At 35.0% G+C, this 144179-nt stretch overlaps 1 protein-coding gene and 1 pseudogene across 2 annotated transcripts; one reads left to right on the top strand and one right to left on the bottom strand.

The window, feature by feature from the left end:
- Positions 1–8905: 8905 nt before the first annotated feature.
- Positions 8906–9019, bottom strand: LOC150095929 (U5 spliceosomal RNA; annotated as a pseudogene).
- A 22826-nt stretch (positions 9020–31845) lies between these two features.
- LOC150095928 (peroxisomal targeting signal 2 receptor-like) lies at positions 31846–142543 on the top strand. Of its 2 annotated transcripts, none has more exons than XM_090409155.1 (10): positions 31846–32174; positions 38587–38762; positions 57895–57930; positions 68074–68151; positions 82622–82730; positions 89189–89298; positions 102168–102281; positions 110943–110998; positions 125146–125242; positions 142207–142543. In XM_090409155.1, exons 1-10 carry the CDS (start codon positions 32063–32065, stop codon positions 142267–142269), a joined length of 951 nt encoding a protein of 316 aa, XP_090265281.1. In that variant the 5' UTR covers positions 31846–32062; the 3' UTR covers positions 142270–142543. The 2 variants fall into 2 exon arrangements, with proteins under 2 accessions (XP_090265281.1, XP_090265280.1); XM_090409154.1 differs by having other exon boundaries at positions 38587–38768.
- The last annotated feature ends 1636 nt before the right edge of the window (positions 142544–144179 follow it).

Here is a 144179-nt window from a genome sequence, read left to right as displayed (position 1 = left end):
CGGTACGGGTAGTGCCCATTACCTTTAATGCATAGCATCATACATCTCTGCAAGGGGATGTGCTTTACATTAAGGGAAAAATACTAAGGAAAGTGATCAGAACTTAATCCACCTTTACCATGAGTTGTCTCAGACATGCACTACGTGCAGGCGCAAACTTGACTTACTTGTCTGTTTGCTCACTTGGGAAAATATGATTATAAACCAAATTTATATAATTTAAGAACATTAAACGAGCTGTCATCAGATCATGATCCAGTGCTATTACAGCTGGGAACTCAACACAACCTGTCTCTCCCCCCCCTCACACTCATTCATATCCTTGGAATAATTAGTAAAAGCACTCCCAGAGTTCATTGGCCCTGTTCCTCCTATAAGGTCAAAAAGTTTACTCAGCAAATTAATGCAGCCATAACGGCAGTCACCTCTTACACAACTCGCTTCACAACAAATCGGTTACCGGAGGATATTATGAACCCGATCAGAGATAAAAATAAAGCTAGAAAAAGGTTTCACAATACTTGCGCACCTCAAGACAAAAGAATTCTTAACAGATTAAATGGAGCTGTGAGGGACGTCTTCAAAGCCCACAGGGATGGACTATGGGAAGATAAGTTGGCTTCCTTCTCACCTGTGGATCACTCTATTTGGGGACTCTTGAGGAATTTCAGAAACAAAAACATATCGCTTCCCCAATCGGACCTGGGCCTTGTGCACATGGATTCAGAGAAGGCAGAAAGCATTTCAAAAAATTTACAAGGGCAGTGTCGACCTGCTTATGAAAATTTAAATTTCAACCACTTTTATAAAATTCATCATCATGTGAGACACGTACTGAAACTTTCTGATGCTTTTACTAATCAAATCGTCCTTACTTCACCAGCAGAAATCTACGAGATCATTAAGAATGTTAACAACAAAAAAAAAGCTCCTGGTCCAAATGGCATCACCAATAAAGTTATTAAACTACTACCCCGCAGAGCCATTGTGCACCTTACCAACATAATCAACGCAATCATTAGTTTCCGATATTTCCCTTCCCCGTGCAAAACTGCTTATATAACCCCCATTCATAAACCAGGCAAAGACCCACAGCTACCCCAAAATAATCGTCCCATTAGCCTGATTTCAAACCTGGGAAAGATTGCCGAAAGGGTCATCCTCACCAGACTCCAATCCACAGTAAATAAGCTGAATATCCTCCCAAATAAACAATTTGGATTCTATCAACATCATAGCACCACTCAACAGATCCATAGACTAACTGAATATATTACCACAGGCTACAATTGGCATCAACTTACAGGAGCTGTCTTTCTGGATAAGGCCTTCGATAAGGTGTGGCATTATGATCTGCTCCACAAGCTCATCGCATTTCACATCCCGCTACCAGTTGATCCAATCATACCTCAGCAACAGATTCATGCAGGTCAAGATAAATGACACTATGTCTACCAAGCGCCCCATTCTGGCTGGTGTTCCGCACGGATCTTTACTGGCCCCAATTCTGTTCTCGATATTTATGGCAGATATTCCACACAATCCAATGTCATCTATCTTGGCTCTCTACGCTGATGACACAGCGATACTAACTAGATCTCTTCGCCGACACCTAATCACCAAAACACTCCAAGAAAACCTACAAATATTAGAAAAATGGTTCTCCAATTGGAGATTACAAGTAAACCCCTTGAATAGCATAGCTGTCCTCTTCTCCAGAAGAACAGTATCTCCTACAAGAGACATCTTACTGTTTGACACCAAAATTCCTTGGAAAACAGAAGTCTTGGTGTACTGCCGGACAAAAGGCTAACCTTCAACCACCACATCAAGGACTTGTGTGCAAAGGCACCAAAAGCCATCGTCCAGCTCTATTTCCTAATAAACAGAAACATCAAATTACACACCAGAATTAAACTGCCAAAGTGATGATTCGTCTTATAATCACATATGCTTCGCCAGCATGGAGCCATACCACTGATACTAATATCCTCGAACTGCAGCGAGTGCAAAACAAGTGCCTTCATATGATTCTGACCCCTGGTGGTTTGTCAGAGATGTTCGACTTCATCGGGACACCGACAGATATAAGATATAAGGGTATATCTTCTCTTTCCTTCAGTCTCTTGCACAAAGTATTTCCTAAAAACGTCTACACATCCCAATCTACTCGTGCAACAAGCTGCTGACTATGATGAAACGGATCTCTACAAACACAAAAGACTTAAAGCCATCCTGATTTCAAGAAAAAATCTATAAGCCCCTTGCCCTCTCAGGGCGGGCATTTTGCTCATAAACTTTTTCCTTCACTGCATCCAACAGCGGGGAATATGAAAAGCATCTTGCTTCACTCTTGGAGTCAGTAAAGTTGAAGTTGAAGTAAGCAAAACGAATAACGGTGTTCACCAGATGGGTTGAGACCAATCAACATCTCGGATATAAGTTTTCTGATATTTGTGGGGTGGAAGGGTGAGCACGTTGGGAAAATTTGGTTTCTTTTGGGTGGGTTATGCTTGCTGCGATCTTTCTCGTCGTATTCTGAGGTTTGTTTTATAAGGGATTTTTCATAAGTGGTCTGTGAAGTATTTTTCGGCTAGTTCTCGTACGTGGTGGGAGTGTTGGTCTCTTGGTAGAACTGTACATTTTTTATGTACCATGGAGTGTCTCTACAGGAATGAATTCGATAAATTCTGCTTAAGGTATTCATTTGTTAGGACAAATTTCGTGTAAGTTAATTTCATAGATAGATTAAAAGTCAAAGCAAATAATATAATCATGTAATGTATTATTAGTGGTGTAGGTTAATAAATAAATAAATTATTATATATTATATAATTTAATATAATATTTATTAAAATAATGGTGTATTAGTAATATATATATATATATATATATATGATTATCAGCTATCTTGACTCTGTATGTAGATATGTTCATATTATTTACTGACTGAATTCCGAGAATTAGAAAAACAAATTATTTTAATTTAACATACAACATGTTTCGTCGGAATGCCGACTTCTTCAGGCGTGAGAACATTAAAAGCAAACATAAAAGACACCATAAAGAAACATTGTACCACTACAATAACAGACTATGAATTGGAATTAAGTTTGAACTGAAGCTGCAGTCGTAGCTAAAGTTCCATTGTTAGCCATATACACATATACATATATGTTATATATATATGTAATAATTTTTTTAACTTGGGGATATTGTATATTAGGATATCCAAGTTATTTTATAAACTTGGTTATTTTAACTCCTAATCCCAAGTATGCAAACAATTAAGTTTGCGCCTTAAACAAAGTTCAAGTCTAATGATGGTACAACACCAGGGCAACTCATTGTAAAGGTGGGTAAAGCTCTGATCACTATTCTTAGTATTTTCCCATAATGTAAAGCACATCTCACTAGAAGATGTATACTGTACTGCAATGCATTATGGGTGGGGTCACTACGCAGACCGGTTTCAACCTTTTTTGAGGTCTCTTCAGTGAGTAGCTAGACCCTATACACATATACATATACATATATATATATATATATATATATATACATATACCAAGGTTCTTATAAGAACTGGGCGATGGACTGAGTCCTTGACTCTTTATCCCGTCATCTAAATGAAGTAAATCTGTGTGGATGGAGTGTTATTGAGCTAAAAAGCTCTAGTCATGGCTGGGTAACGGCAATAGCCGAGCCTCAGTTAAAACTTCATTGGCTACAGCATTGCCATTTGTTACCCTGGAAGTCCTAAAAAGGTCTTTATTTCAATTCATTTCAATTCATTCCACTTGAATACCTATATATATATTTATTATTATTATTATTATTATTATTATTATTATTATTATTATTATATATATATATATATATATTTTTTTTTTTGCAGATGATTAGGTAATAATATCAGATAAGGTATACCTTGGTATAATAATTTGTGAGTTCAACGTATCTCATCATTGGCCTGTGGAGTAAGATAGGCTGAGATTCAGCAGATAGTAGTAGAGGAAATAAAGATAGAGTGCATAGTAGTAGAGTAGATGAATGAGGCCTCAGCTGACCTGTTTTAGCTATTGACCCCCCAGAGGTGCTTCTAAAACGGTCGTTGATTTTTCACTTTAAAAAAGGAAAAATCCTGAAAAGGAAAAAAAAGGAGAGACTAAGCAAATTTAACAAGTGTAAATAAATCTAAAGACTATGTGGAAGACAATTCAATAGAGGAATGAGTTTGCCGAGCAAACCCAGAACAGAATAACCAGGAAAAGAAGGGAGATGACCTGGCCCGGAAGACCCCGCCCTGAAAAGGGCTTGGGACCACCTCGATGTTGGCCTTCGCAGTCCGGGTTTGTTCAGGTCAACCCCAACCTGGGGGACAGAAAAACTTTCAACTGCGAAAGGACTAGACATACCTGTGGGTTAAACGCTGATCGGGAAGGAAGATCGAGATAGCGTCAACACCTACAACTTGAAGGTGTTATAGGTGCAGACACAACCGGATTCCCCCCTGTATGATCTGGCAGATGGTTGGTGGGTCGCACCATCTCCTCAGGAACCGCTCCTCACCACGTAAGCACCTATCCTGCTCCAGGAAGCGGCGAAGGTAGGCTGAGAGACAGTTCCTAACACGGAGATAGATGCGATCCTCCTCGTTAAGAAGGTGTTTTTTCCTGATTTTCCAAATGTGGTGTTTGATCACATTTATTAGGAAAATCAGGTGTTTCTTGTTTTTGGTTACTGGGGGAGAAAACTGTAGCAAAACTACTTCGGCGAATGTGAGCGCTGGGATCGCAAGTACCTCAGCCAGTCTGTGCCAAACACGCTGTACTGGCGGGCAGTGAAAGAAAAAGTGCCCTACGGTTTCTACCGCGCCGCAGAAGGGGTTGCACGGTCGCGAGCTGTAGGCTGATTTTACAAGTTTCACCGGGAGTCTGCCGTAGGCGATTCTCCAGGCTAAGTCCCGGTGAAAAGGTTGCCCCCAGCTGTTTTTTATGTTGGTGAATAGCACCTCTTCGTTTGTACCCAGATCGGGCTTTTCCCAGTCAAAGTGGTCAAAAATTTTCCAGTACAGCTTGTTTGGGCTGAGCTGAAGCACTCGAACTCCATCCGTTGCCATTTTTTTGAAAAGTTTGCATATTGTGTAGTACCACTCTGGCACCGTCTCCGCACATGGTCCGGCGTGGCCAGTGGTCCCGAAGTAGGGTAGGAAAAATCCTAAGAAGTATTTAATCAGATTGCCGGAAGGGTGATTTGATGCCAGTGCTTTCCGTATGGTCTGAGCAGTGTTGGTTAGGTGGCAGTATTTGAGGATTGGCAGGGCGAATCCCCCTTGTGTGGGGGAAAGATGGAGAAAGGCCCTGCGCACCTCGTGCCTCCTGTTGTTCCAGAAAAAATCAGTGACATGTTTGTGAATGGCGTTGTCTTGTGTGTCTGTGATGTTTGTGAGGTTAATGGTGTGCAGTAACATCGGTTTTAGGACTGTTTTGATAACTGTTGCTCTACCTTCGAATGATAGGTAGTTGGGACTGAAGGGTTTGAGTTTTTCGCGACACATTTCTATCAAGTGTTGTGTTTGCAACACTGGGGTCTCTAGGAAGGGAATTCCTAGTATTGTTAATGGGCCGGGTTATAGGTTTCAGACCATACGGAAGACTGGCAGGGCCGAATTTCCCATAAATTTTGATTTTTGTTTTTTCGGGATTAGTGTGAAGACCACTGAGCATGCTGAATTCTCGCAGTATGCCGAAGAAGATGTAAATCGAGTCGGAATCCCGAACGGTTCCGACGATGTCATCGGCATATACGATAGGTTTGCTCTGTTTGGAGCCTGAGGGTAGCGGTATTCCTCTTACTGCGCGCGTCTCATCAATTTTTTTTAGAAGAGGCTCTAGTACTAAAGAGAAATGAATGGGGGCTAAGGGGACAGCCTTGCCGAACCCCTCTGCGTATGGGGATGGGTTCTGAAAGAAACCCATTAATCGCAATGTGCGTTGTTGTTTTACCGTACATGCTTTTGATTGCTTCCCTTATGCAGGCTGCCACTCCGACTTTCTCTAGGATATAGCAGGAAGTTGTGCTTTGCACTATCGAACGCTTTTTCTAAGTCTATTGATACGAGTGCAAGTGGGAGTTCCTTATTCGTCACAAAGCGAAGAAGGTCTCTTATCAGGAAGAGGTTGAGCTCCATCGATCTGCCCGGAACTCCGTATACTTGAGTGCTGGTTAGCACATTCCCAATGCCCATCTTCAGACGGTTGCAAATCACTCTTGCGAATAATTTGTAGTCTGTGTTAGTCAAGGAAATGGGCCTCCAGCTACCCATGCTATTTAGGTCTCTCCCTTTCTTGGGGATGAAAATTGTGTACCCACTAACGAAGTCAGCAGGTACGTCACCAGTGAATAGGAATCTGTTGAATAATGAGACCAGGATAGGCAAGATGAAGTTCCAGGCTGAGCGATAGAGCTCAACGCCTAGCCCATCCAGGCCAGGGGTTTTCCGTAGCTTAAGCTGTTTGTAGGCTCGAGTAACCTCTTCCGAAGTGATTGGTCTCATTTGAAGAGTTCTGAGGTGTTCAGGCATGTTGTCAATGCTCCACACTCCGAAGTCGCCTGTCTCCTCAGCTTCATCGGAATAGGTTCTCGTGTAATGCTGGGAAAATTGCTGCAGGATGTCTTCCGTGGTTGTGAGTGTTTGCCCGTTAGCGTGAATTTGCCGAAACACTTTCTCGTCTTGTGCTGCTATGCGCTGCCGATTGTAAAAGGCGGCCGACGGTGTTTCCGCCTGCCGGAGAAACAGTCTGGCGCGAAAATCGAGCTCGGCGACTTTTTTCCGTCGAAGTGCCTCGAGTTCGATTTCCATGGCTTTAATAAGCGAATCGCTAGGAATACCGTTTCTCTGATTAGCCCGGTACCATCCTAGCTCTCGATACAGCTCTCTCATTTTTTTTTCTTTGCGCGTGAGCTCTTTCTCTGGAGATGTTTTGGAAGAGCTCTTTTGCCTCGGTTTTGAACTGGGCCCACGCGTCCCAGTCCCAGTTGGCCTTTTTCTTTCCTTCGCATAGCAGCTGCAAATCCTTGCTATAAATTTTGGGGAGGCTTGGAGGCATTTTCCAAGGTCCTCTTGATGTTTCTACGACCTCGGGTAGTTCGACTTTCATGAGAACCATTTCATGGTCTGTTATCGAGCTACCAACCGCTATATGCCTGACCGAAACAACTCGTGGCCCTAGGTTCCTGGAGATATAAAGGCGGTCGAGTCGCGTTGCTACTCCTCCTCTCGCCCATGTGGTACCCACTGTGTCTGGATTGTGTTCCCTCCAGATGTCAATGAGGTCGACATTATCACAGCACAGTTGCAGTTCCCTAGAGCCACCGGTACCGGTGTTGTTGCTGCCACCAATTTTGTCAAATCTTATGTCAGCGATGCAGTTCCAGTCCCCCCCGGCTATGATATACTGAGCCCCGTGTAAATAAGGTTCTAGGGACGTGAAGAACCTGCTTCGCTGGTGGACGTTGTTAGGGGCATATACATTAAGGAAGCGGATGACTTTACCTCCAAACTTCCAGTCTATAGAGACTAGACGTCCTGCAGCATCTTTCTGTACATTGAAAAACCCGCCTAGAATGGGCTGCCGAACAAGGATTCCCACCCCCCTCGCACAGCGCTCTCCGAAACACCAGAAGCTTTGTACGGGGAAGCTTCTGGAGAAGTTTTCTATGTCCCAGTACTGATAAAAATGCGTCTCCTGAAGAAAGAGTACATGAACCTCATGCAGTAAGATTAGTCTCCAAACAAGGTGATGTGCGTTATACCAATGTTTTAGTAATACGGAGCCTTATCATCTTTACCTATAGAAGTTAAAACAAGGTGTTTTTATTTTTAATAAAAATCTCTGGAGGACATATAGATATAATATATTTTTTAAGTTAGAGAAATTGTATATTAGGATAACCAAGTTATTTTATAAACTTGGTTATTTTATAATGAGTTGCCATGGTGTATATCATCTTTAGACTTGAACTTTGTTTCAGGCGCAAATTTAATTGTTTGCATACTTGGGATTAGGAGTTAAAATAACCAAGTTTATAAAATAACTTGGTTATCATAATATATATATATATATATATATATATATATGCACGCACACACACACACACACACACACACATATATATACAGTATATATATATATATATATATATATATATATATATATATATATATATATATATATATATATATATATATATATATATATATATATATATATATATATATATATATACACACACACACACACACACACACACACACACACACACACACACACACACACACACATATATATATATATATATATGTAAATTTTGCAAATACTTTGTAAATTCTATTCCTTATCTGATATTATTACCTAATCATCTGCAAAAAAAAAAAAAAAAAAAAAAAAAAAAAATAATAATAATAATTAAATAAAATTAAAATAAAAATAAAAATATATACTATTTATTTTGTTATGTCTTGTTTAAAGTGTTCCACTGTATTAATATAAATATTAAAAAGTATTGGGAGAGAGGGCACTCCTGTCTTGCTCCTTGGTTCATAGATTGTTTTTCAGACTTTTTTTCTTCTATTTTTATTTCATTATCTTTGTATATATTCAATATTGCATGCAGAAAAATATTAAGTATATTTATTCCTTGTAATATCAAACAGTATATATCTCTTTGCTTTTTTCTTAATCTCTAAACAAAAGAAGAGTTTCTAAATTAAATTCTCTTCTTTTTTCTATAAGCAATTTTAAACAAAAAAAAAAAAAACCGCATCCATTGTCGAGCGTCCTCTTCTAAATTCATTTTGATATTCTAATAATATTTTTCCACTGCATAATTTCAATTTTTCATTAAGTATTCTACTATATATACATTCGCCAATAGACTCATTGTAATGCTCCCCTAAACGGTAATCTTTAGTAAAAGGCGAAAGATTATCACGCACTATGAAGGGAAACTTGATTTCGAGTCTAGTCAGCGACTAGAGGAAATTTTTCTAAGCCTTTTTTCGACCGTTTCCCGAGTTAGTCAATCTCTGGCACGGGCAAGCGAATTTTTCGTCCCGTAAACTCAAGAAAATCAACCGTAGAACCCACATTATTTCAGACATTAAATACGAGTGTTAGGGACCACGAGATGGCAGCACTTGTTGAGCCGTCACTCTTCGTTGCGTGCCGCTTAATTAGTGATAGCCTTGGGAGCCAGCTATCTCTGATTGGGTACCAGTGGAGATTGAATTGCCCACTCAGTCTCCAAAAGTTAGACAGGGCTATAAACGGCCTCGCCTACTCCCTATACGGGAATAAAAAGGCGTTAGCTCATTATATATATATATATATACATTTTGTAGCATGTATTCAATAAATTAATACCCCTATAATTAGCAGGTTTTGTTTTCTACCCTTTTTAAATATAGGCATTACTATACTTGTATTCCATTCTATTAGTATTTGTTCATTTGTATATATTTTATTTAAAATTTTTAATAATCTCTGATGAAATTTTTTTCCCAGCAAATTTATACAGTCGGGAGTTTATCCCATCTTCTCCTGCTGATTTGCCATTTTTTTTATTTTACTTAGGTTGTCCTTTAATTCTTTCATTGCTATCATATCATTTAAAGCATTTTGTAAGTTTTTGGTGTATTTTTTTGATGTTAATATTATCTATCCAAAGATCTGTAACATAATCCAAAAATTCTGTACATTAATAACTATACATTTTAATATACGCTTCGTTTTAAATCTGAAATTCAGATTCAGAACGAAGACATTGGGTATGAATTCCTGCCATACTCAATCCAATCACGATTGGATTGGGTATGGCAGGAGTTTATAAATCAGAATGGGACAATAAATGATCAGAAGAAAAACAGGAGTGAGAGAAAAGGGTAGAAGTATAAAAAATATTACTCATCAATGATTAGGAAATATGAATGATTATAGATCAATTCGAATATGTTTTCCAGGTATGATGATTGATACTAGGGTGGAATGTTATAGAGTAATTGAATGAAAGAACTGCTGTAGTGGTGAGAATGAATTAGGTGGCGAAAGATTTTATCTAAGATACTACATGAAGCACTTTTTAACAGCGAATGAGATGTAAGATGGAACTTTGCTGAAAAAGGAGGCAGTCTAGATGAGGTTAGGATTGAAATCTCTCGTCCTAGTTGAAACAGCAGTGGTTAGGGCAGAGCCGTAGCTAGGGGAGGGCGCGATCCGCCCCGGGCGACACTTTGAACCTTTTTGAACTTTTACAGTTAATTCTAAAATAAGTCTCGAGAACTCAGTTCCAAATATTGTAATACTATTTCGAATTTTCCTCACAATTGCTGTAAGTGTTGCTGGTTGTGAGAGGAGTTTTTCTAAATAAAATTGATTAAGAATTACCTACATTACTATGAAATAGACTTCGTCAATGTCATTGACGATTTTGCTAGCAGAAAAGCAAGAAAAATAACATTTTAGAATCTTGAAATTAAAGTTTTACTTCAAAAATAAACATAGTGTTTAATTTATTTCCCTATACGTCGTTTTAGTCCGCGCGGTTAGCCTAGTGACTTTGCGCTTCGCAACCATATGCCTGGGGAAGGAATGTCCTAGGTTCGATTCCCGTCGGAGACGTGAGGAGCTGAAGGATCTTCCTCAGCCATAGCCAAGTTAGCCGGTCTTGGGCGCGGGCAGTAGGGTTTTTTCCGCCAGTTTATCTGGTGTTTTTCATCCCGCAAGCAGGCAAACCGGCCCCTTGAACACACACGGATCTACAGCCAAGAATACCTTGAGGCATAGGAGTGAACCATTCTATCCTCGTATTTCGGTTACGAAATCCAAGCATGCTTGGAAGGTTGTGGGCCTTAAAGGCCTGTTAAAGCCATGGGGATAGATAGATAGGGATACGTCGTTTTGACTTTTTGTAGTATTTTTGGCATGTATTGAGAGGGGCGGCAAACTCAGGGACCGTCCCGAACGGCAAAAGCTCTAGCAACACCACTGGGTTAGGGGCAGTTAGTTTGATAATAAAAGCGCAAGTTTTAACGATCTATGAAATTGTAGTGTTAACTGATTTTATTCAGCTAGACAACATCTTGCATAAGAAGAACGTGATTGACAGAAAATGACAAAGTAGCAAGTATAAAAAACTTTAATCACATACATTTTGGAGGAAGAGACTGAGAGAGTGTGAACTTTTCTTGATTCAAAGGAACTGCATCTGCTGTGAACGGAGGATCAGAAAGAAGTGGCAACTCGAAGGAATGCAGTGTAAAGTGAATTTGAAGGAAGTGGACTGTTTAGTATGGTGTTCGTACTTACCTCGATATACTCAAAGAGAGAATTGATTGGCAAACAGAAGAATCGATTGGTAAACAGAAACAGCACATAGGAATAGATAAATTGAGTTTCTTGACTTATTCAAAGATAATTATTCCCACATTACATGAAACTCCATTCACTTCGCTATTACATCCTGCAGGATTTGAAAGAAGGATGTTCCCAGTTCCCTCGGGTTAGGGAGAGGGATTATGTGGTACTAACAAGGAAGGTGATTAGACACACTCATGTTTCGCTCACGACAGGGAATATGTGGAATGACGAAGCGAGAGACTATAACAGACTCTCACACAGCAGCTTAGAAGCATAAGAGTGGTACGAGAGCTTGTTAAGAAGATTAGTAATGCTTAGAAGTTGATGAAAGATCACTTGAAAGTAGGGATGTGTGATTCTTTTCCGAGAGTTAGGAGGATAAACGAGTCGCTTTAAAGACTCAGTAATGATATTCGATTGAAAAAACAAAATCAGATCATTCGGAAGAGGGATAAACAAGAAGCAGGTCAGCATTTGCTTGATAAACAAAAAATACAAACTAGAAAAGTAACACGTAAGAAAGAAAATCGTAGAATATGAACAAAGACTCATAGTACAAGCTAAGGAAAATCCTAATGAGGATTGGTAGTAGGTGGAAGTTTGGAAGAAGATCGAATGGAAGTAGAAGAATGTGAAGCGTTTTCAGTATTGAGCAAACATGTTCATCGAAGAGCATTGGGTGTAATATCACGGGATATTAAGCCAGTATATTAAATGCATCTAAGTTGGTCGTTCAATGAAAGTCTAGGAACAGAAATGATCTCAAAAGAATGGATATAGGAGACGGTAGTATCGCTGCATGAAATGTCATACATCAGTGGCATTGTATTACGATAATCGGAGAGAACATGAGATTTGATGAGTTTATCGATAGGGATTGAAATTCAAGTGACGTAGTAAACGTTGTGAAGATGACTTACAAGATTGCTGAAATAATGAAAAAAAATATATATAAAATCAAGTACTGTAAATAGATTTTTGTGTCTCCTGGATTTAAGGACAATAACAAACATCAGGAGTCAAAGATGAAATTTGTCTAATGTGTGTGTGTGTGTAATGGGGTGTTGACTCTGAGGACACATTGAAGGGTGTTGATTGCAAAGTTTGTTAGGTAAGCAGAGACATGATACAGAAATATAAGTTGGGAAGAGGATTTTATTGTATAGATACGAGGGCTGGATTTTTCAATGCATTGAAAAAGGAACCTAAAATTACTCATGGAAATTAAGTAAGGGAGCTGTCATAAAGGAGCAGATTATTCTCGTGGTGAGTGAGTGTATGGAACATGTTTCCAGGAAGGCAGTTAGTACAGCATCTGTGAATGGATTTAAGGAGATGTATGACTGGTTGTTTGAGCTAGATGGCTCATCCCTTCCAGTTGTTACTTAGGATGAGTTTGCGATCCTAAGGAGGGACAATATAATAAAAGAAATATTTTTTATCGTCCTTTCGTCTCCAGAAAGGAGAGTCGGAACTAACTAACCTTTGGAAATCAAGGACGCCGGTCTCTGTCCTTCTCCATCACTTAAAGGTGAGCACTTAGATATGGATGAATTTTAGAGACATCAAGGAGAGAGTACGATAGTTGCCACTCTTTCATGAATGCAAACACTGATACTTGTATTGTTGTCTCTAATAGTGTATGCTATAGTCAGTTTTCCTGAGATGCGAGGTTAAAATACTTCAGTTTGGGAGGAAAATCCTGCACCGAAGACTAACTCGGAAATCAGTTGAAAACGTTCTTCAAGTCGACAACTACAATCGAATCCATAATGGTCTTCCTTCTGGAAGTCTGGCATTAGGGAACAACAAGAAAAAAAAAATACTACCCTAATATTACTACTTCTTCCAGATCACTGCTCTCAGCAGGCACACTAATTCAGTCAATAATACTAATTAGGGTTTAGGAACACAAAATGGCCGCACTGATTTACCATACTATAGTCATTTATTAGACTACAAATCATTGATAGAGGTGACCTCATTCATAACTGTTGGCTAAGTATGAGACCAGCTACTTTCCAGAAGCTAGAGGTAATGGATTTATCCCTTTCCCCATTGGAGAATTAGAAGGCTTTATGGGGATTCATACCCTCATCGTTCATTTTAGACTGCTGTATCACTTTGATTTTCGGCTATAAATTCGCTGTTACTAAAGTACTGGTATCGCAATTGAAAATTATATTTAAGAAACAACGAAGAATAATGATTTTCATCACCGAATCTACAAGTTTTTCTTTTATTTAACAATTTTAAGTTTTTTGTTCAAATTAAGAGATTTAATTAGACGACGAAATTATAATAAATGATATTTGTGGTAAGATTTTTGAGTATAATGCATTTGCTTTAAAACCGCCACCTTAAAAGTCTTTGTTGATAACAGCAGAAGTCTAAGTTCATTTTTTTTATTTGATTTTTATAAATAGCCTACGTGGTTGCATTAACATGAACTAATGACCTCTAAAAAATCCTTCGTTCAATCGTTTTTGTCTAGCGCAGATTTTACTAATTAAGACCTAAACTTTTAGATGGCATGTAAATAACTTAATAGAGCTTAATTATTCTGTAATTAAGGGAATTAATTAATGAGACATTTAGGAGGAAATATGACGTAAATCTTTCCGCTGTCTTGAATTATTGGCTTTCCGACGAAGCACAAAATGCGATTTCATTTCTGCTTTTCAGCGTGTTTGATCGTCTGTCAGATTGCAAACCGTCGTGTCGAAGTATCTGACAAATAATTCATTCGTCTCCTCTTGTGGAAATATAAGTAAAGGAAGAAAAAGACTAAAATGGAATTTAAAAAAATATATATATTTCAAAAATTCTAGAAATTGAATTTTTAAAAAAAATCAAAAATTCTAGACAGTGAAACAGATTAGGCATCACTAGAGGGCGCTAATCAAAGCTAGTAGCTAAATTGAATACGATAACTAAATAATTATTTTGAATGAGTATTATATTAATCACGAAGAAAAATACTAAAATTGAATTTAAAAAAAAATATATATATCTTAAAAATTCTAAAAACTGAATTAATAATAATAACAATAATAATGATAAATTTTAGACAGTGAAACAGATTAGGCATCACTAGAGGGCGCTAATCAAAGCTAGTAGCTAAATTGAATACGATAACTAAATAATTATTTTGAATGAGTATTATATTAATCACAAAGAAAAATACTAAAATTGAATTTAAAAAAAAAATATATATATCTTAAAAATTCTAAAAACTGAATTAATAATAATAACAATAATAATGATAAATTTTAGACAGTGAAACAGATTAGGCATCACTAGAGGGCGCTAATCAAAGCTAGTGGCTAAATTGAATACGATAACTAAATAATTATTTTGAATGAGTATTATATTAATCACGAAGAAAAATACTAAAATTGAATTTAAAATATATATATATATATCTTAAAAATTCTAAAAACTGAATTAATAATAATAACAATAATAATGATAAATTTTAGACAGTGAAACAGATTAGGCATCACTAGAGGGCGCTAATCAAAGCCAGCGGCTAAATTGAATACGATGACTAAATAATTATTTCCATTGGATTTCATGCCGACTTCGCAGCTATGGTCTGTAGCTGTGTTCACGGTTTATTGAGTTTATTGTGCAGTCGACTCCGGTTGTTATCTTATGCTTACGGCTGCTAGTTCTATTGTGTATTATGGTCTTCGGAAAGAAAATAAAGCATTCATTGTTCCGGGTATTGCTTGCTTGCTTTAAAAAACATATTATTGGTTAAAGGGAAAAAGGATAAATAGTACTGGTAGTTCCAAAATCGTATCTGTTATTGTATTTACCATTCGGGAAGTATTATACAAAAATGCTCAAAAAAATAAATGGGGGGAGAAGTGATAAAAAATGCAAAAAATATATAAATTTATAAAAATTAATAAATAATAATAAAAAAAATAATAGAATAAAAAATCCATAGCCTACTCGTGGTACTCATGTACAATAGTCCTACAATCTTTCTTGAGTGGGAATCGAATTAAAAGAAAGCATATATTTCTTGTAAGTGCACTATTCAGCCATTGCGAAAAAAAATGCATGATCATACTTTTTTTTTCCCCTTTTCGCATCGATTAACTTATTGAATTCTATTTGGATTATTTGACTCTTCAGAGGATTTCTCAGTACTTCCTTTTTTTGCCACGCTTATCTTATTTTTTGTAAGAATGGTTGGAAAGAAATATAGAAACTCCCTTGACGCATTCAAGGAAGCCGTATTTCCTTTCAGGTACATAAAATTCCTAAAAGCATTGAGACCTACGCACTATTGATTAAGCAAATATTTATCGCAATCCCTCATCTTTGGCTTACTTTCGGAGGAACGGTTTCCACTTGGAGAGCGAAAGACATGAAAGTGATCTGAACTGTATTGAAGGCAACATTTCCTAACTCGTTTGAATCTACTGGCTGGGTGATTTTGCGAAAGGAAGCCGTGTGTTGACATGGAGATAGTTGGTTTGTTCGACTGAGTTTCTCTTAATACGTCTGTGTAATGACAGCATGTAAGCAGTATGATGGCAACCATTGCTTAACGTTCAACAAGATTTCTGGCCATACAAAAGACATTAAATGTAATATTTTATTTCGGATAAATATTTGATTCAGGAGTTTTTGTTGGTCATTGATCATATCTTACACAAAGATGGCAGCCTTCCCACAGGAAGCTTAGGTTTTATTGGTCGCTATTTAGTAAAGAAAATGGTTAACAATTTTTCGGAAAAATCACATAAATGCTATTAGTTTCAGCGCACTGCTTCTCACTAGCATTCGGAAGTTTTCACTAGAACTGAAATTAATGTATGCTTATATATTTTGGAAGGAAAATGAGACAATATAGATATAAAATAATGAACATTAAATCTTCGGAAAAATCATCATAGTCCTTTTAAATTGGACTTATTCATTTGATGAATACAAATATTGTTAATAAGGAAATACCGTGAGTAGACATATAAATACAAAATTAATAACGGAAAAACTCAGGTAAAAAGATTATTTAATAGTATAATTTTCGCCTGCGTGTCACAGGCAGAGTCGGATTTACACTTGCTGAGGCCCTAAGCTATACAAAATCCAGAGGCCCCCTACTGTTTTAAATTACATCAGCTGGTCTAAGAAAAATTTAAAATATATACGCCTTTTTAATATATGAAAATATATTGTCTTTTAATTTTTATTAAAAAAATAATAAAGTATGCGTTTACAAAATCACAGAAATAATTATATAATTAAAGGGTGGTTTTAAAAACGACAAATAAGGCTCAAAAAAAAAAAAGAAGACAAAATATCTCAATCACTTTTTACAATGCGCCAAAATTATTTTAATGTTATATTTTGTATATTTAAAATTATCTAGAAATTATCACCGTAATATGTCTGATTTCATTTGAGTGATTTTTCTACGAATATTTTTTTATCAATTTTTATATATATATTTTTTTATTTGAGGCCCCGGCAGATTGCGAGGCCCTAAGCTGTAGTTTTTTAGCTTATATGTAATTCCGGCACTGGTCACAGGCATCTTCGGTAATAAACAATAACTGACAATTCCAAAAAGCGATACCTAAGTAGCTAGTGTAAGATAACTAAAAAGGCAAAAAAATTTCCTAACAAAAAAAAAAAATAGATATATACATATATATTAGGATAACCAAGCAATTTTATATGCTTGGTTATTTTAGCACCTAATCCCAAGTATGCAAACAATTAAGTTTGCGCCTGAAACAAAGTTCAAGTCTAAAGATGGTACAACACCAGGGCAACTCATTGTAAAGGTGGGTAAAGCTCTGATCACTATTCTTAGTATTTTCCCATAATGTAAAGCACATCTCACTAGAAGATGTATACTGCAATGCATTATGGGTTATCCTAATATACAATATACCACCCATAATGCATTGCAGTATACATCTTCTAGTGAGATGTGCTTTACATTATGGGAAAATACTAAGAATAGTGATCAGAGCTTTACCCACCTTTACAATGAGTTGCCCCGGTGTTGTACCATCATTAGACTTGAACTTTGTTTAAGGCGCAAACTTAATTGTTTGCATACTTGGGATTAGGTATAAAATTATATATTAGATTATAAAATATATATATATATTTATACATATATATATTTTATATATATATATAATATATATATATTATATATATATATATATATATATATATATATATATATATATATATATATATATATATATATATATATATATATATATATACACACCGTATATTCCGGCGTACAAGTCGACCTGGCGTATAAGTTAATATTGGAATTTTTTGAGTTTATTTGAGTTTTTATAGTATACTCGTCGTATAAGTCGACTCGAAAAATTTCTTTAAAAATAAAAATTATGAGAGTTTTTAAGTAAAATTTTTATACAGGCGTCAACCACTAGGATCATAACTGCTTTTTTAGTTCTTTCATTCTTTGTTTTAGCAAAAGATATAAAATACCTAGTTGACAAAAGAAATTTTATTTCGTACTGACCAGTTGGCCAATAGTGAACTAAAGTGCAATGGCTCCTTTTAAAAGAATGAAATATGAAGCGAGTTTTAAGTGCAAAGTGATTAAATTTGCAAAAGAAAATATTAACTGTGTTGCTGCACGTCAGTTCAGAGTAAACGAAAAACTAGTTCGCGATTAGAGAAAAAATTAAACTAATAATGAAAATGCCAAAAAATAAGTGCGCATTAGGGAAAGGAATTTGTAAGTGGCCTATTCTGGAAAATAATGTTGCGGATTGGGTTCGAGAAAATGGCCAAAATGGACTCATTATAACGAGAAATAATATTCGGTTATTTGCTTTGAAGTGGGGCAAAGCAAATAAAAAGGACAGCGAAAACTTCAAAGCTACAGTGAATTGGTGTAGCCCGTTTATCGAAAGGAAAAATTTAGTGCTTCGAACTAAAAACGATAATCGCACAGAAGCTGCCAAAGGATTTGGATGATAAGTTATTAAATAATAATAAGTTATAAAATCTTTATTAAGAGAGAATAATACCCATATGGCAATGATTCCAAGTGGGCTAACTTCACTAGTGCAACCGTTGGATGTTCGTATAAACAAGCCATTTAAAGACAGTTTACGAAAACAGTGGAATGCGTGGATGCAAGAAGGAGAGAAAAGTTACACAAAAGAAGGACAAATGCGACATGCGTCTTTGGTGACTGTGTGTGAATGGGTAGCGAAAGCATGGGATGAAATAAAACCAGATACAGTAATAAAATCTTTTAAAAAATATGCTATATCTAACAAATTAGATGGCTTGGAAGATGATTTTGTTTGACGAAATTGATGCTAAATCTGATGGAGAAAACGAATACAATTTATATGACGATATACCGGAAGAAATTACAGAACCAGAGTACAATGAACTTTTCATACATTCAAACATCGAAAATTAAATTTTAATTAGGTAGTTACCTACCTATTTTCTTTTGTAAATAAATAATTCTATAACGTAAATAATTTTTTCTGTAAATAAATTTGATGTAAGTTGAAATATTTTTACTTATTTACCCTTTTTGTATATTGCTAATAAATTTAACAGAATATGATATGTACTAGTTTTTTCTTGGAAAGAAATCAGTTTTTGACCCGGCGTATAAGTCGACCTAAAAAATTTAGTACTTTTTTTCAATGCTGAAAAGTCGACTTATACGCCAGAATATACGGTATATACAATAAAAAGTTAGGAAAGACGATAAGAATTCCTTCATCAAAAGAGCTTTGAGTAGTTTTAATATGTCTTCCTCTTCAGATACAGAAGAAATAACGTGCATTCCTATCCCTTATTTACAAGGCATTAGTGAACGTATAGCAAAAGTTTTAAAACCACTGAATATTTTTGTTGCCTTTTGCCCATTCAGAAAAAATCTCCAATTTTCTCACTTCTCCTAAGGACAAGCATCCACATCTTAATTATCCAGGTGTTTACCAGATTCCTTGCTCTTGTGGATTACCTTATATCGGACAAACAGGAAGATCTGCCTCTGTTCGGCTAGAAGAACACCAGTCTTATATTCAGTACCTTAAACCTGAACAGTCTGGACTTGTGGAACATGCCATCTTCACTAGACATAGAGTTCATTGGAACAAGACAAGAGTCCTTCATAAAAGTCAGTTCCTCATGGAACATCTTGATAAAGAAACATGTGAAACTTTACTCCACTCTCCTAACTTAAACAGATCCGATGGTTTACGTCTATCTCCCATAAAGGGGAGATAGTACTTCATAAATCAGCTAATCTTTCCTAATTTTTTATTGTATACATTTTTTTTTTTTTGTTAGGAAATTTATTGACCTTTTCAGTTATCTTACACTAGCTACTTAGGTGGCGCTGTTTGGAACTGTCAGTTATTGTTTAATTTTAGCTTAAAATGTATTGAAGATGCCTGTGACACGCAGGCGAAAATTATACTATTAAATAATTCTTGTACGTGAGTTTTCCGTTATTAATTTTGTATGAATACAAATAGTAATTTTGTTTTGCACAGTGCTCAGTGGCGGCTCGTGGCTTGAAATCGTTAGGTGCTGCAACTTTTGAAATATATATACACACTGTAAGTACAGTGTATACGTGTTTGGATAAAATATCAAAATTATGGTAAAAATTTTTTAAAAAAAATTAAACATGAAAAAATATTGTTTATTATCGATAAAATTATACAGTTTAGTATAATTCAAAATTACTTAAAAATAAAACCCATTCCTTTAATTGTAATTAAAGGAATGGATTTACAATTTTTGGACATTACAATCAAATCCTTTAATTGTAATGTCCAAATATTTAAAGAGACGGAGTAAACACGATAAGCACTACGAACACTCCACTAGTGGCGCAAACTGCATATAAACAACAGTGGAACTGCGCGACGGACAGTGCCGCACTAAGCTAATAGCTCGCATCTCACTATGATGTCCATATGCTTGCGCGCGTAGCAAATACTAGCAATATGATACTGTGGTAAACAAAGCGCTGCTAGCGTCCTTCGCCCTCCTAAGTGCTACAAGATGGATTTTTATTATTTTTTATACAAAATAAGAGAGTTGCGTAGGATTGTTGATGATAAAATTAAATATTACAAGCAAATATAAATAAATTAATAAATATATTTATATATCGAGAAAAATTGGGAATGCTGCAGTTCCGGAGTGCCTATGCACGAGTCGCCCCTGACAGTGCTTTTTGAAAAGTTAATTAAATTGATATATTTCTAAAAGAGTTATGTTACTTTCTATTTATAATATTATATGCTATATGTATCTCGATTAAAATATTTTGCACTAACGATGCATTGTCATTTTTCCTTCCCGATAATTTTTATAAAAATTTTCCTATGGGTTAGCCAAAATTAAAAGATGCTAGGAAAAACAAGAAGGCACAAAAAATGTAAGAAAAGCTATAGTTCTGGATATATAGCGACAGTCAAGTAATGAATATATCGTTGAAGGATCCCTGTGGTTTTCTATTATTAATTACAATTTTAATTCACCAGTACCTTAACATTTCGGCTTCATTTATTATTAAAAAAAAGGGAATTGTTTTAAATCTAAATGGATAGTTACGGGCACATGGTTAATACAGGAATGACGTCAGTATGACGTCAATATACCTGTAGAGAATACATAATAAATCGAATAAGCATTATATAAAATACATCGAAGATAGCTAGGGAGTTCCTTATACTTAACTATGCAACTGAAGATATCAAACTTTTCATCTTCATACATGAAATGTCATTATTCTTAGATGCTTTAATATTTTAAATCCTACACCAGTTCTTTCTCAGATACACCCATTTATACAGAAGCCAATGCACTGTTTATATGACTTGTACTGAAATCGTTACGAGTACTCTTTTTTTTTTTTTTTTTGTACCCTCAAGAGACACTTAAAGATATTGCGTTTTCTTGTTTCTGTAGGTCTTACTTTCCTAAAGTTCTTTGTGGTTCAATGATTTCTTTGATTTTTCGATGACTCTAGAGTGTGAATCTAAAATAATGCTTTTAGTACAGAGACGGCTAGAATATCGTAGTAAATAAACTAAATCGTGCCATCGTACCAGGAAAAATCCCTGGAGTAATTGCTAGATTAAAAGTCTTCTACGAGGTCAAATAAATCGAAAATACGTTTCAGGTTTCAAAATTAAACATCTTCGTAATTCAGTTTATTCATCAGTGAATTTAGAAATGACAAAGAATGCATCTAATGAACTACGACAATGAGGATTACTCTGAATATTTAAATAATTTATTTATTAAACGTTTCAGAGTATTACTTTCTGCGCATGCGTGTTAGTAAGCACTTCGGAATGTTATTTGTTGCTAACGCGAGAACTTTATGTTGCATACATCAACCAGAACAGCTGTAAGACAATCATACTATCCGAAAATGTACGTACAGTGTAAGCTGTTTATCTTCCGAACATGAAAACAGTGAACACTTGGGCATCGTATGATAAATTACACAAGAAATCACCTGCATCTGACAGCTAGAACGATATTTCATGCGAATTGCGTTCGCAAGAAACAAGATAAGCTTCTAGTTTGGTTATTTTATTTGTAGTATGGAAGATAAAAGAGGGGGAAAAATTGTTGTGTCACCGAGCTGAAGCAGCGAAAAAAAAAAAAAAATGTAGGTAATAAATAAAGGTAAAGATTATTTACTCATAAAGAAAAGTCGAATAAATTGCATTATATTAATTTTCATCCGTGTAAATAATCGTGTTAAAATATTCACTGTACTTAGCCACATCGAAATCAATTTTGTATTACGTTTTTATGCTAAAAATATTTTGAAACAAACAAAAACAAAATGCTTTTATATGATTGGTTACTTTTGTCTTTTATCGTTTGGTAATTACTAAAACAAAACTATATTTCAAATTCGCATAGGAAAATCGCTTCGTGTTAACCTAATATGAAACCTTACGAGTATTGTTCTCCACAGGCTTTAATTGGGGAAATCAGCCATCAGGGGAAGTAGGAAGCGTTGTACAAATTTATCTAATTAAGAATTATTTCCTGGGAGTACGAGATTATATTAATTTATGCTGTTTAGTTGCACTGAAATCTCTGAAGCATTATGCTGCCATCTATTGGCCATTGTCGGAAACATCATTCGCTAAAGTTGATTTGACTTTAGTTTTGTAATCACATTGCAATTTTGTTATCTCCCAAGTATTTAAAGTGCTATAGATAAAAATTTTAGGTGTATTAATTTGTAACCTTAATGCAAATTACAGAATAAAAATAAATTGAAATAAAATTTTGGATGGAAGAAAAAACATAATTTATTCATTATTATTACTATTATTATTATTATTATTATGCATAAATATCTTGGTAAATGAAACAACACAAACAACAGTTACATTTATTGAATTTTCATGATATATTTCTCTTAAATATATACCTTGGAATTTTGGGTCATGCTGAAAGAATACTCTATTGGAGCTTTATTTAGATGATTAAAATGAGGGAATAAAACTCAATGAATGAGCACTTAAATAAATAGCATTGCAAAAGCGAATAATTCGAGTATTTTTTTTTAATTTAAATAAACAAGGTAAAGGCATCTTTATTGATGGAATGACTTTATTCTAAGATGGGAGGGGGGGGGGATCTGGAAAGTTCTGATAAACATCTAGAAAAAAAATTAATTTTATGTCTTATATATCCGAAAAGAAAAAGAACAAATTATTACAATTTTATGAAACATGGGGATTAAAGAGTTTTAAGATATATTCTTTCTTGTGGTTATGTCAGTTGTTTTATGGGAAATATCATTTTTGTGCTAGGTGTTTATTAGAACTTCCACATCCCCCCCTGCATCCATGTAGGGGGGGGGGTGGAAAGTTCTGATCTTTATGTTTGGCACGAAGGTATCCTTTCCGACACAGAAGTAATTTTTGTCAAGTGTCTTTAGCCAGAAAACAACAGCGTCCTGTACACTGCCGTTGGTTGCAAATCAATTGCTGACTATATTACAACTGATAGTGTTGCCATCTCGTGGTCAGAAGAGGAAGTTTATGCAAACACGCTTTCCTCAGATTTCTTTTCACTCATTTCATGTTCAGTGTGCTGCCACATTATTATTATTATTATTATTATTATTATTAAAAAATCCGCTAATGCCTTTTACTTTACTATAGGGAGTAGGCGAGGCCGTTTAACCGTATTTCACTTTAAATGACTAAAGGGGAAGTTAAATCGTCAACGGTAGCCAATCAGAAATAGCTGACTCAAGACTGAAGCGAAGTTAAAATCGACTTTGGACCTTAATAGAATCGTTATCGAAACATTTTTAAACTAGTGATGACTAGTATTACATATTTCTTTGCTATCTTCATTTATGAACTGTGTAGCTTGAATATATATCAGTAAGTAGCATCTACTGATACCAGTGGCCTCGCGTACCCGTTTCGTCTGGTGTGCTGTCATGTGGCTTATCCAACCCATGCTACAAAATTCACGTCAATTCGATGTATGAAAGTGTTAAGAGTGCATTAGCGCATCAGCGCTCATCTTAATTGGTCCAATGTAATTAATTGTAGGATTACTTTGAATACTTTATCATTTAATATAATGCTAAATATGGAAAGTATAAAGGTCAAATGAACAATAGCTATGCTTCACACGTTGTTTATGTGAGATGAGATTAGATTATCATTGGCAAATACTGGAGTGAGAGTCGGATAATTTGAATTTTGAAACTTTTTTTTTTCTCTTTAAATACGACCATATAATACGCACATAAATCGGTGAAATATCACTTGGGAAATTATTATTTTTTCGGATTGAACCAAAGAAAGGCTTAAATAACTCTCTTTACTTACTTATACACCAGTTCCACCCTCCGACTATAATCATACAATTGGCGAAACTTGGAACATTCAGTTGATCGTCTACACTGTTTCCCATTGTAAATATAGGCCAAAAAAAGTCATAAATTATTTATAGAAAATTCTTATTATTATCAACAGACCTCCATGGAGTCAAGACACTTACTGTGGGGAAATTATGCATTAAAACTTGTCTATATCGGTGTTTTAAACACGTCAGTTCACACTTCACGCGCTGAACAGATGAAAACTCTGAAAACAAATAACGACAATGCTCAGTCAGATTGGGTGACACCAATCACAGGCACTGGTTTTTGGGTGCTATTGTCTCAGCGCACAACCTGCCTCGCTTTCTGGGGTTTAAGACCACTGTAACGCTAAGAATTTGACTCACTGCGCCACCTGTACGTCTGTACAAAGGGCTCAAAGATCTCCATATTTGTGACCGCACCACCCTGGCTATTAACGCAAATGTGATGCAATGTTTATGCATCGAAAAGTGTCCTCTTCACGAAGCATTAGTTGCTTTTAATTTTAGGAATCACGCAAAGCCAGAAATCAATTAGGGAAGTCATTAACAGGAATAACTTCGAAAATATTACGTAATACCTTCAGGGACTCCAAGGACTCATCATGGGAGGGCACACTACTCTACTTCGCTAAATACATCTCATCCTCTCCGCTACTACTATTTAATTCTCCAACTACGACACTACTACCATCAACGCCATCTATCGCCCATCATCACCAACAACAGTATTTTTGTCTGTAAATTGCGTGTATTCTGAAGGCCGATGTGTCTGTATGCGGAATGAAAAACCCGAGTTTCCGAGAGAAAAAGCTGCTACCACCGTGCGAGATCGACTAACTCACCTTCAACTGAAAAACCCATATAAGAATTCCTACGAAAAGCAAACCCAGGTCTATAAATATAATACCTGTGATATTGCTATTCCCTGGGTGTGCACTGCACACTTAGCACACCTGGAATGTATGCCTCTTACACTTTGTACAGAGAACGTAAAATTAATGTGATTTTTAATGCTTCTCATCATTTCACCAAGTCCAAAATTTATTGTCTGGTGATTAACTCTCACTGGAATAGGAAGAGTACTTTAGAGCTGTGCTTTTTGTTTGTCAACTCTATTAAAATTATTATTATTATTATTTGACACCTCCAGGGAGTCCAAGGACTCATCGAGGGAGGGCACCTGCTCTACAACTCCGTCTCTACCATTCCATCACCAACTACACCAACGCCAGCTACCGACCATCACTTGTATTTCCACAGACAATCACAAACATCCATGCCCACGGCGGGATTCGAACCCGGAGTCTTCTTTTGGCTGGAAAGCGCAGACGCTGACCACGCGACTAACCAGGCCGGCCAAAAAGATTATTATTATTATACGTGACACCGACAGAGAGTCCAAGAACTCATCGAGGGAGGGCACCTAAAATACTAATAGATCGCGTTTTGATTTCGATTGTTGGTGGCGTGTCACTTTGTTTACAGTTGTGAACGTGTCTGTATAAAATACATTAAAAGGAGTAAAACGTACAAAACAAAGAGGCATCCCACGTTTTTTTTTTTTTTTTTGAGTGTGTGTGGAACAGTGTATCAGTTTCACTGAAAAACTGTAAACAATAATATGAATTGAAATAAATAATTCATTAAATGATATGAGAAAAAAAATAATAGGGAAGTTGTAGAATGTTAATCAGTTACTCTCAACCGAGATGGTTAAAGAATCGAACTTTTTTTTTTTTTTTTGACGGCAGATATATTTTTCTCTTGAGGAAAAGACCCCGAAGTATTCTCCTCGCCTATCGCTCCAAGCTGTCCTTAAACAATCCCGAAGTCAGCCATGACAATGGAATTTTTAAAATCACATTCACAGTCATAGATAACATGTAATTGGTTGTTATGACAGCTGTGTTGTCATAACAACCAATTTCATTACTTCAAAAGCTTAGCACGTTTAGCAAATAGGTGTATTATATTAAGACCAGGAATTTGAAATGATTTAAATTAAAATACAAAATAATCAATTTCGATATAAATAAGAACGACGCTTCATCTACACAAATTCTAACCAATAACGCCATCTGTGTGAAACAAAAATAGTTTATATATATATATATATATATATATATCCTTTAGTTAAAAACAAAAACAAAAAATATTCGTTTGCATTTTGCCACTACATCCATAGTTATTCTGGTGTTCATTGAGTAATAAACATCCACATAAAATTATACTTAAAATTAAAATAAACTAAATACGTGTTTGGATAAAATATCAAAATTATGGTAAAAATTAAAAAAAAAAATTAACATGAAAAAATATTGTTTATTATCGATAAAATTATACAGTTTGGTATAATTCAAAATTACTTAAAATTAAAATCCCTTCCTTTAATTGTAATTAAAGGAATGGATTTACAATTTTTGGACATTATAATTAAATCCTTTAAGCGTAATGTCCAAATATTTAAAGAGACGGAGTAAACACGATAAGCACTACGAACACTCTACTACTGGCGCAAACTGCATATAAACAACAGTGGAACTGCGAGACAGACAGTGCTGCATTACGTTAATAGCTCGCATCTCACTATGACGTGCATATGCTTGCGCGCATAGCAATATGACACTGTGCTAAATACAGTGCTGTTAGCGTCCTTCGCCCTCCTAAATGCTACAAGATAGATTTTTATTATTTTTTATACAAAATAAGAGAATTGTATAGGACTATTGATGATAAAAATTATAATAAAATTATAATTTATATATCGAGAAAAATTGGGGATGCTGCAGTTCCGTAGTGCCTATGCACGAGCCGACCCTGGTGCAAAGCATGCAATAAAGCGGACCATTGATTTATTGTTAGATACTAGGAGGCTGGTGCTGATGTGTGGTCATACAACTGCCTTTGGAATTTTCATGAATAAGAACTCGCGTTCTAATCTGAGATATTGTTCCAGCACTTCCATCGTATACTACGATGTCGAGTAGTAATGTCCCCTATCGGTTAGCCCCAATAAAGAATCTCACACTAACAAAGGCGTATACTTTTCCTGCCTTATTACAGTTTTCTTAGTAGGAAGTTGATCTTCATGTTTGGAGCTGTTCTTGAAACAACTAGAAATATGTATTCTACAACACTCTATTCTACAGTACTCTTTCTGTTTTCAAATTTAATATCTACCCTGCTAAAGTCTAATTTTAGTCTGTAAAAAAATTAACACACACACACACACACACACACACACACACACACACACACACACACACACACACACACACACACACACACACACACACACACACACACACACACACACACACACACACACACACACACACACACACACACACACACACACACACACACAAAAACAAGAATAAGAATCCATTATTTAATAACATATGGTTCAGAAGCCTGGACCATAACCAAGTAGATAGAAAAAGATTAATAAGCTCGGAAATGAGATTCATGCGCAAAACAGATGGATATAATAGACTAGACTTCAAAAGAAATAGCGATATCTTAAAGAAACAGGTGATATCTGTTTCTTTAAGATATCGAAAAGAGACCCGCCTGTATATATATATATATATATATATATATATATATATATATATATATATATATATATACAGGCGGGTCTCTTTTTATGCGGTAGATACGTTCCACAGAAAACCGCATATAAAAAATAGCACAAAAAAGGCCTAACTTACTTTGAAAAATCAGGGATACGTTCCATACTTTTCTAAAACCCCATAAAACCGAAGCAATGAATTGAAATAAACCTAAAATTGCATAAAAAAAGTTTATAAAAATTCAAGAAAATAGGATGCTTAAGTTTGTTTTAAAGCTTTATTCATTTAATTTTATTGAAAAGGAACAATTTCTTTCATATTTTTTCATCAGAATTATCATCGCTATTAGACAATATTTGGCAACGCTTGCGAACTGGTGCGAAATCACTTTCATCACCAGAAGAGACAGTTAGCTCCTGAGATCTGTATGGTAAAGGCAATGATTTTTCACAAACAGAATTAGCTTCACCCTCATTCTGTGTTGAATTTTTTTTCTGACAATGTAATCAGTGATTATACTTTGCGATGATAATTTTAATAATTTTTTATTCATCTCGCGATACCCAGACATACAGTTCTTCAGCTCACGTTGGAATTTAAAGGCTCGTTTTGAATTGGTGTTATTAACAAGAAAATGATTTTCCAATTTATTGCACAGTTCAAGACCTCTAATAATATTTGCAGTGAGGGGGGGGGGGACAGATTTTTCTTCCGCTTCACTATCGTTTTCTGGATCTTCGACGATATCTAAATTTAATCGATATCCAGTAATATCATCATCACTTAAGGTGTTATCCACAAGCAATTCGTCCACATCATGCTGGCTAAATGTATCAAAACCTTTTCCAACATTTTCATGTGTCAAAGTAATGATTTCAGCTGATAATGTAGATGTTTGAATGGTTACAATGTTTGCAACACATCCAGGCCAAGCTGCTTTCCAGCAGGCATTTAAAGTTTGTGGTCTTATTTCAACGATACCAGATACAACATGATTTAAACAGTTCAAAATAGAATTTTTTTTTCACACGTCAGTTACTGTTAATGATTCATTTTCTGGTTTATCCAATATAAATTGAAAAATGTGCTTAACGTAATATTTTTTGAAAGTAGCAATTATGCCTTAATGGCTGAATAATGCTTGTTGTATTGGGTGGAAAAACCACTACCTGCACATTTGGATGTTCTAAATGCGGATGACTTGGTGCATTTTCAACAATTAATAAAACTTTAAAATCGAGAACTTTTTGCTTCATATATGTTTCCACTTCTGGTACAAAGCAATTATTAAACCATTCAATAAATATAGCAATTGTTACCCAGGCATTTGTATTAGCCATCCAATGTACCGTAGCTGTTTAAGATCTTTGCCTTTCAGAGCACATGGTCTTAGAGATCGATTTAATAGGAGGGGTTTCAACATTCGATCCCCTGATGCATTGCTACAAAGTAACAACGTTACTCGATCTTTGCTTGCTTCAAACCCGCCTTTTTTCTCAGACTTTGCAATGTAAGTCCGACTAGGCATTTTCTTCCAAAACAACCCCGTTTCGTCAGCGTTGAACACTTGATCGGGACAACATCCATCATCTTCAATAATTTTGGCTAACTTCTCTTGAAACTTTTTGGCTGCTTCTTCGTCTGCTGCCCCAACCTCGCCTGTAATCTTCACGTTATGAAGTGCATTCCTTTTTAAAAACCCGATTAGTCATCCTTTGCATTAGTGGGAAGTGGAAGTAGATGGCTCCAATTGCTTCATCTGTTCATAAAACCGAAGAGTTTTTGTTTAATTAAATAACCACTTATAGGAATTCTCCTTTGAGTTAATTCTTCAATCCAAATTACGAGCGCTCGTTCCACGTTTTCTAATAAAGCATCTCTTGAGTACGATGATAGTTTGGCACTTAGTTTTGTGCCAGAAATGACAGATTTTCTTATTGCGACTTCATTCTTTTTAATTGCTCTTTTAGTAGATTCGCCTAAAGTAAAATGTTTACCAATCGCCGTGGATCCCTCTCCTTTTGCTATGCGATCTAAAATTGCAATTTTCATTTCCAAAGATATTACTTTTATTTGTTTTTGTTTTTTCTCATTTGAGCCAAATTAAATCTTTAAAATAAAAATTAGCAAAATTTAGACTTACGATAATGAAAAGTAGAACACTTACACGCATACAAAATTAAACTTCAAGGATACTCACTGTGAACACCTTACTCACGTTATGCCAGAATGTGCTGCAACACATTGTACATTATGTACGACGGGGAAACTCCCAAATTTGCATAAAAATATGCACCGCATAACTTCAAAACAGCATAAAAAAGATACGCATAAAAAGAGAATCGAGCATATATATATATATATAACACGACACTCTTTTTCAACAACTTCGCAACAAAAAAAACGTACAATTTACTGAAATATTTTTGAAACACCGAACAGACAGAAGTCAACGTGTTTTGTGCTAATGCATAGACCATGCAAGCTTTCGAAACCATATTCGAACGGATAGGGTGGTTGATCCTTATTCTCATACTGTCCTATGTCTGTAAATTGCTTGTGTCCTTCTGGACGGTTTTCTTGTTTTGAGAGAAGATAAATCTAATATTTCGTGAGGAAAACCCCTTCCACGACTGGCTAAATCTACCTATGAGACCAGGTTAACTCATTTTTAGTTGAATAGCAGACGGTCATAAACCTATAATGAAACACCGTCGTTTGTAGAGATGAAGTTAGAGAGAACGAAGAATTCTATTTACGATTTTATTATTCACACAACACCTCCTACAACACCTCTGTTTTAAACTTATTCGTTGACAATGCAGTCAAAACTACCTAATCAACTTTCTAATCTACAGAATCCAGAAACTTATGGATCTCTTTCATATCCTCCTCACTCCTATCGATTAGTAACTTCTTTAACTCACATATCTTCATACGAAGCATTTTATAGGCTTGACATCATCATAGTTACCTGCTTCTAAATCATTTCCATAACGTCTTCATTCTCATGGAGCTCATGCAGGCCAAATCTGAGCATAATGATCCCCATGCGAATGTTTTAGAGAAAGGGAACAACTTCCCTCTCTCATATACATCATTAACAAATAACTGGCGAGCACTATTCAGATTATCCCTAATATCATTAATATAAAAATTAAACAGCACTGGAGCAACTATAGCACACCACTGTCCACATGTCTTCTCTTTGATTCTATTCATCATATCCTGTTATGGTTTACTCTGACGAGAAGACCCACACTTTTTACCGTGTGGACATTTGGAACCGAAAATCCTACTGAATACTACAGCTTATTTCAGGAGCGTCTTATGAATGTGTGTGTGTGTGTGTGTGTGTGTTCACGGGATCGGTTTTGCTTGTTCTGAGGGGAGCGAAACACGCAAGTTTTCGGGTGAATAAAGCCCTACCTCCGTATGAGACCGGTTAAGTCACCTTTAGTCGAAAGACATCAGATAAAGGTTCCTCACGTCGCTAACGGGAATAGAACCCAGGTCTTTCCGACTAAAGAGCTTCCTGACTGAGCTACGGAGGCTCTATTCACTCTATATTATTCTTTAATGTCTGTCTGTCTGTCTGCTAGCGATCCTCTTATCTATGTTACTAGCTTTCTATCACTCCATGCCACTAGCTTCATATCGCTTCTGATTTACTTTAGTATATTTTGCAAAATCTTTGCAAAATTCTGCATTGAAAAATCCGTGTAGCTGTTCCTGTTATCCAACTTCATTGTCAGTCTATTACAGAAGCAGAGTAATTAGGTAAACCTGCATGAATATATAAAATGCAGAGCAAGAAATATCATTTTCCGTAATTATTGAAGGTATTAAATTTTGCTATTATTCCTATTCGTGTAGATAATTCTATGTTTATATAACCTTCTCCTTCCGTTCTCGTTAGAGGGCAGTATAAGCATTGTAAACAAACGTACGAAAGCGATACTGAAAAAAAAAAAATGTAATGAAATAATGGAGCATATATCTGATTTTAAGGAAATAACGGTATATACTTATCTTCCATTTTCTACACTCTTATGTTTAGTAATTTCTCATTTACGTGGCTTTCTAGTAGTGAGCCATCAAAATTAACTTCTTACTGGTCACCGTCTTGTGACTGACTGCAAGATGTACCCGTCTGTTTTTCGTACGCCTGGCTGTCATGGGTATGGTGTAAAGTTTTCTCCTTTTCATCCACAAATTTTAGCTTGTGCAGCATGCCAACATTATGGTATAGCAGGTTGGTATACAGACATTTTTCCAAATCTATATAATGGAATATTTAGGTACTAAATTATCTTAATAGATTAATTTGAATATCGATTATTATTCACATTTGTTTCTCTTTATTGACCATTTCTCGTTTACTCTAATAATTTATTATTATTAATCGGACAATGATAGAGGTCTAAGACTTGTGGGTGATCTATCCTAGCTTTATCTATACTTAAATATCGTTCTTTAAAGTCAACGAGCATCAAGCCACCAGTTGCTTACTTAGCCACTCATTCCATTCATTCACCATTCTTCATGAGAAAAATTAACTAATTTCCTTTCTGACATTGCATTTGTCAGCCTATATATTAATAACGAATATTCGGTAACAAAACCACTACATTAGCTTTGGCAAATCTCAGGATTAGGTCTATCCCCTATTTTAATTGTATCTTCAAACTAACTTAAAACGTTCTGCCAACTCTCTCTCTCTCTCTCTCTCTCTCTCTCTCCTACACTTACTCTGACTACTGAACTGCAACAGTCAGTTTAGTAAGCTCTGCTTATTGATTTAGGAAAAACATTAAATTATTAAATTAATGTTTTTAGGTGCTTACCATGGCCTCTTTAATAATTAAAACTAATCACATTTACAATAATTTCAGCTGAGATGACAGAATGATAGGATCTCTGTTGCCATCATCAGGTTTTCAGTTTGAATCCTGCTGTGGTATGGATGTTTATGAAAGTTATTAGGTGGCACATGATTTTCATTAGCTCATGTAATTTTATCACTCTGCTTATTGAAGACAGAAAAAGAATGGGTTCAAAGAGCAGGGTTCAAACTTTATTTAATATGACTTGCCCACACTACTTATGTACTTTACACTTCCAACCTTTCATGGGTGGGATTAATTTATTAATATACTAATAGGATTTGAGTATTTTATTTGCTTAAATTAAGAAAGTTTCCTTTAAAACATGCTTTTATGGTTTGGTCTTTAAAATACGATTTCTGGGTTATCTAATCCTTCTTAACTTTCCTGTAGTACTAATATTAACATACTGTTGGTTTATTTACAACCTTTTATGGGTGGGATTTGCATATGTTAAATAATAAAGCAAGCTCTTGGTGTTTACCATAGGTTTTAGAATAAAAGTGCATCACTAACTCTAGATAGTAAATAAATTTCATCATTAGGACTAGAGACCTTACTCTGTCTGCTGAGTAGGATCTCCAGTTTCTGTCCTCACTCTTTTTTCTCCACATGTAGTGCATGTGTGATGGCATTGCTGGATGTGCTTTTCATGCTATAATTAAGTAGAGAGCCAGCACCTCCTTCTTTTGCTGGTATCGCAGTGCAATGGTTTCTTCAGGCTGGCTTAGATAATACACAGGACCAAACTTCAACTCATTGGAAAGCTTTCTAATCAACTGTCAAATAATCCTGCTGTTGAAAGGTTGTGATTGGAGAGAGCTGGATACAGCAACTTGCAAGGGACACTGCTGATGCTATGCTTGGGTTGGATCTGAGCACTTCCTTTGTGAGAGTCATATTTGCAAGTCCTTCACTCCTGTCACATCCACTGATCTATGGATTTTCTCAATGTTCCACTACTGTGAAAGTTTGCATAAAAAATTATAGTCACTGCTGTTAAAGTAAAATCTCCCACAGAAACAACAATAAATTCAAAAATTATCAAAAACGAAAAAGAAAATCCCCAGCAAAACAACCAAAAAATCCTGTGTAAAAAATATCCATGTAAAAAAACTTCTACATCTACATCAATTTTACCAACATCAGAGTGTCAATACTAATATCAGTGGCATGCCCTACCCACTTACAGGTATCCATACTCAACCTTTTCTTCATACTTAACTTCAACTGACATCTACAACTACAGTTTACCTTAACTTCCTATGTTACATCTTGCAGATCCTTCCACAAGAAGGACAAAACATCTGATTTTGTCAGGTCTGATTATCCTCTTTACAACAACACTGTTTTGTTCAACCACAATTCTGTAGAATGTTCCTTGTCCACCTCCATGCATGCTAGAAATATCAACTCAACATTTCTCAGACTAGTATCTTCTGTTTGCAACTCTTGGCTATGGCTGAGTTCATATGGGTAACATGCATGGAGGTGGACAAGGAACATCCTACAGAATTGTGGTTTAAGCTTAAATCATTTTCCAATGATTTAAGCAAAATTCTGCATACTATCATGCCCATACTATAGCAAATCTAATTGTTTTGCTATGGTATGTGCACCGCATGAACCTATAGCATTCTCATTTGACTACTCAACAACTACAATTGCAACATCTTCAGTCTTTTGTGGAATTTCAGATTTATGCCCTCTTCCTTGTTGGGTTGTCAAACTGCCTGTCTCTTCAATTCCACTGACCATGCATCACACTGCATTTGGTGTCATCGTGACTTTCACAAAGTCTTTAGGTGTTCTGTACTCATGAAGTGCTGCTGCAGCATTTTCCCAATTCCTATAGAAATACTTCACAAGCAAGATACATTCCAAACGTCTTTGAATGTGTAAGTCCACTGTGTAAGTCAAATGGCTCTGAAATCATTCTTGTTCCTTTATTTATACTGCCTTATGGCTCATGTCAGTGGCTCTTGTACATAAGCACTGTTACACTGCATGAAAAAATTAAATTTTGTTTGTGTTTATAAATAATAACAATGCTTACAACATTATATAAATATAATACAACATGTTAAAGGTTGTAGCTTATGTTTCGACATTGATTAAATAGTTAATAATTGGAATTGTTCGATTAAAGCTTTAGATTACAAAATAAATCCACTGTGATCTAACGCAGTGTCAAAATTATCATGTTCGGCCAATTGCAACTAGACTCGCCGATATTTGTTTGCACTTGTCGCTGCACTTAACAAGTGAATCTGACACTGCTCAATGAGCAGTGTTGCTACAGATAAATTGTGCTTGCGTGTGTTATTTCTGTGAGATACGAAACTTTTATTATTGGTGTGTGTTTGTGGTGGGCGTAAAATATTTTTGGTAAATCTTATTTTATTCTGTTAAAATAACATATAATTATTTATTATTGATATAAGGCTGAATTATGACGCGTGTCACTGTTGAAAATATGAAAAGAATTATATTTTTTCAATTATTGTTACATGAAAAATTTTCATTACACGAAACAAATGCATTGCTATCTAACGCAGTGTCGGAATTATTATGTTCGGTCAGTTGTGGCCATACTTGCCGATATTCATTTCCACTTGTCACTGCACGTAGCAAGTGAATCCGATGATGCAAAAATATTATTGAAAATTTTATTAATATTAAATTTAATATATAATATTAAAAATTATTTTCAAATAATATTTTTAATATATTATATATTAACTTCAAATATATATATCTGCTCTATAATATAAAATGATAAGCTTTTTTTTTGTAACTTTTTTGTCACGTTTTTTGTCAAGTTATTTGAAACGTTTTAAAACTCAGGGGCTACCCTGAGTGCAGAGTCTTCAAAATTCGAGTCATCAGAATTCAAGAAGAACCAGCCTACCAGTCCGAAACTCAGAGGGTTGGGCGCCATAGGCAATGGGTGGGTGGGTGGAGGAAACCCCCTTTGAGTTTTCAAAATTCGAGTCATCAGAATTCAAGGAGAACCGGCCTACCAGCCCAGAACTCCAGGGGGGGGGGGGGCACCGTAGGTGTTGGGGGTGGAGCCCCTAGTGTGTGTGTGTATATATATTATTTTCAAATAATATTTTTAATAAAGCAATTTTTTAATATGTAAATTTATTTATTAATAAATTGGTTACTGATTAGGAAAAAATGAATTATTTTTCTTATTTTGTACATGCAGCACTCCCACTTAAAATTTTCATCGGTTGCCACTGGCTCATGCAATATGCATAAATTTATTCTCTTTTTCTCACTCATAGGGCTATATTTCCCTTATCAGTCATTTTCAAACTAATTTTTTTATTGTCAAAATCTTCTCCATGATCTGGTTAGAATACTCACCAAGTTTGAGAGTATTTGGACTAATACCATGGAAAAGTATGGTAAATCTCAAATAGTTACACTTGACATCTTCAGGGCCTTTAACTTGGTTTGACATATTAGGTCTCTTAAATAAGCTCCCATCATTTAGCTTGTTCCATGACTTCTGCAGCTGGGTTGCTAGCTTTCTGACTTGATGTATGCAGGGCTGTACTTATGTACAGATGCACAGGGTTATAACTGGGATCCCTGAAAAATTAGGGCCCTCAAACAATGAGGGAGAGGCCCCTAGAGCACTCTAGTGCCTCGGGCTCTGCCTGTCTCCGGAAAAGTGTAAGTATGGCCTTGGATGTATGCGACATATCATGGTGGATGGCTCCTTATCCTCCCTACTATGCAACTAATGCCGTGGCTCCACAAGGCTCTGATCTTTTACTTGCCCTCCTTCCCCCTGTATATCATTGACCTACTTCAGTTGCTGTCAGAATACTACAATTTACAGAGCACCAGCCTCCATTACCATCAGCTCTGATCTTCAAACCATTCTTCAATAGGGATCAGATAACTTTGTCAGTTTTAGTTCTAGCAAAACACAGTTTTTTCTTATTTCTCACCAAATAGAACTATTTTATTTCTTGTCATGTTAAGATTTCGGTATCAAGGTGGCAATCATATACCAATTAATGGTATATGATCATATACCAATTTAGCCACAGCCTGCTGATTGCAAGGTGGAGATGCTATTTACTCAGTTACTCAAGACAACTATTTAACATAATCTTTGTTAGATAGCCTTATCATATATTGCTTAATAGTTAACTTGACTAATGATTTCATATTTGTGGTTAACACAGTTTATTATTTTCAGAAAAGGTACCAATAGTAGGTTAAAAGTTTGTTTTTCACTTGGTTAAACTATAATAAATTTAGTTTAATCCTTTATCCAAGTGTGAGCAAACAAAGTTTGCGCCTGAAAATATCTTCAGGACTGGGGTAAGGTAGTACAACACCGGGAAACTCGTAGCAAAGGTGGACCAAATGGACTAACATCACTCCTATCCCAGTATCTCCCATAATGCAAAACACATCTACTTGCGGATACGTATAATGTTATGCATTAAGGGAAGGGCCACTACCCAGACTAGTTTCGACCTTTATTGAGGTCTCTTCAGTGGGAGCCAGGCCCAGAAGTGGAGATACTTTTTTATTAAATTACTCTGGATTAGAGAAAGGTGTTTAAAGTTTATTTTTCACTTGGTTAGACTATATAAATTTAGCTTAATCCTTAGTTTGTGTGAGCAAAAAAAGTTTGAACCTGAAAATATCTTCAGGAGTTAGTCCACTTAGTCCACCTTTGCTATGAGTTGCCCGGTGTTGTACTACCTTACCCCAGTCCTGAAGATATTTTCAGGTGCAAATTTTGTTTGCTCACACTTAGATAAAGGATTAAACTAAATTTATTATAGTTTAACCAAGTGAAAAATAAACTTTCAACATCTTTCTCTAAATCCAGAGTAATTTAATAAAAAGGTGGCACACCTTTGGCAACTCCTGTAGGTAAAGATGACCTCGCTATTGCTTCTGCTTGGTATCTCTACTTCTGGGCCTGGCTCCCACTGAAGAGACCTCAATAAAGGTCGAAACTAGTCTGGGTAGTGGCCCTTTCCTTAATGTATAACATTATACATATCCGCAAGGAGATGTGTTTTGCATTATGGGAGATACTGGGATAGGAGTGATGTTAGTCCACTTGGTCCACCTTTGCTACGAGTTGCCAGTGTTTTACTACCTTACCCCAGTCCTGAAGATATTTTCAGGTGCAAACTTTGTTTGCTCACACTTGGATAAATAATTAAACTAAATTTATTATGTTCTGATAGTAGGATAAATCGCACCAAGATGCAAAGATAATTTGGTTGACTTGTATCATTTAGCCACAGATGGAAGACTTCAGCTGTGTGTGTGTGTGTGTGTGTGATCAGCTAGAATGTAGTGCTAACATTACTAGTTCATCTTGCATAATGCCATAAGTATTCAGAATATATTCAAAATTCATATTAGGAATGATCACTGATTTAGTTGAATCAGTGATCATTTCTATGATTTCATTGAACACTAATTAGGTACTAATGAATTTCCCAGTTTTAACCAGTAATTTCAGATTAAAAGGGACAAAACCTAAATCTCTGCAGAATTTTTTTTAATCACTTCTTTAGCCTTTTCAACTACAAATATTGGTAGGATATGTCCTACCAATATTTTCAAGGATATGTGTGTGTAGACATCTATGAATTTTGTTTTCTATTATTAGGTATATTTAGTTAGCTTTTTTGGGGGGGGGGTGAAGAACCAGTAATGCTTTATTAATATATGAAATCTTGTTTTATTAAAATATAATAGTTTTTAATTAATTGTCAATGTTTTCAGGAATTGGAAAACTCTTTCTTCTCCAGCATACACCAGAAGGCACTATTAATCCTATGGGAGTATATGAATGGAAGGATGGATTATTTGATGTTACATGGAGTGAAGTGAATGAAGATACAGTTATAACTGCTAGTGGAGATGGAACTATTCAAATATGGAACATTAGTAAACCACAGGTACATGTTAGTCTATTTATTACAATTTAACATATCATATTGATTATAATATATTATATATATATATACAGTGATCTCTCAATTATAGTTGTCAGGAAATAGATTTCTTGTTCATTTAACTAAAGGTTTGGTTAACTGACTTCATCTGCCATATAACAGGCTTAGTACCATATGAACAAATCTTTGCCATCTGACTCTATGACTCATTTTTGTCATCTCATTCTCTGAAGCTTGATAATTGCAGCCTTTCTCTCAAAGACTGTAACCAAGTTCCTTTTGATTTCCCTCTTAAACATCTTCCTCTAATGATTCCACCCAAGGCTATGTATGGGAATCTCTGAAAAGATATTCTCTGGAGGTATCCAAACCATCTGAATTGTTAAGAATAAGTGCTGTCTCTAGGGGTCCTGGTGCCCCGATGCAATTTTAAATTGAGCACCCTTTATTAATATTAAAATGTGTTTTTATTTTATTTTTTCTACTCACATCAGTACCCCTAAGTAGGCACCCTAATGCGATGCATAGCCTGCTTACCATGTTAAGCTGGCACTGTTAAGAATTAATCTGTAATATCTTCTCTGTGGTTTAGTTTGTGTTTGACTTGCTTCTTTGTTTTGTGCTCTGACTGAGTCTTATTTCTTTTGGATGTTAAGAATAGTTACCTATGTTTAAACTGTTTTTAATGTTGTTTTCTTTTCACAGGTTGGGCTTTGTGTCCTGTCCTGGTCTCGCACCATCTCTTTAAAGATCTTCCTCTATTTCTTTTGGCTCTCTCTCTCTCTCTCTCTCTCACACACACACACACACACACACACACACACACACACACACACACACACACACACACACACACACACACACACACACACACACACACACACACACACACACACACACACTATTATTTATTGTAATCTGTTTAGTGACACTCATATTCATATGTTAAATTCTTTTATTTCTATAATTATCTATTGTTTATTGTTTTTGTAAAAACTTGTTTCTTTTCCACTCTAGTTTGGTGTAGTTTAAATACCATACCATATTTAACATATTCATAAAATAATGTCAACAGACAATTATTTCTGTTGACATTATTTTTCATTGGTTTATTCCTTCCCCCCTCCCCCTCCCAACTGTGGCTTAAAATTTATCATGCCATCAATTTTGGTGGATTTATTAATTTTATATGTTGGATCCATTTCTCCAGTATAACTAATATTAGCTATAAGAATTCAATTTAAATTATTAACTGTTTCTTGTGGAGCATTATTCAAAACTATTTTGTTTCTTGATTCCCTTCCTTTAAATGCCATAAGTTTTTATTATTATTATTATTTTCCTGACCCCATGGAGTCACAAGAGTCATTGCAGGAGGTCAACAGTAGTGAACACAAAATCTATCATACTACTCCTTAAAATCACCAACAGTCTGCACATTTGTCACCCTTTCAGGCAATGCATTCCATGCTCCTGCCACTCTCCATGCAAAAAACTTAATTCCAGGGATGGCTTCTTGTCCTTGTTCCTTTCCCTTGTTCTACCATAGGAAAAATCTCCTCGGTGTTAATATGATAATAACCCGTCAACAGCTTAAATGTTTTAAAGATGCAGCTCATCCAAATTGGCTGGTAGTGGTGGTACAAACACTCGATCTTTTTCAAAGCCCCACAAAAAAAAATGTAATGATGTAAGGCCAAGGGAATGTAGTGGCCATGCTACAGGCACTCCTCTGCCAATCCATCTTCCTGGAAACGGGTGTCAAGGTATGACCTTACATCTGTCAGGTAATTAGGAGGTGCTCCGTCTTGTTGGAAGTATTTGTCCATCGTGGTCATCGTTGTCTAATTGTGGTATTAGGTACCCTTGTAGCATGTCCAGATACACACCACCAGTAATGGTAGACTCTGAAAAAAAGAAGGGTTCATACACTTTTTTCTTGCTTATGGTGCAACAAAACATTACCCTTTAGGGTGCCACGAACCTGTTCTACGATGCCGTGTGGATTTTTGCTTTCCTAAATTCTGCAGTTGTGAGTGTTTACTTGCCCACTTATATGAAAAGTGCACTCGTTACTGAAACTGATCATGTCCAAAAAGTCCTGATTTTGTTCTATACTGATAATTTCTGTACATAAATCGTGGCATATCTTCTTATCATCTTTCTTTAAATGTTGTACGAGGATAAATTTGTAGGGCCTTAAATGTAGATGCTGTTGTAAAACATGCCACGCAGTCACATGGAATTCCAATTTGATGAGACGCCCATCTGGTTGACTTTCCAGGGCTTCTCAGGAAACTTTCCCAAACTTCTTCCACAACAGCATCAGAAGTACACAGCCTTCCCTTTGACCTTAGATTATGCAGAACAGATGTGGAAAACAGATGATATTGTGATCATCTGTTTCACAAAATTCTTGTGCCACGTGTAGATTGTGTGCCTACTAGGAGGTTCTTTGCTGTATTGCATGCTGAAATTCTTCTGAACTTGTGTTACAGACTTCGTTTCCTGAAACCAAAATACATGGCGTGCTCGCTCTGCACCATCAAAAGTCACCATTTTCAAATGGTGTGATGTATCATGCCATCTGGTGTTATCATTAGGTAATAAAGTGATGAAAAATTGATGTGTTTCACTACATTATAACACTTGCTCAGCTTTTGTACATCTTCCAAGATGTACAAAAGTACATCATCTTCTGTTCTAGTCTGGTTAAAATTTTTTTTTTTTTTTTTCTAGGGGCACTTCTGATACATCAGTCCACATAGATTTTGGTCTTCCTTAGTCTTCTTCATGTCATCTTGGCATCAAACATCTGTTTTGTTAATCTTTCCTCGAGTTCTGTTTAAGTGACCATACCACTTAAGATTAGCTCTTCTCATATGTTCTCATATCTATTGTCTCTAGTCTTTGATCAGCTATTATTTTTAACATAATTCTCAGAAAATTAATTTCAACTCTTACTTGTATATGCTAGTTTGGCTAATTTCTTTCTCTCATATTCCATATAACTATTTTCATCTGGTTGCTCATCATACTAGCTTTGCTTAGTCTGTTTATCTTATCATATTTAATATGTCATCTTTACTAAAAATTGTGTTTCAATGAAATATTTTACTTGTTCTGTAGGTTCTTCATTGAGAATACAATTAGTTTCCATGATCCTGTTTATTTTCAGATTTTTGGTCTTTTTTGTTGTAATTTTTATTAATTTTTATGCCAGATTTGTTATATCTGTTATTCAATTTAGTTAAAGAATCCTGGAGACTGGATTAGTTTAGGAGTACATTATTATCTACATATAGCAAAGAGCTAAGTTTGATATCTCCAATTCTGATATAAGTTTTAATTCCACTTCTTTCATATTGTGATCAATATAGATGATGAATATAATAAATTTAGTTTAATCCTTTAACCAAGTGTAAGCAAGTTTATCCAAGTGAGGCAACTCGTAGTAAAGGTGAACCAAGCTCTCATCACTCCTCCTTAGTATTTCCCATAATGCAAAACACATCTCCTTGCAGACATATATAATGCTATGCATTAAGGGAAGGCCACTACCCAGACCGGTTTCGACCTTTATTGAGGTCTCGTCAGTGGAAGCAAAACAAAAAAACTTCCAATAGATGATGAATAAGAGTGAAGATAATGTGCACTCTTATCTCACACCTTAATTAACATCAAACAATCTTCCTTCTTCCTCCTACAATTCTAACTGCTGATTCCAACTTAAGTATAGACAATGCATTGTCCTATATAATGTTCAATTTACACCATATCATTATAGCATTTTGAAAAGCTTTTCTCATGGCACCTTGTTATATGATGTTTCTAGATCTACAAAACTTGAATATAGATCTTATATTCCCATGATTTCTCAACTGTAATAAAGTCAAATCTAATTTTGATAACCTTCACTTGTCCTGAATCCAGCTTGTTCTCCAAGTTTTCCTTCCACAATTTTTCTTAGCCTCTTCTCAAGTATGCTAGGGAAATCTTCTGTCATTCTTACATTCAGTTTTACGAGGGTGGTCTGAAAGTTCTCGGCCTAACAATGAAAAATCAAATTTATAATTTCAAAATTATTTGTATTTTTCAACATAATCTCCCTTAAGACTAATACATTTATTCCAGCGATACTCCAGCACCATTATCCCATCCCTGTAGTGGTTCTCAGTAAGATCTGCAAAATACCTCTCCACAGCTGCAATCACCTCTTGATTCGAAGAAAAACTCTGACCAGCTAGGAAGAGTGTTAGTTTTGGGAAGAGATAGCAGGCAGAGGGAGCCAAATCTGGGGAATAGGGTGGATGTTCCAACAATTCATAGTGCAGATCCCTTAATTTTCCCATTGCCAAAATACCTTTGTAGGCAGGTGCATTGTCCTGATGATAGATGATTTTTTTCTTCTGGAAACTGGGTCTTTTCTCACCCATTTTTTTGTCTAGTCTGGTTAAAAGATCAGAATAATATTCCATGGTTATTGTTTTACCATTTTCAAGATAATTAATAAACAAAATGCCTTTAGCATCCCAAAACACCAATGTTATGACTTTTCCTGCTGATGGAACCGACTTTGTCTTCTTTGGCGTTCAACAACTGTCTACTGTTTTGACTGCTGTTTGGATTCTGGTATGTAATTAGTGAATCCAAGTCTCATCCATAGTAATAAATCGACGCACAAAATAAGTTTTATTCTTGTTAACATGCTCCAAGTACTGTTCAATGATTTTCATGCAAGTGCCTGTTTGATCTGCTGTGAGCAAGCCTGACACCTATCTTGTGCAAAGCTTTTTCATTTGCAATTCTCCATGCAAAATATATCCTACACATTCTTTTGAAATGCTTATAGTCTCAGCAATTTCATCACTTTGACTCGTCAGTCATCCACTACCATATCGTGCACTTGATCAGTGATTTCTGGTGTTGTTACACTTTTTGGACATCTTTCACATGGATCATCTTCAAGCCTGGTACGGCCACGTTTAAACTCTGCAGCCCATTTCTTAATTGTTGAAAACGAAGGAGAAGAGTGCCTATAAACTTTTATGAACTTCGAATGAATTTCTTTTGGTGTTAAACCTTCTTTTACAAAGAATTTTATAACCACTTGATACTCTATTTTATCCATTTCAAGGGATACAGACAACACTTTTGATTCAGACAGCTGTATAAAACAAACTACTTGATAGAATGACTTGCAATTTCACATGGATGCTTATGACAGATGTACCAACTTAGAAAAAAAAAAATTGCCGATAGTGTTGCCATCTAATGGTCTAGGCCAAGAACTCTTCAGACAACCCTTGTATTTCCTTTAAATAAAGATGAGAATATGAGTGCTCTAGCCCAGTTAACTGCATCATTTGACTTTCTGACGAGCCCTCTGAATTATGCAGTATAACCAGTGCAAAACTTTTATACCTCTATTTGAGCTTTCTGGTTGAATGTCATCTACACCATCTACACCTTTTCTTCTTCAAGTGTCAATATATACTCCTGATTGCATTCCTCTTAAATATTTTCTGCCACTCGTTTGTTACTTCTTGTCTCATTTAAAATTCTTTCAAAATAATTATCCAGATATCTATCATATCTTTTCATATCACCTTGATTATCTGAGATTTCTTATACCTTGCTCTTTTCATCATGTCAAAAAACTTTTTCGATAGTCTCAAGAATATTTTGCTACCATTTAGCTTCAATATTCTTATAAACTGTTCCTTTGTGGCTACTTCTACATAGCTTTTTTACATTTTTCTCTGCACTCTCACTCAGAGCATCTGCCAACTTGCTTGCTTGGAACTTTCGATATGCTTTCTTCTTTTCCAGGACTGCCATTTAACGTCTTGTGTCCACCATTGAGTTTTTATTTTTTTTATCCTTGCAAACAACTTTGCATGTCTTCCTAACTGAATTAATCAGTGTTTTCTTCAGGGTTTACTGCAGAGACTCCAGACTTTGTTTCTTGTTTTCAAAATATTTTTATAGTCAGTTCTACATTTCACCTCTGAAAGCTGCTTGACTTTAATTTGTTTTAAAACTTTCTTGCAAATTTTTCTTTTTGATATTTTTATTTTTATTCTGCTTAAAACTAAGTGATGGTCACTTCCAATTCACATCCTTTGTATACTCTTGTATCCCGAACCAGTGTGAAAATATCACTATCAGCAATAACATAGTCAACGAGACTTTTCTTTTTTCTTGCATATTCTTTCCATGTGAATTTGTGCATATCTTTATTTTGAAGCATTGTGTTAGCAATGACTAATCTATGTTTCGAACATAAATTCAGCTGTCAATAATTATTATTATTATTAGCTTTGCCCTTTTTTCTAAATTTGCAAAGCATTTCTGCCTGCCTGGAATTCATTTTCTACCCTGCACCATAGGTGCAAATAAGTTTCATTGTTTCTCCATTTTGAAATTGCCTGCCAATCAAAATGTTTATCTTCATATTTGATGTTGAATGCCATCATTATTCCATCCCTTCTCTGATCAGTATTGCTCAAACATAACATCATGTATTTATTATTTAGCATGATCACTCCATTTTTTATAGTTTTCGTCTCAGTAACCAGTCATGTCCACATAACAGCCCTATAATTCTTCTGTGAGTTTGACTTGTTTTTTCGTGTGTAGCTTCAATGCTTTTGATGTTGTTTGTTCGTAGAACAGACTTTTTAGTGTTTGCCTGATTACCTGATGAGAACAGTCTGATGTGTGTGTGTTTGGGGGGGGGGGGTTGTTTAACTGGATGATGCCCCAGCTGGCATGACATTTCATCATGTTGTATCATTATGATGAAATGTTTGTTTCGGGTTTAAGCTAATACAGAATGCAGCTCAGATGGCTAAGTTTTCAAATTACCAGCTCATCCTTAACTTCTGCAAGTTTGACTTCTTTTTTGGTGCTTCTGATGTTATTTGTTCATAGAACAGGGTTTTTAGTGCTTGCCTAGTTCCCTGATGAAAATAGCCTGGTGTGTGTGTGTGTGGGGGGGGGTATTTGTTTAACTGGATAGTGCTCCAGCTGGCATGACATTTCATCGTGTTGTACCATCATGTTTGTTTCAAGTTTAAGCTAATACAGAATACAATTCAGTTTGGCTAAGTTTCAAATTGCCAGTTCATCCTTGTTCATTCAGCACCCACTGAGTACCTACTAACTGGGTATATCATCTGAAGGTGAGTATTGGACATTAGGTCAGAAAGCTCAGTCAAATTCACCACTTTCTAAGAAAACCTAGTCCTCAAACCCCTGCTTATTACCTCTTGCTCAGTTTGCAAGGATGGCCCCCAATGTCTGCCATCATGAGACCTATTCTGAAAAATTTTAAATTTTATCTGTTTTAACCTTGTAAAAACCTTTCAATAATTTGTTTGTTTCAATCATATTACACCTTTTCCACCTGTCAATTTCTGTAATCCACAAATCTTCAATCTGTCCTCATAAGGTTCATTCCATTGACCTACCACCATCTTAGTCACTCACCTCTTGATCTTCTCCATCTCCTTATCAGCAAGAAACCCAGGTGACCAGATCTATGCACAGTAGTTGAGGTGAGATCTTACCAAGGCTCTGTAGAGGTATAATAACCTGCTTATCTCTGCTCATCAAGGCATTCTTCATTAACCAAGTAATCTGATGAGTTGCTTTAGGCACTTTTGTATTATGACCTCTAAACTTCAACTCCCTATCCACTTACATCTCCAAATCTCTCACTTCATCAATTTCTTGAAGTACACTTCCATTAATGTGGTACACAGCTGGTAATCTTTTCACCCCAAGATGCATAACCTTACACTTTGCCACATTAAACTGACATCCATTCTCCTTTGCCCATACTGTCAGTCTATCTAAATCATCCTGTAAAATTTTAACATCATTTTTACTGACTACTGTTCTACCCAGTTTTGCATCATTGGCAAAGCCGAATACTTACTTTAGATCATTTCCTACGTTGTTCGTGTACAAATTAAATAGTACTGGCCCCAAGACCAGAGTCCTGTTGCATGACACTAGTCACAAGCCTATTCCTGAATAAACTGTGTGGTATCTCTCACATCAACCATCCTCTTATCCACTTCACCAACTTTATATCCATCTCCTTGTGCTGCAATTTATTAATTAGCATTCCATGCAGTATCCTGTCAACAATGTAAACCCATTATTTTTATTCAGCTGAGCAGTCACTGTATTATAAAATGTGAGCAAGTTGCTGAGACACAACCTGCCTTTCACTAAACCATGTTGTCCCCATATAGTATTCTATACTATCTATAGAAATTATATTTGTGCTATCCTTGAGCACTTTTGTTTTATTGGTATTGTGTTTTTATTGATGTGATGTGATTTAAAAACTGTCTTCCAGAACACCTGTCTATATCACATATACATTTTTTTATCTTCTTGTTAAGTTACTTCTTCAATTTGTAGCTTAGCAATAGTATGCCAGAATGTTCATTCCTCCTCTAACCTTTTAAACTCATAATAACTCTTGTTACCTATCCATTTCTTTACATCATAAACCCAAGAAGTTCTTGGTTTACAGGAGATCTTCTTTCATTTAATTTTCCCTCCAGTATTTCCAGACATTTTCTCTGCTAATCTTATTAATGTGTGTCCTGCCATCTTGCACTTTTTCTTTATAAGGTCTTCCACAAGTGCCCTTTTGACTCCCATTAACTTCAGTAACTCTTTATTAGCTTTTCTTTTTTTTTCTCTTTCCAAGAAACTTCAGTTCTCACCTATAGCACCACATCTCAAAGGCCTGCAATTTCCTGATTATAGATTTTGCATATATCCACATTTCACGTCCATAATTCAATGTTGACCACACATAGGATTTTTTTATTCTTATTTTAGTCTGTTTATTTAGTTCAGAGATCATTGGTAATTTATTATTCCAAAATGTTTCTTTTGCCTTAGCTATTCTTGATTTTATTTCCATAAATTTCCATCTTCTGTAATCATTACTCCTAAATAATGTAATTATTTAGGATATGACCTTTACATTTTGAATGAATCCCATTGACACTCTTAAATTTGTGTTTTGTTGCTGCTTTTTGCTTATTACCATATACTTGGTTTTATCTGTATTTAATACTAAGCCATAATTAATATTTCAACTATATTTTGTAACTCTGTTTTGATTTTGCTATATACACCAATTCATCAACAGATCTATTCTTGTTAATTGTCTTGCCTTTAATTTTTATTCCCATTTCGGTTTCTTCATATTCTTTCATTAGAATTTTGCTGTGTATATTGAAAAGTATAGGGGATATTATAGATAGTTGTTGGATGTTTTTCCACTTGGTTATACGATAAATTAAAGATACGAAGAAATTATATACTTAGTTTAATCATTTGTCCAAGTGTAAGCAAACAAAATTTGTGCCTGAAGTAATTTCAGGACTGGAGCAACTTGTGGGTCTGGCTGCCACTGATGAAACCTCAATAAAGGTCGAAACTGGTCTGGGTAGTGACCCTTCCCATAATGCATGGCATTATACATATCTGTAAGGATATATGCTTTGCATTATGAGATACTAAGGCAAGTGATGTGAAGTCATTAGCTTCTATATACAAGTTGCCCTGGTCCTGAAAATACTTCAGGTGCAAACTTTGTTTGCTTACACACTTGGACAGGGGATTAAACCAAGTATGTAATTTCTTGGTATCTTTAATTTATAGTGTAACCAAGTGGAAAAACTTCCAACAACTATCTCTAATCTAGAGTATTTTAATAATAAGCTGTGACACTTTTGGTTACTTGTATATGAAAATATGACTTCTGCATCACTTCAACCTTAGTGTCACTCACCTATGCCTCTCCGGCCTGGAGCCACACTTCTAATGCTAACATTATCAAAATACAGCAAGTGCAGAACAAGTGCTTGAGAATGATTCTGAACGCCCCGTGATATGTTAACAACAATCAACTCCACAGAGACACAAATATTCCCTATATTTTCTCTTTTCTACAATCCTTAGCAACCAAGTTTTTCCCAAAGACGTCCACACATCCCAACGATTTGGTTCAGCAAGCTGCAGCATATGATCCAACAGACATATTCAAATATAGAAGACCAAAAGCTATATTAGCATCCCATAGCGATGCATAATCTCCGTGCCCATTCAGGGTGAGCAAACTGCTCATAAATTTTACCCTCACTGTAACACCACAGCAGATAGCGGGGAATATGAAAAGCATCTTGCTTCACCCCTAAAGACATAAATGTCAATTGTCTTAGTGTCACCTCTAGGTCTGGCTTCCACTGACGAGACCTTAATAAAGGCCGAAACCGGTTTGAAGCTTAGGTGATGAATGGCAGTGCTGTAGCCTGTGAAGTTTTAACTGAGGCTTGGCTGTTGCTGTCATCCAGGTCCAGGGTGAGGGGGTAATGAATGGCACTGCTGTAGCCTGTGAAGTTAACTGAGGCACGGCTGTTGCTGTTACCCTTCCATATGAGCAAACGAGCGGCTCTGCTCGGTGGTGTGGGAGCTTGCTGCAGTGTAGAGCCTACCAGTTCTCAGAGTTCTTCTCAGTGGCAGGGTGAGCCTGTTACTGAGGGGAACAATGCCGAGTTTCTGATCCTGTGGGTTGCTCATTATTGGATGATCCTGGGGATTTTATGAGTTTTTGGAGACATGTCCCTGCACTTAAAGAAAGGGAAACTGTTTCGGGCTTGGCCCTGAGAGGCTCTACTTGGTAGTGAGGTGAGCCTGCCACTGAATAGAGCCAATGCTGAGAAGTTCTTCTCGGTGATGGGGTGAGCCTGTCACTGAGTGGAACAACGCTAATTTGGGCGATCTTTTGGGATCGTCTTATTTTTAAAGCCCACTTAACCTATACAAAGGTCGAAACTCATCTGGATAGTGACCCTTCACATAATGCATAGCATTATACATGTTTGTAAGGATATATGCTTCTATATACAAGTTGCACCAGTCCTGATAATACTTCAGGCACGAACTTTGTTTGCTTACACTTGGACAAAGGATTAAGCCAAGTTATGTTGGAATGAATCCTTTTTGCTGTTCACTTATATGCTATTTAATTCTAGAACACATAATAAAAAATATAATTTTCAGTAGTATTTTTGAAACATGGGATATTATGTTAATTGTTCTAAATTCTTTTATTTTTTAAATGACATTTTCATGGTGACCTCAAATCCTTTCCATACGTCTGCAACAACATTGAGCAGATTGAACTTGTTACTGCATCAAGTGATGATGATGTCAGCTTGGTCATGATGAAGTTGGGCAAACTTGCTAATGTCTTCAAGCCACCAAAACGTCCAGTGGCGTCAACAAGTCCTCTCTCTTTTGAGTCACCCAACTATATATGTGGGAGACTTCAATAGCCACCACGAGTTATGGAAATATGCTCAGAATGATGAATGCAGCATAGCTCTCGCCGAATGGGCTGAGACCTCCAATATCTACTTGGTCTTTTATGCTAAAGAATGTGGCACTTCAAATCAGCAGCATGAAGAAGAGACTATAATCCTGACCTCTTCTTCGTCACCTTTAACAACGTGAATGAACCTCTACCTGCTCAAAGTAGAGTTCTCGGTGACTTCCCTCACAGTCAACACTGGCCGGTCCTCCTTGAAGTGGGCATAAAAATACCTCTTGTCTGATCAATTCCCTGCCCGAGATGGAATCTTTGAAGAGCCAACTGGGAAAAATATGCCATTGACCTTGAAAAGTGTGTTCGTTTCATACCTCCTGTACCCAATAATTACATTCGATTGTAGGAGCTGTCATCTCTACAGCTAAAAAACATATCCCCAGGGGCTGCAGAAAGGAGTGTATCCTTGGATGGAATTAACAGAGTGAACAGCTCTACAAGAAATTTATGGAGAGCGGTGATCTGAAAATCGCAGATGATCTTCATGACGTGGACGCAGCAAGACAACAACGCTGGATCGAAACAGTTGAGGGACTGGACCTCAGGCACTCCAGCAGGAAGTGTATTATGGAAGCTAGGAAGTGCTACAACGATGACTGCTAAAAAGATGGATGTCACACCAAACCAAGTTGCTAACCACATTACTAGAATCTTGAGATGCCAGCGTGATAGAAACGATACCATTAAAGTTAAAAGAGAAGCCAGAGACTTGAAGGCAAAACTACAAGATGAATCAGAATATGCAAAAGACCCTTCAGCGATGAGGAAATCAACAATGCACTAGCTGATACAAATATGGGAAAGGCCCCGGGGTTTGACAGAGTTCACCCGGAATTTCTTATTCACGCTGGCAAAAATACCAAAAAATGACTCGCCTGTTTCTTCATGGAAATAATGAATATTGGCGTGTTGTCAAAGGAATTTAAGAGAACTAAGATCATAGCCCTTCCAAAACCTGGAATATCAACTGACAACCCACAAAACTATCGTCCAATTGCACTATTAAGCTGCGCATATAAACTACTGGAAAGACTACTGTACAATCTAAGCAATACCATCCTTGAACACATTCCGAAAGAACAGGCAGGCTTTAGGTCCAATCGCAGCTGTTGTGACCAGGTTCTGGTGCTGACATCATACATTGAAGCAGGCTTTCAACAAAATCTAAAAACTTCCATAGTTTTCCTTGATTTAACTGCCGTATACGATACTGTCTGGAGAGAGAGAGAGAGAGCGAGCATGCTGTATAAACTAATGAAAGTATTACCATGCTGAAGAACAATACAGCTTGTTAATAATATGCTCAGCAATAGATATTTTGTTGTCCTTGGAGAAAATATCAGTGATCAGAAGAAACTCAACAAAGGCCTACCATAAGGCTCAGTACTGGTCCCTCTGGCACATCCATAGCTGACCTGCCAGATACAGTATCTTGAAAATTCTGCTATGCGGATGACATAGCATTAGCCACCAGAAATAGAGAATTAAGATGGACGGAGGAAACTCTCACAAATGACCTTGCTGCTATGCATACCTACTTTAAAAAATGGAGACTGCAACCAAGCCAAAGTAAAACTGAAGTGTCAACATTCCATTCAGCAATAAACTGGCACATGACGAGCTGAATGCCCAATTTGGAAATTCAGTTACACCATAACAAATATCCTATATACCTAGGAGTTACACTTGATCTCACCTTATCATATAAGAAACATGCTGAAAACACAGCTGGAAAAATAAGAACTAGAAACAATATCATCCAGAAATTATGTGGCACTTTTTGGGGTGCAGAAGCAACCACATTAAGAACATCTGCACTCGGATTGGTGTTTTCTGTGGCAGAGGCTCCATTATGGCTCAACAGCTACCATACCAGACTAATTGACCACCAGCTTAACACTACAATGCGACTTATCACTGGAATAAAAACAACTCCTGTTTACTAGCTCCCAATGCTGAGTAACATAATACCACCAAACCGAGGAAGACACGATGCTCTACTACAAGGATATGATAAAATACTCAGAAATATGGAATTGCCTATACAGAACAACATACTAGAGCTACAGCTGAACAGACTGAAATCAAACCCCCCCCCCTCTCTGTGAAGCTAAACACCTGAGAACAACCAACTACAATACCAAAGAACAATGGAAACAAACGTGGAGCATAAATATCAATGCCCAACTCCAAACTTGGTTTGATAGGCATTGGTATGAAATTGAGCCAAAAGACATGGATAACACTGAACAGGATTCGCATTGGACATGGAAGATGTGTAAGCTCTCTGTACAAGTGGGGAAAAATTCCCTCACCGGAATGTGACTGCAGGCACCCGAATCAATCAGTCCACCACATTTGTACTGAGTGCAGTCTTCGTGCATACACTGGTCAAAGAAACGACTTCCTGGAGGCAACAACGCCTGTTATAGACTGGATCAAACAACTTGATCTTAACTTATAAGTGTTTTGTTTGCTGAAAGTATAAGTGTCTTTGTTTTATTCTAATTTTTTGTCACTTACTTTTTATATATTTATTTTGACTTATGTACCTTTATAACTGCATGTAGATTGCCATATGCTAAATAAAATAATTAAATCCTTTCCATAGTTTTGCTGGTGATAATACTCTCTATTTGTCTTTTATACTGCTACATTTTTTTATACTTAGCTGATATCTAACTTCAATATGGAGATGCCATCCTCTTTTTAGCCATTCTAAAAACAAAGCAGACAATAATCTGTTATTAGACTCATTATCCAGCCCTTAGTTCAGTTTTCCCTGAAATATTGCAGTTGTTTACCATCAGTTTCTTCATCACCTGTAAGTCCATCAGTTAATCTTTTTTTTTTTTTTTTGTATGTGGGTCATACCCATGATAGTTTTGAAATCTGTGTCACATTCATACTCTGGATGGGATAAGGATTTTTTTTTTTTTAACTAATTTTGTAGATTTTTTGGTATTTTTATTAATTTTTTACACAGTCCAGAAATTTTCTATAGAGACCAGATGTGAAACTTTTTCAAGCTCCTTCAGATCTCCAATAAGTGGGGCAGTGGTCTTGCAACAGGCGATGAGATTTATCTCTCAAAGACAATCACGAACATCTGTGCCTATGGCAAGATTTGAACCTAGCCTGTTAGTTGGAGAGTAGAAATGTATAACTTGAATGGTGCATTTCCAGTATAGAATGGCAGAATTCCAGTATCGATTCCAACCATTCCACCCACCTCTCAACATGTTCCATGGATAAGTCTGGAAAAACCTGTGTTGTCACTCAACATTTCCAAAGCATTTTTAGGTCTAGCATGGAGAGCTGCTCATCAAATTTCCCATCCTTTGATTTGCTTTCCACTCTTTGTAATTAGATAGCCAGTTTTTTTTTTTGGGGTGCTTAAGGGTCAAAGCTGTATAACTGAGAGGAGACCTCCACATAGCCTTTAAAGGAATGTGGAGAACCAACCAGGGCTTCTGACCTAATGTCCAATCCTCACTTTCTCGTGGTGCGCCCTGTTGGGTATCTACTTTGATACTGAACGAACGAGGATGGGCTGGCAATTTGGGATTTAGCCGACCAAATTGTATTCTTATTGGTTAAACCAAAATAAAAAAATGATGGTACAACATGACAAAATTTCATGCCATCTGGGGCGTCGCCCGGTTAAACAAGGTCCCCGTTGTTTTCGCCAGGGAACCAGGGCGAACAGCGAAAAGTCAGCTACTGGAACAAATCTGAAAACAAACCCCAACTCAACATCACCAGAGTTAAAGATCGGTACTATCAACGTAAGAAGCCTGAATGGCAAAGAAATGGAGCTAGCTGAGGAATTAGATAAGTACCAGATCGACATAATAGGGGTGACTGAAACAAAAAAGACCAAAACTGGTGAGATCTTTCTGAGCAATAAATACAAAATGTCATATTCAGGCAATGACAATCAAGGAAAAGAAGGAATAGCCATAGTATTCAACACAAAATACAAGGCTAATCTTCTTGAATGGCAGTCAGTCTCAAGTAGAGTAATGTGGGCAAATATGAGAATGGGGAACTGGACAATGAGACTTATTTGTGCCTATGGCCCCACAGAAGGTTCTACTAAGGTAGAAATGGAGGAATTTTTTGATGCTTTAGAAAAAGCAACTGACACAATAAAAAAGGAAAAGTTGGTCCTTGTTGGGGATCTAAATATCAGAGTGCGAAACGATTGTGAGACATACAAAAATATTTTGGGAAAATTTGGAGAAAAGAGCAAACCTAATAATAATGGCAAATATCTCTTGGATTTCTGCTCAGGCCATGGACTGGTTATTACTAACACCATGTTCCAACATAAAAATGTGCACAAATTCACATGGAGAGAAGAGGCTAGGAATAAGAAAAGTCTCATTGACTATGTTATTGTTGATAGTGATGTTTTCTCCCTGGTGCAGGACACCAGAGTGTACAGAGGATTTGAAATTGGAAGTGATCACTATTTAGTCTTGAGCAGGGTAAAATTGAATTTCATATTGAAAAGAATAACATGTAAGAAAGTTTTAAAGCGAATAAAAGTTGAGCAGCTCTCAGATGTGAACTGTAGACTAAAATACAGAAAGATTATTGAAAAGAAAATGAAAGAGTTTGAGAACAGGAATCAAACCTTGGAGATTCAGTGGCAAACTCTGAAGAAAACATTGATTGATTCTGCCAGAGAGGTATGTGGTGAGGTTGTGTGCAAGAATAAAAAAATCAGAACTCCCTGGTGGACACAGGAAGTTAAAGAGGCAGTGAAGGAAAAGAAGAAAGCATATCAAAAGTTCCTGTCAAATAAGTCAGCTTGTGCTCTTAGAGAATATAGAGACAAATGCAAGAATGCTAAACACTGTAAAACTAGCTAAACAAAAGTCATTGGAGGACTTTGGCAAGAATATAGAAAATAAATATCAAGAAGGTGGCAAAATATTCTGGAGGTTGTTGAAGAAGCTTAGGAATGGAGGAAAGAGTGCTGTAAAAGGAGTTAGAGATGATAAAGGTGACATGAAAACGGTAGAAAAAGATATCCTTGAAGTATGGAGTAATTACTTTGAAAAACTGCTAAATGAAACAAGCAGTGATGACAGCACAGTGGTAAAAAAACCAGCCATGCAGTCAGAAATACGTATCCATACTTGAAGTAGAAAAAGGCTTGAAATGTGGAAAGGCAGCAGGAGTAGATGATATTCTGCCAGAAATGCTGAAGTATGGTGGTATAAAAGTCTTACAGTGGCTGCACTGCATAGTTCAGAACGCCTGGACAGAGGGACGAATTCCCGATGACTGGAGTAGAGCTCTAATTGTACCTATATATAAAAAGAGAAATAAAACTGAATGTGAGAATTACAGAGGTATTTCCCTACTGAGTGTTCCTGGCAAGATCTATGCACGTATACTTGAGAAACAGTTGAGAAAAATTGTGGAAGAAAAGCGTGGTGAAGAACAAGCTGGATTCAGGCCAAATAGAGGCTGTCAGGATCAGATCTTCACTTTACGACAAATAGTCGAGAAAGCATGGGAATATAACAAAGATCTGTATTTAAGTTTTGTCGATTTGGAAAAGGTATATATGACAAGGTGCCAAGAGAGAAGCTATTTAATGGGGCATTATATCAAGCAATACTTAGTCTTTATTTGAGTTGTAAGTCAGCAGTTAGAATTGAAGGAAGTACAGGAAGATGTTTTAATGTTAAATCTGGTGTGAGACAAGGATGTACATTATCCCCTTTGTTATTCATTATCTATTTGGATCACATTATGAAGGAAAGTGGTATTAAACCTGATATCAAAATTGGAGATGTTAATGTCAGCTCTTTGCTTTATGCGGATGATGTTATACTTCTAAATAAATCCGCTACAAGTCTGCAAGATTCTCTGACTAAATTGAATAGCTGTTGTAATAGATATATTATGAAGGTCAGCAATACAAAGACAATGAAAATAGGCAGAATCATTGAAAAAGTCAACTGTGTTGTGAATGGAGAACCTGCGGAACAAGTAAAACATTTCAGCTACTTAGGCATGATTTTTACTGAAGATGGTAAATTAAATATAGAAATAGACAACAGAATCAGCAAAGCTGGTATGGTGGGAAGTCAATTGAATAAATTCATATGGAATAAGAGAGAAATTAGACGGAACACTAAATTAGCTGTATACAAGACAGTGTTCAAACCAGTTTTAACTTATGGATCTGAGAGCTGGGTCAGAAGTAAAACACTTGACCAAAGACTAGAGACTGCAGATATGAGAGTCCTGAGAAAGATTAGAGGCATGAACAGATGGCATCAATGGCAATATCATATTAAAAATGAGGATATTAGGAAAGAACTTGACATTGTCAGCATCCAGGAATGCATTAGCAGAGCTAATCTCAGGTGGTATGGTCACTTAAATAGAATGAGAGAGGAAAGATTAGCAAAACAAGTGTTCTCTGCCAAGTTGGCAGGAAAACGACCCAGAGGAAGACCAAGATATAGGTGGATTGATACGGTACAAAGTGCCTTAGATGATAGAAATATAAGATCTGATAATGTTGGAGTCTTGACAAGTAACAGATAAGACACTCATTTGAGAAACCTTGCATTGTGAAGAATTGTTAGCTTCAAGGTCTTCTACAATCAGTGCCTTAAATTTAGATCTTCATACCACTCTTTAATGGGATGATTACAACCTAGTTATCTTCAGCCTGTTTAACCGTGAAAAATTTTAGTATTCTTTTCCTTTGCAAGATGTTACTTTTCACCTGTTTCACTCTTAACTATACAGATCTCAAATCCCCTGAACTTTATAATACTGTTTTCTCCCATCTGAGGTGATGCATCAAAAACACCTTAAAAGTTCTTCATGCTGGATGCTGTAGTTCTGAACTGGCATCCATCATTTCTGCCAAGCTTACAGTAATGCAAGCAGCAACTATTTAACACTGATTCACAGTCCGGCTACTTCTCCTGTTTGATCTGCCTCTGTTCTTTGGACAGTATTTCTCATGAAATATTCCTGAAGGATTACTTATGACTTTCAGCTGTTGAAAACAAATACATATAGATTCCTTTTCTCTGTTCTCTTTGTGTATGTGGGCTGACATAAAAAGAAATTCTGTTTCTTTTTCTTATACACACATTGAAGAAAAAATACCTGATGTTCTTGCCTGAGGCTTGTCTACATCTTGTGACTTTCCCAGCTGCTGCAGTTTAGTACTGAAGTGGCCTTTATTGCATAATATTCATCTGATTTCATGAAAATTGCCTCATGGGTCAATGTTTATTAGTGGAAGAAAGTAGACCACGTTTGACAGATATAAATGATTTAATATTTATATCTGTCAAAACTGACTTATTTTCCTTCATAGAAAATAGATAAAAAGCAAGCAGCAGCAGTGTAATTTTTTTTATTTGACTGCTATAAAAATAAATAAATTCTAGTCAGTGTATGTACTCTCAAATGATAGGCAGACCTAAAAACTGCAGCTTTTTTTTTTTTTTTTTTTTTTTTTTTTTGTAGGGAGAGGGATACTAATTTTAAAGTTTATGGTTTTCAAGCATCAATCAGAAAATTGGCTTAAATCTCATTTACGTATATTCAGTTTTAAAATTGTCATTCTTGCTAAATACTGATTAAAGTCATACATTTTAAACACTGATATTTAACTTAATATACTCTGGGATTTCAACCACCATTTTTGTATCTTTATAGATTCCTATATCTGTACTTGAAGGACATAGCAAAGAAGTAAGTATTATGGATTGTTGGTAGTTTGATTTTTGATTCTGAGTTTTTTTTTTTTTTTTACTGTTTCTAAAATTTTCTCCTTTTGAATTAACTCTGAATTTAATTGCATTTTTAAATTTAACTTAAATTTGTAAATAATTATCATAATTATAATCATTTCATCATTTGAGACTGATTAACTGTTAATTATACTTATCTGTTCATTAAATTAAAATTGCCAAGAAATTCCTGTTTAATCCTTTATCCAATTGCAAGAAAAAAAACAAAGTTTGCACATGTAGTATCTTCATGACTACTTCTGTTACTTGTATACAGAGACTTATCACTTTGTATCGATTGTCTTAATAGGATTACCTTAGGATTAAACAAGAATATAATTTCTTGGTAACTTTAATTTATAACCAAGTGAAAAAACTTTGTACAACTCATTTGTTCATGTCATGAAATTAAATTTCTGTTATCTCATGAAATAAGTCTGTTGAGAAAAAACTTGTTATGAATGCTTTTTTTTATAGCTGATTAAACATCTTCAAAAGTATATATTGTGTCAGCAGAAAGTGACAGTAAAGTCTTCATATAATTCTACTGTAGTAAACTTAATTAAAACAGCATATTTATTTTACTGATGTATTTAGTATCCATGTGTTAAGGTTTAAGTGTTGGGAGGACATCATGTTGGCAGTTTAATGGAGCATTGACAGCACTAAGATAGGATTACAAACTACTTTGTTAATGATTCCAATATTTTGTCTCAGTCACTGAGACATCTTCAGGGAGTACAAAATATTGGATTTCTTGGCACTTGTAACACGCGCGCGCGCGCACACACACACACATAGAGAGAGAGAGAGAGAGAGTACTCAGTGAAAAAACACGTGGCTATGACTTTAAAGTCCCATCTGGGTTGCACCAACAAACGTTCTTTTGTAGGTGGCATAGGATGTAAATTGGGAACTCTGACGATTAATGTTTCCCTCAATTTTGCACCTGTTTTTGTTTAATTTCGGTTGATTTCAGAGTGCCGCTGTAGATTCTAAAAACATCTTTCTATTTAAATTTATTGTGATGGAGCATGGTGGTTTTCTTCTAGATGATCCTGCAAGTGGTATTATACCACTCACTGTAATGCATTGTGATGAGCATGGTGGGTTTTTTCCAGAAGATTCTGTGAATTGTATAATACCATTCACAGAATCTTCTGGAAGAAAGCCACCATGCACCATTACAATAAATTTAAAATAGAAAGACTGTTTTTGGAATCTGCAGCAGCACTTAGAAATAAATGCGCCACCTAGATAGGACTTTATGGTCATAGCTATGTTTCATTGAGTATTGTGTTGTTTTTGTGTGTGTTACAGGTGTTAGTCATTCTCCATGAAGATGTCTCAGTGACTGAGATGAAATATTGGAAGTATTAAAATTAGTTTTTCTGTTTTTAATCCTTTCTTAGTACTGTCAATATTCCATTAAACCTGCAACCTGATTTTACTGACAGTTTAATTGGTTCACAAACTATATATGTATGTATATGTATGAGTTTAATAACCACAGGAATTCATACTTGAAACATTTTAGCAGAACAAACATGGTATCTACAATGTGTGTGTGCACACCCCTGCCAAAAGGAGAAATAACTGTTCTGTATGGTATGCATAAGTTACCTTTATTGCATTCAAAATTTTATTATTTTAACTTATTAATCCCCTAAAGAGAATGACCATTGAATATTAATTTGGTAGTATAGAATAAATTATTGCAAAGAGTAAAACCAAGTGAATAATCTTAAGTAATGTAATTTCCTTAATGAGTTTCATTAAGAATTGATACAATATATTATATCATGTTGACTTTAATTGTTCATTAGCCAAGATTTATTCCACATTATAATTTAATTACATTTATATGAAGCACTTTCTACATTTATTTGACATTGGATGCATTACGTTTAAGCTATGGAAAATGACCAAATAACTTTATAATGAAATAGTGTTCACATTACAACCAAAATGTATTCCTGTATTTAACATTATTATAGTCACCATACAAAATCACTCTCACCCCCCCTTCTTGATGGCATTCATTCTCAACTTCTAAGGATGCTCTCTCATCCTTTCTCCATTCTCCATAAAATGAAAAATTCCGTCTACTGATATCCTCCATGAATCTTTCAGAAGTTTGTATGTCTCATCATCTCCCCCATCTTTCTCCTGTTTGCTAGTGAGCCTGCAGGCTACAAATTCTCAATTTGTCTTCATGAGTATTCCACAATCCTAATATAATTTTTAACTCTCCTTTGCTCTCTCTTTACTGTATCAGAATCACCACTGAAACCAGCAGACCTGTGCACAATAGTCCAAGTAAGATCTCTCCAGATTCTTGTAAAGAGGCAGAATGACTTCCTTCTTTATATGTCAAAGTTCGTTTCAGCATTGTAGTCATTCTCTGAGTTATATTTGCAATCTTTGCTATATGGTTCTTAAACTTCAACTTCCTATCTACTAAAACTGCAAGATCCCTAGTCTGATTAGTTTCCTCTAGCATAATTCCACCAATATAACATAACATTTGATATCTAATCACACTGAAGTGCATGACCATATAACATTGAACTGTTAGCAATATTCACATGCCCACAATTTCAGCCTATTCAAATCATTCTGCAAGTGCTGCATATCAGTCACATTCCTGATTACCCTGCCTATCTTCACATCATCAGCAAATAGCTGTATATCACTTGTCACATCCTTACCAATTTCATTAATGTACAGATAGAATAACAGTGGACTAAGGGCTGATCCTTGTGGTACACTACTGGTTACTTTAAATCTTGTAGACTAACATCCCCCATATATACCACTTTTTGATATATGAGTCAGCCATCCTCTTATCCATGCTATTATTTTATAATCCAGTCCCATATTCTCCAATTTATGCAACAGTCTTCCATGCTCTATTCTGTCATAAAATTTAGCAAAATCCAAAAGTATCATGGTATAACCACTCTCTCTGCCCCCCCCCCTTGTTCTAATTCAATGGCAACATTATTATAGAATGTGAGCAAGTTGCTAAAACATGACCTTCCCTTAGTAAACCTGTTTATTGCAAAGTAGAGATTCTCTACTTCCATATTTCTGAATGCAAGCCCCTAACCAACTTTTCCAAAATCTTCACCACTCCAGAGATACTGATAGGCCGATAGTTGGATATATCAGTCTTTTGCACCACCCTTGTGCAATGGGGTTACCATACATTCTTTCCACTCCTGCATATCTTCCCTGTTCTGAAACTCAAATTATATAGCCAGTTCAGCTGAACACACTTTAATATTCATGCTAATATCCCATCAGTTCCTGTTGTTGTATTCAGTTTGTGCAACAACTCTAATACCTCTTCCTCATACATCTGAGTGTCTTCATCCACTGAAAAGATAGCAGCGAGCTCACTGTTGCACGCACCAGTTTGATAGATTTTAGCAAAATGGTGCTTATTAGTTGAACAACCTCTTCTGCATCTGTCACCCTCACACCATCTGCATTCATTCTTTCTTTTACTTGCGGCATAATAATAGAATTCGTTTGGGTTGTCTTTAAGCTTGCAGAGACGGTTTCTTTGATGATTAAATAGTGACCTAAATTCCATATCCTTTTACATGCCTAATCAATATGGGTTCAGATCTGGATTCAGTATGGATAAAAGCACTAATGGAGTTCCAGATAAATAAAAGAATGTTTACAGCAGTTATTTTTCTTGATATATCTAAATCATTCAACTGTGTGCAACCATGACTTATTACTTCTGAAAATGTCTAGATACAGCATTAGAAGAGTTGAATAATAGAAAACAATATACCAATTATGGCACCTTCAATAGCACAACAAAAATAATAAAATACATAGTACGGCAAGGTTCAGTGTTAGGAACCATCGTATTTTTAATATATATTAATGATCTGTGTGAGTACAGCCTTTTTGGCAAAATGATATCATTCACTGATATCATTTTGCCAAAAATGATATCAGTGAATATTTGCATAGCATTAATATAACACTGAAATGACTCTTGAGGATCTAGAAAATCAGATCAGCCATGATATGTTGAAACTAAATAAATGGTTTAACAATAACAGCCTTAAAATTAATACCAGTAAAACTAAATATATATACTTCACATTAACAGATAAGCTAGATCACAACAACATAACTATAAAATGGTATGAAACAAAATGTAGTGATATTCAAAATTATAATTGTAGCTTAGTCAAAAAAAAAAGTCAAGTATTTGCGATTCCATATCGATTACAATCTGAAATGGAACTCCCATATCTCATTTTAAACAAATGAGTTGAGATCCTAAATTAACAGAATATATTAGGCTAAAAAATATGTAAATGCAACATTTTTAAGATGCTTATACTATTCATGGGTAAATTCTTCATGCAATATGATGTTACATGTTGGGGGTGGAGATAACAACAATAATCTGCTTCCTTTGATGTGAATAAAAAATAGAATAATTAGAACTATAGCCATTACATTAGTGACTTCACGTATTCAACCAATGACCTGTTTGCCGTTATAAAAACTATCTTTACTGTTGTATATTATATGTAAGAAATAATATTGTAAAATTTTCTGTATGTAATGTAGACTATGGTTTAAAAGTTGAGGATTGGACATTAAGTCAGAAGCCATGGTTGATTCTCCACATTCCTTAAAAGGCTGTGTTATATTTGAAGCTCCATTGCTTTAATTATGTATTATTAAAGCTAACAATGTATTATATTTAATTTTATGTTAGTTGAATAGAATGTTTCAGATTCGTTTCTGTGATGCAATGATTTCAAAGATCAGCATGTTGTGTTTATCCAAAGAATAAAGCTCTAGTGTATAAAAAATTAAAATATTTACTGCACACAAATACATACATACAATTCTCTATAATAAGAAATTCTCTTTAAGATCTGACATTCCTTTTGTCTATACAATTACAATTATATAGAATAGTAGAAATTATTTGCTATACATTTTTTTTTTTAAATTGATAGCCTATTTTTCTACCCACTACAAGGTGAAGGCCTCTCCCATTGCAAGAGGTTTTGGGTCTGCTGCTCCCATGGTGACCCAGTCCATATTGGGAGAAGACAATCACAAACATCCGTGCCTACATGGGATTCGAACCCACAGCCTCTTGGCTGGAGAGCGGATACACTAACCACTCGGCCAACCAGGCTGGCCTTTTTAATACATACAAATAATTAAATGGTCATTCTAGAATTACTCGATATGAGCTCTTTCATATAGAGTTCTAAGAAAATTCTTTCATTTTATGACTCTGATAGTTAAATTTATTTCTAAGGAAATAACATCAAATATTTTACAAATCAAACTGAACACTGCATTCAGCTGAAAGTTCTGTAGTTTTACTTTGCTGTATATGAGAACTTCCTTTGCATCATTTATTTTATTGTTTTACTCATTCATTCACTCTGCCTCCTTGTCTCTCAAATTCCTAAGAATACAATCAAAGTTAAAAGACCTCACTTAACTATTCTATTATACTTACATATGCAAGTATAATAGTCTTCTTTCAGTAAGCTAGTTTTCTTAATGCATCTTTCTTTCATTTTTTTGAAGTAGGCATGAAGAGGGATCACTCAAACAAGTGATCTGCATTAATTGAGTAGTTCCAATGGCACTTCCAATAAAAGGAGCTTTATTGCAGATTCCGTATTGCTCCTTGGAACATATATCATTTGCTTCTCATATACAAAATAACGTCATACTATCCTTCAATCATTAACTTCACAGTTCCTCCTTGGAGAGTAGTTAAAGATGCATATAAAAACTTTTCTGAGATTTGAGAACTTAACTTGATAGTTTATTAGACCTTTCATGCCCTCCTTCCTTGCTTGTCTACGCTTTGCTTAGCCAGCATTCTCGTTACCCAGTGGCATTTGTTCTAAAAACTAATAGAAGTCACTTAGACAAATTTGAGTTACATGAATCTGTAGATTTGTGGTTGCAGTCTTTGATTTCCGACAGTGTGTCAAGATTCAAAGTGAAACTCAGGTAACAAAATGGCTGCTGTTATATTTGAAGCTCGATTGTTCCAATCATGTTATTCCTCACCTATATCCAACTTATGTATTAAATTAGTTGTGGAGTAAGATAACAATTTATTATATATAATTTTATTTTAGTTGGTTAGAATGTTACAGATTCGTATCTGTGATGGTGCGTTGTGCTGTACAACAGAGCTCACACGTCGTACAGTAATAGTGTAACATATGAACACTATAGACAAACGTATAATATACATACAGCATTTCTGTGTTATTCCCTAAGGAAATGCAACATATGGTTAGCAAGTTTACAGGTTTAAGCAAGACTTAAATTACATTTAAGTCTCCTTTCATATCATTACTGTTTAACCACATGGCAACTCCAGTAATACTAAGCATGTAACTGCATGTTATATGCTTAGTATGCATTTATTTGCATGTTATAAGCAAATAAATGCAAAAACAAGATATATATTTTAGATTGTCAAATATATACTTAACAAAAATGTATTTCTCATTAATGAAATTTTCAATGAGCATATATATATATACACAGTATATATGACTAAAAAAAAAACAACATAACAAGTAAAGTGATTATGTGAGATTTTTACAACTCCATGTTGGCCTTCTATCACTTATTTAGCCTTGACTTACTCCACTTATAAGAGACCCTGTTCATTTTGTTTAGTGATACATTAGTAGAAAGTTAATTCACAGTATACACATGGAATATGTATTAAGTTGGGATTACTGTTTGAAGCCATATAAAGCAGTGGAATGTATTCATTTTTTTATGAAGCTTCACAGTTATTGTATTGTAGCCAACAGCATACTTATTGAGTTGAATTCAGTCAACTTTCACAGTGGCAAACACTATTATAACTAACTCATTCATTGTAATAAACATCATCATAGCAAACTAATAACAAATACCATTGTAATACTATCACTTGCTGCTATAACAAACTCTTGGAAAATCACAATCAAAGTCACAGATATGCATTGTTGTTTAAAAGGAAATTTACTATAGTAAAAGTCAGCTTATTATTATGGATATGATTTTGTCTGTGTCAACAAAACATTTGTATGTAAGACATATTGAGTCAAGCAATCTGAGAGAAAAAGAGTATATAGTGGATTGTCAAGAAAGAGGTATAGTAGTGGTTTATGTTAAGAGAAATCATGTATTGTGAGAAATTCCATGGTAAAAGTTCCATGTTTGGTTTCTAGAGCGGAATTTTAGCACACTGAAATGGACAATAGTGTTTCAGTATTTCAGTTTGGGAATGACATGAAAAAGTATTTTTTTTATTTTATACTAAAAAAAAATTCTATTTTGTTTCTCCATTTCATCCTGCTTGAATTATATCTCAGAAACTCTAGAAATTCTCTCTCTCACAGTTGTTGAGTCTTCTTTTTAATTTAAATTGCTTTTATTGAAATTCCCCATAATGATTACTCTTCCTGAATGTTATTACTCTCTATATTTCCAGTTCTGCATCAGTACACTATATATAGTATTTATTGCTTACCTCCATTTCATACCTATTTTCATCTTGCTTCTCTGCTCTGAGGGATATGTGTGTTATCACCTGCAGTACTCTTCATTTGTGCTCCCTGTCTGAATATGATGCACTTCTCAATGTCTGTTTCTACATCCTCTGTCCAAAAAGAAACCAAACTTTTCGAAAATAGAAGAAACTAGTGGTGCCATCTGTTGTATATTTTTGTTGTTGAAAGCAGCAATCTTCATTAGTGTGTCAACTGTTTATGACATTTATTTCATTAGAAGCCGAGTTATAGTGACAATGTTCAATTCAATACATTTTTTGGTCGATGGTCAACTTGTGGAGAACAAATCGCGAATTCAATTTACGAAGGCCCAAACTCTTGGTCAAAATGTTGTGCACAGTTGATTTTGGAATCCCCAATTTATCTTCAATCAATCTCATGGACGATTTTGGGTTTTCTTTAATGAAATCATGCACTTTTTGGATGTTAACTTCGCTCAGTCAAGTTTTTGGATGGTCTCAAGCGTCAACTTGATTAAGGGATAAGCATTCATCACCGTATGCTTTTTTATGCATTTCGATTAAAACGTTTACCAAGTTTAATACAAAAGTCAATTGCAGCTCTCTGTTTGAAACTCATTTTCTGACCGTTCGTCAAAACACACTGTCACTCTTGGCACTATAACTTGGCCTCTAATAAAACAAATGTCATAAACAGTTGACACAACACTAATGAAGGTTGCCACTTTCAACAACAAAAAGATACAACAGTTGGCGCCACTAGCTTCTTCTATTTTCGAAATGTTCGGGTTTTTTTTGGACAGAGGGTGTATTACAATATTATCTTTATACAAACATGTTAGAAATGCCAGTAATTTTTGAATTTGATAATGCTATGAGCTCATTTCCCTTTTAATTCTGATACTTCTGGTATTTGTATGTTAACAAAGAGGTGCATTCACAAAATGCATATTAGCTATCTATATGCATTATTAATATACCTGTTATAGCCCTCTTCTATTTTGATCAGACTCATCCTATCCATTGTCTTTTCCCAACCAAGCTATCTGTCCTCCTCCTAATAACTTCAGTTTTCCTAGTTTATATTCATCCTTTTGCCAATCAGCAGCCTCTGTAAATATGCATTCATTCTCACTCATATGCAATTCCAAACTGTCATGCAGAGTTTTTGTATCATATACATTCCAAACACCCAAAGAACTCCAAGCCTTTCTTCTCACATATTTTATTCATAATCTATACTTCTCTTGAACTCTTCTGTTGTACTATCCGTAATATTTTCTCAATATCTTTTGCCAGATAATTTATGCTGTCACTTAAATTATTTATATAAACCATCACTGTAATTTTGTTCACTTGTATCCCTTGCTTAATTGCAAGGGATAGATGTGAACAAATATAACCAATTATAAAAAAAAAATTAAAAGGGATAAATGGGAATAAATAAAATCAATTATACCTCCAGACAAGCGCTTCTGGAGGTATCTATCTTACACACTCCAAATCAGATTCACCATGCAAAATTTACCCATAACCCTTTTGTTCTGTTGTTCTGCTCTGTTGGCATTATTTTTTCATCACCCATATTAGCCTGTTTCTTCCCCTCCCCTAATACTTTTTTTTTTCATTTACTTTGTAATAGTATTAACCCCCCCCCCTTCTGTTTCACTCTCCTGTCATACCCTACTTGCTGGTATTTATTCACTTTCTTATCGAGCATCTTATTCCTGATCACATAATCATTTGGACTTCCATTTATACTGAGCATCTTTCTCAAATCCTTTCTAGCATACTCACTAACATTCATAAATTTTAAATTCTTGTATACTAACATATGCTTCTTTCATAGACATTTCGTGTGTCTTTTGCTACAAGTCCACTATGTTCTCTGAGGAGTATGTATGTGTGATAAATCCTGCATGCAGTGAAATGATCTTGAAGCATGCCTATTAAATAGTGGTTGATATAGTTTGGAGTAGGCTTGATGGTCTCATGTAGAAGGGCACATATGTGAAATTATAAGATGGAAGATTCTGACAGTTTTAGAAGACAGCGTTCAGAAATTACATGCTTTTTTGCTGTCAGTACCTCACAGCAGTATATCAAAACTTGGTATTAATAATCACTTATGGTTTGTAACTAGCACTTAGTATCTGATTATTATTAGGATGTTAATAAAATTCTATGTGTAATTAAATAGAAAAAAATTCAATAATCACACATTTTACTAAAATATTCATAATAATAATAAAATGATCTAAAGTGAAAATTATTACTTAATATAGTCACTAAATCTTTTAATATAGAATCTTTAAAAATTCTACAAAAATTAGAATCATAAAACTATTCATAAGCAATGGAAATTTTAATTTTGGCTTTATAAGTCTAAAGGAGTTATATATTAATGCTAATTTGTATGTTATTAATACTTCTAAAAGAAAGTAGTCTCTCCAGACTTGGAGTTCAGAAAATATTTTCATTATTGGTTTAAAGAATCACATTATAGTATTATTGTGATAATGAAATTTCATATACTCTATTTCTCAGGTTTACAGCATAGATTGGAGCCAGACTAGACAAGAACAACTTCTTCTCTCAGCATCTTGGGATGGCACACTGAAATTAGTAAGTATTATTTAGATAGTTATTGAAAACTTTGGATAACATTTTTTCTTACAATATTTGTACATTAATGCCTTAGGACATTTTTTTTCCAATGTTGGTTTAAGGGTGTGTTTGAGAGACAGTAAACCAACTTAGTCTTTTCTTGTACAGTGGTATCTTGCTAATCCGAACTAATAAAAACTGTGCTCATTCGTATTATCAAAAAGTTCGGATTAGCGAATTTTCGCCCAAGAGACAACAATAACTAGCATTTAAGACAAAAAGAATCAGATTCTAAAGGTACATCAATTTAATTCTGTAAATAAATGAAGTAACAGAAAAAAAAGCTACTATACTGTAATGTAAAACTTAAAAAATAATACAGTACACAAGTTTATTTTAGTAAAAAATTTAGTTTGTATGTACCTGTATTGTTGAGGATTCTGATTTAATAAAATTGCATAGTTTAGTACATAACTTCTTAATTTGCATAAAAAATGTCACTTTTTTGTACACAACACACAAAAATAGTTTCACAAAATACACAAAAAACATTTTTTTTTATTTCTTTGTAAAAAATTCACCGATTTTCTTTTGCTTCTTGGAAGCTAAACTTTTTTCGAATTCTTCTTCTCGCAGCTGCATTAGCAATAAAATTTTGTGGAATGGTGTATCATTCTGCTTAGCCCATTCTATACACACATTAAAACTGTCAACTGCCTCTTCATGTTTTACTTTTTTTTTGCTTCGAGTTCTTTATCGTCATCATCATCTTCTAATTTATTCTGTAGCGCCATATTTATAATTTCAGCATCTGATTTAATTTCAAATTCACTTTTGGTTCTACCTGTAATTCATTCCTCAACATTTGGACTTATATTTTTAACCAAATTATGCATGTTTTGATTACCCTGCTTATCTTTGCATCATTAGCATAGCTGTATGTCTCCTCTTAAATCCTCCCCAATGTCATTAATATTAAGATTGAATAACAGTGGATGGACTAATTTCTGGGATCCACAACTAGTCACCTTAAATCTCATAGACTCGTATTCCCCATATACACCACTTTCTGATATCTGTCAGTCAATCATTCTCTTATCAAAACTAGTTTATAATCCAGTCCCATATCCTTCAGCTTATGCCTCCCATGCTGAATTCTATCAAGAACTTTATCAGAGTCCAGAAGTATCAAAATGTGATCTTCCTTAGTAAACTCATCTGTTCATTGCAAAGTATAGATCTCTGTCAACCAATTTCTATATGTGATTTCTTACCAACTTTTCCAAAATCTTCAAAACCACTCCAGAGATGCTGATAGGGTGATATTTAGACACATTAGTCTTTGTATCACCCTTGTGCAATGGGATTATCATGTGTTCTTTCCATTCCTGTAAAATCTTACTTATCCTTATTAGATTCAAATTATACAATCAGGTTAGATGAACAGCCAGTTTGTTCATATTATTATTTTTGTACTGACACCTCCATGGAGTCTGAAGACTCATCACAGGAGGTCCAAACTATCCACACAATTTATCATACCTCTTCTTGAATCCATTAACAGACAAAGTGCTAATAACTGACTCCCATTTCATTTATTCACAACCCTCCATGTGAAAAATCTAGTCCTCATGTCCCAACTAACCACACTTTTACTCAACTTCCAGGGATGACCTCTTGTTCTGCCCCTCTAGCTAACTGCTAAAGCATTTCACATGCATCAATCTTATAAAATCCTCTAAGTAACTTAAATGTTTCTATCTTTTTTTGCCTTCAACCGACTTCTGCAGTCCACACACCTTCAATCTATTTTCATAGGGAACATTCCACATAGGGAACATCACCATCTTGATTGCTTGCCTCTGAATCCTCTCCACCATTTTCTCATCCTGAAGAAATCCAGATCAGACCTGAGCACAGTAATCCAGATTTGGACATATCAAGGTCTTATGAAGAAGAATAGCAACTTCCTTATCCCTATTTGTTAGTGTGTTCTTCAGTAGCCAACCTTGACAGTATGTCCTCTAAACTTAAACTCTGTCTACCACACCTCTAAATCCCTAGCTTCATCTGTTTCTTGGAGTACATTTCCATCAGTGTGGTACATAGCATGTAATCTATTTATCCCAAAATGCATAACTTTACATTTCTCCACATTAAACTGATACTCATTATTTTTTGTCCATACTGACAGCCTATTTAAATCATCCTGTAAGCTCTCCACATTGCCTTAATTCACTATTACTTTACCTGATTTTGCATCATCAGTAAACAACTGAATCTTTCCTTTTGGGTTATTTCCTATATGAAAAGTATAAGTTTGAATGAATAAACAAAAGAATGAATTCATAGAAAGCATTATTAAATTATTTGTTGTACTGAGAGTTGACTCTGTAGACCTTCAGCATTGAATTATAGAAGCAGAAAAATTAGTCAGTTTTAATAAAAAAAAATAGATATCATTTTGGGTGAAAGGCAGATTATAAGTAATTAAAGTTGTTGATCATGGCATAGTGTGTGTGTGTGTGTGTGTGTGTGTGTGTGTGTGTGTGTGTGTGTGTGTGTGTGTGTGTGTATAAAAATAAGGGAAAAAAGGGAGTAATGAGAGAAATTTGCTAATGAGAAGAATTGCTTCTGGTTAGTGTATAGAGAAAGGTTGGCATTAGTGTATCTGCAGAAAGATAAGTTATAATTAAATACACATTTATACATCAACGAATGATAAGGATCTCGAAGAAAAGATGTTTTATGGAAAATTATAAAGGTGTATAGAACAAATACCGACACATGATATGATTATCCTTATGAGTAATATGAATGCAAAAGTTGACAAAAGAAATAATGAAGATGGGAGAGTAGTAAGTACTAAAGCATGTAGTCAAAGAAGTGAGAATGGTGATTTATTTGCAGTGTTTTATGAAATGAATAATCTTGTGATAGAAGGAAGCTTGTTAACCTTTCAGAACCAGAAGGACTTATGAAGTAATACAAAGCAAAGTTTTTAGGTATTAAAATGACTTTATTAGGTATCCATTTAACATAAAAGATCATCATTATGTAAAAAAAAATCGTAGGTTTTATAGAATTTCATGGGACACGTGTCCCAATGGATGTAAAGGGTTGCAAATAAATTAAAATTACTGAAATTGTAGGTTGTATAGAATTTCATGGGACACATATGTCCCATGGTCCTGAAAGGGTTAAAGCATAAATATATTAATAAAATGACCAACCTGGTTGTCACTTGATAGTAAAAACAAAAGCTACATTACAATCATGGGTGGTTTTAAGTTTTAAAAGAGGTAAACCATGAGTAGACATATCGGTACACAATAAATAATGGAAAAAACTCACGTAGAAAGATTATTTATTAGTATAATTTTCGCTGTGTGTCACAGGCATCTTCAGTACATTAAGCTCAAAATTAAACACTAACTGACAATTCCAAAAAGTGCCACCTAAGTAGCTGGTGTAAGATAATTAAAAAGGTCAATAACTTTCCTAAAAAAAAAAAAAAAAAATTAAACACATGTTTCTTTATAAAGAAACATGTGAAGCTCTACTTCATTCTCCTAACTTAAACAGACCCAACGGCTTACGTCTATCCCCTTTATGGGAGATAGTACTTTACAAATCAGCTAATCTTTCCTAACTTTTTATTGTATTAATTTTTTATTTTTTTATTTTATTTTATTATTTTTTTTTTTTAGGAAAGTTATTGACCTTTTTAGTTATCTTACACCAGCTACTTAGGTGGCGCTTTTTGGAATTGTCAGTTAGTGTTTAATTTTGAGCTTAATGTACTGAAGATGCCTGTGACACACAGGCAAAAATTATACTAATAAATAATCTTTCTACATGAGTTTTTTCCGTTATTTATTGTGTACCGATGGGTGGTTTTAAAAGATCACTCTTAGATGTTAAAACAAGGCAAGGAGCTGATCACTACTTTGTGACACTAAACTTAAAGCTGTGTAGGAATAAGAAAATTAAAAATCAGGAAGAAGGATAAGTTATGATATATGCCTAAGTTAAAAATGAATGAAACAATAGAAAATGTTAATTTTCTTGTGTCATAACAAGAAAATTTACAAAGACTCGATTTCAAGGTTTGGAACTAGAACATAGGAAGAAAGAAAGCTCAGGAGCACAATAGAAAGGAGATTTAAACTTTTTAGGATAGTATATTATGAGGTGGTAAGAGACTTACTGGGCAGTATGAAAAGAAAAAAGAACAGGGATTGGTAATTCCACAAGACCTGGAAATTCATAGAAGAAAGGCATAAAATTAATATGTTGTTTTGAAAATGCTATCTCAGGAAATTTATTCAATTATAGAGAGAAAGAGAAGTTAAAAGATTTTCAAGAGAAGATAAGGGAAATTACATAAAGAGTATGATAGAAGAAGCATAGAAGGCTGCAGAGCTGGTAGTGATGGAAAATTGTATGAAGTCAAGAGGAATATATGCTCTGAAAGAAGGAAGCAAGAAAATACAATAAGGAATAAAGAAGTGGTGTTCACTGAAGAGGATAAGATTGTTGAAAACTGGAGGAAGGAAGACTTTGATAAGATTTTATATATAGAAAACAGTATGACTGACATAACAAGAAGTACAATAAGGAAGGAGTCTCCTATAAGTATGGATTTAAATATTATACTAGAACTAGTATTTAAAAATGTAACAATAAACATAATGGAGAGGATGAAGCATTAGCAATGTTTAAGACAACTAAAGAAATTGTTATTGATAAATTACAAATAATCTCTTTCATAATGTGCTTGAGAATGAAAAGATACCCTGACAGTGGAAAGAAGCAGCAATAATAACTATAATTCACAAAAATGGCAGTCTCTATAAATATGAGGATTGGAGGATAATTAATGTGCTATAGTACTCACAAAAATTTTTTTAAATAAAATTTCGATAAATAGAATTAAAAATTAATGAAATAAAAAAAAATATTGAGACATGAAGCTGGAAGCACTGTGCATCACATTTTTACTTGAAGGAATATACCTGAATAAAGTATAGAATTTGTAACCTTCTTGCACTTAAATTTAAAAGATATTGCCAAAACTTTTGAGAGTGTTGATCAAAAGACATTATGGGTAATTATTAGAAGCTATGGAATTCCTGATATGTGTGTGAGGGATAAGGACTAGTGTGAGGCAGGATTGTGCAATGACTAGACTACTTTTTAACATGGTGGTCTCTACTCAGCACTCTGGCACTTTGTTTCAGGCTCATATTCAAAACACCGTGTTTTATCACTAGTAATGATAATTTCAAGAAAGTTTGAGTTCTTATGAGCGGTTTTAATGAGGTCTTTGCAGTGTTCAATTCGATACATTTTTTGGTCATCTTGTGGGGAACAAATCGCAAATTTCGGTCAAAATGTTGTGCACAGTTGATTTTGGAATTCATCTTCAATCAATCTGATGGGCGATTTAGGATTTTCTTTGATGAAATCATGCACTTTTTGCATGATAACTTCGCTCAGTCCAGTTTTTGGATGGCCTGGCTTTACATCGTCCTCAAGCATCTCACCACTTTGAAATCGCTTAAACCACTCGTAAACTTGAGTACGGAATAAGCATTCATCACCATATGCTTTTGGAAGCATTTGATGCATTTCAGTAAAACACAGAAGTCAATCGCAGCTCTCTGTTTGAAACTCATTTTCCGACCATTCGTTAAAACACACTATCACTCTTGGCACTATAACTCGGCTTCTAATGAAACAAATGTCATAAACAGTTGACACAACACTAATGAAGGTTGCCACTTTTGACAACAAAAAGATACAGCAGGTGGCACTACTAGTTTCTTCTATTTTTGAAAAGTTCAGTTTTTTTTTGGACAGAGGGTGTAAACCTAATGCCAGAGGGTTTATTCGTCTTCTATTCTGCAAATCGGAACCATCAATATGAGGAGTATTAAGGGAAAGGAAATTTAACTTATTGAAGAACTGGTAAAGTACCATGTGGACATAATTGGCATTACTGAGACAAAGAAGACAAGAACAGGTGAGATCTTGCTAAATAACAAGTATAGGGTATTCTATTTTGGTAATAATGATCACTTCTCCTTCCTTTCCCTGATCATTATTATTAACAAAATGATTCCTGATTGGATGGCATATTCAAGTAAATATATGTGGACAAACTTCAAAATAGGGAAATTGACAATGAAACTTATTTGTGCCTATGGTTCCACAGAAGATTCTCCTAAGGAAGAAGGAGGAATTTTTTGAATTATTAGAGCAGGCAGCCGTCACATAAAGAACATGGAAAAAAGTGGTACTTATTGGAGATGTAAACAGCAAATAGGAAATGAATCCTGCCAGGCATATAGGAACATTTTCTATTTGCTGTTTAGATCTCCAATAAGTACCACTTTTTTCCATGTGGATTCGGATTTTTTAATTTGATGAACAGTTAGACTGCCATAACAACATCTAATGGACTATTTTGAGTAATTTCCCATTTTTGTGTTTAAACTTTTAGTTATCTTTAACCCCTGAAGATGTAAGTCAAACGACATATGAAACTTGTTGGGTTTGTGTATTCTTTATTTATCTTAATAAACATATGGTCACAATACCAAAATCTTGAACTGCTAAACCACAGAAATCTACACCTACAAAACATTGATTTAACTAGGAAGGTATGTGGTGAAGTTGTCTGCAAGGATAGAAAAATAAGAGCACCATGGTAGACACAAGAAGTTAATGAAGCAGTCCTGGAAAAGAAGAAAGCATACCAAAAGTTCTTAGCAAATAAGTCAGCAGATGCCCTAAAAGAATACAGAAAAAATGTAAGAGAGTTAAGCTATGTGTAAAAGTAGCTAAACAAAAGTCACGGAAAGACTGGTAAGAGTATGAGAAATAAATATCAAGAAAGTGGCAAATGTCCTAGAGGACAATTAAAGAAGCCTAGAAGTGCAGAAAAAAGTACCATGAAATTAATCAAAGGTGATAAATGTGACATGAAAACCGAAGATAGTATATCCTAGATGTCTGGAGTAATTACTTTGAAAGACTATTATATGAATCAAGCAGTGACAGACCCATACTAGAAAATTTTCAAGATGAATACAAAGAGGAGTACATATCGATACTTGAGATAAAAAAAATCATCAAACACTTGAAATGTGGAAAGGCAACTGGAGTATATGATATTTGACAGGAAATGCTTAAGTATGGAGTTATAAAAGTAATGCAGTGGCTACGCTGCATAATTTACAGAGCCTGGTACCAAGGTCAAATTTCCAATGATTGGAGTAGAGCTCACATAGTACCCATCTATAAACAAGGAAATAAAGCTGAATGTGAGAATGACAAATGACAGGAATTTTTCTACTAAGTTGCTCCAGGTAAGATTTATGCAAGCATACTTGAAATGAGCTTGAGAAAAATTATGGGAAAGAAACTTGGAGAAGAAAGAACAAGCTAGGTTTAGTCCAAATGGATGTTGTTAAGATTAGATTTTCACTTTAAAACAAATAGTTGAGAAATTGTGGGAATATGACACGGATCTGTACTTAAGTTTTGTAGATCGGCAAAAATTATGCTACAAGGTGCCCAGAGAAAAGTTGTTCAAGACACTACAATTATATGGAGTAAATGGAACATTATACAGAGCAATACATAGTCTACCTTTAAGTTGTTGGTCAGCAGTTAGAATTGAAGGAAATACAGGAAGATGGTTTGATGTAAAATCAGGATAAGACAAGGATGCACACACACTTATTCATCATCTATTATGAATAAGAGTGAATGGATCACATTATGAAAGAAAGTGGCATTAGGCCTGATATTAGAATTGGAGATGTCAAACTTGGCTCTTTGCTTTATGCAGATGATGATGTACTCCTAAACACATCTAGTACAAGTCTCCAGGACTCTCTAACTAAATTGAATAACAGCTGTAACAAATTTGACATGAAAATCAGCAATAAAAAGACCAAAACTATGAAAATAGGCTGGAGCATATAAAACTTCAGCTGCATTCTGAGTGGAGATCCTATAAAACAATTAAAATATTTCAGCTATTTAAGCACAGTTTTTAGTGAAGATGCCAGGTTAAATCTGGAAATAGACAACAGAATAAGCAAAGCTGGTATGGTGGGTAGCCAGCTGAATAAATTTATCTGGAACAAGAGAGAAATTAGCCAAAACACCAGTATACAGGACAGTGTTCAAACTAGTTTTAAATTATGGATCTGAGAGTTTGGTTAAAAATAAAGAACCTGATCAAAGATCACAGGTATGAGGGGGTCTGAGAAAAAATTAGTAGTGTGAACCAATGGCAGAATCATATTAAAAATGAAGATATTAACCACCCAACCGGCCAAGACGTATATATACGTCCATGTTACCATGGATACGAAGTGCATAATAAAATTGTAATACCATTGATATTACATTGAAATATATGATGGATACGAAGTGTAGAGGAGTGGTGTATTTTATCTATATTAACGGCGACGTGGTTAAGAAAGGAACTTGACATTATTAGCATTCAAGAACGTGTCTGCAGAGCTAATCTAAAGTAGTATGGCCACTTTAGAATGGGTGAGGAAAGGTTTGCAAAACAAGAAAGCAAGATGATATCAAGAAAGATGGCAAGAAAGAGACCCATAGGACACCAAGGTCTAGGTGGATTGATTTAGTTAGAAGTACAATATTGGGGTGCTTACAAGTAATAGATTAATTTGAATGGAAATTGTTGATGAGATTAAATAATAATGATGTAAACTTAATCATGTGGTGCTGTCATAATAACCTGAACATCCCTTGGGGCTAGATATCAGGAAATTTAAAATAATCAACCACCTATATAAAAACACATTTAGCAGTAAGTGAAGCAAGGATTAGATAATCTGGGAATCCTGCTCTAGAGAACAAACATAGGACTTTTTGAAGCCGCTTAAACCTCAAAAAAGTAGTGGTTTCATAACCGGAAAATCACTGACTACCTGAAAATTCAACAGAATTATCTAAGCTGGTATGGTGGGTAGCAGGTGAATAAATTTATAGGAAATAAGAGAGGAATAGCAAAAACACCAAACTAGCAGTATACAAGACATGTTCAAACCAGTTTTAAGTTATGGATATCAAAGTTGGGTTAGAAATAAAACACTTGATCAAAGACCCACAGGTATAAGGGATATGAGAAAAATTAGGGGAGTGAACTGATAACATCAATAGCAGAATCATATTAAAAATGAAGATATTAGAAAGGAACTTGACATTATTATTATTCAAGAATGTGTCAGCAGAGCTACTCCTGAAATTCATCATCATCGCTTTCCTGATATGCACCCTTGGGGTACATACGAGGGTTGTCTGAAAAGTTCTCGACCTAACAATGAAAAAACGAATCTATAATTCCAAAATCATTTTTATTTTTCAAAATAATCTCTTGTAAGACTAATACATTTATTCCAGCGATGCTCCAATGGCATTATCCTGTCCATGTAGTGGTTCTCAGTAAGGTCTGCAAAATACCCCTCTACAGCTGCAATCACATCTTGATTCAAAGAAAAACGCTGACCAGCGAGGAAAAGTTTTAGTTTTGGGAAGAGATAGCAGTCAGAGGGAACCAAATTTCGGAAATAGGGTGGATATTCCAACAATTCATAGTGAAGATCCCTTAATTTTCCCATTGCCAAAACACCTTTGTAGGTAGGTGTATTGATTGTCCTGATGAAAGATGATTTTTTTCTTCTGCAAATCGAGTCTTTCCTCATGAATTTTTTTCATCTAGTCTGGTAAAAGATTGGAATAATATTCCCCAGTTATTGTTTTACCCTTTTCAAGATAATTAATAAACAAAATGCCTTTAGCATCCCAAAACACCGATGCCATGACCTCTCCTGCTGATGGAACCGACTTTGTCTTCCTTGGCCCTGAACAACTGGCTTCTGTTTCACTGTTTTGACTGCTGTTTGGATTCTGGCATGTAATGGTGAATCCAAGTCTCATCCATAGTAATAAATCGATGCACAAAATCAGTTTTATTCTTGTTAAAACTCTCTAAGCACTGTTCAGAGATTTTCATGTGAATGTGTTTTTGATCTGCTGTGAGCAAGCACGGCACCCATCTTGTGCAAAGCTTTTTCATTTGCAGTTCTTCATGCAAAATATATATCCTACATATCTGTTGAAATGTTTATAGCAGGGGTGTTCAACCCATCGATCGCGATTGACCGGTCGATCTCGGAGCTATTTTTGGTCTATCTCTTGTGTATTCCTCCTTACTTACAAATTTAATTAAAACTGAAAACATAATATTTTATTTATCATTATTTTGTATTATTTTTAATTCGCTTTAAATGTATTGCTATTGTTTATATAGTTATTTATTTTGTTTATTAAACAAAATAAATAACTATTTTTATCCAAAGCAAATTACATCTATTTTTTACTTAGGTTAGGTCCCATGCGAATATTGTAAAAAAATAAACTTTGCATGGTTAAGTCCCATGCGAATATTGTAAAAAAAAACAAACTATACCGAGACAAACAAAGTTTGTCTCGGTATAGTTTGTATTAGATGTTTTTGTAAATAACTCTTTTGAAGCTAACTGTATATACTGCTTTAATAAGAATATGTTAGAGTGTTAAAAACAAAGACAATGTTTTTGTCGTCGAAGCTGTACATGGCGGGCATTAGAAAGATTGTTATTGAAAGTTGTATGTATGAGAAAGGCTTGCAGGCTCTAAGTGTCTGAAGTCAGTCAGAAAGAGTTCAAACAACTTTCCGATGGCCGGCAACTTACAATCAAAAGAAAGCAGAGGAGAACAAAAAGCATGCCGAACTTGAAACTTAAGATGAAAGACTCATACCGATTCTTTGGGGGTTGCTAAACTTCATGCAAGGTCTCAGAGGAGGCCTAATAAAAAGGGACTGAAGCAAGCAGAAGGGTCCTGGTTCCAGAATTGCTGTCAGAGAGGAGGCCACCAGGTCCAGAGTCGTCGTCAGAGAGACTGCCCGGATCCATATTGCTTGAGAGAGGAGTATCCCACTTCCAGAAAGGAGCTTCTTGGTTCTTCTAGGCCGCAGACAAGGTTTCAAATTGCTGAAAGGAAGAGTTCCAATTGCCGGAGAAAAGTTTCCAGGCAATTGGAACTTTAACCTGGAGAAGTTTCCAGGTTAATGTCAGTCCTTCACCAGTGTGTTGCGTTTTCATTACAATTTGATGAATAAAACGACTTCACTGATATTGCTCAGTTAATGGTATTTATTCGCATGGTATTTCAAGAAAAGAAGAACTTTTGAAAATTATACCATTATTGGGAAGGACTAGGGGGAGAAGACATTTTTTTGGCATTTGAAGAATTTGTGAAACAACACAAACTTCTGCTTTTTAAACTTTTGTCTATTACTACAGATGGTGCTCCTGCAATTAAAGGTAATAAATCAGGCTTCATTTCATTATGTAAAAACGATGACAAATATCCAGATTTTTTAACATACCACTGTATTATTCACCAACAAGTACTGTGTAGTAAAAAATTAAACACAAAAGTTGTTTTGGATATTACATTTAAAATTGTAAATTCTGTTCGAGGAAAAGCCCTGCAACGGCAGTTATTTAAATTATAGACAGATGATGATAGGAAACTTCTGTTGTACAATAATGTTTGCTGGCTCAGCAGAAGTCAATTTTTAGAAAGATTTCTTGTATTAATTAACGATATAAAAATTTTTCTTGATGAAAAAGGAGATATTTATCCACAATTGAGTGATAAAAGATAGTTAATTTTAGTAGATTTCTGTACGAAATTAAGCAATTTAATTTTAGAGTTACAAGGTAGAGATAAAAATTTAATTGCCATGTTAAGTTCAATAAAAACTTTCCAACACTACTTACTTTTATTAAAGAAAAATATAAATGACCGCGAATTTAGACACCTCCCATATTTATTAAAATTTTTTGAACAAAATCAAGAAATGCTTTGCTTTGATTTAAAAGAATTTATTTGTGAAATAGAATTAGTTGAGGTAGAAATAAATTCAAGATTTAAAGATATTAATAAATCTTTAAATCTTGAATTTCTGAAATGATTGTATCTTTTATCAATAATCCATTTCAAGAAAACTTGAACATCACAGAAATTTCAAATAAAATTAGTGGGCTGTTTGATATAAACCAAGCTGAAGTAGAACTTGAGATAATAAACATTCAGAATAGTTTACATTTAAAATCAATAAAGAATGAAGTCATTTGGAAGTATGCACTTGAAAAATTCCCAATATTAACTGATATTGTGCGAAAAATTCTTTCATGTTTTGGATTGACATACTTGTCAAAATCTGCTTTTTCAAATATGACCGTCATTAAAAAATCAATTAAGAAACCAAATTACAAATGATCATTTGGATAACTGGCCACTTCATATCAACTTGACTATGAAAATATTGCAAGGTCCAAACAATGCCAAATTTCACATTAACTTTTTTTTTTTTTTTAAATCAGCCAGCATTTCCTGTAACTTGTGAGTTTGTAATCAATCTGTTGTTTTTTCTAACTTTGGATTTCCAAAATAGAGAAATAAATATTTTATTTCAATATATATATATATATATATTTGTTGTATTAAAATAATTAAAAGTGATAAATAAATTTTTAAATACACAAATAAAGGTTTTAGTTGTGTATTTATTTTTAGTTGCTTATTTGTGCGTAATCAGATATCAGGTTGGGGGAACGTGATCTATAATATATAAGAAAGTAGATTGCTGAATAACTTATATATAAGAGAGTAGATCACCGAATAACTTTTTATAGAAAAGTAGCTCGCTTAGTAAAAAAGGCTGAACACCACTTGCCTATAGTCTCAGCAATTTCACGCACTTTGACTCGCCGGTCATCCAATACCATATCATGCACTTGATCAATTATTTCTGGCATTGTTATACTTTTTGCATGTCTTTCGTGTGGATCATCTTCAAGACTGGTATGGCCACATTTAAACTTGGCAGCCCATTTCTTAATTGTCGAAAATGAAGGAGAAGAGTGCCCATAAACGTTTATGAACTTGGAATGAATTTCTTTTGGCATTTAAACCTTCTTTTACAAAGAATTTTATAACAGCATGATACTCAATGTTATCCATTTCAAGGGATACAGACAACACTTTTGCTTCAGACAGCTGTATAAAACAAACTACTTGATAGAATGACTTGTAATTTCACATGGATTTATGACAGATGTACCAACTTAGAAAAAAAAATCTTGCCGATAGTTTGCCATCTATGGTCCAGCCGCGAAATTTTCAGATCACCCTCGTATCAGAGTACATTGTAAGCTGAATCCCTTGGGGCTACATATCACAAAATTGATAATTGACCACCTATATAAAAACACACTTAACAGTGAGTGAAGTGAGGATTAAATAATCCAGAATCCTGCTCTAGAGAACAAACATGGAACTTTTGAAACCACTTAAACCTCAAAAAAGTAGTGGAAAGTGATGATGAACTTAATATTTTAATTACATAATATTTTTAGCATAGAATTTTGTCCCATTATTAAGGACATCTTTGGTATGATGCATGAGTTTCAAATTATACAGTTAGAACAGAAACTGGAAGATTCAGCAATGAAAATGCCTGAACTGCACATTCATGATATAGAGTGAAACGGTCAAAATGCATTAAGGTTATAATAAATTTGACAAGCGATCATTAATTAATTAAAAAAATTAATTTCAGAACTTGTGGAAAAGAACTATTTCTCATAAAAAGGATAATTTCAGTCCATCACCTCTGTTTAAATTCATACATAGCAAGATTTCACAAACTATTTTTAGAACTGTTCCATGAGATAATTACTTTTTTGGAGAACTTTAATGTTCTTCTAAAGGATTTGATGTTTGATGGAGATAGCATGTTCTGCAAGTCCTGACTATTCAGGCTCATCCAGGTTTAGGTTCAAGATATTCATTATAATGCATGGCCACAAATCTAAAATAACAAAATTTCTTAAATTAAACAGCATAAAGAAATTGGTGTTAGAAAGAAATTAAAATCAACCAATATACAGTAGAAGTTAAGAATTTTATATACTTTGAAGCTAATGTTGATACTGAAGGTTGAACTGACAAGGATACACAAAATGTTATGAAAGCAAATACTGTTTTCAGAAGATTGATATACTATATAAAAACACATTTATATAATCCAAATATCATAATAAGACCAAAATAACAATCATTAATGGCATGTGAAGGATGTATTGAGCTAGGCTAGATGTATTTTAAATAAAAGTAATAAAAAAAATCTCCATATGTTATTGTGCTATCATATTAAGTTGTTTCTGAAAATATCACATTAATGGTTGCATTCGAACAGTATATTCTTGTTTTTAGTTTATTCATGCAGGAATATTTGCAACTGTAGGCAGCATTATTTGTGGGAATATTTTCAATGTGTGTGCATGTCGATAGTAATTCATTCATTAATTTATTTTAACAGTGGGATCCACAAAGAGCATTTATGTTGCTGACATTTGTAGGCCATACCAATATGGTATATGCAGGAGCATGGTCACCACACATTCCAGGATGTTTTGCTTCAACCTCAGGTAATACATGGAAGTATATTTGTGTAGCTAAACTATGGAATTTAATTTCAGAAATCAGAAGATTACAAAACCGTCTTATAGATTCTCTTCTGCAGGATTTTGAAATTTTTATTACAAAATAAGAACAATTCCCGAAGTTTAATTTTATTGATAAGTGTAACAAACCATTGTGAACACTGTTGATAATCATCAGTGCCTATGGTCCAGTATCTGTTGTTTCATTCTCTAGCATTTCTCTTTGTCCATTGCCAGGTGACTCAAATCCTGCACTCTCTTTCCACACTACTCCTTTACATTATCTACCCAGTCTTACCTTGACTGTTCTCTTCTGTTTATACTGTTCATTGTACCAGGCATCAAGATTTTGATCTTTCTACTGTTATCCATTCTGTAGATATATCCAAAAAGCTTTAATTTCCTTCGAATTATTTTCTGCAGTTCAAGCCAAGAGATTAAAGCAGTAGTCGTAACAGAGGATATGCATAAAAATGTGTGTAACAGAAGACAGGATTGAAAGAGATTAAAAGTGACACGATTGAGAGAGAGTAAAAGTAATGATTGAAAGAATAGTAGTATGATGAATGTAAAGAATGAATCGTTCGATGTAATGAGGGAGATAAAGCAGTTTTGCAGAGTGTTATCCAGGACGAAGTGTGAGCTGGAGCGAAGGCAGAAACATCTGGTGAGTTCAGTTGAGTACAGAAAGAAAGAAGTGTGGGAAAGAGAAAGGAATGCTTGACTATGAGAGAAGGATAAATTAAAGAGAAAGTCGTATATGGAGAGTGCAAAATCGTGCTTGCTGGATGCAAAAATTAATGATGTTAGTGAGGCTGTTAGTGTAGAGTTTATTGTTTTGGCTGGAATGAATGATTTGAAAGGAGAAAAGAATGGTATGAGAGAAGGCATGAAAGAGTTACTGAAAATAGCAAAAGAAAAGAGTGAGAAAGAGGGCCATAATAGCGAATGAGTTGATGTAGGCTATTCAGGAGATAATATGGACTTTGTGGATGTGTGGAGTGAGTTTGACAGATAAAAGGACTTATACAAGAAGGATGTTTTGCATCTGAATGGACTTGGTGTTCAGAGTCTGGAAAAAAGTGTTGCTGAAGGAAGAAGGTCGATGTGCAAAATCAGGGAAACTAGAGCTTTTAGAGATGCTTTTGAGCAAGTACACAGATACCAGTGAGGCAGTTGAGTATAAGAATGTCCAGAAAATGCTTAAGTTAGTACCACTGGTAACAAACCAGAATAGGTAGTTAGCATAAAGCATAAGGACAGCGGCAGGCCTAAGGAGATATTGCACTTCATGTATGCTGATGCCAAGGGCATTCAGAACAAGGGCGAGGAGTGTTTGGTAATGGTTAATTCATCCTGACCAAAGTGAGATATTAGTGAGACATAACTGGCAGAAGATGATACAGTTAGTGGGACAGAATGTGAACTGTATAGTGTTTTCAGGGAGAATAGAGAGAAAAGAGTGGTTAGGAGGAGTATTATTTATGATAGCTGATGAACTGCAACCAAAGAGAGCAGGAGTTTAACTGAGGCCAGTGAAAAACAGCACATTTGAGGCCATTTGGTTTGAGATAGTGGCCAGCAGAACAAAATATACAGCTGGTTGCTTTTATAGAGCAGGAGGTGGAAAGGATGATGGGGATAGTATGCATTGGCAAATAAGCTCAATGAGTGGAGGGCAGGTAATTATTATAGGGGACTTCAACTATGGGAACATAGATTGGAAGGAGGAAAGGACACACACTGGAGGAAGGAAATGGAATTTATGCAGTTAAGAAATAATTACAGGCATCAAGTGATGGACTATACTAGGGTTTGAGAGTGCTAGATCTCTTGTTCTGTATTCACTGTAGTATTTATTAATATCACACATTGTTCCTCTAGCCATTTTGATTTGTCTCTTCTAACTGCCTTCTTTCTTCATTGCATTTTGCTCAATACTGTTCATCCATTTTTCCCAGAAATCTCTCTCCTAATATTTGATGTCTTTCTGTTTTTCTTGAATTATCTTTAATGTCTTATGTGAGATTCACCTCTTGGCTTTTCTGTCTGGGACTGTTTTTTTTTTTTTTTTTTTTCTACTGCTCTTGATTGCAGACACCACTCTGTTGTCTATCTTCCATTTCTCTTTCCATAATGGATTTCACTCAGTGTCATCATGTCTTTCTCTGACTCTGAAATCGTGCTTTCACTTCTCACTTGAGTTTCAGCTTGATATTGGCAATCACTAAGCTATGATCCGATTTAGTGTTTGCTCCTTGCAATGTCCTTACTGAACTGATGTGGCTCTATTCTTCATTCTTCCACCAAGTGATTACTACCATTCACTTCCTGCAGTCTTTTTTCTTGGAATTTTGTGTTGCAAATTACCATGTCATGCTTCAAGGCAAATTCAGGCAATCTTTCTCCTCTTTCATTGCTTTCTCCATATCCATATTTCGCCATTATTTTTTCTCATGATATAATTTTTAAATAATGACTTGCACATGTAAGGGAAAAACTAAATATAATTTATTAGTCCTATATATTTTGCTCAATATATCATGAGCTTCTTTCAGGGAGAAGGTAGAAGAACTGGTAACAACATTTAAATTCTGAATACAAGAATGAGTCATATGGCATGCATATAATATCACATCTCAGTCATAACTGTACAGTAGGAGGAAACACTATTAGTGTTCAGAGATGTTGGAATAGATGTATAATTAATTAATTAATTTTAAAAAATTATAAACAATTAACAGCAGTTACTTCCCAAAACTTAGAGATAGTCATATAGTCTGTCCAGTTGAGATTAGAACAGTGGCATAGGGCTTTGCATAATTCACAAAATTAAACTATCAGATTTGAACCTACTGAAGTGTAGCATCTTGGTATGGTTCTAGTGAACTCTATGTCTAGTGTTGATGGCATGAGAAACAAGGCCTGAACCTTCAGATTCCAAAAACTTATAATCTTAATGTTCTTCAATCCTAATAGTAGCAGAATAGCCAGGCTGTCCAAAATACATTGCTCACAGACACGATATTTAATAAGCACCAGTCAAAGATAGAGGTGATAATGTATCTTTGATAGGTTGTAAGAAAGATCACAATTTCTGGGCTAGTTTGAAGGTGGTATACAAATTATATATCTGTGAAGGGTCTTTGCTGTTTGTTCAGATGTTCCTTTAAGGTAGGGTATGCTGATCCTTTTAACATCAGATTGCAATCTGGAAGAGGGATGATAATTATCAAATATTTTCTATATCAAGGTCTTGCTGTATCAATTAAGTAATAGAGTAAGTTTTATCTTATTTAATTCTTCTAATAGAAGAGACTCAGAAAAACAAATTGTGCATGCTCAGTGCACAAGGCTTTTGATCATATCTATTTTTTATGAAGGATGATGTGAAGATGTGCAGATATATCTGTCTGTAAAGGATGGCTTCCTGTAAACAGAAAATTCATAGTTGCGATGTATTAAAGTATCCAAAAAGGGGAGACTGTTGTTTAGATCAATCTGCTATTTTCGAAGCCTCCAATAATGTCATATCTCATATATCAGTCTTCTGATGTACTTCACTTCTAAATGCATCATCCCCTTAGTTCTTGGTCCTTTTCTGGGTCTTTTTTTCCTGCCATCTTGTCATCCAACACCTGGTTTGCTAATTTGCTAATCTTCCCTCTCGCATTCTGTTTAAGTGACTATATCATCTTAGATTAGTTCTGCACAGTGGTGCATCCAGGGAGGGGGCCAAGGGGCCCTAGCCTCCTCCAAAAGAAAAAGGAAAAAACACTGGAAAATTTTCCAAAAATCTTTTCCTAATTAAAATTCATTTTTTTTTTATTTATGTTGCATTGTGTCTTCTATTTCTAATTTCTGTACTACTTATGAATTGGAGATCATTGCAGATGCTCAGTCATAGGTCGTATGCAATGCGTAGTGTGTATTCTCAAATCGTCTACTCAACTCCCCCCCTCCCCCCCCCCCCAAGATTAAATCCTGAGTGTGCCACTAGTTCTGCACACATATTCTCAAATGATAAGAATGTCAAGTTCCTTCCTAATATCTTTATTTTTAATATGCTTCTCTGTTCATTTCTCTGATTTTTCTCAGAACTCATATTTATGGTTTCTAAGTCTTTGATTAACAGTTTTATTTCAATTCAGGAGCCTCCACAGCTCAGTCAGTTTTAGCAAAGCCCTTAGAAGGACCCAGGTCGATTCCCATCTAGGATATGAAGAATTTTGATCAGGGCTTTTTAATTGAAAGTGAATTAGCCAGTCTCATAATCATAGATAGTAGGGTTCTTTCCCCCTTCCCCAACCTGGAAACTTGGATTTTCTATCCCACAACCAGACAAGCTGGATGAGAGACCACATACAATTTATGCACTAATATATATATATATTAATGACCCTTTTTTTTTTTTTTTGAAATAGATTAAATGATTATAAACCAAGACTATATCTAGTCATAAGGCTAACTGCCTCATCCTGAAATTATGGTTATTAAAGCCAGTCTGGACAGAGTTCATTGGCCTTAAAGAACTGTCTAGATTATTATCATCCAATCTTTCCTTGCATACTAAGCTAAGTGGCCTGTCATTGCTAAGTAACTTGTCTTATTTTAAACCTAATCAATGTTCTGATAGGGTGGTTAATTCTATCTTGCATAGTGTATTATGATGGTCAATTGTGTGTGTGTGTGTGTGTGTTTTCTTCTGATTGGTTTGCCTGTTTTAAGGGGTGAAAAACCAGAGTTTCCTGGAAGGAAAACCTTGCCACTTCCATATGAGACTGGCTTACTTACCTATAGCTTGAAAGCCTTGATAAAGGTTCTTCATGTTCTAGACCTGATTCAAACCCAGGCCTTTTCAACCAAAGGATATCATCAAAACTGACTGAGCTCTATAAGCTCCTAATTATTTTCATTATTAATGACTGTTCTTTTTTTCATAGTCTTTCATGTAGAAAGAAAAATAAATTTTTAAACTTTAAAGGAGATAAAAGGATGAAAGAAAGCAGAGATGACTGGTTTACCTTATGATTTTAAAATCTGTTTAAGATCTGTTTTTGACGTGAAAAGGAGAAAGTTTCTGGGGGAAAGGAGGTGATGATGCCAGATTACCATAAAGGTGTGCTGATTAAACAAATTGAGGAATGGGATTGAATGTGTGCAGGAATTCAAATGAACTGACATGGCAGGTCATAACATGAGAAAAATAATTCAGACATTGAATGGAGGTGTCTGAGTGACAAGAATGAGAATGTTGGTATGGAAGCACTGAAAGAATTTGGTACAATGTTAGAAATCTTGAGGTTGGAAAAAATGCTTTGCAAGTAGTGGGAAAAGTAAGAGAGAAAAGAATGAAAGAAATAATGGAGGGTATGAAAAAACCGAAACTGGTGATATAGAATATAGTGATGTGTGGTGATTCCATGATTAGGGGTATTCACTAGACGAACAAGCAATGAAAATGTGTTTTCTAGTGTTTAAGATTCAAAAGAAACCAAAACTGGTGAAAAATTATATAGTGATTCCATGATTAGGAAGTTTGCTGGATGAACAAGCAAGAAAAATGTGTTTTCCAGTGTTGAAGATTCATGATGCAACTAAGGCCATAAGCAACAGTAGAGCAAGTGGAAGAAATTATTTTATTGGTCAGAACAAATGACATGAAATAAAATAAGTATAGTATTAGAGAAGTTGAATGAGAAAAAAAGAATAATAATAATAATAAAAAAAAAAAAAAATCAGGTTGTATGTTTAATGCTGACATATGATATGAGTGAACTGAAATTAAGAACTGTGGTTGCAAATGATTTAATATTGTAGGAGAAATAGCATGCAGTGATTTTGATGAGTGAAAAGATTTGTATATTTGCAGGATGGATTTAGAGTTAAAATACTTTGAGAAACTATTGTTCAGTGAAAGAGTGTAAATAGTTGGCTAAACTAGGTATATCAAAGGGTTTGCATGAGAATTTAGACATGCACATTAATGTGAGAAGTCAAAATTATAGCTGTAATGACAAAGAGATTGTCAGAGAGCATGATAATGTCATTACATATGTATCGTAGAGGTAAACATTTATTCTCAAGCTGGTATGTAATATTGTTGTAGACTAAACCTCCTGCCAAAACATAAATGTAAGAGGGCTTTGATATACAGCACAAATAAGAGTCAGATACAAACACTCCAGTTTTGTTTACAGTATCATGTATGAATAAATCAAAGAGATAATACCAAATTATTGAACTGCAAACTTTGACAACTACTGCTAGCTGAGAAGCATATATACCTTATCTTGCAATGATAGATAAAGTGCTTGCATGCTAGTGAACAGCATATATAATATTTTACTTTAAAAATAAATGAATATTTTTAATGAATTGAAATTTATATTTGAATAGGTTCAAATAGCCCAATGTCATTTTGATTTTTCATTCTTTTGCAGCTGATGGTACCCTTAAAGTTTGGAATTCAAAGATTCCGGATCATCCTGTGATGTCAATCCCAGCACATGGAGCTGAGGTCTTAAGTTGTGACTGGTGTAAATATAATCAGGTATAAAACAAGGAATGGCTGACTAAACAACCTATAAAAAATCTTAAGTGTTGGTGTTTATTCATAACATTGTTTCATGGTGTAAGCAACACCAAGAAGTAAAAATATATAATTAATTTAGTGAATTATTAATATTTCACTGGCTTTCTACCCAGTATTATCAGCACACTTACAACTGTGGCAATCACATGGCACTCAACTAGATAGTTATAGAAACAATATGCATTGTAACAGAAAAGAACTAATGCTGCTTCTAAAAATAGTCCCTAAGACCTCTAGCAACTACTATTTATCAAAGATGTCTTCTTTCATTTAATCCTATGTGAAGGAATATACAGAGTCCTGACTTGCCATACAGATGATCACAGATGTAATTTCTGTGTTCTTCAAAGAAGACATTAACAGATCTACTAGTCTGTCCAAAATAGGCTAAACTGCAGGCACAAGGAACTTTATACATGCCAGGATATACAAGAGGATGAAGGTAACTAGCTAAATGAGTGGTTTGAAAGTAGCACGGAGATTATATTTGCAGGGAATTTTACTATCATTTATGATGTACCTTGAATATGAGAGATGGGAATAGTTTTGCTGTGATGTTGTGTGTTGAGTGCAGGAGGGATGGAAGGGTGTGCAGTATTTTAAAAAAGTTGTTGCTGTTGGCTTAAAAAAGAGTTTTAAAGGCATCTGAGTTTAGTTTCAAGGGCTATGCTATGTGAAAAAATAGCCTTGGCTCTCTATGTAAGTGTTTTGAGGATGCCATACTGTTAGGCTTGGGTGGAATGGTATGATTTATGTAAATACCTTCCTATATGTGTGGGTTTTCTGTAAACGGAAAAGAATAATAAACCAGTTGGTAGTCATGTCACTAGCTTGTCTATAAAGGTGAAACAGTTGCTGGTTTCTTTTATTTTCTTTTGTGAAGTGTATTTTTGGATGTTGACTGTTAGATGTGCTAAAAATGTATCTAATGTGTCTAGGCCATGAGGCCAAATAGCAAACACATTATCTATGTAGCTTTATATATAACTGTGTTGAGTGCTTGCTTGTCAAATTGTTTCATATAGAAATTGGCTAGTGTGTGTGTGTTGTTGGGACACCTTGCAGTCACATCTAGCTGTTTGTATATTTTTCCTTTCCATGAAAAATAACCAGAATAAATGGTGAATCTGAATAACTCAAATATCTCAAAAAGGGAAATCTGGCTTAATAAGGTCAAGGGTCTCTTGTGAAAGATAAATTGTGAAGTAATGTCAAAGCTAATCATATAATCAGAATCTGTCAGGATTAAATTTTTTTTTATTGATATTTTAAACTAAAGAGAGTTTTTATATATGAAGGAGAGTTGTCTGTGAGAGAGGAAAGTAATTTGGATAAATGTTTATCCAGTTTATAGATGGGTTGTCTATACTGTCAACTATTGGACAAAGAAGGGATTTGGCTTGTATTTTCTGTTTTTGGTTATAATTTGAATTGTTTCTTCAACTATCTGGTTGAGTGCTATGTGCTTAAACACAATAGTGAAGCGAAAGATTGGGAGAGTGGAACAGAAGAGGTACTTGTCTATCAAAATGGTAGTATGAGAGATGAAGAGAGTACTGGAATTCAAGAGGAACGGGAAAAATGGGGAAGGGGTCGGGTGGACATGGCATAGGGAGAGTGGGTTCTGGAAGTAGTAGTGAATGTATGTGTGGGGATGATCAGCATAGGAATGGAATGGATCAGGATAGGAGTGTGAGAGTTGAGACTTGAGGAAATATATGACGGGGGTTGAAAAGTTCTGATAAACATCACGAACAAAAACGAAATTAAAGCAACTGATATAACCACAAGAAAAAACATATCTTAAAACCCTTTAATCCATATGTTTCTTCAAATTGTAATAATTTGGTCTGCAGAGGTTTTGAAGAAATTCAAACTTTTTAGCCCACCCTGATCACTACAGGGTAAGTGATGATAAAAGTGATTGGGTCAGAGCAGGTGTGGCAGTGAAATCACAGCCAACGAGTGGCTTGGGTAGGACTGGTTATAGACCTAAAAGTAATTGGAATTGAGTGAAAAGGAAATAAATGCTGTTTAGGAAATAACAAAAAAAAAAAATACTTAACAGCAACAGCAAATACTTAATGGACAGTGAGATGCAAAATACTTTTTATTTCAGTTTTTCTCTCCATTTGCTCATCTCCATATCATAGATAATATGGTTAATAAATAATTAGAGAAATAAAACTTATTGTGCTTCAAAAATCGATAGAATTTTTAAACTTTTTTCTTTCAAAAGTGAACACAAATGCTAGTTAAATAATAAACATGCAGTGGAAGTTATTAGAAACATTCATTTGTATAATATAGTCTCTGAATAGAAATTTTTTCACTTGGTTATACTATAAATTAAAGATACCAAGAAATTATATTTTTGGTTTAATCCTTTATCCAAGTGTAAGCAAACAAAGTTTGCACCCAAATTTTCAGGACTGGAACAACCCATATATAGAGGGTAATGACTACACATCGCTTGCCTTAGTATCCCATAATGCAAAGCACATATCCTTACGGACATGTATAATGTTATGCATTATGGGAAGGGTCACTACCCAGACTGGTTTTGACCTTTATTGAGGGCTCATCAGTGGGAACCAGACCCAGAGGTGATATCAAGGTTGAAGTAATGCAGAAGTCATATTTTCATATATGAGTAGCCAAAAGGTGAGGTGTCACACCTTATTATTAAAATAGATTAAAATACTCTTAAACCAAGAATATAATTTCTTGTTATCTTTAATTTATAGTATAACCAAGTAAAAGAAACTTTTAACAACTATCTCTAATTCAGAGTATTTTAATAATAAGGTGAGATACCATCCAAGAATATAATTTCTTGGTATCTTTAATTTATAGTATAACCAAGTGAAATTCTAAAACTGAATATTGAGAATTATTAACTATGATTAATTAACTGGGTTTTGCACTTATTTGCATTGACATATTATTTTTACTATTACATTCTTCATTTGTATTCATTGGACTTATAAATTTAGGAAAGTGAAAATCAAATTCTTTATTTTACAAATGTAATGGACCATTGCAACATTTTGCTAATAACTAGAACTATGTAGTTATTCTGTAGAATATTTATGTATTACATAATTACCTAGATAAAGCATGAATTAAAATTCATATTTCATAGCCTAACCAAAACAGCAGGTCATTTTTATGACCTGCTACACTTTCCATGACTTTGTCAGTGTAGTATACATCTTTCTTTACTGATTTACGCTTATAACCACCCATACTTTACTACATCCAACAGAATAGGATGGTTAATCCTTATTTCTATAGTGTCTGTATCTGTATATTGCATGTGTTTTTTTCTGGCCAGTTTGTCTATTTTGAGGGATGAATAACCCAAGTTTCCAGGAGAAAAAGTCCTCCACACAAGACAGGCTAACTCACCATTTGATTGAAAACACCTGATTAAGGTTCCTCACATCATAGACATGATTCGAACTCAGATCTTACCAACCAAAGTGTTGATCTATACCAATTGAGGCTATAAAGGCTCAGTGTACATCAGAAGATTAAATTTTTAACTGATCCATAATATATATATATTGCATTTTTAACTGCATCAGAAAATTGTGTGAAATGTAAAAATTTCACACAATTTTTTTTTTTTTTTTTTTTTTTTGCCATTAACCCATTAACATACAAAGATGTCTGTGATAAGTCTTTTGTTTATTGCACCAAAATTGATTTTGATGTATTGCAGACATTACGAAGTTCGCGTCAATTTCAAACGAATTTCATACAAAGACGTCTGTGACACGTCTTTTGTTTATTGCACCAAAATTGATTTTGACATATCGCAGACATTACGAAGTTCATGTCAATTTCAAACGAATTTAGAGCCAACTTTAAAAATAATTTATATGTCAAAGGGTTAATGGTTGTCTGTCCATTAATGTAATTTTTAGCAACGTATTATAACTTTAGTGTAATGTAATTTTAGTCTGGTTTGGTTGTGATTGAATGTGGCATGTTTGTTTCTTATTAATCAATTTGAAGCACTTTTTCAGAATGACAGTTTAACAGAGACAAAAATGGTATTATGAACAAGGTCATCCAGACTAATGGCATGAAAACTTAGTGTGTAGAGTGATGTGAATTTTACCAAGATGATTCATTGCCAGGAATGTAATATGAATGCATGGGCAAATTTGGCAGATGTGTTTGTTGAGAGATTAAACAAGAGAAGTGAAGTTGTAGAAAGTGTGATATGTTAATGGATTGCAGTGATTTGAATGAAAGTCAGGAACCTGAAGTGAAGAATACCAGATGAAATGCAAAAGACAATGGTCAATGTAAGACTAAGAATGATAGCTCGAAGAGTGAGCACGAGAATATGAGTGTGGAGAATGTAATTGTAAATATCAAAATGAATAAAAGAAGAAAACTGTGTAATTACAGAAGTGGATGTGTACCTGACTGATGAAGCAAGAGCTGCCATGACTGTGGAAAAGAAAGAAAGTCTGTCTGACAGAGCAATAGCTGGAATGCAAGAGTTGAAGAATGAAATGATTAAGATGAGGAATGAAATGAGACGTGTGTGTTATGATCCATCGAGTCGTTTCCGACTCCTGGCTACTCCACGAACATACACTCGCCATTCCGATCTGTCCCTGACCATGTCTTTCAGAACCTCCAACCGCACTCCAGTTGCTTCTTTAACTCCATCCACCCATCTAATTCTTGGCTTTACTCTTCTACTGCTTCCATCAACTTTTGCAAACATCGTCATCTTCTCCAGACTGTCATTTGCTCGCATAATATGTCCAAAGTATGACAATTTTTGCTTGATGATTATAGCTTCAAGGGAGCAATCTGGCTTTATTCTGTCTATCACTGATTTATTGGTTTGCTCTGAAGTCCATGGTATCCTTAGTAAGCATCTCCAAATCCATAATTCAAATGCATCTATCTTCCTTCTTTCACTCGTTCTCAGGGTCCAACTTTCACATCCATACAGCACCACAGGGAATACTATTTCTTTTACGATTCTGATTTTTGTTGTGAGACTAATATCTTTATCTTTAAAGATCTTGCTTAAATTTGTCATTGCTTTCCTTCCAAGTAATAATCTTCTAACTTCTTCAGTACAATAACCATCTTTATCAATTCGGGATCCTAGGAACACAAAATTGTTAACTGCTTTCATTTTCTCCCCATCTACTTCAAAATCATTAAGTTCACATGTTGCCATAACTTTTGTCTTTTTGAGGTTAAGTTTAAGACCATATTTAGCACTTTCTTCTTTAACTTTCATAATAAGTGCCTTCAAATCATTGCATTCTGCTAGCAAGGTGGTATCATCTGTATACCTCAAATTATTAATATTTTTTCTGCCAATTTTAATTCCAACTGAAGACTCCTCCAGCCCTGCCATTCTTAAAATGTATTCACTGTACAAGTTAAAAACAGGTACGGAGATAAAATACATCCTTGTCGCACCCCTTTACTTATTGTGAAATACTCAGTTTCTCCAAGATCTGTTTGGACGGTAGCTTCTTGTTCATAATAAAGATTCCTCAGAAGGATAATGAAATGCTCTGGGACGCCCATTGTTCTTAACACATTTCACAGTTTCACATGATCTATAGAGTCAAAGTCAAAAGTCTTGCTATAATCAAGGAAACGAAGGTAGACATTCTTGTGATATTCCTGTGCTCTTTCTATTATCCATCTCACATTGGCGATTTGATCTCTTGTTCCTCTGCCTTTTCAAAATCCTGCCTGTTCATCTGGCATTTCTCTCTTCATGAATGGTTCCAGTCTTTTCTGAATGATCTTAAGTAAGACTTTACTTGCATGAGAAATCAATGCTATAGTTCTGTAATTTTTGCACTCTCTTGCATCGCCTTTTTTCAATAAAGGTATATAAACCGATTTTTTCCATTCCCTAGGCCATGTAGTTGTGATCCAAATTCGCTGACATAGAGCTATTAAAATTTTAACTGCCTCTTCTCCCAGGGCTTTGAGCAGCTCAATGGGTATTCCATCTCCTCCTGATGCTTTCTTACTGGATAGCTGTTGCAATGCCCACCTCACTTCACTCTCCAGTGGTACTGGCTCCTGTGTATAATCCTGCTCTTCAAATTTCTCAGTAATTTTGGAGTCCTTTCTGTAAAGGGCTTCTGTATACTCTTTCCATCTTTCTTTGATGTCTGCAGCTTCTGTGTGATATCCTTATATCCTTTGTGTTTACTTTTCAACATTGTCACCTTGGCACTAAACTTCCTTGTTAGGTCTCTGATCTTTTTGAAAAGATCTCTTGTTTTTACTTTCTTGTTTTGGTCTTCTATTTGTTGGCATTCCTGGTTAAAGTATTTTTCTTTGTCTCTTCTGGCTTTTCATTGAAACTCTGCATTCAAATGCCGTACTTGCTGCAAATTTCCTGTGGCCTTCATTTTCCTCCTTTCCTGAACAGTTTTGATGACATCTTCTGACAGCCATTTGGACTTCTTCTTACAAACTGTTGAAATATTCTTCTTTGCTTCTGTTTTAAATATATCTTTAATTTCTTCCCATAGTTCATCTGGTTCTCTTTCACACAAATTGAGTGTGTTGAATCTGTTCTGTATGCTAATAATGTATTCAACTGGTATGTTTCCAAGATCATATCTGATAGACATTTGTGTTGTTTTCAGTTTCTGTAGTTTCACATGTATCGTAGCCACTAATAACTCATGGTCTGTTCCACAGTTTGCAAAAAGTCTTGACAGACTGAATTGCACTTCTCCGTCTTCTTTGTCCAAGTATATAGTCAATTTGATTTCTGTGTTGTCCATCAGGTGATACCCATGTGTACAATCTTCTTTTGTGCTGTTTAAAGCAGGTGTTTGCAACAAACAGAGAATTCAACTAGTCTCTTCCCTGCAGTGTTATGAATACCTAAACCAAAACGACCTGTTATTCCTTGTTCTTCAGTCTTTCCCACTTTTGCATTCCAATCTCCAATAAGTAGCCATAAATCTCGCTTTGGTGCTGCATCTATCACTTCTTGTAACTTGCCATAAAATTCTTCAATGTCTTCTTCTGATGCCTCTGTAGTAGGTGCATAAACCTGAATGATGGTCATATTCATTGGATGTCCACTCACTCTGAGAGAAATGATTCTGTCATTCACTGGATTATAACCTAATACATACCTAACCATCTTTTTCCTGAGTAAGAAAGATACTTCATTTTTTCGACTTGTCTCATACCCCAAGTAATGCACCATATAGTCCCCTGACTGAAAATGGCCCATTCCTGTCCATCTAAGTTCACTTATTTCTAATATATCCAGCTTATTGTGCTCCATTTCCATCTTTATTATTTCCAGCTTACTTTGGTTCATACTTCTAACATTCCAAGTTCCAATCCTGTGGTTTTTTTGTGAAACAGGGAGCCTCCCTTTTCCAGCCGGCAACATCTGTGACCAAGCTTCTTTCCGGGTTTGACCTAGACACATCATAAAAACTAGTTCTACTTGTGGAAGCCCTCTGTTCTTCCCCAGTTGCATGTTGGACGTGTACAGAATGAAATTAAACATATAGTGAATGTGAACAGAAAAGTGTGGGAGCAAAAAATGAAGTGGAGAGAAAGAAGTAGCAAATGGCTCAAGAATAGTACCATATGGAGATTGTATCATAAAAGGTGTGGTGGATGAGAGGGTGCACTAGATATGTTTTCCAGAAGGGAGAATGAACAGGGTGATTGAGGCACTGGATATGAGAAGTAAGCATGCCATAGAGTTAGTGGTTGTGGTCGAGATGGAATTATTTGGTTGGGCATGGTAGGGGAATGCGAAATTGGATATCAGGAGAGTTAAAGACAGCAATGTGGTAGGAAGGATAGTTTGTGTTTTGCCCAGGTATGACAATGATGCATTGTGATGAAGAGCAAAGATCTTGAATGGAATGTTAACAGAAATGTGTGAAGAGAAATGAGTGCAGTTTGTGAACATGTGTGACAAGTTTGAGGGATGAATGGAACTGGATAAGAGCTATGGACTGCATCTAAATTGTTTTGGAGTAAGTCATTTTGCTGTTGGAAGGAAGTGTCATGAGTGATGCAGACAAGGTATCAGTGTCAAAGTCAAAGGTGATGTGAATAAGCAGGAGAGTGGACTAGTTGAGAATGAGGTGCCTTTCTTTGAGGCATTTAACATTTTCCAAAATGTGAGAATGAGGTGGTTGTGAATTGAGAAGAGAATACGAGAACAGGAATGCAAGTTGGACAGCTAAATGGGATGGGCCAGGGAGACATTGAGTAACAAGAGTGGATTCTGAAAGTTGTAATGAATGCACATATGTGTATGATCAGCATAGAAATGGAATGGTCAGGACTACATGGGGAGTTCAGTCTTGGGGAGCTATGTGGAGCAGAAGATTTTCAGATAGGAGCAGGTGTGGAGAAGTCACAGATGGGGAACAGCATGAGTAGGACTGGTTATAGACCAAGAAATGAATTGTTATGTTTATTTATGAATGCCTAGAGTATCAGAAATAAGAGAGATGAAATTGTTGCATTGATTTTATGTGCCTGAAAATAGTTGGAATAAGTGAAATGAAACAGAGTTGGTGAGAATGACATCTTCATGGGAATAGAATGGTGGGATATGATGTTTTTTTTTCAAAGATAGGATAGGCAGAAAGGGAGGGGGAGTGCTGCTGATGATGGCAGTGGAATTATGTCTGCACAAAGTTGAGATATAAGGAGAAAAAATTGGCAGTGGTTTTGAAGCAGTATGGTGTAAAGTGGAGGTTGATGGAATGAGATATTTGGTGGGGTGTTGCTGCAGACCAGGGAATGTGAAAGGTGTAGACAAAGAAATGTATAGGCAACTTAGCATAGCAAGCAAGCAAAGGGTAATCCAATTAATAGTTGAAATCATTATAAGTGATTTCAACTATTGATTGGAATGAAGAGATAGCATCAGGGAATAAGGAGAATGAATTTCTCGAGTTCTTAATGGACAACAATCTTAGGCAGTATGCAACAGAGGTTACATGAAGGTTAAGAGTCTTGGGTCTAGTTATATCATCAGAGGATGTGATTGTGAATGGAGTGTCATCTTCCCCCAGTTGGTGAGAGTGACCATGAAGTGATCACCTGGTTTTGCAGCCAGTCACATGAGAACTTCTATAAAGAAGGAATATATGTGGAACTACAAGGCTGGTGATTATGAAAAGCTTAGGAGACACTGGGAGCTATAGCATGGAAAGAGGAGTTGAGTGAGAAGGATAAGATGCTGTCTGGGTATTGATCAAAAGCTATTTAACAGCAGCAGTATCTGAGTATATCCCAAAGGTGAAAAGACTAAATAAGGTAGGAGTAAAATGGCTGAATGAATGAAGCGTGAAATTTGGAAGAAGAAGAAAAAGGCACTGTGGAGGCAACACAGGATGAATGTTGATAATGATTGGTTGCATGAAGAGTATAAATAGCAGGCCAGGATGATAACTCTGTTGGTGAAGGCAGCAAAAGTGAAGTATGAGATGAAGTTAGCCAATCAAGCTAAGAAAAATCCTAGCGAGTTCTTTTGATATGTGGCAGGTAGAAGGAAAAACGACTATGGGAAGATGATGCTAGTGATGACACTGGAAGATCGGTAACAAGTGCACAGGATATAATTGAATTATTCAATGATCAGTTTATTAGTGTATTTCATCTTTGTGATAGCAATCTCAGGAAAAGCTGGAGTGTAGAATGTATGGCAGTGGAGGGACTGATGGTGAATGAGTAGGAAGTATATGAGGAATTAAGTAAACTTGATATTAATAGGGCAATAGGATTTGACAGTATATCACCACATCTTAAGGGAATGCTCTATGGAATTAATCATACCTTTAGCGCAACTATTTAACATGAGCCTTGCAACTGGGTGAGTCCTGAAGGACAGATGACTAAGGCTACAAATTATAGGCCAATCTGTGTGTCTAGGATTGTTGTTAAGGTATTAGAGAAGTTGGCGAGGACTAGGATTCAGAAGTGGTTTGATAATAGCAGTCTTCTTTATGATAGTCAGCATAAGTTTGTTAGTGGGGAGGTCATATTTATGCAGTTTGTTTACATATTATACAAGGTGACAAATTCACTTGATAAAGTGATACATATATGGTGGTATACTTGGTGGTACACTATGGTGTACTTGGAATTTTCAAAGGTAACTGATAAACTGCCACATGATAAACTAGTAGCTAAACTAAAACAGATGCGGGTAGATAACAGACTAGTAAGTTAGACAGCTGATTGGCTGTCAGACAGATATCAGCAGGTTATATATGGAGGAGTGGTATCCCAAAAGAGGAAGGTCACTAGTGGAGTGCCACAGGAATCTGTTTTTATTATTATTATTACCCAAGAACCCATGGAGTCAAAGACTCACCTAGGAGGTCCTTTTATCAAACACACACACAGCTCATCATACTGTGCTTTAAACACATTCAAATACTCTGCAGACACCACACTCTCAGGCAAGGCATTCCAATCATTCACAACTCTGCATGAAAAAAACCTGCTTCTCGCTCCCGTACTCACACCCTCCTTATACAGCTTCCAGGGATGACCTCTGGTTCTCCCCTGATTTCCCACTATTTTTTGTAGAACCTTTCCAGCTTTGATCCTATAACAACTCCTTAATAACTTGTAGGTCTCTATCATATCTTCCCTCCTCCTCCTGTCCACCAGACTCTGCAGGTTGCATCTTCTCAATCTTTCCTCATATTCGATATTTCAGAGGTTAGAAACTACCTTAGTCAGTTGCCTCTGGACCCTCTCCAACATCTCTTCATTCTTCTGAAAACCAGGTGACCAAATCTGGGCACAATAGTCCATGTGTGGCCTAATCAAAGCCTTATACAATGGAACAAGAATCTCCCTGCTTCTACAAGTCAGTATCCTTCTCATCATTCCCAGAAGCCTTTGTGTTGTCTTCACCATTTTGGCTATGTATCCCCTAAATTTCAGATCCTTATCCACTATCAACCCCAGATCTCTTATTTCGTCCACCTCCGACAATATATTCTCACTAAGTATAAATTCTGCATCCCATTTTTGTTTTCCAAATTTTAAAACCTTACATTTTGCAACATTGAACTCACATCCCCATTCCCAATCATTCAATTTATTCAAGTCTTCTTGTAAGGCCACAACATCTTCTCTACTCTTCATGGTTCATCCCAACTTTGCATCATCTGCAAACAACTGAATATCTCCATCCAAATCTTCACCAATATCATTACTATACAAGTTAAACAGCAATGACCCTAAAACAGACCTCTGAGACACACCACTAGTAACTTTCCTTTTCCTGGATATCGCTCCCCCATACACAACTTGTTGATACCTATCAGATAGCCAGTCTCCAATCAAATGCACCAATCTAATATCCAACTCCACCCACTCCAGTTTGACTAAAAACTTATCATGCAGTAATCTATCAAAAGCCTTTGTAAATCTAAGATTACTGTGTATCCTTCTCCTCTGTCCATGGAAGCAGTCACTTTATTATAATAAATAAGTAGATTACTAAAACATTACCTCCCTTTAGCAAATCCATGCTGTCCATCAAAGATAATACCATTGTTGTCAACCCAATTCTGGATCCTAGTTCTCACAAACTTCTCCAACAACTTAACTACAACACCTGACACACAGATAGGCCTATTGTTTGATGCCTGAGTTTTCTCACCTCTTTTATGAAATGGCACAATCTTGCCATCCTTCCACTCTTTAGGGACTTGACCGAGTGCAAGACTTGTATTAAAAAATATGTCAAGGCCAGCAACAGTTTTGGGCCCATTATTGTTTAACTTGTACGGTAATGACATTGGGGCTGGCTTAACTGGTGATGTGTAGCTGTTTGCCAGTGAGGCAAAGTTGGGAAGGACTGTGAGAAATAGAGAAGACATTGTGACCTCAGGAGGATCTGAATAAACTGTATGAGCGGGCAAATAAGTATAGCTGTCAAATTTAACATTGCAAAGTGCAAGGTCATGAAATTTGGTAGGCTAGATTAGGATGCAGAGTATACAATTAATGGAGAAATTTTGGAGGAGATGAGAGATCTGGGAGTGATGGTGGACAGAGACTTGAAGTTTAGGGGTCACATTGATAAAATTGTAAGAACATCCCAACAGATTATGGCGATAATGAGGAAGGCATTGACATGCAGAAACAGAGGTTATGGTGCCCTTAAGGCTTTGATCAGACCATATTCAGACTACTGTGCATGCATTTGGTCACCTAATTTTAGGGGGATGTATTGGAGAAGGTTTACTAAATTAGTGTCAGTTCTACAGAATGTCAAGTATGAGGTGAGATTAGGGGAATGTAATTTGCAGAGCCTTGTGAATAGAAGAAGAAGAGGAGATATGATTGAGACATATAACTTGATGAAGGGTTGTTACCAGATTAATGTGGAGAAGATATTTCATATAGTCGAGGGAGGCAAGGGTAGAATGAGAGGCCATTCATGGAAGCTGTATACGGAGGGTGTGAGCAGGGGAGTGAGAAGCAGGTTCTTTGCCTGGAGAGTGATTGGTGAGCAGAATGCATTGTTTGAAAGTGTTGGTGAGTGTAGAAACTGTGAATGGGTTCAAGGCACAGTTCAGTTATCTTTTGCTTGAGAGAGTATAGACCTCCTGCAATGAGTCCTTTGACTCCATGGAGATCATATGTTAATAATAATAATTGTATCATGTAAAAAAAAGTATGCTACTTCTTGCATTACTCTTAACTTATGTTAATTCACTTTTAAAGTTGTATAAGTTGTTTTATAGTACGTTTTAATTGTGCATTGATTTATTTTAGTGTTTTTTGCTTAGAATATTATTGCCACTGGAGGAACTGAAGGAGTGATCAGAGGCTGGGATCTGCGTCATCCCAAAGGTCCTGTTTTTCAATTTATTGGTCATACTTATGCAGTACGTAAAGTGAAGGTAAGTGTGTTGCAAGGCTGAAGTATTTTACAATTAACTAAATTAGCCACATAAATCCTCAGTAATTAACATTTATCAGAGATACATTTAAAAAGTTGCATATTTTTATTTAAGAATTATGCAAAAATATATTGCATAATTTTTATAAATAAAAATTTGCGTGTAGTAAATATGCAGATCATGTATCTGTCTTTCAGTTCAAGTTATATATATATATATATAAACTATCAATTAATGCCTTTTTATTCCTGTATAGTGAATAGGTGAGGCCGTTTTAACCCTATCTAACTTTTTGGAAACTGAGTGAGCAGTTCAATCCCACCGGTACCCAATCAGAGATAGCTGGAACAAGGTTATCTCCAATTAAACGGCATGCAGCTAAGAGACGGCTCAACAAGTGTCACCATCCTGTGGTTCCTAACCCTAACACAATATATTTTTAATATCTGAAATAGTGTGATTTCTATGGTCAATTTTCTTGAGTTTACAGGACGAAAACCCGAGTTTCCGGGAGAAAAAACCCACTTGCCTATTCCGGAGATCGACTAACTCAGGAACCAGCTCAAAAAAAGGCTTAGAAAAATTTCCTCTAGTCACCTACTAGATTTGAAACCAAGTCTTCTTTTGTGTGGCCAAGCACTGTGGTGTGCAAACACCAGATCCACTGAGTTACGCAGACTCCCCTAAATGCATATATTAATTAGATGAGGACTTTATTCTTTTGTGGTAAAGATGATTTTCATAGCAACATTCCTTTTGCAATAAATGATCTGAGGAGCACTTCAAGATTCAGTAATTAAGATTTTAATTACATTAGCTTTGTTCTTCATAACCTCACCATCTTATACTAGATGAACTGATGTTATTCTTTATTTTATTATAATAATAATAATAATAATAGAGAGACCTCCAGGGAGTTAGGGACTCATCAAGGGAGGCCACATACTACACGAACCAGCTACATACTTATTCTTGAATTCATTCACACTGCTTGCATTCACAATATCCAATGGTAATCCATTCCAATCACTCACCATCCTATGAGAGAAAAATCTAGCCTTCACCCCCTTCTTAGCAGCATTCCTTCTCAGCTTCCAAAGATGACCTCTTGTCTTTTCCCCACCCTCCATAAATTGAAAAATTCCATCAGTTAAAATCCTGTATGACCCTTTCAGATGTTTGTAAGTGTTCTCAATCATATCACCCTTCTTTCTCCTGTTTGCTAGTGTGGGCAGTCTACAATTTCTCAATCTATCTTCATAATCATCATCATCATCATCATCAAATTCCTGCCATGTACCCTCAAGGGGTGTACAGGATATGACAGTACTACATGAAAAAATTACATCATTACTAACTTCCTATCTACAATTTTCCTCCAAATCAGTCTGTTACTTGTCAAGACTCCAACATTATCAGATCTTATATTTCTATCGTCTAAGGCACTTTGTACCGTATTAATCCACCTATATCTTGGTCTTCCTCTGGGTCGTTTTCCTGCCAACCTGGCAGAGAACACTTGTTTTGCTAATCTTTCCTCTCCCATTCTATTTAAGTGACCATACCATCTGAGATTAGCTCTGCTAACACATTCCTGGATGCTGACAATGTCAAGTTCTTTCCTAATATCCTCATTTTTAATATGATATTGCCATTGATGCCATCTGTTCACGCCTCTAATCTTTCTCAGGACTCTCATATCTGCGGTCTCTAATCTTTGGTCAAGTGTTTTACTTCTGACCCAGCTCTCAGATCCATAAGTTAAAATTGGTTTGAACACAGTCTTGTATACATCTTCATAATCAGTATTCAATAATCCTGATATCATTTTTAACACTTTCCTTTGTGCTCTCTCTCTCTCTCTCTCTCCCCCAAATATATCAGAAATACCTGACCTGTGCACGATAGCCCAAGTGAAGTCTTATCAAGGCTTTGTAAAGAGGCAAAATGACATCCCTATCTTTACATATGAATTTGTTTCAGCATTACAATTATTTTTTGAGTTGTATTTGCAATCTTTGCTACATGGCCCCCGAACTTCAACTTCTTATCTACTAACACTCCAAGATCCCTAGCCTCATCAGTTTCTTCTAGCATAATCCCACCAAACTAATATGAAATTGGATATCTAATCACGCCCAAGTACATGACTTTACATTTATGTAAAGTCATGTACTTGGGCGTGACATTGAACTGAACAGTCAATGACATTGTCATTGACTGTTCAATTCATTGACATTGTCAATGACATTGAACTGACATCCATTTTCCGATGCTGACAATTACAGCCTATTCAAATCATTTTGCAAGTATTGCATATCAGCAGCATTCCTGATTACCCTACCTATCTTTGCATCATCAGCAAATAGCTGTATGTCACTTATCAAATCCTTCCCAATATCATTAATGTACAGATTGAATAACAGTGGACCAAGCACTGATCCTTGCAGTACACCACTAGTTACCTTAAATCTTTCAGACTCGCATCCCCCCCCCCCCATATACCACTTTTTGATATCTGTCAGTCAGCCATCCTCTTATCCATGTTAATATTCTGTAGTCCAAACCCATATTCTCTAATTTATGCAACAGTGCCTTGCTGTATTTTGTCAAAAGATGAATAGATGAATTAGGTCACAGCATACGTTAAGGAATACATTATTCAATATTTTCAGAATTATTATAGCATCTAGAAGGATTGATCAGTTGCTGACATTTATTTATTAATTTTTCTGGATTCTTTCTTTGACAGCGGCAAAATTATTTCATTAAATAGGTGTTTTTTACTACTTATAATGGATAGTATAATTTTTGTATTTAATTACATAAAATATTGCATGCAGTAATTAATTATGACACATAAATGTGGAAGGATGCGTGATGCAGTTTCATTCATTTGATGTGGATAGAATGCAATAGGAAAGCCTGAATTTCTTGTAAAATTCATTCAGAATAATTCTTTGATGTGTCATAGGGAAAAAGAAGTAATATGAAAATTAGTAGAATTTCTTATTAAGTTTGTCTATATTTGTATCAAGACCAACTTAATAAGAAATTCTACTAATGTTTATATTCATAAATAAGGACATTATGATATTCTCTAATTTGATGACCTTTCCTTTGGTATTCATATTACAATACTGTCAGATACTTTTGTCTCTTTTACATTATTATGCTCACCATGATGTATTGCATAGCCTGTATGATACGTGACAGGTAGTGAGATGATCAGCTAATTGGATTGATCAGTAACTAACACATCAACTTTTAACGTAGAAATTCATTAATTTATGAGCGAAGATTTTTTTTTAAGCTGGTCTTATGCATAATTGATGTGCTTTTTGACTGAGTACCCTAATGTAAATTAATTCTTCTTTATCCTCACTGTCATCCCATTTTACTTGGGGTTGGCTGTTCTAGTCTGCAGTCATCAGGATATTCTCTCCTTTTCTCCTGGGTTGTGATGTTTCCAACTGGGAAGTTTGGAGGTCTGTTTTTATAAGGGATATCCATGTTAAACAGGGTCTATCATGTACTCTCAGTTCCATACACATTTCCATTACCTTTCACATCATGTGATCTACAGGGTATCTCATGATGTGTTCAAACCATCTAAGTTGGCACTCCTTTATTTTATCAGTGACAGATTTAACCTTAAAACTCCCATGGATGTGTTCATTATGCACTTTGTCCAGCATGATAATACTGTCGGCTTGCATTTTCATCTCATTGGTGTGTAGCTTTAGTTCTTGTTATTTCTTAAGAGGCTAACATTCAAGAGGCTAACATTCCATGCCATATATATGATAGGTAATTTTTCCATATTTTAGTTGATAATGTTCGGTTAACTTATTCTAGGTTTGTTTTAAATAGGTGTGTGATTGACTGAATTATTTAGTTTGTAAGTAAACCTTGTATTTTTTTTTGTTTAAATATGATATTGCCAGTATGGCACCAATGCATGGTAGAACAATGGTGGCAAAAACCACATTGTCAGATGATTTGAATTTGCAGGATTTTGTGCAGTACAGTGTGTGTGCAAGATGTGTTTTTCATGAAAATTAAAGGATATGTGGTAGGAAATTGAAACTGGAGAGAATTTTTATTAAATGTTTCAAAAGTGAGTGCCAATTAGATGATGATAATAGAGCAGATGTTGATAGAGATATGACATCGATACTGCCCACTTTAATAGAGTGTCAACGATAGGATGGAAAATGTCGAACATGCAGAGGCGGGCAAACAGGATAATGAAATGGACATAAATAAAGAAATAGTGAGCTTGAATATCCTTCGCAGGACAAAGCACAAAATTGAAAGTTGCAGAAGCAGCAAGAGATTAGCAGGGCTGTGAAGAGAAAGAATGCAAGTGGTCTGAAGTAACAATAAAAAATGAGTTAACAAATGAGAAAAACAAGTTAAGGAGAAAATTATGTATGGAGACTCGGCGATCAGGGGAATACTTAATGAAGTGTAACAATCGTGTTTACCTGGTGCAAAAATTCACAATATTAGTTACACTATCTGGATGCAAAAAAGATAATACGAAAGAACTAATTGTCTTGGTTGGCACAAATGATCTGAGATGTGAGAATGTAAAGGAGTTGTTAGAAAATGAACTGAAGAGCGAGAAGGTGAAGATTGTAACTCCCCTGCATTCTGTGATAGAGGTGAACTTAGGAAGAGGTCATTGGTAGCAAATAAATCAATATGTAGGTTGTGCAGGAAGAATGATGTAGGATTTGTGGATCTGTTGTCTGTGTTTAACAGAAAGAAGGATTTGTATAATGCTGATGGACTGCACATAAATGGTTTTGGTGTTAGTTGTCTAGAGAGAGAGCACGTTGTTCACTGAGCATGCTGAAGTGCAAATTCAGGAAAACTTAAACAATTGGGCAGAAGCAGTGAGTTTGTGTGAAGGCACCCTTGAAATGAGTGAGTGTGAGAAGGACCACGTGCAGAGTGTAGTCTCTTAAGCAAAAATATATTGAATAGGGTAGTCAATTCATTGGGGACCTAAAGGGGATGCTTCAGTTTCTATATACTTATGCCAGAAGTATCAGGAACAAGAGGGTGGAGTTTTTGGCATTGGTTAGTGCATCCTTGCCAAAAGTTATAGGAAGTATTATTGAGACTTGGCATACAGCAGATGATGTAGTTACAGGAACAGAATGTGAAGGGTTTAGTATTTTCAGGGAAGATAGAGAAGATGGGATGGGGAGAAGGAGTACTATTGATGGTAGCAGATGAATTGCAGCCAAAAAGAATAGAAGATAGGCAGGAGGGTGGCTGTTTATTTGAAGCAGTCTAGTGTGAGATCAAGACCAGAAAAACAGAATATACAGTTGGTTGTTGCTATAGGCCAGCAGATTCTATGGATGATCTGAAAGACATGTATCAGTAAATTATTACAATGAATGCAGACTAAGTGATTATTATGGGGGACTTCAACTATGGAGATATAGACTGGAAGGAAGAAAGATGTTTATGAATAATGCAGGAAGGAAATGGAATTTATACACCTACTGAGAGATAATTATTCAGGCAGCATGTGATGGAGGTCAGAGTATTGGACCTGGTCATCAGAAGAGCTATCCATAACCAAGGTGACAACATTATCTCCAATTGGTGAAAGTGACCATGCAGTCTTGACTTGGAAAATTGTAAAACATGAGGAATATTCTGTCGAGAAGTGGTAAATGTCGAAATTCAAGACAGGTGATTATGACAAGCTCAGGAAGAAGTTTAAATTTGTTAAGGGGCATCTAGAGGAAGCAGTATTAAATTGTATAACCAAGTTAGGAGGGTTAATCAGGTAGAAGTTAAATGGATGAGCAATATCATTAAGCATGAGCTGCAGAAGAAGAAAATGCTGTGGAGAGTATATAAGGAGAAAGGTGACCAGCATGGTAATGCAAAATCATATTATGAGGAGAATCTAGCCAAGCTGGCCAAAGGAAATTCCAAAGAGTCCTTTTGTTACATGGCAAGTAAGAGGAAGAATGACTATGGAAGATTAACTTTAATCAGTGCTGATGATGACGGAGTGATAGAAGGCGATAAAATAGTTCAGTTACTGAGTGACCACTTTGTAAGGGTATATCGTCCAAGTGATGTTACTGCTGTAACATATGTGACAGACTGATGTGGGAACAGCGGTGGATGAATTGGATGTTCTTAGGATATTGCAGAATTTCAATATAAATACAGCTGTGGGATTAGATGAGATATCAGCTCGGGTTTTGCGAGAATGTGCAAGGAAACTGGCAATGCTTCTGACTAGTCTCTTTAATTTAAGTGGCTATTGGTGAAGTTGGTCAAGAGCAAAATACACAAATGGATAGATGCAAATGGGATACTGTATGGGGGACAGCATGATTTTGTGAAGGTAGATCATGCCTCATTAACTTGCTCACATTTTATAATACAGCGACGGCTGAATTCGATAAGAGTAATGGGTTTACAGTGATACTGCTGGAATTTGCTAAGGCCTTTGACTGGATACCACATAGAATTCTAATCAGTAAACTGTAGCACATGGGGCTGAATATAGGGTTGGGGAGATGGATATGAGGGTGGTTGGTGGAGAGATATCAGAGAGTAGTTTATTCAGGAGTAGAGTCCAAATGAAGGCCTGTGATTAGTGGTGTGCTGCAGGATTCTGTTCATGGACCACTGCTATTTAATTTGTTTATTAATGATATAGGAAAGGAAGAATAACTGTTCATTTATTTGCCAATGATGCAAAGTTGGATACAGCAATAGTGAATACACATGATGTCAAAATTTTGCAGGATAATTTGCATTGGATAGATTGGCAGACTGAGCTAAGGAGAATGGATGTCAGTTTAATATGGTAAAGTGTGGTAAGGTTATGCATTTTGGGGTGAAAAGATTAGCAGCAGTATACCACATTTGTGAAATTGTACTCCAGGAAATTGACAAAGCCAAAGATTTGGGAGTGTTGGTGGAATAAGGAGTTGAAGTCTTTGGGGTATGTAGCAAAAGTGGCTAATTCAGCTCATCAGATCACCTGATCACTGAAGAATACTTTGGCAAGCAGAGACAAGCAGGTTATTGTTCCTCTTTATCAAGCCTTGATAATATTCCATCTTGACTACTGTGCCCAGATATGAGTGCCATGGTTTCTTCTTGATGGGGAGGAGGTAGAGAGGATCCAGAGGCGAGTGACCAAGACAGTAGCTGGTCTATGGAATGACCTTATGAGAGCAGGTTAAAGATCTGTGGGTTACAGAAATTGGTTGATAGGCAGAAAGGGGTGATATGATTGAGACATTCAAATTACTGAGGGGTTTTTAGGTGGTGGGAGAACTAAGATCCATCCATGGAAACTAAGCAAGAGTGTAGTTTATCAAGGGTGTTAGAACTAGGCTTTTTACTTGGAAAGTGGTGAATGAGTGAAATAGGTTGCCAGGGTCTGTTGTGGGTGCCATGACTGTGAACGAGTTCAAAGCAAAGTATAATAGATACTGTGCGAATGCTGAATAGTTCTTGACATGATGTTTAGGGCCTCCATCGATGAGTCTAAAGTTTCCTTGCCCATAATAATAATAGTACATAAAGCAACATAAACATAAAGCAAACATTTTGGTAATTTTTGTGGAAAAATAAAGTCTTGCTTGCCAACTCTGAAATTCACTTTCTGTGATTTTTTTTTACCTCTTTCTCCAGTTAACTGTGGTGAGCAGAAATGCAGTGCACTGTATATCAGGTGATATGATGTAATTTAAAATTTTCATGCCCGATGGGTATGGTTAAAAAATTCATATAGCAGTTAACATGATTTTCTTCATTGGAATTTAATTCAGTTCTAATGGATGAAAGTTGTGCATATTTTATAGACCTATGAAATATTCAATTTGTGAATCTTTTGCTCACCTCATTCTGTTTACAGCCAACTCCCACTATAGCTATCTCCTAGGGACTACAGAAATAGAAAAGCAGTATGCTTATTGAGATTTGAGAAGTTTTTTGGTATGAGTGAGTTTGTTATAATGGTGTTTACTATAGTGAGAATAACCTGTATATATAAATAACTTTGATTTGCTTGTTACTATGTGCTGATGATGTACTGTTATTTTCAGTATGAAATATCTGTAGTAAAGTTAATCACTTCAGTTATTGTGTAATTTGTTGTTTATAGTTTTGCCACAGGTACCTTTATTAAAGATTAGACTGTATATATAATTGGCTGGTAGTAAGTGTGATTGTTATGTCCTTCCATCTCCTCTGTCATGAGGGTGTAAGTGGATAGAAGACAATAGATTTCAAGAAAAATTTTCTCTCTTGGAAATTATTCATACTCCTCCTCGTCTTCAATGATCTGCTTCCATATAATGTGGTAGAATATTAAACTCACTCTCCCTGTTTTAGCAGTTTGTATTTTTTTTTTTTTTTTGTCTTATTAGACAAAATCACTGACGTTAAAAATTAGGATTACTCAGCTCATTTTCTGATTTAACAATTTGGTTCCAGTAGCATGAATAAGTTATGGAACTTACCTTTATCGCTTCTTAACCATTTGATTGAAGGGTATACATAATTTTTAGTAAGAATATCAGATGTAAGTCAGTTTTTTTTAGAAAAAATAAGTCTTTTTTTATCGAAACAAGCTTACCTTATTGCATTTTATTTTTCTAGTTTTCTCCACATCGAGAATCCCTTCTTCTATCAGTGTCATATGATCTCACAACACGGTAAGTTATTTTTATCATTATCAGATATATATAAGATAGACACCCACAGTAAAGAAAAATGCTGTAAATATTTTAATATATTCATGCTGAGCTGGGATGAAGCTTCTCAGATTGTCCTTGACCCCAAGGTCAAGGACAAATGAGATGTTTCCTTGTTCTTACTGTTTGCATATCAACATATCACCACAAATTGTGACTATTTTAAAGTCATGATTTGTGGCATGTCTACCTAGCCTATATTCAAAAGTTGCTGACTTGCAACTATGTATTGCTCTTTTTTTTTTATTGCTATGCTGTGATCAGCATTGATGATTACAAAGTTATGGTGATAGCTGCTGTCTTGTAATAAATCAAAATTATTTACACATAAAAATAAACAAAATAATTAAAACTGCATCATTGATGATTGGCTGAAGTTTAACTTCCTTGAAGTCCTCTTATTTTTACTTGAAGAACATTAGAACCCAGGATTGAGGATATTCAGTTCTTTTCTTTTATTTGTGGCTAACCTTTGTGTAGTACAATTAATTCTTTCACTGTAGCATAATAGTCTTAAAATAGAGCCTTAATAATTAGCTTAGTTGAGAAAGCCTTAAAGAATTAATTGCAAATAATAATAAAATATTTATAAAGAATGGTTATAACAGAAAAATAGTCAACAGAATTTACCATAAGAATCTCCCAAAATAAAAAAAAGATTACAATATGGCCATAGCCATTCCTTTACGTTAATATTATTACAAGTCCAAAGAATCTTCATCTGAGGGCACTGCACACCACACAGCTCACTGTGTGTTGACCGGTAATGGTATTTTTATATGTTTACTGCAAGTGTTTGGCCAGTTTGCCTAGTCTGGTCAATAAATGATAATTTTCAGCAATTTCTGAATGGTAGTTTTGTTATATCCATTAGACATAAGATTGCTTTTAATTTTACTTAATTTATCTAACAAAAGGGAATCAAAAGAGCAGATTGCATGAGCTCTGTGTACAGGACTTGATAATACCTATCTTCTGTGATGAATGATCATGTGAGGATGAGTGAACGTATCTGCTAGTAAAGGTAGCGCTTCGATAAACTAAGAATTCAATATGACTTATAGGATTTCTAATTATTAAGGTATTCAAAAATGATAGATGGTTGTTGGATTCGTGTTCAATAGCAAACTTGATATGGGAGTATAAAGAGTTTATTTTTCCAGGAATTGAACTGATTCTGACTCCGAGTGCGACAAGACTGCAAAGATATCATCAACAAAACGAAACTATATATGAGGTTGAGAAAAGTGTAGAAGAGTTGATTTTCTAGCTGCTCCATGAAACAATCAGCTGAAGCTGGTGAAATAAGACTACCCATCACTGTCCTTTTGATTTGTTTAAACAACTTGCTCTGCCATGTAAAATAGCCTACATTGATGGAGAATTTAAATAACTAACAATGTCTTGTGGAAAATCAGATTGCAGAAATTGAAGACACTCTTGTAGTGAGATGATGATGAGAAAGATATTTTGCAAAGTGGTAAGTGGGAATGCCAAGGCAGTCCACTATTGAGTGCAGTAGAGAAAACATAGAAATGTGGTGGATGAACATAATGAATTCATAATCCAGCAGATTCGAATATGATTCTTGTAGATAGCTTACACGTTGGTTATACATTGCTTTTAATTTTTCAGGCCATGACAACATATATTAAAATATTAATTAAAAAACTTTAATCAATATCTTCCTGTATTTCAGCAATGTTACATTGCCATCATCACAAAAACCAATGATATGTGTATGCAGGCACTAACACTGAGCGAATGAGGCTTAATAAAGGCAATAGAAGTCGAGCCTAGGTCCTAAACGGTGTCCCTAGTGGGCTAAATTGGGTTGTCTTGGCCATTGGGCTGATGATCTTAAAATGTATAAATCCAAATTTGGGGCAGTCTCATGCACCTATATTGATAATGAATTTAAATAACTAACAATGCCTTGTGGAAAATCAGATTGGAAAAATTGAAGACTCTCTTGTAGTTCTTCAGAGCTGGGATTCATCGAATCTGCCTTGAGGCAGATTAGGGAGCACCGTTTAGGACTCTCGGCTTGACTTTTGTTTCCTTTATTCAGCGAATAACACTGAATAAAGGAAATCAGTGTTAGTGCCTGCATGCACATATCATTGTTTTTTGTGCTCAAAAAACAATGATATAAAAGTGACATAAAAGCAAGAATAGCAATGAGAAGAGATGCCTTTAATAGAAAATGGAATTTATTCAGGAGTAAAATGGATAGACACCTAAAGAAAAGACTAATAAAATGTTATGTGTGGAGTGTTTCCCTCTATGCAGCTGAAACTTGGACATTAAGAAAGAAGGAATTAAGATTTTGGAAAGCTTTGAGATGTGATTTGGAGAAGGATCAAAAAATCAAATGGACAGATAAAATAACTGATGAAGAGGTCTTAAAGCGAGTAGAAGAAGAAAGAAGTCTGTTAAGGAGGATAAAAAGAAGAAAGGGAAACTGGATCGGACATATTCTGAGAGGGAATGGAATCATCAGAGATGCCATCGAAGGAAAAATAGATGGAAAAGACCCAGAGGAAGAGTAAGGAAAACAATGCTAGATGACATGGAGACAGGTACACAACCTTGAAAGAGAAGGCTCAGAACAGAAGAGAGTGGAAGGAAAGTTTTTGCTACTAAGAGAAGAACCTGCTCAGTTGCAGAATACTCAAGAAGATGATGGCAATGTAACATTGCTGAAATATAGGAAGATATTGATTAAAGTTTTTTAATTAATATTCTAGTATACATTGTCATTTCCTGTAAAATTAAAGCTATCAAATATGATTTTTCATATATATATATTTTTTAATCTGTACAAACTTTTACATTGTTCCTTTGAACTGTCCTGTCAACTAAGCTGTGATTGAGACTTGAGCTAGGAAGCTCATGTTATGATTCATGTTCGGAATGTAGTTGTCAGTGTTACATGGGATGAAATTATATTGGAGTGTTTGAATAAATTTCTATATTTTTTTCTGTATGTGTAAACCTCACACGTGTTAACATGCGATTGCTTTGCTTATTTCACTTCCCTTTCAGCATATCCACTAGAATTTTACCAAAGTTTTACCAGAAAGCTTTGGTAAAACTCATGTGGTTAAACTGTCAACATTTCTGAAATGCTTTATTGGGTTTATACAAAAGTTTAGATTCTCATAGTATAGTTTGTCTTTTGCAGCTAGTTGTTACCAACTTTCTTCTGTCACACATAACATATGTTAGACTTTTTTCTCAATGCAACTTTCTTGCTTATTGGAGGCCTGAAGTGGATTCATTGGTATCTTGAACACATGGTTTCTGCATTATTATTTCTCAATTTATGGTATGAAGGTACTTAATATACTATAGGTTTAAACTTTTCATTGATGGAAATATCATTATAAAAAGGGACTCTTTTCTTCTCCTTATTCTCTTATTTACTTGTATTGTTGGACTGCAAGTCCAATTTATAGCTTTGCTGTGAATTGGATTTGCAGTCCACTGAGGAAGATCACAGTCAGTGAACAAACACACACTATACACCTGTTTCTCATTTGACTGAATTTTCACTAAATGAACAGTTTATGAATATTTGCTTCTGAAACTTTAAATAATGATCTTTAATTTCTTTTAGTGGAATTTTGATTATGCCAAAACTTTCTTATTACTAGTAAAACTCAGTTATCTCCAATTTCTTGTTAAAAATAACTATTTTCTTCCAGTCTTTAATAATAACTAAATCACTAGACCAGATGAGATTTTTCTTCTTGGATGACTCCAATACTTAATGTTGGTATAAAGAGATAATGAAAAGTATTACTAACCATGCATTAAATTTTCTCTTTCATTCTTAGTGTTACTTTATCTCTGAATAAAGTAACACTAAGATTGTGATATAATTCAATATATATCACAATCTGTCTGGCTATTGAATATTGTTCTCACATGTGGGATGATGCTCCTAAGAGCTTACTACAAATTCTTGACCAATACAGAAATTCAATTAGTCACTTATTTGTTGTTAATTAATTGTACTTTCTTTCAGATATTCAGTTTTGACTTCATGCATTTTCTGTAGATATATCAATGATCGCTGTTCATCAGAATTGCCATCAGTAATTCTTTCATTCTCTAACTATTAAAACATGCCTCAGCTTATCACTACTTCTTTGAAGTTCAGCTCCAAACTGACTAAACAACTTTTTCTTAATCTTCTTTGTTCACTCTGTCTACATTTTGGCCTTTGGAACAACCTTCCCTCTTATTTTTATCCTAGAATATATTCTGCATGTCTTCATATCCATTGTCAAGTTTTTCTTTCACAGTGTTAGAATATTGTAGGTTGGACAGTATCTCATTTGTGGATTACAAAAAAAAAGTTCTGTCACCATCACCATGTAATACAGTTGGAAGGATGCCATGCACCCTTTGGTTGTTGTGACTTTGATTTTCCTTTTTTTCCCCCAGTGATGCAAGAAACTTTCTTTGAAATAAAAGGATTTTAAGAATTGATGGTGAGCTAGCCTGTTATACAGAGGTAACAGGATTTTTCTTCCTGATAACTTGAATTTTCTTTCCAAATAGACAAACCAGACTAACTACCTCCAGAAGAATTCAGGTTAGAACATCAGGATATTCAGTGGGCCTGTGATAGATTTGAATGCAAGGTAGCTTGTTTTAGTCAAAATGATTGGGGACCTGGATCTAGGCGTTGTCTAAGATAAAATCTGGATTTAGCTGTTTTTGAGAGAATCTTTGTCCTTTTAAAGAAACTTGTGCATAGTTATATTACTTATTTACACGAAAGCACAAGGCATAAGTAATACTATTTATTTGATTAGACCAGATATTTTGTTCTGAAACTTACAGACCACCTTTAATGGTGGTCTGTAAGTTTAAAAAAAATGGGAGGGCACCTACTCTACAACTCACCGTCTCCACCACTCAACCTCATCCACAGATCACCTCATCTACACCAACACCATCTACTGTCCACCATCACCACTATTATTTTCACAGACAATCACAAACATCCATGCCCACAGCGGGATTTGAACCTGCAGCCTTTTGGCTGGAGAGCAGATACGCTAACTACTCGGCCAACCAGGCTGGCAATCAGTTAATCATAACTGTAAAAAAAAAAAAATTAATGATGTGTTATTCTAATTAGACTTTCCCATATTTTTTATATATGTATTTGAGAGAATATTTGGATGCCTGATCTAGATATAAAAATATCAAAAACTTTCTAAGAATACAAGTTGCCTGCTAAGTAAACTTGCATTGGGATCAGTGTCCCCCCCCTTTAACAATTCACCAACCAACTTAACACCACAGGAAAAAAAAAATTTAGTTGTCTTTGACAAAAAAACATTAAAAATTGGACTAATCTTTTCCACATCTGTTTCACAAACATATACACGTATCAACTTGAACATGAATTATGTGCATTGTGTTATGTTAAGCGTACACTGAATATGATTCTATGTAATCATTTAATAAGCTTAATCCCACCAGAACCCACTCAACTTCCCAAACTTATTTGCTATTTAATTCATTCTACCACAGAGGCAACATTGGTGCATTATTACTTACACTCAGACATTTTATGTTATAGAAGACAAAAATGCAATTCTTTCTTGCAGTTTGCTTTCTTTTAAATCTCTCTCTCTCTCTATCCCCCCCCCCTCTTTTAAATTTTTTTTGACTGAAAATCTCATTGATCTATTTTGTCAGTAGTCAATCCACCCAAACAGTGAAATTATATTTCATGGTGATTTAATGTCCATAATTCAAGCTGGTTTCCATTATCCAATCCTACAGATCCAGATGGAATAAAATTTGAGGTGTTTGTTGTAAGCTACAACTTAATACACTGAAATATTTGAGTTAAACAATAACTTAACATATAGTGCTGCTTTCTAAAATTCACACAATCTTTACCAATTTTCTAACACTCTTAATCTTTTCCTTAGCAAAATCTTCCACTTTTAACATCTCATCTTCTGAGTGTTGTGTCCTTTTGCACAAATATGGGAATAGAAATGGTATCAAATGAGATGAATCCAATACCAACTAATGGATTTATCAGCCTTCATTACCATAATTTCCTGTTATTTTCCTCTCAGATATCAAGTTGCAGTGGGTAACTCATTTTTCATTCAGTTAGCTGAGGGTATAATTAGTTGAGTGTATGATTAGATAGTGCTATTTCTGGAATCAGCTATCATTCTTATTCAAGTATTTTTTTAACTGAGAATTCAGGTCTTTGAGGCTCAGATAATGAGAGATCACTGTACATTATATAATAGTGTATGGCAAATTGAAGTTTTCTCTGAAAATTTACTCTGCCAAAGAGAAACTTAACTTTTAAAAGCATGCATTCCTAAAGTAAATATTATTACTTACTTGAATAATTCTTTTTCAAGTATTTTGTAATTGAGAGTTTAGGGTCTTTGAGGCTTAGATAATTGAAGGATCACTGTACATTATGTAATAATGTAGTCATATTGAAGTTTTCTCAGAAAAATTATTCTGCCAAAGAGAAATGGAACTTTTAAAAGCATGCATTCCTAAACTAAAAAAATGCTTATTCAAAATGTAGCTAAACATAATTGTTTATATTTAACTTCAACTGATATCACAAAGAAGTGGCACAGTTTTTAACATTATCCTTTATTTTCTCTGATATATTTTCTTAAAATTTCTTAAAAATACTAACAGTGATGATTAGATAATACAGAATTCATTCTGTGACCCCTGTGCAATAGATTTATCTTAAAAAAAAAAAAAAACAGAAAGGAAGAAGCTCCTTTATGAACAATCATTTGGTTTACATTAATGCTGACTTTTTCTCATAATCTTACAGAGACGATTTATTTGCTTTAGAACACATTTTCTGAAAATATCAGAAGAGGTGCTGGGAAAAGCAAACTGAAGAAGTCATATTACAAATATCACTTAAAAAGTATTTAAATGCAGAAATTGCACAATTCCTGTATCTTTAGTAATTAGTTACTAATCATATAGTTCTTAAGTTATTAAATGATTATATAAGAAATTTTTATTAAATCAGATTCTTAATCACTATATTTATTAAGCTTCTCTCATGTTTTGTGCTCTTTTTGTAGAATCCTGGGTCGTGGGAGTTAATGTAAGGTTCAGTGTCCTCTTTTGAAGGTACTTGCATTCACGACTTGCTTAACAATCTTGTTAGTCAATTTAAGTGTGTGATGCTGGAATGTAAATTCTCTTGTCTTTGGCACGGATGTTCTACCCAGATTTTTTTTAAAGTTTCAGACAGGTTTTTTTTTCTCAGATTTGGTTGTTGTATTGGCTGTTTCTTTAAAATATTGTAACTTAGTTTTATATGGAATATGGACCACTCTCTTATTCATTTTTTAAGATGTGATTTTGGAGACCAATCATTTGTGCTTATATTTTTCATTTATATTTCACATGTCACAGTTCATATATCCATTAATTAATATATTTCATCTGTTTGTATAAGTGATACTCTGTACACCTTAATGGTTAAGGTGTACAGAATGATTAGATAATGATAACTAATAATTAAGGAATTCACAGCGTACACTAGAAATATAAATTAAATAAACTTTAAAATATACTTTCCGATATTTCGGCAAACGTCATGTTGCCATCTTCTTGGGAACTTAATACAAAGACAAGTGCACACAAGTACTACATAACAGCAAATGAGAACCGAAGCTAGGAAGCTAACGTTTTCCTAAAGTCCTGATGGTGCCCCGCAAGCTATATTGGTAGTTCTTAGCCTTTGGGCTGAAGTTCTTCTGATAAATGTTTCCCAAATTTGGGGCAGTCTCATGCAGCCAAATTTATTGAGGTTTGGCATGTTCCTAAGGGTTGAGGCTGATTCCATGAATAGTCTTTCATATTTGAACTTGCTGCAGTGTATTACTGTGGCTTTCTTCCATTTTATTCTGTGGTGAGTATCCAGAGCATGGTCTGCAAGCCCAGAGTGGCTGTACTGGTGAAATCGGATGTAATCCTTGTGTTCTGAGATTCTGATATTTGCTGTCCTGCCTGTTTGGCCAAAGTAGGACAATTTACAGCTGCAAGGGACCTGGTATACACCAGGTAGGTCTAGGGGAAGTGGTTTGTTTTTAGTGGAGTGGATAAGGGATGCCAATTTTCTATGTGGTCTGTAACAAGTGGTCAAGTCATGTTTTTTTAAGATTTTGTTGATTTTTTCTGAGGTGCCTAGGATGCTGAATCTCAGAACACAAGGATTACATCAGATTTCACCAGTACAGCCACTCTGGGCTTGAAGACCATGCTCTGGATACTCACCACAGAATAAGATGGAAGAAAGCCACAGTAATACACCGCAGCAAGTTCAAATATGAAAGACTATTCGTGGAATCAGCCTCATCCCTTAGGAACATGCCAAACCTCAACAAATTTGGATGCATGAGACTGCACCAAATTTGGGAAACATTTATCAGAAGAACTTCAGCCCAAAGGCTAAGAACTACCAATATAGCTCGCGGGGCACCATCAGGACTTTAGGAAAACGTTAGCTTCCTAGCTTCGGTTCTCATTTGCTGTTATGTAGTACTTGTGTGCACTTGTCTTTGTATTAAGTTCCCAAGAAGATGGCAACGTGACGTTTGCCAAAATATCGGAAAGTATATATTAAAGTTTATTTAATTTATATTTCTAGTGTATGCTGTCAATTCCTTAATTATTAGTTATCATGTTTAACCAGCGTATAAGCCTCTCAACAAGAAGAATGATTAAATCTTTGCTAGATCTTATCTAGATTGATATTTTGATGTAAAAATCTGAAGGTAATTTTAAGTATGGTTTGAATGTTTCAGCAGTTTCTGTAATGTTCTGGCAGCATATTGATTAAAAAAAAAAAGAGTGAAATGTGATTGCTTGGGGCTTAGGTCCTGAAGCAGTGTTTTGCTGTCCTTTTTATTAGTTATGCCTTTGGATGAAGTTTTATGAATCCCTGTTATAATTTTTTGATGTCATAGCACATTCAAATCATAGTGAATAAGTTTGGAAGTAAATAATGAAAGCCACTAAAATTCATTCACTGTTATTGTGGGGCGGGGGGGACATTAAGACATGAACTAGGAATATTAATACTGCAGATACACCCTTACAGTTATCAAAAATAATATAGTCTTGTCCATATTATCAAGAGTAATATATGCATTTTGCTATTTGCATTTTTATTTTAATACGATTTAGTAGTATCATTGTAATAACATGTAATTGCAGGCATTGTAATAATAGTGGTGGCCTGGAGTGTGTATGCAGAGAGGGGATTAAGCATCTCTTCTTTACAGCTGACAGACTTAGGGGTTTGAACTCACTGTAGTACGAATGTTTTTAAAATTCTTTAGATAGCAGATCATTTTCATTGCCTTATATGAGGCCATTTCCTTGCTTATTGGACAGCTGAAGTGGCTTGAAAAACCGTAATATGTGCTGTAGGTTTGTCAACCTTGCATAGGCTAAGTTATCATTTATAAAAATGCCCTGATTTCATATGCTCATCATTCATAAGTATAGTTCCTTAATACTGACCATAAATGTTTTCCAAATACTTATCATAATCACTTCTTGAACCAAAAATATTGTAATGTATAATATCAATATATATACATATATATATATATATATATTTTTTTTTTTTTTTTTTTGTTTATTTATTGTTAGCAACTTCAGATTTTGTGTAAGTACTTAAGCCTAACCATCATTAAAATGATAATTACATTGATGTGTTTACTGACAAAATTCCAGCAACTTAATGAAAGAAATCCCATTTGTAGTTTTGTTAGTCTTACTGCACTACTTAGGAATTTTCTTATTTGAACTGTACTATCATTCTTGCCTTTTTCACCCTCCAGTTTTATACTCACCCAGAAGGTAGGCTGACATTGATACAGGGGAAACTACAACTATTCATTTAAAGGGACTTTACATTTTAAACCATTAAATGTTAACTGCCATTTCTTAGACCAAGAAATGGCACTTAAAAATTTCTGTCTTTGAAATATATTATTAGATCAACTTGAACTATTGACACTGTTTTGTTCTTGTTGACTAGCTTTCCAACTTTGTTATAAGCAAATTTTGACGTAAAAAAATTCAAATTCTAATGGTGATAGGTCCAATGACTCAGATTTATATAGCAGATAGAAAAACAACCTGACATTGTTTGGGTTATTAACTTTATAAACTCCATAGATGCACTTTTTTGTTTAATGGTTCTTGAAAAATTTATTCCATTCCTAGTTAATTTCCCAAATTCTAGGCAACATATCTAAGAATTTTTCCTCTATTAAAAACTACCTACAATGATCCATTTTGGCTTATTTTTCAAATATATATTCAATCTTTTTATGCAAATTTCAAATATTTTATGAAAAAATATTTACATTTTTTTCATCATCATCATCATCAAATTCCTGCCATGTACCCTCAAGGGGTGTACAGGATATGATAGTACTACATGAAAAAAATTACATCATTACTAACTTCCTATCTACAATTTTACTCCAAATCAGTCTGTTACTTGTCAAGACTCCAACATTATCAGATCTGATATTTCTATCGTCTAAGGCACTTTGTACCGTTTCAATCCATCTATATCTTGGTCTTCCTCTGGGTCGTTTTGCTGCCAACCTGCCAGAGAACACTTGTTTTGCTAATCTTTCCATGCCCATTCTATTTAAGTGACCATACCACCTGAGATTAGCTCTGGTAACGCATTCTTGGATGCTGATAATATCAAGTTCTTTCCTAATATCCTCGTTTTTAATATGATATTGCCATTGATGCCATCTGTTCACGCCTATAATCTTTCTCAGGACTCTCATATCTGTGGTCTCTAATCTTTGATCAAGTGTTTTACTTCTGACCCAGCTCTCAGATCCATAAGTTAAAACTGGTTTGAACATTGTATACAGCTAATTTAGTGTTCCGACTAATTTCTCCCTTATTCCATATGAATTTATTCAATTGACTTCCTATTATACCAGCTTTGTTGATTCTGTTGTCTATTTCCATATTTAATTTACCATCTTCACTAAAAATCGTGCCTAAGTAGCTGAAATGTTTTACGTGTTCCACAGGTTCTCCATTCATAACACAGTTGACATTTTCAATGATTCTGCCTATTTTCATTGTCTTTGTCTTTTTATTGCTGACCTTCATACCATATCTATTACAATTTAGTTATTCAATTTAGTCAGAGAATCTTGCAGACTTGTAGCAGATTTATTTAGAAGTATAACATCGTCTGCATAAAGCAAAGAGCTGACATTAACATCTCCAATTTTGATATCATGTTTAATACCACTTTCCTTCATAATGTGATCCATATAGGTAATGAATAACAGAGGGGATAATGTATATCCTTGTCTCACACCAGATTTAACATTAAACCATCTTCCTGTACTTCCTTCAATTCTAACTGCTGACTTACAACTCAAATAAAGACTAAATATTGCTTGATATAATGCCCCATTGACACCATATAACTGCAGTGTATTGAATAGCTTCTCTCTTGGCACCTTGTCATATACCTTTTCCAAATCGACAAAACTTAAATACAGATCTTTGTTATATTCCCATGCTTTCTCGACTATTTGTCGTAAAGTGAAGATGTGATCCTGACAGCCTCTATTTGGCCTGAATCCAGCTTGTTCTTCACCAACCTTTTCTTCCACAATTTTTCTCAACTGTTTCTCAAGTATACGTGCATAGATCTTGCCAGGAACACTCAGTAGGGAAATACCTCTATAATTCTCACATTCAGTTTTATTTCTCTTTTTATATATAGGTACAATTAGAGCTCTACTCCAATCATCGGGAATTCGTCCCTCTGTCTAGGCTTTCTGAACTATACAGTGCAGCCACTGTAAGACTTTTATACCACCATACTTCAGCATTTCTGGCCGAATATCATCTACTCCTGCTGCCTTTCCACATTTCAAGCCTTTGATGACTTTTTCTACTTCAAGTATGGATATGTATTCCTGACTGCATGCCTGGTCAGTGTTTTTTACCACTGTGCTGTCATCACTGCTTGTTTCATTTAGCAGTTTTTCAAAGTAATTACTCCATACTTCAAGGATATCTTTTTCTCCAGTTTTCATGTCACCTTTATCATCTCTAACTCCTTTTACAGCATCTTTCCTCCATTCCTAAGCTTCTTCAACAACCTCCAGAATATTTTGCCACCTTCTTGATATTAATTTTCTATATTCTTGCCAAAGTCCTCCAATGACTTTTGTTTAGCTAGTTTTACAGTGTTTAGCATTCTTGCATTTGTCTCTATATTCTCTAAGAGCACAAGGTGACTTATTTGACAGGAACTTTTGATATGCTTTCTTCTTTTCCTTCACTGCCTCTTTAACTTCCTGTGTCCACCAGGGAGTTCTGATTTTTTTATCCTTGCAACCTCACCACATGCCTCTCTGGCAGAATCAATCAATGTTTTCTTCAGAGTTTGCCACTGAATCTCCAAGGTTTGATTCCTGTTCTCAAACTCAGTCATTTTTTCTTCAATAATCTTTGTGTATTTTAGTCTACAGTTCACATCTGAGAGCTGTTCAACTTTTATTCGCTTTAAAACTTTCTTACATGTTATTCTTTTCAATATGAAATTCAATTTTATCCTGCTCAAGACTAAATAGTGATCACTTCCAATTTCAAATCCTCTGTACACTCTGGTGTCCTGCACAAGGGAGAAAACATCACTATCAACAATAACATAGTCAATGAGACTTTTCTTATTCCTAACCTCTTCTCTCTATGTGAATTTGTGAACATTTTTATGTTGGAACATGGTGTTAGTAATAACCAGTCCATGTCCTGAGCAGAAATCCAACAGATATTTGCCATTATGATTAGCTTTGCTCTTTTCTCCAAATTTTCCCAAAATATTTTTGTATGTCTCACTATCATTTCCTACTCTGCTATTTAGATCCCCAACAAGGATCAACTTTTCATTTTTCATTGTGTCAGTTGCTTTTTCTAAAGCCTCAAAAAATTCTTCCACTTCTACTTTGGTAGAACCTTCTGTGGGACCATAGGCACAAATAAGTCTCATTGTCCAGTTCCCCATTCTCATATTTGCCCACATTACTCTACTTGAGACTGACTGCCATTCAAGAAGATTAGCCTCGTATTTTGTGTTGAATACTATGACTACTCCTTCTTTTCCTTGATTGTCATTGCCTGAATATAACATTTTGTATTTACTGCTCAGAAAGATATCACCAGTTTTGGTCTTATTTGTTTCAGTCACCCCTATTATGTCGATCTGGTACTTAGCTAATTCCTCCATTTCTTTGCTATTCAGGCTTCTTATTGATAGTACCGATCTTTAACTCTGGTGATGTTGAGTTGGGATTTGTTTTCAGATTTGTTCAATTTTTCGTTTACATTTTTTTTTAGAATAATATTTTGAAAATGACACAAGATATTGTTTTACAGTGAGCAATGTTCCTTGGTCAGTCATATAAAAAAAAGTAACAAAAATCAAAACATAAAAACATATCTCCATAGCTCTCATGATATTAGCTCCCCCCCCCTCAAAAAAAAAAATAAAAATAAAGGCACAAGATGGTAGATTCTCTCTCTGAGTTCTGTGTCAATTCAACCTAGAATAGATACCTTGGTATCTATTCTGAGTCTGGTTCCCAGTGATGAGCCTCAATAAAGGTTCAAACCAGTCTGAGTAGTGGCCCATCCCATAATGCATAGCAATATACACTTCTGAAAGAAGTGTATATTGCTATGCATTATACTGTTGCATTATATTATATTGCTATGCATTATACTGGGATGCTTTGTATTATGGGATACTAGGGCAATTGATGTGAAGTCATCAGCTTCAATATACAAGTAGCCTAGTCAGGAAGATTCTTCATATACAAACTTTGTTTGTTACACTTGAATAAAGAATTAAATAAGAATATATTTTCTTGTCAAGTTTAAATTGGATAATTGTTATTTTACTTTTCTGTTATTTTACATATGTTTTTAACCATAACAGTAATTTAATTAGTGTTATTATAGCAGAATGATAATTATTATTCGTTCTTGCTTTTTAGAGTTTGGAATTGGGACACACCTCATCCAGTAGATACTCTACAGCATCATCGAGAATTTGTTTATGGCTTGGATTTCAGTCTTCATGTTCCTGATCAGGTATAGTTAAATGCTATTGGACCAATTCTTGGATTTTATTTGTATCAAATTTAGAAAAATTTGCTCACCCACCGACTGATAATTAGCTATTAGTTATCTTTAGGTTATAATGAGCAGAAAAGATATCTGGCCTAAAAACTTGGTTTTATATTATTTTATCATGCAGTGAAAAATGTTTTTGTTGCTTTTTCAAACTTATTTAGTGAAAATGCATGGAACTTTTCTGCCAAAATTATTTAAGGATTGAAACTAAAAGGATAGATTAAAGGTAAGCTAGTTAACTGGATTAAAACTAGATTTTCCATTCTAATTGGGTGGATAGTATCTCCACTCTCACTCTCTAATATACAGGCTGTAGGTTCAAATTTCTTTGGATATATTACACTTCATAAGAAATAAATTTCTTGTTTCTTTTACCTAAGCATAAGTAAACAAAGAATCTTCATGACTAGTCTACTTGTATATAGATAGACAAGATAATATACTTTGTTTATCCAGCAGAAAAAGTTTCTATAGCTATCTCTGATTTGGAATATTTATTAATATGCCAGTAAACCATTTTAATACTTGTATATAGAAAATATATGACTTCTGCATTGATTTAATATTGGTATCTTTCTGGGTCTAGCTCCCATTGATAAGGAAGGTTTTGACCTCAATAAACATAAAAACCAGTCTAAGCAGTGACCCTTCCCATCATGTTTTTACAAGTTGTGAAGATACATGACATGTAAATTTTGTTTGTTTACAAAATTACATGGGTAAAGGATTAAAGCAGAAATATAATTTCTTTGCAGATAGGAAAGCAGAAATCAGGTTACTTGACCATGGCAGGCTTGAGCCTGTGATGAAAGGAAGATGAGATGTAGTTTCTTGTCAAGTACACCCAATCCTATTTTTATACAGTATATACATTCCAAAGAATAACTTGTAAAAAAAAAATAGTGATGGTACAATATGACAAAATTTCATGCCGGCTGGGGCATCGCCCGGTTAAACAAGGCCCCCGTTGTTTTCGCCAGGGAACCAGGGAAAAAAAGCGAAAAGTCAGCTACTGGAACAAATCTGAAAACACCCCCCAACACAACATCACCAGAGTTAAAGATCGGTACTATCAACATAAGAAGCCTGAAGGGCAAAGAAATGGAGCTAGCGGAGGAATTAGATAAGTACCAGATCGACATAATAGGGGTGACTGAAACAAAAACTGGTGAGATCTTTCTGAGCAATAAATACAAAATGCTATATTTAGGCAATGACAATCAAGGAAAAGAAGGAGTAGCCATAGTATTCAACACAAAATACGAGGCTCATCTTCTTGAATGGCAGGCAGTGTCGAGTAGAGTGATTTGGGCAAATATCAGAATGGGGAACTGGATAATGAGACTTATTTGTGTCTATGGTCCCACAGAAGGTTCTACTAAGGTAGAAGTGGAGAAATTTTTTGAGGCTCTAGAGAAAGCTACTGACACAATGAAAAAGGAAAAGTTGGTCCTTGTTGGGGATCTAAATAACAGTAGGAAGTGATTGTCAGACATGCAAAAATGTTTTGGGAAAATTTGGAGAAAAGAGCAAAGCTAATAATAATGGCAAATACCTGTTGGATTTCTGCTCAGGACATGGACTGGTTATTCTAACACCATGTTCCAACATAAAAATGTGCACAAATTCACATGGAGAGAAGAGGCAAGGAATAAGAAAAGTCTCATTGACTATGTTATTGTTGATAGTGGTGTTTTCTCCCTGGTGCAAGACCAGTGTCAGGACCAGAATGTACTGAGGTTTTGAAATTGGAAGTGATCACTATTTAGTCTTGAGCAGGATAAAATTGAATTTCATATTGAAAAGAATGACATGTAAGAAAGTTTTAAAGCGAATAAAAGTTGAGCAGCTTTCAGATGTGAACTGTAGACTAAAATACACAAAGATTATTGAAGGATAAATGAAAGAGTTTGAGAACAGGAACCAAACCTTGTATATTCAGTGGCAAGCCTTGAAGAAAACCCTGATTGTTTCAGTTAGAGAGGCATGTGGTGAAGTTGTCTGCAAGGATAGAAAAATTAGAACTCCATGGTGGACACAGGAAGTTAAAGAGGCAGTGAAGGAAAAGAAGAAAGCATATCAAAAGTTCCTGGCAAATAAGTCAGCTTGTGCTCTTAGAGAATACAGAGACAAATGCAAGAATGCTAAACACTGTAAAACTAGCTAAACAAAAGTCATTGGAGGACTTTGGCAAGAATATAGAAAATAAATATCAAGAAGGTGGCAAAATATTCTGGAGGTTGTTGAAGAAGCTTAGGAATGGAGGAAAGAGTGCTGTAAAAGGAGTTAGAGATGATAAAGGTGACATGAAAATGGAAGAAAAAAGATATCCTTGAAGTATGGAGTAATTACTTTGAAAATTTGATAAATGAAACAAGCAGTGATGACAGCACAGTGATAAAAAACACTGACCAGGCATGCAGTCAGAAATACATATCCATACTTGAAGTAAAAAAAGCCATCAAAGGCTTGAAATGTGGAAAGGCAGCAGGAGTAGATGATATTCGACCAGAAATGCTATGGTGGTATAAAAGTCTTACAGTGGCTGCACTGCATAGTTCAGAACGCCTGGACAGAGGGACAAATTCCAGATGATTGGAGTAGAGCTCTCATAGTACCCATATATAAAAAGGGAAATAAAACTGAATGTGAGAATTATAGAGGTATATCCCTACCGAGCATTCCTGGTAAGATATATGCAAGTATACTTGAGAAATGGTTGAGAAGAATTGTGGAAGAAAAGCTTGGTGAAGAACAAGCTGGATTCAGGTCAAATAGAGGCTGTCAGGATCACATCTTCACTTTACGACAAATAGTGGAGAAATCATGGGAATATAATGAAGATCTGTATTTAAGTTTTGTTGATTTGGAAAAGGCATATGACAAGGAGCCAAGAGAGGAGCTATTCAATACACTACAGTTATATGGTGTCCATGGGGCATCATATCAAGCAATACTTAGTCTTTATTTGAGTTGTAAGTCAGCAGTTAGAATTGAAGGAAGTACAGGAAGATGGTTTAATGTTAAATCTGGTGTAAAACAAGGATGTACATTATCCCCTCTGTTATTCATTATCTATATGGATCACATTATGAAGGAAAGTGGTGTTAAACATGTTATCAAAATTGGAGATGTTAATGTCAGCTCTTTACTTTATGCGGATGATGTTATACTTCTAAATAAATCTGCTACAAGTCTGCAAGATTCTCTGACTAAATTGAATAACTAAATTGTAATAGATATGGTATGAAGGTCAGCAATAAAAAGACAAAGACAATGAAAATAGGCAGAATCATTGAAAATGTCAACTGTGTTGTGAACGGAGAACCTGTGGAACACGTAAAACATTTCAGCTACTTAGGCATGATTTTTAGTGAAGATGGTAAATTAAATATGGAAATAGACAACAGAATCAACAAAGCTGGTATAATAGGAAGTCAATTGAATAAATTCATATGGAATAAGGGAGAAATTAGTCGGAACACTAAATTAGCTGTATACAAGACAGTGTTCAAACCAGTTTTAACTTATGGATCTGAGAGCTGGGTCAGAAGTAAAACACTTGACCAAAGATTAGAGACCACAGATATGAGAGTCCTGAGAAAGATTATAGGCATAAACAGATGGCATCAATGGCAATATCATATTAAAAATGAGGATATTAGGAAAGAACTTGATATTGTCAGCATCCAGGAATGCATTACCAGAGCTAATCTCAGGTGGTATGGTCACTTAAACAGAATGGGCGAAGAAAGATTAGCAAAACAAGTGTTCTCTGCCAGGTTGGCAGCAAAACGACCCAGAGGAAGACCAAGATATAGATGGATTGAAACGGTACAAAGTGCCTTAGACGACAGAAATATAAGATCTGATAATGTTGGAGTCTTGACAGGTAACAGACCGATTTGGAGGAAAATTGTAGTTTGGAAGTTAGTAATGATGTAAATTTTTCATGCAGTACTATCATATCCTGAACACCCCTTGAGGGTACATGGCAGGAATTTGATGATGATGATGAAAAAATAGTGTTAAAAAATGACATCTAGTATGTACAGTATATAAAAAAATATTAGATAACGTCAAAGAAACTTCAAAAATTAGTAATATTGGTAAAATAAACACAAATTTTGTTTATTTTTGTTAATTTCAAAAAGAAAAAAAAAATCACAATTCCGGAAATGCAAAATTAGGATTTAATAGTGATTTTTTATTCCAAGTTGCCTTTCTGATAGAAAGCGCATCCTTTTTGTGAATTGGTTCAAAATCACTTTCTTCTGAGAAAATGCTTTTTATATCACCTTCATCTACATTTGTTGACAATTTACCTTTTATATCGGAAACCTTTCGAGGCATTGTTTCAGACACAGGTTGATTTATTGGAAATTTCTTATAAATTTTAATATGAGCATCGTATGAAAATATGTAATTTGAACACAATATGAAAATAACATAATAAAAAATAATAAATTAAATACACTAAATTTTATTTATGATTGACAAAAATAATAAACTTAGAATTAAAAAAGAAATTACATACTTAACAGATGACTTTATTTTTGTCAGCTGTGTTTCAAAACCATGTAAAAATAGGATTGGGTGTATAATATACTTTATAACCCAGTGGTAAAACTATCTATAAAATTCCACTGGATAAGGTATGTATGTATGTGTGTGTGAATTTTCAGGTAGTTAGTAGACCACTACTTTTTTTGAGGTTTAAGGGGCTTCAAAAAGTTCCATGTTTTTTCTCTAATCCTTGCTTCACTGACAGTGCTAAGTGTGTTTTTATATAGGTGGTTGATTGTCATCTATTTCATGATATATAGCCCCAAGGAGTGTTCAGGTTATTATAACAACACCATGATTAAATTTACATTATTATTATTTAATCTCCTATTGTCTGTGTGGTTAGCCTAGTGGCTATGCACTTCGCAACCATATGTCTGGGGAAGGAGTGTCCTAGGTTCGATTCCTGTCGACGATGTGAGGAGTTTAAGGATCTTCCTCAGCCATAGCCAAGTTAGCCGGTTGGGTGTGGACAGCAGTGTTTTTCATCTTGCAAGCAGGCAAACCAGCCCCATGAACACACACGGATTACAGTCTTCAATATTTCCCATAGGGGATGTAGTAGAGGAGTGGCGAACCAGCTGCATTAATACGCCAGTAATCCCTCATTAGGAGGGGACTCAACCCGTCCTAGGATGGACAAGAAGGATAGGAATCTCCTATTAACAATTTTCCTCCAAATCAGTCTATTACTTGTGAGCACTCCAATATTTCCATATCTAACATTTTGTGCTTCTAATGTACTTCTAACTAAAAATCAATCCACCTGGACCTTGGTGTCCTTTGGGTCTCTTTCTTGCCATCTTGGTATCAAACACCTGTTTTGCTAACCTTTCCTCGCCCATTCTATTTAAGTAGCCATACCACCTTAGATTAGTTGTGCAGACATATTCTTGAATGCTAATAATGTCAAGTTCCTTTCTTAATATCTTCATTTTTAATATGATTCTGTCATTGATGCCATTGGTTCACCTCCCTAATTTTTCTCAGATCCCTCATATTTACGGTGTCTTTGTGCTTTAATCAAGTACTTTATTTCTAACCCAACTCTCAGATCCATAATTTAAAACTAGTTTCAACACACTGTCTTGTATACTGGTGTTTTGGCTAATTTCTCTCTTGTTCCATATAAATTTATTCAGCTGGCTATCCACCATACCAGCTTTGCTTATTCTGTTGTCTATTTCCAGATTTAACCTGCCATCTTCACTAAAAACTGTGCCTAAATAGCTGAAATCTTTTAATTGTTCAATGGGATCTTCATTCAGAATGCAGCTGAAGTTTTCTATGCCCCTGTTTTTTCATAGTTTTGATCTTTTTATTGCTGATTTTCATGCCAAATTTGTTACAGCTGTTATTCAGTTTAGTTAGTGAATCCTGTAGATTTGCACTAGATGTGGTTAGGAGTACGTCATCTGCATAAAGCAAAGAGTTAAGTTTGACATCTTCAATTCCAATATCAGGCCTAATGCAACTTTCATAATGTGATCTATATGGCTGATGAATAAGAGTAGAGATAATGTGCATCCTTGTCCTACCCTGATTTTACATCAAACCATCTTCCTGTGTTTCTTTTAATTCTAACTGATGACTGACAACTTAAATATCGATTATGTTGCTCTGGATAATGTTCCATTCACTCCATATAATTGTAGTGTCTTGAAAACCTTTTCTCCGGGCACCTTGTTATATGCCTTTTACAGATCTACAAAACTTAAGTACAGATCCTTGTCATATTTCCATGATTTCTCAACTATTTTGACATCTTGAGATCTCGATAACCTCATTTTTGGCCTGAACCCAGCTTGTTTTTCTCCAATTTTCTCTTCCACAATCATTTTCAAACCTCTTTTCAAGTATGCTTGCATAAATCTAACCTGGAACACCTAATAGAGAAATTTCTATGTAATTCTCACATTCGGCTTTATTCTCTTTTTTATAGATGGGTACTATGAGAGCTCTACTCCAGTCATTCGGAATTCGACCTTCTAATCAAGTCCTCTGAACAGCGTAGCCACTGCAAAATTTTTATGCCTCCATATTTAAGCATTTCCTGTCGAATATCATGTACTCCAGCTGCTTTCCATGTTTCAAGTTATTGATGGCTTTATCTACTTTGGATATTCATGCACGCACACACACACAGATAGAGAGAGAGAGAGAGACAGATAGATTTTGTGGGCATGCACCAACAGTTAACATGTCATCGCTTGAACAACTGTGAATATGTTTAGTTCTACATGTAAGCACTGCTTCTTTGAAATTTTCCACATATAAGTTAGCACTGAGTGGAAGACCCATCACCAAAGCCAAACAGCTGATTGATTTGGTTTTTTCCATTAGAAAAGAAAGAATGAAAACAGTGCTAGAAAGTTTATAATGTCTAATTGGTGTAGTTTTCTTTGTGGTAGATATCTCTCTATAGTAGGACATATTTGAACAGATATCTGTCCAATCTGGTTTAGCCAGTATATCTGTTGGAGTTGTTTGTATCTGGGCTAGTTTTGGATAATTTTTTTTTATTTTTTAATTAAAAAAAAAAAGAAAAACGTGTGGATAAATATTTAATATGAGATAAATAGGGGAACTCATGCCATTGAAAATTGTTGGTAGGATACTAACTTAGTGACTCTCAGTTAGCATCCTTTCTCTACACTTGAGAGAAAGTCTTTCTCTATACTTGTGTAGAGAAAAAACTTCTTGGGATATTTTATGTATTTTTTAAACTCATTTGGCAATTTTCACATGTTATAAGATTGTAACATGTTACTCATAAGATTATTGTCTTTCTGTGTGTAAGCCAAGTCATGTTTAAAGTCCATAAACCGAAAGTCTCTTTGTGCCCCATCGTGGATGCCATAAATTGTCTTACCTATAAACTAGCTAAACACTTGGCATCCAAACTCAACAAACACATCAACAAGACATTATCATGCATAAAAAACTCCACAACTTTAAATCCACCATACAAAGTCTTCAAATTAGAGGAGAACAATTGCTCAATGAGCTTTGATGTGTTGTCCTATTTTAGAAATGTTCCAGTAGATGATACACTAGTTCTCCTGTCCAAAATTTATACCCTGCCATTGTGCCAGCCATTTTAGCTGGAACAATTCCACTTCCATCATGTCTTGACTCCTTTCCTTCTTCTAGTCTGTGCCCCATAGTTGAAGTTTCCCATAAGAATTGTTTGGCTTGCACTTATTTAGATGTAGATGGTATGCCGATGCATGCCATCTACATCTTCCAGCTCTTTAAACAAATTGAAAGTGTAGCAATGGGCTTCCCACTTTTATCTCCTTAGTAAATTACTGCCTTAGTAATTTATTCACATTTCATAACTGGATAGAGGAAACTAGTACATCCAATACTGGATATGAAGTGTGAATAAATTACTAAGGCAGTACCTACCCTTTACAATGCTGTGCTCCTCCTATGGAGTATTGTATCCGAATCCATTCACTGTTGGATTTTACCTTTAACCAACATTTCTAATACTTTAACAAACACTCCTGATATATTCATTAGTAGTTGCTACTTCTGTCTTAGAGCCACCTTTATGTAAAGGAACCATCTTACCCTCTTTCACTTCTTGGAACCAGGGGCACGCCAGTAGTGTCCAGCATCTGTGTGCAAAACTTTAGTTGGTGCCCCTATCCCCCCCCCCCCCACAATAAAAAAATCACTTAAAAAATGTTTTTTTAAAAGTATTTCCTCCTCTTTGGCACCTTTACTATCTTGGCGCTTGTGTGCATTGCACACATTGCACATATGGCCGGCGTGCCCCTGCTTGGAACCTTGCCAGAGCTGAGACTTATATTGAACAACTTCATCAGAGGCAGTGCCAGTTCTCTTACACATTCACTGACATGTCTTCAAGTCCCACTTGCTGTATTCACATTGATATTTTTCAATATGCTCATCTTCCTCAACTTTGGGGTACAATGAAGGAGCCTCCTCACAGATTGTGCATTATATAAAGGCAATCACTCAGAATTCACAATTGGGCATACCCTGGGCAACGTTGAAATTCAACGGCTAATCCTTCAGCTACCGAACAATCGTGAACTATAAATTGGCCTTCTTCAGGGCTAGTTTTTAAGACAACTTCAAGAAATATTGAAGGACTCTCATCTGAAAAGGAAGTTTTATTAGCAGACGTATGATACATGCAAATGTGATGTTTTAGTTATTCAGGAGACACATCAAGGAGTAAATAGCAGCAGACCAAAAATTCATGGTATGAAATTAGTAGCTGAGAGACCACACGAGCAATATGGTAGTGTTATATTTGCTAAACCAGACTTGGATATCAAATCTATACATGTGACATCCCATAATAATATAGAGATATTAACTATCGAGATCAAGTCTTGCACAATCACATCGGTACATAAACCACCTAATGAAAATTAGGTGGTTTATGTACCGTTTCAAACGTCTTCAAAGAACCTGCCAACTTTAACGTCCAGAAGGTCAAAATAATACTCTGAGACTTTAATTGTCAGAGTTTAACATGGAGCTACAAAATGACTGACAGGAATGGTGCTGAGCTGGAAAATTGGGCTGCGAGAGGACTGAAGTTAATCCACGACCCCAAGTTAAGACCATCATTCAATAGTGGAAGGTGGAGAAGAGGTTACAATCCAGACAACATCTTTATCAGTGAACAAGTAGCCGTGCAAATGACGAAAATAGTAGAAGAGCCGATACCAAGAACTCAGCACAGACCTGTTACTTGTAAAGTCAGAGCCATTATCAATCCAGAGATAGTACCTTTTGAGCGATGGTTTAATTTTAAAAAAGCAAGATGGGACGGATTTGTGAAGGAACTCGATCAGACAGTAAACACTCTTGAAGCGAATGCAAGTAACTATGAAGAGTTCATGAATACCATGAAAATAGTATCTCGGCAGCACATACCACGAGGGTGCAGAACTCAATACATCGCTGGGCTCGATGAAGATCTGACAGAACAACTAAAAGAATATAAAATCAGATACGAAGAGTATCCTTTCACTGTAGACACAATTGAGGCGAGCAAAAAACTGTTGGACAAACTCACGAATGGCAGAAAGAAGAGATGGATGAAGCTACTGCAGCGAAGTTTTCCAAACTGTGTGTTGGCTGCAGTGTGAAGGTGTGTCGCGAACATAAAGCGTTAAACAGAATAATCGCTGAACATTTCCACAGCGGAATCCATTTTGCAAAGTAGCGGTATGACTTTTAGTTAGCGCGTTAAAGAAGATATTTGGTCAACCTCTCAGAATCCTCTCCCTGAGTCTATACCAACTTGCATGCAACCATCACCATCAGTTTCGTTTTCATTGGGGTTTTCTATAGTTCATTCAAGTATGAGTGACAGTAAATGTAAACAGAAGCTAAATTGTGCAGAGGCGCACTAAGGAGTCACAAAAATACTTTACTTTAAATAGAATGTAATTGCAAGATGTTTTATGTTCTAGAATTTAAATTTCACTTTCAAAATTTATATACAAACTATCTTTTAATTATTTTTAACCTTTAAGAATATTTCATATCAATATATTTCAATAAATAATGGAGAATGAATGCAGCCGAATTCATCCCTCTGGTTTTATCATGTAGTAGTCACTCGGTTTTATTATCGTTCGACCAATAAAAATAAAGCACCCCACTTATTCATACAAATGTTTATTCTAACTGCAACGTGAATAAACGAAGAGCTGGTGCTTTTATTTTATGTTTAGTTACTGTTAAAGCTTTAAAATAAATTTGCACAGTTTTATTTATCAAATTGGTGTTGAATTACCCATAAAATGAATAAGTTTCTAATTAATAAAAGAAAAGCTGAAGGTGACGTTTGCGATAAACAAAATGTATCGACTAGAGAGGAAACTATGCAAGAATCAACTGTTGAATGGTCTATATTAATATGGAAGAAGTGTAAAGGAAAATTTTCCACACCTCGTTTATACAATAAAGATTATATGAAATTGGGGTTCACATTTTCTGGTAATGAAAACCATCCTTGTCCCCAGTGTTTAGTTTGTGGGGTGATACTTGCAAATGAAAGTATGGTACCAAACAAATTAAAGTGCCATTTTACCTCAAAACACAGTCATTTGTCAGAAAAGCCAATAGAATACTTTATTGAGTTTTCAAAATCTATAAAGAAGCAGTCTACATCGTTCACCAGAGAATGAAGAAATCAGAGAAAGCTCAAAAGGCAAGTTACTTGGTTGCTCAAATAATTGCCAAAAACAAGGAGCCACACACTATTGCCGAAACCACTATAAAGGAATCTTGCTGTGCTATTGTTCGAACAATGTTTGGGCCTGAATTTTAGATAGAAGTTAATAAAATCCCTTTGACAGATTACACGATTGGAAGACGTATTCAAGTGCTGACATTAAGCAGCAAATAAAAGATATTTTTCAAGACGATAATATGATTTTTACATTGCAGTTAGATGAATTAAGAGATGTCAGTGGGTTAACGCAATTACTCATTTTTATACGTTTCATTCATACTAACAGAATTATTGAGCAATTCTTGTGTTGTCTAGAACTTCCAATGAAAACTAGAGGCGAAGATATATTTAAAACAGTAGATTGCTTCATGAAGAAAAATAATTTGCTATGGTTAAATTGTGTAGGAATATGCACAGATGGTGCTCCTTCAATGGTTGGTTCAACAAAAGGTTTCACAGCTTCAGCAAAGAAATAGAATGAAAATATTTTAATTACTCATTGCATTTTACATTGCGAAGCACTAGTTACGCAAACCGCTGGTAATGAATTAAAAAAGGTTATAGACAAAGTTGTTCAAATGGTCAATTACATTAAAAGTAGACCTCTTAAATCAAGATTATTTGCTAAAATTTGTGAAGATATGGGGACAAAATTTAAAAAAACTTATACTACACTCAGAAGTTCGTTGGCTGTCAAGAGGTCGAGTGCTTTGTCATGTATATGAATTGAGGGAAATGATGCTTATATGTTTTGAGGAAAATCAATAAAATTAATTCTGTGATCTAATTCAAAACAAATTATGGTGCACAAAATTGGCATATTTGAACACTTGAATAAAATAAACACCAGTATGCAAGGAAAAGGAGAAAATATCTTAACAGCGGTGGATAAAATTTGTGCTATGAGAGACAAGATAGAAATTTGGAAAAGGAAAGTGAAAGAAGGAAATTTTGAAATGTTTTCCAAAACTGCAGACTGTGAACTAAAATGTGATATCAACTCGCTAATTGTTGACCATTTAACAATGCTTGGAGAGAAAAGAGAGAAAATTCATCACTACTTCCCAAATATTGAAATACAAGACTATGATTGGATCAGAAATCCATTTTTTTCAACTGCAATGATTAACTTGTCACTTATTGAAGAAGAAGAATTAGCTGAAATAAAAAATGATCGAAGTCTGTTAATGATGTATGAAGAGGGTGATTTAGACAACTTTTGGATTCGTGCCTCAAAAATGCATCCAAACATAGGTAAAAAAGCATTTAAAATTCTTTTGCAGTTTTCCACTACATACATGTGTGAAGTGTCCTTTCACCGATGGCAAACTTGAAGACATTGAAACATAGAAGCTTAAGAATGCTTGATGACGAAATGGGAGTGTCTTTATCTACCATTCCACCAAATATTGAAAAGCTGTGTTCATCCCATGAAGCTTATATATCTCATTAAAATTCTATTATTATATATTTCTTTCTTTTCTTTCTATTTCTTATAACAATGACATTAATGTTGGAAATAAATATATATATTTATATTTATATTTATTTTGTATATTTTATTATATATAAAAATACAGTATGATCGAAAAACCTTACAAGCAAGCTATGAAATCGGTTTTCCCTTATTAAATACATTGAAAAATTAAGAAGAGAGAATCATTTCAGCTCACTTGATGTGGTTTTTATTCTATCATACTGTATTATATATTTTTAATAAAAATGAAAGATTTTCATGAGATAGGTTGTGTTGTGAAACAAGTTTAACCTCTGGTTTGCTAATAGACTGTGTCGTGCCCTCAAGACAAGAGTATAGTCTAATTATATCATGCAACCTTTAAAAGAGTTATATGGTATTTGATTTTATCAAATATCAGAAGGAGTTGCTTGTTATAGTAATGATGGGATCAGTTTTAAAAGGAGTAAGTGATTAATCACCTACTATAAATAGTGAATTTTTATTAACCCGGTATTGGATGAACAGGAAGAGATTTTTAAATAAACCTTCTAATAGTTATACAAAATATAATTGCAAAAGCATATACTTAAACTACATCTGATCCTGCCATGTGACCCATGAGAGCCACATCAGACTGAATTACTGTGCTGCGAAATTATGTTTGTCTAAAAAGTGTGTCACCAACATGAAAAGTTTGGAAAGCACTGTACTACAGGATTTGGATGTGAAACAGAATAGCAGACGAGCATGGAAACTGGTGAATAGTTTAATCAACGATCCAACTAAAACTCCAGTTTATGTAACAAAGGTCACGCCAAACCAGATTGCTCACCAGCTAATATTGAATGGCAGGACAAACGAGAAGATACCAAAAACTAATCTTACGCGCATTAAAGAAGCTGAGACTAATTTATTAGCCTTGCCATTCTCCGAAGAAGAATTAAGAAAAGCTATATGTCACCTGAAAGAGAATAGAGCAGCTGGTCTGGACGACATTCGGACAGAACAGATAAAGCGTTTCGGTCCGGTAACCATCCAATGGCTGGTGAAATTGATGAATAAGTGCATAGAATCTTTACAGTTGCCCAAATTATGGAAGAAAGCAGGCAGCATGTCTAACTTGGTTGTGGATGCTGTTACCAGATTCATCATCAAATCCCTAGTCCATTCTATAACATGTCATTTCAGGTAATTATCCCACTTATTGTACTAATCTGTTCATGCATGGCATCTACATCTTCCTGTGGATCTCCCAGTCTATAGCAGCAACAACAATATATTTTGTACTATTGGCATTTATCTCACACCAATCAGCTTCAAATGAACCATCTCCCTCAGACCCCAAATCCTCTTTAACTTCTAATTTTGATGATTGTAGTACTTCAGTTACAACCCTCATAGCAGAAACTAAGGAAGATCTGGAACAGTTGATTCTATTGATTTGAGATGGAACGTAACAAAGCTGGGCTTAATTTAAACATTAGCAAAACAAAAGTGATGGCTTCTGGCAATTTAAATGAATTCATAATAGAGAGAGATAAAATAGAAATCATTGAAAGTTATGATTTACTGGAGTCCAGAATCAGAAATGATGGTAAATGCGAAGATGAAATTAAAAGAAGGATAGTCATAGGAGAGGAAAAAGCAATGTTAAACCTGACAAAAATTATGAAAAATAGCGGTGTGAATAGAAAAAATAGAATTGTCAAAGCAATGATATTTCCAGTAGTAATGTATTGATGCAAAAGCTGGATTATTCAAACGAATAATCCAGCTTTTGCATCAGTCCATACTCATAATTCAAATGAATCATTGAGTATGGATTACTCATAATTCATTTGAGTAATCCATACATAATTCAAATGAATCAATTCAAATTAATTGATTCATTTGAATTATGAGTATGGAGGAGACTACTAAGAATCCCATGGATTTCAAGAATGACACAATAAGAAGGTTTTAGAGAATATAAAGACAGAATGCTCCTTGGAGGTAATGATTGCTAAACAGAAGTTGATGTACTTTGGACATATTATGTGAGCTAATGAATCATTGGAAAAAAGCAGTTGTTGGGGAAGATCGAGGGAATGAGAAGAAGAGGAAGACCATGAAAGAGTTGGATGGACAACATAAAAGAACTTGCCATTTTGAACTTACAATTACTGAAAGAAAGGACAAGATGCTGAGTGGGATGGAGAGCTTTGTTCACAGGATCACCAAGAGTTGAAAACGACTGAATGACACAATTGATGTAAAAATACTTCAGCTATCATCTGCAATACCTCACCTTCTGTCCTATTCCCTTTATCCTCCCTGAAAATACAATATCCTTTACATTCTATCCCTGTAACTATATCATTTTCTGTTAATCAGGTCTTACTGATGCCCATAATTTTTTGCCAGGTCGAGCTGACTGATGCCTAGAACTCCTTTCTCTTATTTCTAATATCTCTGGCATTAATGCACATGCATTTCAAAAACTTGCATTTATCCTTGTGTAATTCATTACCAACTCATTCAAATCTGAAACTTGCTTTTACAAATTGTTTGTACAAATGTTAAACAAATATAACATTTTTATATTGTTATATGTAAAGAAAAAAAAAATCTTATTTTATGTCAGATTATTTCATGTTTGTCAGTAAAAGTAAACGTCTTTTGTTCATGTGTTATATGATTTGATTTTAGTTTTCTCTCCTCATTACTTTAAACCCATGAACTTGATTCTAACAGAACAAGAGTTCATTATAACAGACTACTAGAAAACATCTATTTATGTTCCCAAAATATTAGTGCAGTTCTAAAGGAAATTTACTATGTAATAATAAATCATTCCTTTCATTCTTACAAGTTTTCTCTGGTGTGAGTTGCCTGCATTATGTTACATAAGTCATTGCATGGCATTTGTTCAGCAACGATATAGCATTAATATATTGTTATCAGAATACAAAATGTAGTATTCTAAATAATTTTTAAGTATTTAAAATAAATGTGAGATATTAAAAATCTTATGAATTTGAAGGCACCAACAGGAAAATTATATTACTTAGTAATATGTAAATCTCACAAAAGCAGTCGTCAAGAGCCTAACCGGTCAGATAAATATATATTTATATTGTAGAGAACAATATATATTTATATTGTTCTCTACAATATAAGCGTTCCACAAACTGTCCTCTTTATCCAGTTTCTGTTTGGAACACTTAGAGAACAAAACCCTCAACACTTCCTTTAATCTGACTTTTATTTGCAGATGATTTTGCTATTTGGTATGTCACATCTAGTGTATTTAAACAGCCAGCATTCTAAATCTGCTTTGCTATAGAAAAAGAATCAAATAATTGTATTCCCTTCCCGGACACAATTAGCCATGTCTTTCAAATGGTTGAATCTCTTTTGTGTTTTTAGAAAACCAACATACGCTTTGGGAGATATTTACTAAACATATCATACTAAACATATAAAGAGACCCCTTGATCTTATTAAGTCGTACATCCTCCTCCTTACAACACATCATCACCCAACTAGCTATATGCAGTATCCTTAAAGCATTTACACATGTGACCAGGGCTGTTGTTCCAATGACACAGCTCTTACCAAAGAACTTAATTATCTATGCCATATACCAATGGCTATAATAATCCTATTAATTAGATAAATCTCGCATTTCTCTTTCCCTCAATACACAAGAACACCGCAAAATTATTCCCATCCTCTATAAACAGGTATATGTCTGGAAAGATGTACCCTACATATAAGGGATGATACAAAGTGCTAAATAAACAGATTACACCACTTCTTACCACAAATCTTATCAAACTCTGTTGTGAGAACAAACTTCATCTTTTGCTGCATGCAAAGTATATAAACTGTCTTGAGTCTGCAGTTTAGCCTACTGGAAAGTAATGTGTCCAACTTGTTAGGCACACTCATGAATATCATGTCATTAAATGAATAACAAGTATGGTGATACTGTGTATGAAGGGGTGTACTGAAAAGTTGTCATAATCACCATGAAGGAATTGAGGTAGAACCATGAAAAAGAACAAATTATTACAAATTGATGAAACATGGGGGTCAAATGGTTTTAAGACATGTTCTTTCTTGTGGTTATATCAGTTGCTTTAATATCATTTTTGTTCTATGTTATCAGAACTTTTCACCCCCCCCTCCTTCTACGTAGACTCGTAGAAGCTATTACAAAGCTGAGAGACTGTGTTTGGACTTTATATTAGAATGAAACGCTACCCAAATCTCAACAGTATAACTGTATTAATTTACCAGAAATTTGGAAAAAAGTCATACTAAAACCATTTTCAGTCCTAGAGGGTGCCATGATAAAATGTTATTCTTTTGTTCATTACACTTTTGAATTGATTCCATGTTATGTGATTGTCAATATCTTGTTCTGTGACATTTTTTTTTTTGCTCTGAAGAGCAAAAATAATAGTTTGAAATCCAGTAAAATATCAGTAACTTATTTAATTATGATATTTATTTTCTTGTTGTGGTATTATAAGTTAATCCTTTTAAAAGTTAATATGAAGGTATTAGAATTCTCATCACTTATTCAATTATATTCCATAGAATAAAAGTTATATTTAATTTTTCACATTTTATGAACTTTGTTTATATTTATTTTGTTATTATTATATATTTTTTTAGGTGGCAGATTGTGGCTGGGATGAATTAGTTAATATCTTTAAGATTACCAAGATACAACCTTGATAATAGCATAAGAGTTCTGTAACCAGATGTACAAATGGGAACAAATCATTAAAACTTTTCTGTACAGTTTTCTTTTAATCCGATTAAGGTTTACTAGATTTTGTAAATGTAATGATGGTACTGAATTATCTGTAAGGTTCCACTTAAGCTGTAAAAAAATCACCAAATTTGTTAGCAGTTACCTATCCTCATACACTGAAATATCAAAATAATGTACGCAAGAGTTAGCTTGAATTTATCATGCGGTAATAAAAATGATTTTTACTTGTTATAAGCTGAGTCTTTCTCTTATTTCTTTTTTTGTTTAACTTTATTTTTGGCCCTCCTTGGAGTCACATGACATTATAGGACATCCTTATCATTGACTCAGTTATTGTCATATCATATCTTGCTTTAAATTTATTCACCACCTTTTCTGGAAGTGCATCTTACTCATCTAAGACTTTATGATGAAGTACTCCCATCAACATAACATTAATCACTTCTTGTTTTCTTCTTACCAATTATTTTGAAAAATCCTCTCTGTATCAGTTATAATTTATTCTCACTAACTTATGAAGGAATCACATCATCTCTTTTTCCTTTCTGTTTGCCATCTTATGTAATTCCTATTCCTCAGTCTTATCATAAACCATATGATAGTCTAGACACCATCTTACTCATTTCCTTTTTTTGGAAAAAAAAAAAAAAAAAAGCTGGACCGAGTTGTCTTATCATCCACTTACTTATATCCTCTTGTCTCTGTTCTTCTCATCAGTGAAACAATCCTGTACATAAATACATGATAGTTATTACTTATGCTATGTTTCCAAAACTCTAACTCACTTTTTTTAAATTATGTCCTACCATTAAAACACACATCCATCCATCTCTTTAGTCTAGAGTGCATAATACATATTGGGAGGGGGGGGGTCCTTACCAAGGAAAGTGTTCCCTGATCAAATTATGGCAGGAAAGGATTAGTATAATTCTGATTAATTGGGCAGAGGACAAAGTAATTAGAATAAATATGTTAAATACTAGCTCCTTGAAGGTCCTTGTTGGAGATCTAAACAGCAGAGTAGGAAATGATTACATATAGAAATGTTTTAGGAAAATTTAGAGAAAAGCACAAAGCTAATAATAGCAGTAAATGCCTGTTCGATTTCTGTTCAGGACATGGATTAGTTATTGCTAACACCATGTTCCAACATAAAAATGTGTACAAATTCACATGGAGAGAAGATGCAAGAAATAAGAAAAGTCTTATTGACTGTGTTATAATTAATAATTCAGGGCACTAGAGTATGCAGAGAATTTGAAATAGGAAGTGATCATTATTTTGTTCTGAGCAGGATAAAATTGAATTTCATATTGAAGAGTGTGTAAGAAAGTTTTAAAATTAATCAAAGTGGAGCAACTTTCAGAGGTGAACTGTAGACTAGATACACAAACATCATGAAAGAAAAAACGAAAGAATTTGAAAACAAGAACCAAACCTTGAAAATTTAATGGATGGCAAACCTTGAAGACAACTGATCACTTCAGCCAAAGAGCATGTGGTGAGATTGTAAGGATAAAAAAATTGGAATTCCATGGTGGAGTCAGAAAGTTAATGAGGCAGTCAAGGAAAAGAAGAAAGTGTATGGAAAATTCTTGTCAAGTAAGTCAGCTTGTTATCTTAGAGAATACAGAGAAAAATGTAAGAAAGTGAAGCACTGTGTAAAAGTAGCTAAACAAAAGTCACGGGAAGGCTTGTGTAAAAAAATAGAAAATAAATATCAGGAATGTGGCAAAATATTTTCGAGGCGTTGAAAAAAAGCTTAGAAATGGAGAAAAGAAGTGCTGGAAAAGGAATTAGAGATGATAAAGGTGACATGAGACTGAAGATATTCTAGATGTTTGGAGTAGTTACTTTGAAAGACTGCTAA

Source organism: Typopeltis vanoorti, chromosome 19 (genome assembly GCF_054136105.1).
Source record: "Typopeltis vanoorti isolate ZY-2024b chromosome 19, IOZ_Tvanoo_1.0, whole genome shotgun sequence".
Classification (NCBI taxonomy): domain Eukaryota; kingdom Metazoa; phylum Arthropoda; class Arachnida; order Uropygi; family Thelyphonidae; genus Typopeltis; species Typopeltis vanoorti.
The sequence above is the reverse complement of the archived record's forward strand: the minus strand, read 5'-3'. Positions and strand labels throughout refer to the sequence as shown.

What these genes read in the sequence shown, in the direction of transcription:
- LOC150095928 (XM_090409154.1), top strand. Translation starts at nt 32,063, where the DNA reads ATGTACCCGTCTGTTTTTCGTACGCCTGGCTGTCATGGGTATGGTGTA. An exon ending in TTAGTAAACCACAGGTACAT is followed by an intron (nt 38,769 to 57,894) that starts GTTAGTCTATTT and finishes GTATCTTTATAG; the next exon opens with ATTCCTATATCTGTACTTGA. An exon ending in ATGCAGTACGTAAAGTGAAG is followed by an intron (nt 102,282 to 110,942) that starts GTAAGTGTGTTG and finishes TTATTTTTCTAG; the next exon opens with TTTTCTCCACATCGAGAATC.